Source organism: Channa argus, chromosome 17 (assembly GCF_033026475.1).
Source record: "Channa argus isolate prfri chromosome 17, Channa argus male v1.0, whole genome shotgun sequence".
NCBI classification, from domain to species: domain Eukaryota; kingdom Metazoa; phylum Chordata; class Actinopteri; order Anabantiformes; family Channidae; genus Channa; species Channa argus.
Window position 1 is genome coordinate 7,996,390 of NC_090213.1, and position 120,066 is coordinate 8,116,455.

At 38.8% G+C, this 120,066-nt stretch overlaps 6 protein-coding genes across 10 annotated transcripts; 3 read left to right on the plus strand and 3 right to left on the minus strand.

Moving 5' to 3' along the window:
- Positions 1-7,784: 7,784 nt before the first annotated feature.
- Positions 7,785-10,733, plus strand: LOC137103009 (OX-2 membrane glycoprotein-like). Its single transcript, XM_067482991.1, has 7 exons — positions 7,785-8,025; positions 8,327-8,665; positions 8,854-9,162; positions 9,243-9,272; positions 9,371-9,464; positions 9,617-9,664; positions 9,995-10,733. Exons 1-7 carry the CDS (start codon positions 7,920-7,922, stop codon positions 10,128-10,130), a joined length of 1,062 nt encoding a protein of 353 aa, XP_067339092.1. The 5' UTR covers positions 7,785-7,919; the 3' UTR covers positions 10,131-10,733.
- Positions 10,734-15,943: 5,210 nt separating this feature from the next.
- On the plus strand, positions 15,944-45,199 carry enpp1 (ectonucleotide pyrophosphatase/phosphodiesterase 1). 3 transcript variants are annotated; one of them, XM_067481287.1, is made up of 23 exons: positions 15,944-16,429; positions 20,655-20,727; positions 24,977-25,040; positions 26,833-26,930; positions 27,014-27,093; positions 27,955-28,074; positions 28,887-28,996; positions 29,114-29,179; positions 29,264-29,336; positions 30,041-30,149; positions 30,907-31,038; positions 31,373-31,404; positions 31,539-31,666; positions 33,684-33,753; positions 35,303-35,390; positions 36,769-36,953; positions 37,588-37,624; positions 37,694-37,860; positions 39,622-39,757; positions 40,637-40,711; positions 41,807-41,939; positions 43,442-43,586; positions 43,754-45,199. In XM_067481287.1, exons 1-23 carry the CDS (start codon positions 16,301-16,303, stop codon positions 43,904-43,906), a joined length of 2,403 nt encoding a protein of 800 aa, XP_067337388.1. In that variant the 5' UTR covers positions 15,944-16,300; the 3' UTR covers positions 43,907-45,199. The 3 variants fall into 3 exon arrangements, with proteins under 3 accessions (XP_067337388.1, XP_067337389.1, XP_067337390.1); XM_067481288.1 differs by having other exon boundaries at positions 15,946-16,429; positions 24,980-25,040; XM_067481289.1 differs by having other exon boundaries at positions 15,952-16,429; positions 37,709-37,860.
- A 2,281-nt stretch (positions 45,200-47,480) lies between these two features.
- sytl3 (synaptotagmin-like 3) lies at positions 47,481-54,730 on the plus strand. Its single transcript, XM_067481292.1, has 12 exons — positions 47,481-48,082; positions 48,428-48,643; positions 49,699-49,766; positions 50,055-50,106; positions 50,199-50,265; positions 50,374-50,446; positions 50,848-50,966; positions 51,146-51,268; positions 51,441-51,610; positions 51,703-51,799; positions 53,492-53,662; positions 54,358-54,730. Exons 1-12 carry the CDS (start codon positions 47,985-47,987, stop codon positions 54,388-54,390), a joined length of 1,287 nt encoding a protein of 428 aa, XP_067337393.1. The 5' UTR covers positions 47,481-47,984; the 3' UTR covers positions 54,391-54,730.
- Positions 54,731-56,709: 1,979 nt separating this feature from the next.
- On the minus strand, positions 56,710-85,867 carry ezrb (ezrin b). Of its 2 annotated transcripts, none has more exons than XM_067481291.1 (14): positions 85,734-85,867; positions 83,813-83,929; positions 77,900-77,983; positions 71,262-71,357; positions 68,860-69,134; positions 67,876-67,959; positions 67,584-67,730; positions 64,877-64,973; positions 64,227-64,390; positions 62,084-62,214; positions 60,985-61,145; positions 59,469-59,561; positions 59,044-59,283; positions 56,710-58,245 (listed from the first exon to the last, which is right to left on the minus strand). In XM_067481291.1, exons 2-14 carry the CDS (start codon positions 83,822-83,824, stop codon positions 58,081-58,083), a joined length of 1,749 nt encoding a protein of 582 aa, XP_067337392.1. In that variant the 5' UTR covers positions 83,825-83,929; positions 85,734-85,867; the 3' UTR covers positions 56,710-58,080. The 2 variants fall into 2 exon arrangements, with proteins under 2 accessions (XP_067337392.1, XP_067337391.1); XM_067481290.1 differs by lacking the exon at positions 85,734-85,867 and adding an exon at positions 85,168-85,242.
- Positions 85,868-87,268: 1,401 nt separating this feature from the next.
- On the minus strand, positions 87,269-93,087 carry rsph3 (radial spoke head 3). The gene is made up of 8 exons (XM_067481293.1): positions 92,888-93,087; positions 92,339-92,420; positions 92,112-92,253; positions 91,885-92,030; positions 90,612-90,815; positions 89,425-89,587; positions 89,181-89,267; positions 87,269-87,746 (listed from the first exon to the last, which is right to left on the minus strand). The coding sequence occupies exons 1-8, from the start codon at positions 92,995-92,997 to the stop codon at positions 87,670-87,672; spliced, it is 1,011 nt and encodes a 336-aa protein (XP_067337394.1). The 5' UTR covers positions 92,998-93,087; the 3' UTR covers positions 87,269-87,669.
- A 4,757-nt stretch (positions 93,088-97,844) lies between these two features.
- tagapb (T cell activation RhoGTPase activating protein b) lies at positions 97,845-114,104 on the minus strand. Of its 2 annotated transcripts, none has more exons than XM_067482426.1 (14): positions 113,978-114,104; positions 111,730-111,815; positions 107,496-107,666; positions 104,963-105,127; positions 103,259-103,300; positions 102,831-102,915; positions 102,652-102,705; positions 102,260-102,329; positions 101,831-101,982; positions 101,307-101,468; positions 100,836-100,945; positions 100,335-100,518; positions 99,966-100,047; positions 97,845-99,782 (listed from the first exon to the last, which is right to left on the minus strand). In XM_067482426.1, exons 1-14 carry the CDS (start codon positions 114,050-114,052, stop codon positions 98,641-98,643), a joined length of 2,580 nt encoding a protein of 859 aa, XP_067338527.1. In that variant the 5' UTR covers positions 114,053-114,104; the 3' UTR covers positions 97,845-98,640. The 2 variants fall into 2 exon arrangements, with proteins under 2 accessions (XP_067338527.1, XP_067338526.1); XM_067482425.1 differs by having other exon boundaries at positions 104,963-105,176; positions 113,978-114,018.
- Positions 114,105-120,066: the final 5,962 nt, after the last annotated feature.

The following is a 120,066-nucleotide window of genomic DNA, read 5'->3' on the forward strand; positions in this document are numbered from 1 at the left end:
ACGTCTAAGTTACCACTGAGAGGCTGCACCATAAACTCCAAAACCATATTTTCAGTACTGCTATCCCCACTCTGGTCTCTTAACGTACAAATAAAATGTTCCCAGTTCCCAGATTTTTCACATTGGCACACTCTGTATAACAAATGTCACTCGCAAATATGAGAAAAAAGCTTGCAGTGACTGTGGTGTAGGTCTGGTAAAAACAAAGCTTGAGTCAGACAGAATGGACTGAAACTTGCACAATGATTTATATTTCTTTATTGAAGAAATTATTACTATATAAACATCTATTGGGTCATTACAGAAAACTGTTCCTCCTTTTAAATAATTCAAGTTAATAATGAAAGAAAAATAATAGAAACTGTACAGCCCAACATCACAAATTAAACTTTTGGCTTAAGAGACTTGATTATACAAAACATGTATTTCCTTAGGCCCTAAAATCAGGAAAAAAAACTCCCAAAAAGGAAAAGCAAACAGTTTGGAAGAATCCTCTTCCAGGAACCTCCCTAAGAAACTTTGGAACCGTAGTGTTTTTTTTTTTGTTTTTTGTTTTTGTAATGGCCTCACAATCGAAGGCTAATAGCGTGTTAGTTGTGAACTATTTTCAGCCTCAGTTAATTATACATTTTGTACCCTTGAGAGTATTTCAGCAGGACAGTGTACGGTCTGTGGGACTGACTCAAACTGAACAACGGCGTCCTTGTTCATCATAATAAAAGACTTGCGTGACACAAAGGAATCAGTCACATATTGGTTTTTGTATTTTAATACAATTTGTTGACAAAGAAAAAAATAGAACCCACTTATCATTTACCAGCCACAATCTGCCGCAGTGACCCAACAGATGTTAATCTCACGAGGCCTCTAACAACAACAAAGTGGTGTAAGTAAACTAAGAAATGACTTTACAAGTTGGCAGAGCATCAGAAAGAAACAATGGATTTAACATAAGGTTCTGTTTAATGTGTGTGTTTTTTTATTTCTCACGTTGGCTCTGGGTCACTATCAAAAATAAGAGGATCGGTCTCAGCTGTGAGGCCAGGCAGCGCTCTGTGTCTCCCCCCACTGTGTAATCAACGGTACATCCTCATGGGCTCGAGCACTTCCTGCACCCGCTGACCCCTTCTGAGTAAATTTTCCAGTGGCAGAATCTGACCGCCGGCGGTTTAAGCAAGGGATCAGGCCTGAACCCTCATTACTGCGATTTTGGAGAGGCTGCAAAGTCCACAGTGAAGCTAGAGCTTTGATGTACTTTGAACCTCATGGGTCCCCAGAAAGAACATCTTAAAAAAGTACAGTGACGCATATCTAAAGTTCCCAATAGCAAACATCTACGAAAGAATAATAAAGGACGATGATTTTTGATTGTATATATGATCCTATTACTGCAGACTAAACATAATTTTTGAATGTCTCTACTGTAGAGGGTGAATTCCTGTGATGCTACAGGGTGGCTAATTGCAAAAGTGAAATGCTTTGCAATACTTACCTGATTCCGTCTAAACCTAATTCAAATTTAATGTAAAAGTGTTACGCATGCCTCTGTGCGTCCGGCTCTTTTTCATTTTTTCCCCCCTTAGGTTACTCTTCCTCGACCGGTTGCGCACCTGAGTATAATCGATGCTCAAGTGGAGGGAGGGTGAGGGGATAAAATGGAGGTGGGTAGTGCAGGAAGTGGGAGGAGTTTTGTAAGGAACTTTCTCCTTCTCTTTCTCTTTCTCCTTCTCTTTCTCCTTCCCTTTCCCTTTGTCCTTCCCTTTGTCCTTCCCTTTCTTTTTGCTTTTTTCCCCAAGCTGGTGATTCTTTTACTCTGTGCACAGTTAGGTGCTGGGGTTTTGTTATTTAGTTTGTTATGTTAGCTTGGGCTGGAGTCAGTTATTCTCTCTTTATAATCTCTTTTATTTGTTTAGGTTTAGCTTTCATTCACAGTATTAGGTAGTTTATGGAGGAGACACTGTGAGCTAGGGCCCTACGTGTTCTCTTTGGCCGGGGTCTCCAGTCCCTGTTTGTTTCTATTTTTTGGTGGTTTCTTTATTAGGAGAAGCTTTTGATCATAAATAAAACTTGTGGGTTATAAGTTAACTTTGTGTCTGGCATCCTTCTTCATATGTTGCATCTTTCGATCCCCGGGAGGTTTTTTGTAATGGTTAAGTTTCTTTTATGAATGGAGGCCATAACAAAAACTACACAACTCAAGTAAACATAAGGGTCACAATATATTTACTGTTTATTTCAAAACTGTGATTTTAGCTGTAATTCATCCTCTACTCACACAAACAGGATATTTAGTTTGATTATACACTCACACTTTAATGAGACGACAAGAGATACAAGCAGAGCTGTAAGAAAGATCAGAAAATTACTTCCTGGTTTCTTCCTGATAGTGTCATCAAGTGAACTAAGAGAATCTACTAACATTAACTCTGCACTATTGAGAAGGATACATTGTAAGGTGTCTTTCTGCTTATAGTCAAGATGCACAGAAGATAAACATCAATGAAACACAGACGTAGGTCGGCCCCACTTTGGAGAAACATCAACCTCAAAGTCTTTCTCCTGTATAATAACTAGGGACATTGTAGATAATGGCAGGCACTTTGTCCCCTGAGCCAAAAAGACCATTTAAGCTAGTAATATACGGTCTGAGATGATTTCCTGTTTAAATGACAAATTGATCAACCGAAAATAATTGGCATGCTTTTTGAAAAGTAATTTGTTGGCTGTTAATACCAAACATTTGTTTTACATCCTAAATTAAAAGTTTTCAGGTTTTGGACTGTTGCTTGAACCTAGTCTCAGAGCACTCTGAAAATGTCTTTTTGCACTTTGGAAATGTTTTTTACTATGTTTTTTTGATGAATGCAAGTACTGAATTATTCATTGATTAATATCAGCTGAAGCCCTAATACTGAATTGTAATTCTGACCTTCTTAGGCAGAGATGTAGACTTTATCATTTGAATTTTTACACACACAGTGAAGCTGGGGCTGTTGGAGACCTACAATTGCAAATGTTTGTGTCCCCAGGATTCTGTCCTCTATTCATCTTACTTTTACTGTTTGCGAGTAGTTTTCTTTCTGAGTTGAATTGAGGGTTTAATGATAGAGATTGTTGTACAGTATTCAGATTTTAACCTGACTGACCTGAAGCAAGTCAATCAGCAAACACTAATGAATAGAAAGACAGAAAATTTGATGATGTGTGCAATAAGTGAAAATATGCAGGTTTGCAAGAATGTGTGTCCAAAGTGAATTTATTTTCTTCTGCAGAAAATCTCAGCATCTTCAAACTCATCACCGACAAACAAAATAAATCATTTCGTCACCTATCAGTCACAAAATCCATTTGACTTTTTAAATGAGTTAATTGACAAACTGACCATCCTTGTGGGCAAATATAATAAAGTCCAAATTATACACACACACACACACAGCTCCTTGTTAGCTCTGTCACTGACGGGCAGGGCTCTGGGTGTATGAGTCTGACTAAATACTACTGGAGAGCGCATTATGTAAGGACATGATATGAGGACATCATTAGGATGATGCCAGTGATACAGGAGTTATCCCTATCCCCTACACCACCACCACCACCACCACCCAGTGTACAGCCCCTGCCTCCGCCCCTACAAGCAAAGCAATCTGGGAGGGGTGTCCTTCAGCTGCCTGCATGGCATTACATGCAATTCAACATGGCCTGCAGCTTCCTGATGACATTCAAAAAGTCTTTTTTCCATCGTTGGCTTTGCCTCTTTGACTCTGCTACTGCTCCTGCTGTCATTTAATAATTAGTCCAAATATTCCTCTAATTAGAAGTGACTTTATTTATTAGTCATGGCACCCCAGTGCGTGAGATATGCCTGTGCTGATCTAAAGGATAAAAGAATGGCAGATGCATAATAAAGTGGATATTTTGGACAATTTATTTGTTCCTGTGTCTTCATCTCAGACTTCTTATGTAGTTTGGTTACGTCACGCCATTGGGGGAGTGGTGGTCTTATGGTTAGACCACCACTCTGAGACTTAGGCTCTGCCTGTTCAGTTCTCCCGAGCGAATCCTCATCATTGACACTACTATAGTGCAAGATCCTTAGGCCCTGCTGCTCCAGTGGAACCAGCAGGTCATACTGTGGTTGTACTGAGAACCGTTCAGGTGTGAAGCTCTGTAATGTGATCAGGGAATTGCTGCAAAACAGAGATAGCTGCTCTGTGAAACTACTCTGAACAAATAAAGGCAAAAAAAAAAACGAAACACTACCGAGCCCTTGACTCAGAGTAAAACCTATATTCATTAGACATGTTATCAAAAAGGCTGTTTTTTTTTTTTACACGTTCACGTGTCCAATTTAATGACCTCTTAAATATGGATTTAAAAAGTATTTAAATACTATATCAGTTGTTTAATTCCATGCAAATGTATTACATTTAGTAATCATGACACAGGTTAAAAAGTGTTCTGTGTATTTCATATGGGCTGTTTTAAGGGTTTTAGACTATATGTTCCAACACCATAGCTAAAACTTAATGAACCGCAGAAGACACATTGTCTATTAATACATGGTACAATTTATAACTGGATTTTATGCAAATGTGTTGTACCTGTACTTTTTATATTATATTAAAATCTTTCTTGTTCATTTATCTCTAACCGTTTTCTGCATTAGTTAATTTATTATTTAGTATAAAATCTCACAACATTAAGGCTATTTTATCATTATTCATGGTATATGACCAACAAATATTTAGTTTATAATAAGATAAGACTAGGTAAATAAACAGAGGAAATAATAAAAGAGAAGTTTTGGAGGTTTTGCTAAAAAAAATATGAATAGAATAGAATAATGCTTTATTGATCCTTTACAGGAATTTACTTTGTTACAGCAGCCCACTAGACCCAATTTTTATGGTTTATTTAAAAGTCTGATGGGCGCTGGCAGGAAGAACTTCCTGCTGTGTTCAGCCTGTTTCTGGCCATAGAGCGAAAAGCACACCAACGAACAGTGCACTGGCTGCCACAGTCTGTTAAAGGTTCAAAGCAGAGGTCTACAGACATTGTTTGCAGATGTGACCTAAACAATATCAATTATCATTTATGAGAAAAGATGCTTTAAGAATATGTGTATTTTACATACAGTTAGAAGGATCTGTGCCATCCAATGATCTGTATCTCTGTCCTTCCTAACAAACAGCCCAGGCTGCACGAGTTACCAGCCCTAACTCTAATCAACACTGTCACGTGTCTCCTGCGTGCACAAGAGACATGGTACGCTATAGGAATATTTCAGCAGTGATTACATACCCTGTCTCCAGCTTTCTCCATGGATCTCACAACAAACATCAACAGCTTGACCCCCATCAATCTTAAATTGCGAAAGGTCACAAACTGTTTCTGAGTTATTGATTGAGGATCGATGACACATGAAGAAAACATTTATAAATCTTGAGCAAATCTCCAGACCGATCATGCCGCAAAACAAAGCCAAAGCTGATTTTGCATTTAGATAAAACTGTGATTTTTCCCTCTAACTATTATAATTTATTAAGGTTATTTTGAGCGTTCATTTTCTATGCAAACACTTGTTTACAGTTAGAAGAGTTTCTGCCTTTGTCCTTGCAAACAACTTCACTGCTGCATCCATTACCTCCATCCACAACACGCCTGTTGTTGCATAACATTTGTGTCTCTAAATAAATTTTTCAGCAGTCATTACCAACCCTGTCACCAGCTCTCCCCATAGATCTCACAGCAAACATTGACAGCATGACCCCATTAAACCTTGCATGCAAAAGGTCGGAAAGTGGCTGATTTAGCTGTTACACCTCAGACTGTGTTAAATCACTAATTTCACTTAACTTTAAATTTGTATTTTTATAACAGCCTTCAGTGTGTTTCAGAAAATGTTTACTGGCAGATTCCTCAGCACCACATTTTTCAACTTTGTGGTTGCTCCTGGGGTGGTGGTTGTATGCACATATGCTGTGTAAAATTTACTAAAGTAAATTATAATAGCTATTGTTAAACCAAGCTACACAATGCAATGCGACTTTCACTAACCCCACAAACTAAGAAAAAGATGCAGATAACACTTAAGAGAGGCTGGATCCACCTCTAACTGTAGACTGAACATGTGAATGTAGACCTGACATTTAAGGCCCCGAAAACTTTAAATAAGTAATAATTAATTATTGTGGTTTTAGAAGATGAAGAATCTTTTGATGTTAGGCCTTAAACCCACGTATTACAATTTAGAGAATTTCACCAAACAGTTGTTTTAAAGTTGCTGATGTATTTCCAGGCTGATTATGTTTTTGTATTCACAGTTTTATGATCAGATTGATTGATTGATTGATTGATTGATTGATTGATTGGTTGATTGATTGATTGATTGATTGATTGATTGCAGAGACTCTTAAGAAAAGTAGATGTCACTCCACTCTGCACCAGTGACACAGTGAATATCATTACACTGATTTGTAATATCAGAACAAAGAGGAGCAGGGGAGGAGAGTCTGATCTGCCCTATCCACATGGACAGGGCTTTGAACATGGATGTGACTGCAGGTTCACACTTACAACAGGGAATCAGAATTTTCACCAGAGCACAGCAGGATGCAGGATATTTGATGTACTTTAGTCCTACCACTTGATATTGAAGTGATCGTGGGTTTTATATATATATATATATATATATATATATATATATATATATATATACATATATATATATATATATATATATATATATATAGTTATATATAGTTATATATAGTTATATATAGTTATATATATATATATAGTTATATATATATATAGTTATATATAGTTATATATATAGTTATATATATAACTATATATATAACTATATATATAACTATATATATATATATATAGAGAGAGAGAGAGAGAGAGAGAGAGAGAGAGAGAGAGAGAGTTTATAGTAATATAGTAATATAGTTTAAAACTATATTAAACGAATATATGTAGTTTACTGGACGACTCAAAACACAAAGTAATATAACAAACACAAGTGTTAACCTTGCTAATTTATTGATTTGCAGCTTCGAGTTTCGAGGCAGCAACACGCGTAAGTGCGCAGTGGGGTTACGCGCAAGTGATCACTGGGGTTACGCGCAACCAACCGCTGTTTACTTGGATTAAATCAGTTGCAAATAACAAAATAATTCTGCAGGAGAACATTTACGTTCATGTTTTCTCACTGTTTAAGGGGTTTTGTGGCTTTGTAGTTCTGTGCGTCCTGACCTTACTTCCAGCTCTCTTGACATTTCGTCAATGGTTGTGTCAGTGGTTTATTCTTGAAATTGCAGTGTTGTTAGTTATGCTGTTACGGACACTAATTGATGTTACAACATTTAGAAATAAAGCTGAATAAAGCATCAGCTCATAAAGATAAAACAGCTAAACCCATCATTTATGTCTATGCCCCCCGCCCCTTTACCCCAGTATAAGGCAGCGCTTGTCCATAGAAAGGGACAGAGAAAAAACAAACTCATATACTTTATAAAATATAAATTAAATACTTTCTCATTTTTACTCAAGTAGAAATGTCTCTGGTTACTTCTACTAAAGTTCGTCTGTGTGTGTGTGTATTTCTACTTTTACTTGTGTACAGTTTTTGCGTACTTCATCCACCACTGCCAGTAACGAAAGTGAAAGTAACTGATTGTTAATAGTTCAGGAGACGCAGGAATGGATCGTACCACTCTGTCGTGCATCGGGACAAACAGGCCTCATATTGCTCTTCAATAATGCATTTTTAGAGAAAAATATGAAACTCTTTAAAAGTCATTTATTTATTTGACATATCAGTGAATCGTGGAGGTCTTTTTTTATTTTAGAGATGGTTTTTTCATTGATTTTATTTTGACTTACCCGGAGAGCAGGTCGATGGTACAGTCATGACGGTTGCCATCATGAGTTTGAATTTCGGGCGCACAAATGCAACAGCAATGGAAAACGTCTCAATCCTGTTTCTCCTTTTTCTTTGGAGCTTCTTTCCAGAAGGTAGAGTATGATTGATTAGTTGACTTTTTTGATAATATTATTTATTTCAATTTTTCATTTTACCTTTATTTGACCAGGAAAGTGCCGTTGAAAGGGAGTCCTGGCCAAAACAGCAGCAGCAAACACTACTCACATATAGATTTAAAAAAAAACACACACAATGAAATTTATTTACTGGTTGATTTTAAAATTACTTGTTCATTTGTTTCATTCATAGTAAGTGCTCAGTCCGTCGCAGTTTATCTGTGTAGACTGCCATATTACCGCTGACATTGTTTGTCTTTTTACTTCTTCCATACAGGTGTAAAATCTGTGATTCAAACACAGCAGACTGTAATGGCAGCTGTGGGAGAAGAGGCTCATTTAAGTTGTTCGCTCATGCAGCCTAAAGATGTTCTGCAGATCACATGGCAGGTCATTTTACCTGGCGAGGAGAAGAATTTGGGTACTTGCAACAAGTACTTTGGTCAAAGAGTGACTAATGACTTCAGGGATAAAGTGGACATTAAAACTGCTGGACTGCAGAACAGCACTGTAGTCATCAGGAAGGTGACAGAAGAGGACGAAGGCTGTTATCGCTGTTTGTTTAACGCCTACCCTGATGGTGCTCTCTCTGCCATGACCTGCCTCAAACTATGTGGTAAGAGCCCGACTGCAGTTTTTTAACCATGTTTTCTTATGTGGAAATTATTTCTAGTTTTGAATAGCTTTTCCATCCACATGTTGACATGTGGTTTGGATTTTGGATTGTATGGCACAAATGCAGCCGGTGTGACACGTGGAGACCCACTGTCCATTGACTGCACATCATGTGATCTGTCTTTGCAGAGCTGCATGAGCCCGTCCTTCATTTCAGAGAATCCAACTCTACTAAAGAGTTACTCGTGTGGTGCTCGGCCACAGGTCGACCTGCTCCCACTGTAACACTGAATGTCACGCAAGGAGACCTCTACTTCTCACACTACAACACTGTCAGTGTCACCAACAGCAACGCTACAGTCTCTGTCACCACTACAGCTGTGCTGTCTGGTTTCCATGACAGCAACACCCAGGTTGGATGTAGAGTGAGGATCCCCTCTGGTCCTCAGAAAGAGGTGTTTGCAGTGATTCCTAAGTTCAAACAGATGTTTGCTGATGGTGAGAAACACACCCAGAGATGCTGATTCATACTGTACGTTGTTAATTAGTGATTCTAATGATTAAAATTTGTTTTCCAGACTTTAACGAGGAAGGTGAATCTGATACCAGTAAGTTATTGGATAGGTGATTTCAAGTCAGTAGAACCAAAACATGTGTAATTTAATACATTTTGCCATATTTCACATATTTTTCTCTTTTTTTACAGATTTCACTTTGATCATAGTGTTGATAGTTACAGTGAGCTGTGTTTTATTTGGTTCACTCATATTTCTTCTACACAAACAAAAACACAGAAGCAGGTAATCTTCACTTTCATTTTATTACATAACTCGTATTATCAATATGACAATTGATCATGACATTTAATCATACAATTTACATAAAATACTTAAATAATTAACGGCTACTAAATGTTCAACATTGACTTTTCTTAAATCTTTTTGTCACATAGTGACCCGGAGAAGATCAAAACGCCACAGAGACCAGTCATGAAGACTGAGTAAGACATTTCTATTGTTTAACTCATACATTTTTATTGTTTATTGCATCTTTAATCTGTTTCCTCTCTGTCTAGTCTGGTATTTACTGTCCTACTTATTAACGTATTAGCCTGAGCAAGCATCAGACATCTTGAACAGTCCACCAGTTTACATGTTTAACTTCATGAATGCACAAACTTTCATGAAGTAAAATCGAATGCAGTTCACTCTCCTCTAAGGATTGTACGGCATTTTTACCCACATCATTTATCACAGTGCCTTTGTACAAGTATGTAACTTAATTTAATATAGTGAGTGAAAATTAACCAAAGTCTTGTTTTTCTCTGTAGGAGCGTGACACCTTTAATCGAAAAGGTGAACGAGAATGTACAGAAACGAACATCTGCTAATAAAATTAAAAAAAATTACCAACCACAATGTTCACCTTTGACAGCAAAGTGTGTACAAAAGCTGTTTGACCACTGATAATTGCCTAGTGACAGAATCACTTACAGGGTTGAGAGAACATGTATCAAGACAATTGGACTTGAAGCAAATAATTCTGGATCTTTTGAAAGAAGTGATGTTGGAATCGTGTGATGGAGAAAACCCCTGTTTATGTTTTTCTTTTCTTTTTCCCCTTTTTTATGAGCTTTTGTATGTTTCTTATATTGTGGTCTGGTTTATTAATTCCTGATCATGTTAATAATCACTAATGATGCAGCTTATAGAGGTTAGACTGATTTTAACTACACTACATATTGATGAATGTTTCAATATGATGATAATTTCTAAGTTGATTTTGTTTCGTTATTCTGAATCTGCAATGTTGCTTAACACTAAGGATGTCAAATACTGTGGAGTAAAAAGTAAAACATTAGACTCTGCAATGAAGTCGAGAACAAATACACAGTAACATAAAATGTAAGTACCTCAGATTTGGACAGTACATTTACTCGCATTCCATTGAGAACTACTACTAACCACTTTATTCCATGATGTCTACAATGTTGAATACTTTATATATTTTATATATACGGTAATTGTTTGATTATAAATTTCATGAATAAAATACAAACTTTTTGAACAAATGAATTTGCACTACGCTGTCATAAAACTATCATCCACCATCTGAGTTCACTGGTGAAGTGACTCACATATGAGTCTGTCCTGAGAACAATCACATGCACTTTCACATCTAGTTGCTTATAGGGTCGAAATGTTTCCAGTTTTCATTCCGTAACCCTAAATGATTTATCTTACTGTCGGGAACTGTACCTACAATTATGTATCTATACTTACTATATAGGTACACTATAAAAAAAAGTACCCTGTAAATACAATTTAATAGTAGAATAAGTTGCCTTCTGTAATATTGAGCATTACCAATTTAGCTTCGAATGGATATAACACATAATATACAGTAATGTACCAGTCATACATTTATAAGTCATTAGCACATGAGGACACAAGAATTCAGGAATGACCGTACCACAACACCAATCTTCCCTTAATTTAACTTTTTGAAACCAAAGGTTTGAATCTCAGTTTCAAAACGCTGCTTTTTGTATCTTGTACATCCAGAATTGAAGACTATTACGGTCAAATTTAATCTGGGAAAAGAACAAATCTGCTAAATAGTGAATGACAGCCTTTTAACTATCTCATGAGGTGCATGGAGGTCACAGTGTTTGATCTTCTAGCCTCTCCTGCAGTGCTGATCGATGTTAATGATTCAGAATGTAGACCTGTTAAGATGATACACAACCAGCTTCTTTGTTTCTATGTTTAGATAAGCAATTTGTAAAAAGAAGACAACTACTCCATGTGGGCCTGGCAACAAATACATAGATATCTAATAACAACACATACACATACACAAGATAAGATAAACCTTTATTTGTCCCACAGTTGGGACATTTCCGTATTACAGTAGCAGCAAACGTGTTCAAAATGTGCAGGAAGAATTTCTGCACAGAATGAAAAACAAAAAGTCAATTTAAAAAAAATCAACACATTAAATATATTAAATCTATAGATTAAAGAAACACTATGTTTTTTTTTATCTGCCAACAAAAAACTGTATTTCAGCAATAACACTGTCGCTAAAATACTAAAATGCTCAGTGATGGGATGGAAGAAGCTGCCTCAAGGTTTAGAACACTGAAGCTGTGGAAAGGAAGAAAACATTAGGTGTGACTCGTGTTAAGTATAAAGAACATGTTACTCCTGAGCAGGGGTGGCAGAGCATATGACATAATTTAATCCTGCTCAGAAAACCTTAGCTGCCTCAGACACTGACCGTAATTTTTTATTCCAGTCTGCTGTCTGTTAGAATATGCCCCCCACTGTGGCTTTGCCCAGAATGGATGTAGGGTCCTGCTGTTTTTAACATTGGCTTACATTTGCAAAATATGTCTTGTTCAGCAATAACAAACATTGGTGACTTGTCTTTTTTACCAGTGGAGGCAGGACTGCTTTCTATTTCAGCATCGTTACATTCAGGTAGTGCTCTGTTGTTCTTTGCACCTGCTTCATGCAACATCATGTGCACAATGTCATTAGCACAAAAACTAAATTCTTTGGTAAAGCCAAGACCCAAAATGATACAGGGTTAGGCAAAGGAAAACATATTTTGGTTAAAATAAATAAACACCGACTAACAAATACAAATGGCTCACACTGATGTTCACTGAAGACTTTGTCGATTATGTCATCAAACGCAGCTCTGGCACCTGTCACATTCACTACAGCAACTAGATGTCACATTTTGTAACTCATAATTAATATACCAACAGGCAAAGGGTGACCTGTCCATAACTATAGACTGATAATGACTCATAACTTGCTATATTGTGGCACGATTAGAAGCTGGCTAACATTTTTTAAGTAGCACAAAACCCAAAGTTCACGTGCCAGAGCATGATGGTACCAGGCATTTGGTCAGAAACTAAAGCATTAGAAAAATGTAAATATTGACCTGATGCTGGTGCTTTATACTTCATCCAAATATAAAAATGTATATCTGTGCAAATTATTTCAGTCTGGACAAAAGTGTGGGGCTGAACATTCAAGGTTTTCATATAAAGACATGCTGCCAGCAGAAATACTGGTAATAAAAATGAACCTTTTGATTTTGGCTTTTTAATTAAATTATTTTGATAAACTGTATATTCTGATAAAATGTAAGCACACACAACCTAACTGTTCACAATCACAGAAGAGCTTTTTTGACAGATTGCCTCCACATTTGTTGTTGTTTGAGTGTGAAATGCAACTTCAGCATATTCCCATCACAAGAATGAAGCTGACAGACATTTTAACATAGAGCTGTGAACTGTACACACCAGAATCCTCTTTATGTTCCCAGACATGCTGATGTAGGCTTGAGTATATTTTGGAGGACTTTGCTAATTGGTACATACAGGACATTAAATGTATCGAACAAATATAACAGACTTGTGCAGAAGAGGAAAAACATGCAAGGATGTTTTCTTGTCACATTATGTCAATTCTTATATAAAGGGCCTAAAAGTAGAATATCTATACAGCAAAGTCAGTGAATGGACAGAGTATTTTATGTCCCAGTTGTGGGTAAGTGTATATCAAAAGCTTTGAAAGGTGCCCATTACTTTAGGACAACAACAGCAAACAGCAGACCGAAGACCAAAGCTCTTCTATAAATCTTGACAGGTGGTGACGGATGTGTCTGAGGAGACAGAAGCTTTCGAATATGTTGTGTTGTGGTTTGTGGCATGCAGCTTCAGCAAATCTCATGGGGAAGATGAGAAGTGCAGTCAGCTGATGATTTCTTTAGGCATAACTACTGGTGCTGGGTCATCATGTTTTATTCTAACGTCATAGGCCAGTCTGTTTTCCAGACTCTCCACTTTGCTTTAAGCATTTCTGGGGTTTTTGATTCATTCCAACATTAATGTGTAATTGATTTTCAGCAGATTAATAATGGATGTACTCTTGATGATACAGAAAATAAATAGACACATACAATTCTGCAATGAAAACCATAAAAGCAAATACATAAATTGAAAAAATAACAGCTAAAATCTGAATTAACACATTATAGTAATGCAGTAACAACAAAGCTATTCTGTCTTCTAACTTCTAACTGTAAAGTCACAGCATTTCCAAAGATACAAAATGAGCTAATCTGCAGCACAATGTGTACACATTTATGCTCAACACAGCTTGATTTGATGCAGAAGTGCAACCATAAAGACATATTTCTGTCTTTGTGGCAACAAAATGCACAAACTGAGTTTGACTTGGTAAATATAATGATTTGGTCAAAAATGGAAAGTTGTGTTTGACAATAATTTCTGAACGACGTTCAGGGACAGAAACAGGTGCACGTAGATAATTTGTTACAAGAGACCACTGAAAGAAACGAGGAGGAACATGATCACAGCAAGTGCTAAATGTGTAGGTCATAGTTAAAGGGCATATTTTAACATCCAGCTGGGATGGGGGCAGCTGTAGGGAGACATGCTGCAGAGAAGCGTGCAGTTCAATGACCAGGACACTCACACACAATGTGACACACACACACACTCGCTCTAACCACAGCCAGACATACAGACATGCCTACACGCCTAAATGGTTTAAAAACACTGGTTTAATATATTCAGGCACTCACATATACTCTGCACAAGCAAGCATACAAAGACACACAAAGAACAAAGGCCCAGAAATGCAAAACACACATTTGCCAGAAGACAAATAATCACACTGTGTTAAGATGGCTGTTTATAAAGGCCAGAGGTCAGTGGCTCCACTGTCACACTGTGGGACACAGCTGGTTCTGAAGGAAACCTGAACCTCACAAAGCTTAAACACACCTGTGTTAAAGGTGTCAGGCTTGAGGAACAGTCTTAAATTATATTAGTAGAACTTGTTTTGGGGGCATGAAAACATCCACTACAGGGAATTTGTTTTACTGTCATTGTAAAAGTGTTAGAACATCCCCATCTTGTGGATGTGATATACACGAACTCACTGTTTTCATGGTGCATTCTGATTAAGTTAATTTTACGTAACTGATGTTTTCAGATTAAGAAATACATATATTCAAGTACTGTGCTTATAGACATATGTAAGGTACTTGTACTTTACCTGAATACATTATCTGGCGTCAGTTTAAACTTCTACACCACTACTGAAATTATTCCAAAATGAGTGTTATTCAACTGTTGAGTTTTTAACAAAGAACTGTATTTTATATGATAAGTATACAAACTTACTCTGCAACTAGCAACTGTCTCTGCCAGATGTAGAAGAGAAAAACAAAAATATTTTATCTGAAATGTGAAATAGAAGTAGCTAAAAAAATTAAATGCGGTTTTTCAGTATGTAAAAGATACATAGTAGGATTCTATGTCTAAGTCTAAATGTCAAGTCAGCCAGAGTTGGCAAATAAAGCAGAACCGAAGCAGGCTGGGAGGGCAACAGCTACACAAAGACAATCTGACAATGACCACAGGAACAGAGCTGGTATGTGCTCTAAAGAGGCTGATAAGACAAAGAACAGCAGTGCAGGTGGTGCAGGTGGTAGGGACACAACTGTAGGCCAAGTGGGAGTGTCTGGCTCCAGGGCAGAGGTGGCCAACGTGACACAATCAAACCAGACAGTTTGGAAGCAAGCAGGGAAAATCCCCAGGAGGCAGGTTAAGCTAAACCCCAGCAAGCAGAACACAGATAGAAAGGCTCAAATGACACCGCAGCAAGAAGTGAGAAATGGGAAGAAGGCGTTAGGAGTCAGGTGACATTGCGAGCTGCAGCTAATTGGATGGAGAATCACAGGAACTGATTGGGTGGTGAAGAAATAACGCGTGAGCAATGACGCACATTTATCAAGTGCAGAGAAAGTAACTCAGTACATAACTCAGTAGTTAAATAAAAGTGCTAATAATTGCCTAAAAAAAAAACTCTATTACAAGAAGAAATGTCACTTTAATAAGGAAATAAGGTAAAGAAATTTCATTTCAAATAATGAAGCCTAAAATCAGCTGATTGTTATGGCCACTTTATGTACTGAGAGGTGGCTAATCCATATTGACACATCACTATTAAATAGTATATAATTTTAATATATCAGCAAAATGTTACTAGTAATAAAAATTGTAAAAAAACATAAAAGTAATATATAAACAAACAAACCAACATAAACGCTCCTGTGAATTGGACTTTTCTGCACTAGTTCAGTCCGACCACAAGATGGCGGCACCTCTCCGCCGCCTGGAGTAAAGCGTTTAAAGTTCCTCAACAGCTGCTGGTTCGTTTCTGTGATTCGCTTCACAGTTGAGACGAGGTAAAAACAGCCGTCGCGTGTCTCAGCACAGAAACCCGAATATGTTCCCGTGTTTGTTTTAAACTAAACTCCGGCTCGTGTCTGGCGTGGCCATGCAGCTGTCAGGTTTATTGATAGTGAGATTATTGCAGGAAAAGCAGCGCACTGCAAAGCCAGTGCAGTGGGCTGTCCGCAGCCTCCAGCTCCCTCGGACCAAGCCTGGAAACTTAGAGACGTCGAGAAACGAGGCGGCGCCACGCTTCAGCAGAGGGTCGCTGCATGCAGTTCTGGTTTTATTCCGGGAGAGCTGTGCGGCAACTCTGACCCTCCGGGAGGCTTTTCGGCGACGAGCATGGACGCAACGAAAGGGGAGTCGGCCGAGCAGGCTGCCACTCTGTTCGGGACACAAGACACGGAGAGTCATAGGAGAAACCCTGCCCGAGGAAAGAAGAGGAGTAAACGGTGTAAAATCATAACTGCGGTACGTTCAATAGCACTAACACCTACCTGTGTGTCTAAACTGAACCCATCCTCTCCAACTCCACGCTGCATCCACACGCCACATGCTGTTGTTGAGTTTCACACTCAGGAAATGAGGTTAAAGTAAGTGGCAGAGGGCTTTTTTACAAAAAAACAAAAACAATCCTGTTAAAACTTAAATCATTCTACATTGTAGACCTGAAGCTGTGCTTCATGCTGCTTTGTCAAATATGGTTGTAGATTTATAAGTCCCAGGTCATTGACTGTATGGGGAATTATTGTGCATTTCTCCAAAGTTTCCTCAAGCCACAGGTCAAACAACGTGCAGGCTACATGTTTTTCACACTGATGCATAAAGACGGAGGCCAGGAGTGTCCCCACAGGTGGACATCATTTACAGTTGATAGTATAAAGCAGGGCTGGACCTTTTTAAAGGTCACAGTGCTGAGTCTGATCTGCAAGGTGGTGCAGGCACAAAGTCAAGGAGCAGAGTTTAATCAGGCCCGTTCTTTAGCAGTAATCTACTGTTTAAGACGTTTATTCTGAAGCATTGAGTAGTAGTACATGGATGGGTTACCATGAGGGAAAAGGGTCCCTGGGCACAGACAGGGGAATGGCCCTCTACCCCTTTTTTTGTTTTGGCTTGTTTTGTTTTTTTTTTGTGTGATTTTGTTTATGTGTCGTGTTTTGGTGATTTAGTGTCTCCTGCGGCTTTTCGTTTGTCCGCTTTAGATGGTGGTTGTACAGTACACCTCTTTCTGGTGAGCTCAAGAAACATGAGGCTTAACTTGAGATGCTCTGACCTGTGGGTCTCCATGACCTCACAGGCCCCTGAGCTTGTGCTGCTTGTTCAGTAATCTATCCATGGGTAGGACACAGACAACTGCCAATGGTTTATCATCAGTTAATGTGCCAATTATTTTCTGAAAGCAATGATAAATGGCAAAGTCATAACATGCTAGATCAGATGTTGACTTTTAGATAGCAAAATATTGTCATATTTCAGAACCTAGAACAACAAATTGTTTGTCATTTGTGTTTGAAAAATAACTTCAGCTTGCTGCCTGTGTTCCTACAGTGGTTTGGGGAAGTGTATATTAAAGGCATCTGCCTTTTTATACAAAATCATCCAGATGACATCATCATCTGTTTTTGAGCTTGAAGCAGAGAGAAATACTTTGATGTAGGAATGGCAGAAAGTTTTACAAGCATTCATGTACATGTACTCCCCAATAAAGAACCATGGGAACAAGTTGAAAACTGTTTAAGTTTCCTTTTAAAATTAATGAAAAATCTTGGCACACTGTTATGGGGTAAAAGGTAAATGCTGTTTTCTAAGTCAGGGTTTTAAGTTTTTTTTGTTTTGTTTTTTAAGGCCAAACAACAAGCCCAGCCACATTGTACTTGATACTTGTAGCTAACTTGTGACCTGGATGAGCATCAGTTTGGACATGTGTATGACTCTTTCTCTGTATTGCTGCCACAGAGAGAGTCTCAGACACAACAGCAGCATTTATTATTCTCAGTCCCTGCAGCCATTAGACTGACTACGCATACTCAGTGTGGACGCTAAATCAGAAATACATTTTTGTGTTTACATGAAAACTAAAACCATAATTGAAAGAATTGCATAGAAAGATGTGATTATAGGTTTTCATTTCTGCTTGTATGTAGTTATGATCAAGTCTATGTCTGAATAAATATGACCGTATTTATAATAACATAGTACAAAGTGATGCATTAGGCCGTCCCTCCAAGAATTTGGTATGTTGGAATCGCAGCATTTAATTCAACTAATCCCATTTAATTCAATCAAAACTAATAGAAGAGAAGCTTTCCCGAAATCCAGAGAAGGCTTTTTAGGTCGCAGTTAGTGGACTGGCTGAATTAAGTGATGGGATTGGAGGTAGGAAACTGATCTCACAGTGCACACGTTATTGAAACTATTTACTAGCAAACTCCAGCTAAGACCACAGGAAAGAGCGTTTTAAGTTGCCATCTGCTTGGCGCTAATTAGATACACGTGTGGCAAAGCCTAGAAAACCCTGCGCTCTGTCCCATCACACCATGTATCTGCTACGGTTCGCCTGTTAGTCATTGCAGTGTTAGTACTGATTCCATTGCACTGTGATGTTTAGGAAGGAAGATCACAACATCGTAGGAATAAAAACAAAATGCAGGGCTCTTTTCCCTCGAACGTGAGGCCTGCTCATTACATTTTCCCACTAGTAGTCACTTTACAGTGACTGTTTATGCTTCAGCCTAATCAGATATTTACTGTTTAGACAATGGTTGCATGTGTGTTTCAGTCTCAGACAAGTGGGTTTCCACCAGACAAGACTGTTTACTTTCACAGCCTACGACGACCACGTCTAAAAGCTTGTCCAAGGAGCCAGGTCTCTCTGTCTTTGTACCTATAAGCTGGAGAAAATAAGTGAAGCCTATTTTCATACCCGTCTACAAATTCCAGCGCTGGCGTATCACACTAATCACACTAAATGGATTGGATGCTCTGGGTGACTCCAGGAATCCTGCTTCAAAGTGCCCACTGTGGCAGCTTTCTAGCGTCAAAGAATTAATGGGTTTTAAACGTATACTGCATGAAGTAACCGTGACTTACTGCAACATATACGCTCAGTTGGCCGTTTATTGGCCAAAACTAGAATCCAGTGTAACATAACAGTTCAATAAGATGAAACTTTACAGGATCTTGTCAAGTGAGATAAGATAAATTAATTAAATTAATTACTTTTGTGCGCAAGCAGGATGCTTTTATCAGCAGAAGGCCACAACAGATGGACACTTTATAGAGTAAGTTCCTATTTTTGTAGACCCTCAATTATGTAATTACTGCTCTCAGTGGTAGATGTACGTGTTATGTACATTTGCAATAGTTCGCCACAACAAGGGTTCCCATGATAAATCGGAGGCCATGAGTTCTTTTGCACTTAGAGTGGACCGCTCAATAAACTTTGGAGTTGAGGAAAAGAATCAGGTGCTACCAGACGAAAGCATTGAAATCTACTCGTTTAAGCATTTAGAGAATGTTTAAAGCTGATGACACACTTTAAATCGTGGACTGAAACCAAGTCTCAAACATCAGGTAATTAAACACCCACTGAACCACAGCAAGCCTGTTTTGGTTGCAGGAAGGGCTTTAAAGTACGCAGCAATAAGACTATTGAACACTGCTCATGTCTAAATGCACACACTCACCCCTCTAATTACTAATGCCTCACCCAAAGTGAGCAGTCCCCTCTGGACAGATCTGAGCAGATCAGCAGATAAAGGAGCATTTATAGGCATCTGTCCTGCTTTCACTTTACAGAGGCCTAAAATCTACATGATGTGAGGAAAGGGGGAGGTGATTAGGCCCAGTGCTTGTTAAGAGTCTACAGCCATGTTGTGTGAGGCTAAAGCACAACTTGTGCTTTGAGCTTCAGGCTGATGTCGGTGTTGTAAATCATTAAGCTTTGTTCTCAAAATCATTAATGTCTATACAAACATTTGAACCATCCTTTCATTAGTGAAATATTTATCTGACTACTGCCTTTGAAACCTCTGGCCTGCTGCTAGTGCTACAGAAACAATTATAGGATCAGAAAAGCCAGTGGCATTTATCCTGTGGGCACCGTGGATAACTGTGCCAAATTTCATGGGAGTCATAGAATCGCCAAAGTCCTTTGAGACGTGTCATCTATTATTCGCTCAGCTATGCCACGAGCAAGATGATAGTCCAAACAACCATCACTGCCTGGCACGTATGGGGAAAAAACTTTCTGTACTCTTTCTACTGTATTTTTGGTTCTGCAGAAGGTCCTGATTCATGGCTCCTCTGAGGGAGCCTGAAACTTTATATTATGGTCACAGAGGCATGTAGCTGACACCAGACTGTGTCTGGAGTGCCAGCAGAAGAAGCCAATGAGATTTTCTTACAGAATCATTAGGAAATATTATTTAATGTGACAGTTTACTGTTTATTTTTCAGTTTTCAGCATGAAAACAGTTGCTGTAAATTGGTAGCCAGTCAAATTTGAATTTACTGACAGACCAGAACATTTTTGTCATTGAATGTTCAACTCACTTTGTGGCTTGTAGAGTTTCTTACCTCTCCTTGTGTTTGACACTTTCTAGAGCCAGAATTATCATGTAAGCACATTTAGACTTGTTTCTTTGAAAGCTGCATGTGATTTTTAACATCCTGTCGTTTGTTTTCCGGATTTTAGGTTGTGCTGCTGTGTTTACTGGTGTTCGTCCTGGTCCTGTGGATTTCTCTGAAAAAAAAGGACGATGGGAAAGGTGGGCTTTACTGTTCTATAACCTGCATACATTTCTTTGACGCTACTCCAACTACAGTGTTTGATGCCTTGTGCATGCAAAGCAGGGCTGTTACAGTGGATATTTGGATTTCACTCATTTCGGGATAAATGTAAAGGAAATTAAATTTCAATTAAAGAGGCCTTACTATGCTTTTTGATCTGGTGTAACACCAATCAGGCATAATATTATGACCACCTGTGCAATTTATTGCAATCCAGTACAGTGAATCTGCCATGAATACTACATTGACAAGGTTATAATTTTGCAGTTTTTTTGGTTGAAACTGTCAGAAAGTAATAACTCTACTCTTTGTTTATTATTGAGGTCATAGTAGGTAGTGGAGTCGTACTGGAGTGCATTATAAGAAGAGGTGGTTCTAATCTTTTGTCCACCCTATTTAAAATGAATAGGATACATATACATATAAGGTTAGGTGTCAGAGTTACATAAATCAAACCTTGTGCTGAGCATGTGTTAACATGCTTGCTGTAAGTGAGAAACCGAGAAGGGTACAGCTCAAAAGTAAGATTAAGAAACCTGAGATAACGGAAAAAGCGTGGCTTGATCTAGTGTAATCAGCACATCCCTGATTAATCCGCTGCACGCTTGCTGACCCATGATAAGAAGGTGCAGCAGTGTCAGGCCAGGCGTATATTTTTTTTTTTTTTTTTGTCCTTTCGTAGATAGTTGTTAAAATTGCACGTTCACAGCATTTTTTTTCATAGACCACAGGATCACTGATGCAATAATGCATGTTCATGCTGCAAACGTATCAGCAACTGAGCATTTTATCTTATAGAAACATGTCCTATGTAAAACTGGAAATGTGGTTGCTATAGTTAAACACAGACAAATAGCCTGGCACACAAAAGCAGGCCAATTGAATGTGTAGAGGTCCAGAAATGTACACTTAAAACCTGGTGCTTCACTGAAACCATTAAAATTACAATCCATGGAATTGTCAGTCCGAGTGATCACTGTACAGTTTGTCTTAAACGTGACCAGTTGAAGTCGAAGGAAGTTCATCATGAAGCTTTATTGCAAACACCCATCCACAATGCGCATCTATTATGCTTATTCAATCAATTTGATCTACTGTATCCACTCTTGTATAGAATGTTTATATAGCTTATATTATATATGATCCAGACAAAATGTCAAGTTTTGTTAATCTATCTATTTATCAATATTTGGACCCAGCATCTTACATACCTACTGAATGCCATTGCCTGAGAATCTGTTCCTCTCAGCCAGATATTTGTTTTCAAAGGCCAGTGTGTCCAACCTGTCCCCAAAGACTCTTTCATATCTTGGTGAGTCTTTGTCCATTGTGGCGACCAACAAAGAGCACACTATTGTGAAGAGAGAACATTTTATGTTTACAACGTTTAAAATGAAAGCAGCCTTGCTAGTGATGATTTTGTTTTGTCATTGGGCACATATGGTCCCAGCTCCTGAGGAATAGGTGTAGCTTTAATGAATTACTATTTTCGAAACATGCTTTAAGTACATTTTTTGGCCATATCCACAGCCCTGCGCTCAACATATTTATAAAATGATGATCCACTTTTAAAAATGGATCTCTGTAGTGCTACAGAGAATGGTAACCCTTTCAGAATACATTTTAATGAAGTGATTCAGTAAAAACACCCTGCACCCTGCTGCCGTGAGGCTGCAGTAAGTAGACCAGTCTAGAGTTCATTCGTCATAACTAACATCTGTCCGAAACTCTAAACTGAGAGTATTTTGAGAGAGAGGGAGGGTCAGGTTACCAAGCAGCCACTATAGAAAGCAGTGTGAGGGGAAAGAGGAAGAGGGTTAACGCCTGAGGCTGGTGATGATTTGTTCACAGAATGTTTCTGTCAGTGTGGTGCTAAACATCTGCTTCTTCTATTTTTTTTTGTCCCTCTATTTCAAAACATGTCATAAATACACATTTCAGCCAGACAGGAATGTTCACCCGTGGTTGGCATGTTTTCTGCAGCTATAGCTTTCCACGGGTTAGACAAGGGCAGTGGCGTCAGTGAGCTCTTTGTTGCAAACCGCTGTGCCAAAACACCCCTCTTCCCTTTCAGTTGCAGTGGTGGTGGATGTGGGCAGCTATCCCCCGCCAGGGCGGGGTGCTCCCTCTGCTGTGGCATTTTTCTTAACTACCCTACCCACCTAACATGAAAACCAAATGGGAAAAACATAGGTCGACTTTTCAGTCGTCCGGACTCTTATTTTGGAGTTATTCTCATATATTTAGCTTTTTGGGAACTTCTACATCTTTCATCAATGCTACTTTCTTGGTCAAGATTTTAGAAATAGATTAAAAGAAATAAATATCACGCAGGACTTCCCTTCTTCCTAGAGGCTTACAATGTATTGGGTTTAAATGCTGAGAGCGGGCTTTCCCGTGGATAACTGACCTCTGCAACTTTTCTCCTGAGACGGAGCATTTGCATGTTTGGTCTAAACCAGTACTGACCTCAGGAGGCAGTGAGGAGGGGCTTTCTCACCAGCATGCTAAGACTCTTGGGTCCAGTCAGCAGCAGATTTGAAGGAGGCTGTGGGGAAAGGCATTTAATAGAGACCCGAAAGACTTAACCCCCAAGCTTCCTGCTTGTATTCACCTTGTTCATAGGAAAGTCGTGAGCAAGACACAAGTTCTAATTGCTGAAGGGTAAAACAATAATGTATAGTATTTCTACAGTATTTGTCTCTAGCTTTCAGGACCACACCTTTTTAACATTCTGGTTCCCTCTAGCTGCTCTGATGCAGTGATCATCAGTTATTTCCAGCAACAGCACATAGAGCTATTCAACAAAAACATTCTGATTAATCCACTTCTTCCAAGCAGTCCAGTACAAACTCAGTAAAAATGTTTTTGCCCATAAATGTCAGTCTGGCCCTGACTGCAGTCTCGAGTGTATGCAGCATACTTGTTACATGCTAGATGTTTGATGTGTTATCTAAAAGCTGGAATTCGCCACATCAAGTTTTATATCTTGGAAACAAATTCATTATTATTGCAATTAAGCCAATAAAGAGTTCCATGTCTGCTCCATGTCTGTTGGATGCTTCCGTAGGAAACCATTACCGTATCTTATCATATTGTGTCTACAAGCTGCATCGACTCCATGTGATTTAAAAGTAAATGAAATCTGTTAATTCAAAACATTTGCACGTTTTTGTTGCTGTTGTTCACTAGAATTCAGTTTATAGACAGTCTTCGTGCAAACATCTGGATAAAAAAAAGTGTTTCCTCTTTGTTCATAGCGACGTTCTGCTCTGTTATCCATTTGGCCTTTATGTAACACATTCATGTGCTTCCCAGACTTGTGCTCTTTTCTTGTCCTCGGGAACAGTGGAAACATTTTACTGGCAGGGAAGTGTTCAGCCTCTTTCTGTCCTAACTCATCTCATCTCAATGTGCATGACTCAAGGAGCTTTATTCTGCATTTGTGCACTTTCACATCCTCTTTCATGTTTGATTTTTCTGTATTTCTTCATGTTTTGAACAAGGTGATGTCAAGTGCTTTTGTGCCAGTTAGAGTTTGGCAGTGTTTAAATGAAAATGTGCTGATGGCTATGGGATTGTTTTCAGCACTGTTGATTAAATTTTATCCAACTGCTCAGTTTTAATTAGCTTTTCATTGTTAAGCTCATAATAATCACAGCTAAAGATGCTTTTCCAAACTTAATTTTTTCCAGTGGTCAGTCTATTGTAGTTTTGTTTTCTAAAAACCCCTGAGATGAAAAAATAAAAAAATAAAAAAAACAAGCCACTATGTGCACAAACGTATCACTTACTGTGTCTGTTTGCTATTGAGTGTTCAGCTGATGGTGTGCAGACGGTTTTCAGGCTTTTTCCCTGAAAACGACACCACTGTACAGTATGCAATCTGTGAAAGTGAAACAAAACGGTAAGGTAGTGGGCCAGACAGCTGAACAATGAGCTCTTAACTGACCATAACCACCCTTAAAGCCAAGGTGGAACTTTCACATGGTCACATTGTAATTTGATACACTTAAAATATTGACATAGCTGCTTTAAAGGTGTCAGCACAGTTCTCAGACACTTTATCTTCCAAAATTGTTTTGTTATTTGTTGAAATAGTGTGTGTGTGTACGTACACAGTATGTGAGACCCATTAGCTCTAAGACCCATATTCTACATTACGGATGCAACTTTAAATGTGCCTTATTTCACTGACAACACTCCTTTTTATTTTTTTTTCCCCAGCAGAAGGGGAACTCTGGCTGCGGGAACCCAGTGAAGAAACTCAACAGATACAGTGTCCACCTGGGTAATTCATTACGTTTGTTTTGCAGTTGTAATGTAAAAACTCGTAAAAGAAAGTAATGATTTGGATCTTAGTTTAGTTTTTATTGTATGGGCTCCTCCACTGAAAATGAAGCTCAGCTCTATCACCACAGTTCTCCTGAGTTATGAACATTGTTACCAACAAGCAATTCTTGTTGTTGTTTTGTTTTTTTAATATTACAGACTATTTTTTCAGATTTAACAGACTGGCCGTTAAATCTGTTCATTCTAATTTCGAGTAGTGTGTAAATAAACCAAAGCCATGACTCCTGTTTTGTTGGTTTATTGAAAAAAGCGTCTGTGGAAACTTGGCTAATGACATTGAGTGAACAGACATTTGTGTGGTCACGTGTGTGTGTGTGTATGTTTCTGCTTTGGTAAGGGAGGGACCCCAGACTGTCTCGTTAGGCTATAAGAAAGAAAGGTTGTGGCTTTTTTTTAGTTTAAACTTTAAAAGTCAACTGTATTTTTATATAATAGACATTCATCCCTTTGCATTTGATTTATATTGTCAACCACTTTTTATTTTAATGTGTGGTTTTCTCCTCTCGTACAAAAAAAAGTTGTTGTGTAAAATTCTTTTTTCTTTCTTGTTTAGTTTTTTTACAAGAGATTTTGTCCAAGGACCTAAGTGTTGTTGTAAATGTAAATAGAAAATTAAATAAGAAATTTAAAGGGATTAGATTAATATCAGTATTTTTTTGTTCTTTTTGTTTTATTATGCATGTTTTACAATTATTTATTAGTACTTTATGTCTGTTATTTTTTAACTATAAATTATTTACATTTATCAGTGCAGTAGCATATTCATTTTTAAACTTTCTTATTTTTGTTTTTAATTTAAATGTTGACACTATAACTATGATTTTTTTTTTTTTTTTTAAAGATTAACTTTCTGTTTCTATAGTCAAATCTCCACTTGCTAACATATTAGTCATAAGGGCTTAATAAGGTGATGATGTTCCTGTGTTTACAGCTTGCACATATGCTGCCACATGGCCAAAAACTCAGTTCATAAGTACAAAGAAATGCAGTTTATCCAGGGATGGGTGTTGTTTGACAGTCTTCAGTATTGATGCTGACAGCAAAACATTGCTTCCTCCAGTGCCTTAGTATGTACTACTTTAAACCTTCATACACCACAATATGCCAAACAGGTCAAAGGATCAGTATTTTAATATAAATAGAATATGGTCATGTGGTTTATATTGGAAAATATCTGACAGTAAGCAGTGTTTGAATAAGCAATATATTCCAGCATTCCGTGTCAGCTTTAGATGTGACACTTTTTTACTTGATCCTACTGTATGGACAATATTTGGTCAGCCCTCTAAAAATACTGAGCCTTTAAGCCCATCCTGTGTAGATACAATGAACTAATCACGTTCCCAACTCTTGTATGATGAGAAAACGTGGTGAAACAAATATAATTAATTTAATTCTCCCAGTGTAAAGGGAGACTATCATGTGTCTTTTCATTCAACAAAGAAACCTGCTGATGCTAACAGAGCTCTCTGAGTCTCTCAGCAGGGTGATATTTCTCTTCCTCCTCACCACCTCTGTGTATGATTTCACTTTATTTTATCCTCCTGTTGGCTCAGTCAAAGAGGTGCTTTGTAAGCCCTCTACACAGTCCTACTGTACAAAACTACCTCTAAGCTACTGGTGCCAAAGATGGCCGTGTCTCCTGCTGAGTAATGAATCCAGTCTCCATTCACAATCCTACTTCTGTGTCTAATTAAAGCATCACTCTTTCTGACGGTCTTCCCACACAGTTTTACCAGGCCTCCTCTGATCCTAGTGTCCATGGATGGTTTCAGAGCGGTATACCTGAAAGATCATTCGAGCCACCTTCCCGTCATCAACAAGTTGCGTAAGTCACCATCATTTTTTGACTCGGCAGCTGTTCGAGGTTGACTCAGCATAGTGGTGTGACTGATTGTTATTGTGTTGCAGGAAGTAACGGAGCAACAACGCCATATATGAGGCCTGTTTATCCCACAAAGACCTTCCCAAACCACTATACTATTGTGACTGTAAGTCTGTTTTTGCTGTGTTTACAGAGCCACAGGTTGATTTATTGAATCCAAGTGGCCATATAGGTTTGACTTGTTTTAACAGTTAAGGATTCTCATTGTCTGAACAGAACCAATACATCAATGTAAAAATACTCAAATTTAATGTGACTTATATTATGGAAAAACAAAAAGAAAAGGCTTTGAGATACAGTAAGAGGGTGATGGCAGCTGGATTTCTGCACTGTAAAATGACTGTATTATATTTCTATACTTTAATTTACTTATATGTTTGCAAAACTCCCCTAAAGAGTGAGCAGTTTTGAATTCATGCCCATTGTGGCATCACTCAAATGTAAAATCTGTGCTGTGCCCAATGGGAACATGATGTCTGTAGTCAGAGTTTACATTGCAACTGGGTGAAACACAAACTAGCCTCTACCAGTCGGAGCATGAATAATGCTAATTTTATGGAACTGGCTTCTGGAATAGGTTTAGACATGAATTTAAAAAAATCTAAGCAACGTTTGCATCTTTTTTTCGGACCTAAAAAAGTCACTAGAATCGTTACAAGTCAGTAAATATGTGGAACTTAAAAATTACGTATTTCCAGTGGAGGGAAAGTAACATGGAATTAAAAATACCTCCCCTCTACTACAGGAAGTTACTGTTGAAGCTTAAAGGTTTACATGTGCTTATGAAGACTGGAGTTCACCTCTGGTGGTTGAAGCAGACAGTGTAATTAAAATAAACTGCTGTGGTTACCAGTGATATTTAGTTTAGGATGATTGGAGAGAGGCGGTAATCACGGTAATCCCTGCAGGGACAGTATCAAAGCAGCACACCTTTAATGTCTGTTTGTTTGAATGCTGATTCCTCCAGGGTCTTTATCCAGAGTCTCATGGGATTGTGGACAACAAGATGTACGATGTGACGCGAAATGCTTTCTTCTCTTTAAAAACAGAAGAGAAATTTAACCCAGCATGGTACCAAGGAGAACCAGTAAGTATTCCTGTACAGCCATGTTACTCTGGTACAAAGGTGCAAATGTAGTGTTCAGTATTTGACTCGTGGAGGCCGAATGTTTAACCTAGTAAGAGCAGTTTGGACCATGGCAATGAAATTTAGTTTTTTAAGGAACAGCAAAGCGGTTGTGGAGCCCGCTTTGGTAACACTTCTCTCTAATCTCAGTTTCTGAGCCCGACAGTATTGTTCAGCAAATTGTGAAAGATGATACACCCTGATTTGTGGAAAGCCGGACATGAATCAAGACAAGACATGACTTGTGTAAGAAACAAGAAGCACTGTGCCTAAATCTTGCTATGATTTGCTGTCTATGAGCCACACAAGAAGCTGTGTTCCAACACTGAGCTTCTTGATATAATTATAGATTCTGCTCATGCTGAAAAACAGCTTTTGAGGGCTACGAGTTGTGCTTGTTTAGATGTTTTGTGGTTCTTACTTAAATGCAAGGCCTCTCAGACTTCATCCCTCAGCTGAGTGATAGACAGCTTCACAATGTTTTGTGATACAACTAATTGCATCAAAGTCTAGTCAGAGTCAAAATACGCTGCAGTCTTGACTTGACTTGTCTTTTCTGTGAAAGATTCGACCTTTATCCTAATGTGCTAAACACAGCTGCTGGGATACACGAGTGAATTATTAGTCTGTTACGCCTTAATAAGTCAGAATTAATCATAAACCTAGAAGGCCCTCACCTCTATACTCTGTTTTTTTCCCGCTTTTGTTTCCTTCCCTTTCCTCTTTTCCTTATTTTCTTATGTCTTATTACTTTTCCTATCCCCTCTGCTCAGGTCTGGGTCACTGCCATGCGTCAAAAATTGAAAACGGGAACCTTCTTCTGGCCGGGCTCTGACGTGGCCATTAATGGCACCTATCCTGATTTCTACAAGATGTATGACAAGTAAGAGTGATGTCATTATCTTCAAAGTGTTTACATTTATGAAATGGTGTGGCATTATATCAGAGTAGGGAGTTATTGTTGTTTAGAAATTGCATGATACCTTTTTTTTGTCCACAGGAGCATTGACTTTGGGGCCAGATTGTCAACACTGTTTGATTGGCTCGATTTACCTGAGGGAAAAAGGTACAGTATTAGTGTTTTTAGTTATTACAAAGAACTTTAAAAACACTGGGCATCACAACCAACTGTAGCCTTTGTGCTTTTTAGACCTGACTTTTACACTTTGTACCTGGATGAACCTGACTCATCAGGACATAGATATGGGCCAGCAAGCACTGAGGTTAGTCACTCATTAAACGCTGCAACTATAAACCACATGATCAAATTTGGGTGGAGTCAATTTTCATTCAGTCATTCATTCATTGATTAAGGTGACAACAGATCATATAAAGAGTGTAAAACCAGCAGTGACTTGCACCTACAGATGGGTGCAAATCTTTGCATTCCCTTAAATGGCAAAAAGACTAAAATTAAAATTTTCAAATGTTCACTCATTAGAAATGAATGTTTAATTAAATTATCAAGGGGGATGTAAACTTTGCATCAATGTAATTCTTATTCAGTTTTTTTAACATACACTCCTTGACCATTTGTGTTACCTCTGATGACAAAAATGACGTATTTCGTAAAATTCGTATTAGCTGAATGTGCATTATTATTATGTTAGGATTAGTATAAAGTTTGCATCCCCTTGCATTAAAATGGCACAAGCTGTTACCTTGCTCGCATGGCTTTTGGGTTAGGTTAATAGGTGTGAATGGTTGTCTGTCTGTGTATGTCTCTCTGGGATACACCCATGACAGCTGGGATGGGCTACAGCCCCCGGCTTTTTTTAAATAGCATATGCAGTTATAGATAACAGATGGTTGGAAAAACAATGACAATGAAGCCTTTTCCTCCATTAGTTTAGCTAATTATTTGTTTGCTGAAACACGTTGTTCTTCAATTTAAATACTTAAAGCTGAACTGTTTTTGTACCATCAGGTTCTTTTGGCTTTGGAGAAAGTAGACAAGGTTCTGGGCAAGCTGATGGACGGCCTGATAGAGCGAAACCTGAGCAATTGTGTCAACTTGATGTTCGTATCAGACCATGGTGAGAGGTCTTCCACGTAGCTGTGATAGAGTGGGCAGTGCAAAGTTATAAGAAACAGAGAAATGAATAATTTGAGTCTTTTTTTAAGTCGGGTCTTGTTCTTCTTTTTATTCTTCATTTACTTACGAGTAAACGGTGGCTGTTTAATCCATGTGGTTTCACAGTATGACAGAGCATCATTTTGGAACCTGTGTTCTACTGATGGCAACTTTAGAGACAGTGTCTGCATCCAATTTGGTTAATTCGCTGCATTTGCTGCAGGACAACGGCCCACCCATGCCTGAAATGAAATCATGGCTCTGTAATCTAGGCGTGCACTGGGGGAAAAAACCTTCGCAGAATATTTTTATGATTAGAAGATACCTTAGAGTATTTGGAGACCATATGTTTAGTTTGTAATTGAGTATATTAAAACGTTTTCGGGCCAACATATGCATTTTAACGTAGTGTGTTATTTGTTAGTCAGGTGCTAGTGATTGACATAAAAGAAGGATTGATCAGGGTTAAGATGTCGCATCAAAAATGAGGTTTACACGTTATACTGTAAATATAAGTCACGTACTGTATATTTTAAGGGCTTTAAAAGTCATAGATATGATATGGTATATTTGTCATTAGATTAGACCTTTGTAATTCTGCAGGGGAGGAAGGTAGTAGTCATGTATTTGGAGAAAAAATAAATAGAAAATTACTAACACCACATTTGTCCACAGTATTTACAGTACAAACTGACACATTATATTGTCTTTTCTTTAAGGAATGGAGAAGGCTTCATGTGAAAGGGCAGCATATGTATCAACTTATCAGGCCAACACTGACAAGTTTAATGTAATTCAAGGCCCGGCTGCTCGCATCAGACCCACACGCCTCCCTGAAGATTACCTTTCCTGTGAGTTCCTGCCTAACACCCAACTCGCTCTTTCCCAGCATTGCAGCATCACTCACTGTGTGTGTGTGTGTGTGTGTGTGTGTGTGTGTGTGTGTGTGTGTGTGTGTGTGTGTGTGTGTGTGTGTGTGTGTGTGTGTGTGTGTGTGTGTGTGTGTGTGTGTGTGTGTGTGTGTGTGTGTGTGTGTGTGTGTGTGTGTGTGTGTGTGTGTGTGTGTGTGTGTGTGTGTGTGTGTGTGTGTGTGTGTGTGTGTGTGTGTGTGTGTGTGTGTGTGTGTGTGTGTGTGTGTGTGTGTGTGTGTGTGTGTGTGTGTGTGTCCTGCCTTTCTTTCCCCAGTTGACTATGAAGGCCTGGTGAAGAACTTGTCGGTATGCAAAGTATTTAAAATTTGTCCCTTGTATTGATAAGAAGAATGAAAAATTATCTGCTTGCATAGCTTCACATCAAACAACCGCATTGTTACAACTGAGTGTTGATTCTGATGTGTGTGTCTATTCTGAAGTGCAGGATCCCTGATCAGCCAATGAGGCCGTACCTCAAAGAAAACCTCCCTAAAAGGTTTCACTTCGCCTATAACAAACGCATAGAGAGGGGACACCTGTATATGAAGCCTGGCTGGCAGGCAGCACTGTAAGTCCTCATTTCACACTACATTTCTGTAGTTTTGACAGCATTGCGAGTATTTCAGAACTAAAATAAGTATTGTATAAAAAAAAATCCTATTCTACCATTTGTATGTAATCATTAGGCAATTTATTTAAAACAGAAAACATAGATTAACAGTTGATCTTAATGTGTGATTATAACCAATAGAATTATTGTCCACAGCAAAAAAAAATTATCTAAGATGTCAAAATGAATAAAAAGTTACCTCTGTGTTTAGCAGCAATGGTTGAAGAAAGCAGGAGATAGAGCAACTAGCTATATTCAAAAATGTCAGAGATTTGTATTATTCTAAGCTTATTAAATGCCAAATATATCAGTTTTTAGGACCAAAGAGCTCACACTGGATTTTCTTCTGAGTGGGGATGTCTCCATCAAGTCTTAATGGCCCCAGACCAATCAGACTCATTTATTATTTAGTATCTGACAATACTAATACTTATTTACATACAGTAAAATTGTATTAAATGTGTATATGCTCATCACACACAGACAAAACTGCTGCATCCTTCTTAATCTGACACTGTACCTAATTTTTCAAAATTTTGTGTCCGACACTTGATTTACTGATGTGATCTAATTGAAAGAAAACCTGTAAGACACAGTGACTTCACACATTTACACAACATTTGTTTTAAACTCAGATCTTAAAACCAGATGTTCTCTGTAATTGTAAAGAAGAATGAATCTGTTTATCTTACTAAACTGACCTTAACTGTACTTGGAAAGAGCATGTTTTCACTTTTGGTGTGTGAATTCCCCTCACAAGTTTGGTGTTACTCTTGTGTTAAATAAAAGACAGACTTCAATTTAACACGTTTAGACCTGTAGACACCCTGCTCATGTTAAATATGCCTTTTAGCACTTTTTGCTGCCGTCGCTCTGTGACCTCATAGTCGCTCACATCCTTGGAGCAGAACATGATCCATTATTTGAGCTTGGCTGTAATATCCAGCACTGCTGCAACTTTGAAGTTTGGCATTAACGAAACACATCCAGGTTCAGGTCTGGCTTTAAAAAGTCCCCACATGTATTTTGTAAAAACAAATCACAGTTGTATATGTACAATGTACTAGCCAATGTAAAAGCTTGTAGGGGATGCAGGCAAGTTAAAAGAGTTGTGCAACTGACTGGCTGAAAAGAGTCACTCCTCCAGATGATGTCGACAGTATGAATACAAAGTCTTAACAGTCATACACACTTACAGTAGTTCGCCAACTAAAGTTGACAGTAAGTTGAAAATGAGGAAGTTGCCTTTTGTAAGCAATGCAACAATTTCTTGAAATTAGTTTATTAAAAGAAGCACAGTACCATAGTGTTTGAAGCTATAATAACCTTTGCTCACAGTCTTTACAGGCTTATTCTCATTTAACGCTTTGATTTACTTACAGTATATGGCTCTTGCCAAGAAAATGCTAAAATATGGATCAGTTTGATTCAAGAGTATGAATGATGTATATTACCAGATTTTAATCTTGAAATTCATTGGAAAAACAAAAATAGAAACAAAATGTAGAAAATGATCCACTGTGTATATCAAACACAGCTGTGTTGATTAAGGAAACATGCTGTCAAATCGGATTTATAGTGTTTTAACCTGGCTCACAGGCCATGACAAAAATGGGAAAAGATGCCACAGTGGCCCGCAATTTAACATTTTATTAAATTGTTAAAATACATGTGGAAGTGTGCAAAAGTTTTTACATACTGGTCCAAATCTGGAAAGCTTTCCAATCAAGCAGGCAGCCTAGAAGGAGAAAACACACACCACACCAGAATTTAATCGGTCAACTGTGTGATTCCTGCTTCAGGTTATATGGAGGTAAACTTCCTGAAGAGTATTTTTGCATAAACTGATCATAAAAAATAGGATGTACATACATGTCAGTAACTCTCAGACTAGAGTTTAAAAGCTCACTCTTCATTTCTGTCAATCTGTTTTGTCTCCAGTGCTGAATTGAAATACTTTATTTGACCTTTTCAGGAACAGCCACGAAATCAAGTACTGCAGAGGAGGATTCCATGGCTCAGATAACCTCTTCCCCAACATGCAGGTCAGCAGAGGACTGTATTTGACTAAATAAACACTCCCTGTTGAAACTGAAATAAAACATACTGAGACGGACATGTACAATTCTCACCCTGCAGCTGAATGGACAAACACTCCCTGTGTTATCACTAGACTTTTCATCAGATCTTTAAACGTGATAAAGGATTTGGCAAATACTTCTAAATTATCTAAAGTTCAAATAAGTTGAAGCAGTTTTTAAGTAAATGTTTTTTTTTTCTCTGTTATAAGCCTTTAGGTCTGAAGCTACATATATAAGCTGTACTCACATTAGAAGTACATTTCTAGAAAGCATACATGTCCTGGATTTTGCAATAACAAAGCAAATATTACAGAACAATAGCAGTGTAACACATTCTTCAAGGCAGATACAAGAATAGTTTTTTCCTTTTTTAATAATACATTTTCATTCGGGGCGGCTGTAGCTCAGTTGGTAAGGGCAGTAGTCTACAGACCACATTGTCAGTGGTTTGATTCCTGGTTCCGGCCATATGTTGAAGTGTCTCTGGGCAAGACACTGAACCCCTAACAGCCCATTCCCATCCCCAGCTGTGCAGTGCTGGTCCAAGCCTCCGGCATAAAAACTGTGCCAAATCAGCATGCGGACAATGATCCACTGTGGCGACCCTGAACTCACGGGATAAGCCGCAAGGACAAAAAACAAAAAAAAAATTCTCATTAATTATTCACTCAAAGTAGACATTCAAGTATATTATTAATATATGTACATTTTACATTGGGCTCCTTTTCCAACACCACATCTGCAGCCATTAACATCTCTTCGCTGATACATTCATAAGCTCCTCTATTTATGTTTGTGCTCATACTGTATACAATAGTCACTCAACATCTACAGTAGAAGGCTTTATTTACTACATATGCATTTTTTTTAAGAACCATTGAGTAATAATGTCTTCTTTACACAACAGCTTACTTATTACAGTATCTGTTTTAAAAAGACTCGACTGGCTGATCTTGTCACTTAATTCAGAATATTTGAATCCATATGCAATACAGTATATCTCAGTGTTGGATGGTAATGTTTGTACATTAAACCAATGTGAATACTGCTCCAAATACTTTCAAAAACACCAGATGTAAGAAACACAAATACCGTGTTGCTCTAAAACTCAAATGCAGTAATTACACCTACACATTCTCACATGGACTCAGTTTGCTACATTTCTAAATATGTTTCTTGCTTCCACCTTCATGTTAGTCATCACAGGAAGTCAGTGTATAGTTCTGGAATTAGCCGACAAAGCCACTGACTTCTCTAGAAATATGTGTGTGTGACAGCTTTTAGACAACAGAGAGGAAAGTGTACTTTGCCTCGTTCCAGGTTACATAAGGGCATTTTACAGTGTTGGTTCATTTTAAATATTTGCACATGGCCTCATTGTGGTATTGAGTGTTTGACATTTTATTTACGGAAAGTATAGATGAACGTTTCCAGTGGAGAGACTGTGCAGCAATGTAGTGTTCCCTCTCCAATAAATTCATCAATGAATAAATGTCACCCTGTTATTTTTTAGGCGATCTTCATCGGCTATGGTCCAGGATTTAAAAACAGAACTGTTGTGCCTCCTTTTGAAAACATAGAACTATATAACATTATGTGTGGTAAGTTACTTTGTTAGAGCATACTATCTGCTTATCGTACCAAAGTCTTCTTTTAATATATATTTTACATTTTCTTCGGTTTTTAATTCTGCTGTTTGGTTGTTTCAATAACATGAGAGATTCTGATTTCCTAAACAATAAACTACTGCTGTGCTGACCACCAAACTACTTCTTCAAAATTCTAATGAAGTTTTAAGATTAAAGCTACAGTTTGCAGCATTTTCCACTGCACTCTGAATTTAGACTCTATGAACAGCAGGATGTACAGAGATTCACTTGTAAAAGCGTTTTGAGTGAGGCTCACTCTTCCAACCAATCTGACGAGCAATGATTTTTTTTTTTTTTTTCCTTGATTTGTAAGCTTGTTAGACTTCTTATTTATTAAAATTGTATGAAAACTACCATCCGAGAGGCTGTGCAGAGCGTGGAGGAGGGTAAAGAGCGAAGCAAAGCTGTGTTGGAGCAAAGAGACCAAGCCTGGCAAAGCAGAGAGGACTGATTTTGAGTGTCATGTTGGCGCTAGCTGTAGCTTAAAGGGATTTTTTTGCTTTTCTTTAAAACATGGGCCTTATTTGTGGCGTTTAACTGACCTTTGACACGTACCTCTTTCCGACTGCAGTTACGTTAACTGCAGAGGATACGGTCAGAAAAGGAAACACCTGCACTTCACCGCACTCAATTTCACTATGATGCTTTTCCTTTTATAATAAACAGCAGGAAGAAATAGCGGCCACACAGGAAAAAAGTCAGAACTTTAATACATAATACAGCAGAACACAGAGAAATTTTGCCCCCGAAAAGTACATAAAGTTATATGTAACTGTAAATGGTCTTAATTCATATACTACCACACAGTGTTGCGCTAGCAGCTGTTTTTTCCTACAATATTTTTTGTATTAAATCAAAGTGAATGGAGTTTTGATTCAAACAGCACCATCTGCCATTGTTTACTTTTTTACCAAAATTGCTTTTATGCTCCTTTTTATTGTAGAATAGGTACTGTAACCGGTCTAACAGCATTTCTCCCTGGAGATTTAAAAAAATAAATAAATAAAATATCCTCCTTATCAAATTCAAAACTTGAATTTGTAGCAGACTCAAACGTGTAGGCGACTCACTAATGATTTAATTAAAAAAAAAAAAAAACTTCCTGTGTGCCTAATCTAAATGTGACATGGGTGTACTCCTGGTTAGTAGCACCCTGAAGAATTGACTGCATGGTGTCACTGAATCATTCAATCCATACAAGGATCATGCTTTATGTGAGAGGTAGCCACATCTATGAAACGAAGGTCGTAAATAAATGTTATTTTCTCTATCAGATCCACTGACATGCTGTGCTGTTCCCAGTGTGTGTGATACTGTTTTTCTGGTCCAGATCTCCTTGAAATTCGCCCTGCCCCAAACAACGGGACTCACGGCAGTCTGAACCACCTTCTGAGTCATCCCTTCCATCTGCCAGTTCACCCAGCAGCACTGTCCTTTAGCGTCCAATGTGAGGCCAGTAGCCCCACCCCTGCTGATGACCTGAATTGCTCCTGTAAATCTCAGACCAAAGAAACGGTATGTGCCGAGAGGTTAATGAGTTCATGTGTGTGTTTTTAGTCACGCTAGTGTCATAGGTCAAGGCAAGGCCCTACTGGGTTGGCCCAAACATTAATTCAGGAACTGTTCGGCCAGTTGACACAAACTTTGGTACAGATACTTGAGACTTTACTGATGTTCTGAGTCACTTAGGTCTTTACTGGGAGCTATCCAGGCTTGCAGTCCTACATGATAATGACCTAGATGGGCAAAAAATGATGGGGAGACATTAATGGTTCAGTCTGTCTCTCTGGCACCACCATGAGGCCGACAGTTATGGTTTGTACACCAAAATGTCTAAACAACTTTTACTTAGATTAAGATAAAATTTAGTAGGTTTACTACCTCCCAGTCTTTTAGCCAATCATGCCCAACTGCCACTTATAGTGCTGCAATGCATAAATGCATAGTAGTCGCTCACTCTTATAGAAGTCAAATTAATTGTTGAATATAAGATGGTAAGAGGTTAGATTATTCCCTTAGACAGTTGAATCAGTTTGTTTCACTTGACTGCAAAGCTCAGGTACATGAAACTTTTTCACTGCTCACATTGATGTGAATAGTCAAAGTGCAGTGAACACACACCTGCTAACAAGTGTGAATTTATTTCCAGGAGATGGAGTTCAACAAACGTCTCATGAATAGTTCCAGTAAGTATTGCTTTCCTTTCCTTTGCATCGATCATGTTTTTAGAGAAAATGGTGTGTGACCTATGATAGTTTCCCGTGATGCAGCCAGCTCGCAGCGCCTCCACTGTCCTTTCGGCGCTCCAACAGTTGTCCAACCACACACAATCTTTTGTCTTCTCCACCACTCTGACTACCTCAACGGATACAGCAAAGACCGTCTCATGCCCCTCTGGGTGTCATACACCATCAAGCCACTGGTGAGTCTACTGTTTAGAGCTTTCTTTTATCTCTAAACATAGCCTGTTGAGTTGAGTTATCCGGGCTGTATTTCTTCCAAGGTTAGGTTTGGCAACAGATTGTAAGATGTTGTTTAGCATCTGAATGTTTTCTCTAAGCAGCTATTACTCATCTCCTCTGCTGGTGTTGGCTCAAACTGTTCTTGTGTTTGTGGTTGAGATTTGGCGTAAATCATGACCTCAGGCAGAGTGATACATTCCAAGGACAGTTTATACTGTCACTGTCTAAATAATTGAGGAAGGGAGGATGTAGATGTTTTCATTCAAGATTTATCCAAATGTAGTGCAACTAAACACGGCTTTGTACCGTATTCTCTGTATTCATTTGGACTTGAAAGTGTTTTAGTCCTGTCACGGTATAATATAGCATCATTATCACTTGGGAACACCCACAGAAACTTTGTGCTACAGCTCCTGGGAGTAAATACGTCCGAATAAACTAGCCTTAAGCTAGTTGGCCTACAAAATCAATTCCTCATTGAAATGGGTAGAGCCACGCTGCAGAACAGCTTGCACCTCTCTTCTTCCACACACAGGATATTTTGAAATTCGCACAGCATTTTTCTGTCTGTAATCACACACAGAAATTTTGGTAATGCTTTAGTTTGCCAGTCTGTAATTTTCAAATACGTTTGAGATATTTTCCAGCAAAGAGCTGTATAATTTTGTGGTAATTATAGGGTGAAGGAAATATCAATGAAAAATCATGTGTGTTTAAACCTAAATAAATATTCCTTCAGAAATTACAGGAACTATAACTCGGTGCAATCATTCATTCACCATTTTATTTCCTTAGTCTTGTTACTGGAGAACCTCAGCTCCACTCGCATCTTTATTCTAAAACGCGGTCGATATAAATGCTGCGGTTTAACTCCATAACAGCACCAGGGATCTTAGTCACTTGCAGTTGGCCAGCTGGGTTACCAGTACAAGGAAATGCCCATTCGGAGCATGCGGGGCAACATTTGTCCCCAAGTGGAGCAGTGTGTCTGGCTGATGTGTCTTTAATCATTTTTTGGGTAACAATGGAGGTCTATGGCAGAACTAACCAAATGTGAGTAGAGTGTTGTTAATTTGGTTTTAGTTTAGTCTGTAGAGTGATTGTGGACAATACGATTAATTTAGAAAATTACAAAATTATCCTTTGAAGCCACTGTAACTTGGCTTCATTCAAACTTGGTTGCCACAGCTGTCTAATATTATCTACCACATTAAGCCCTATTTATAAATGTCCTAAAAACAGAAATGCTCAACGAACACTTTCATTGCTACCCTTACCCAGACATATAGTATGAAGCAAACCGCTTGACCTATTAATGCAGAGGGATCTCTTCCAAGGAGCTATGAGTTATGGTTTTAGAGCTGCCAGAAAATGTCAGAATGATTTTGAATGAGGTTTTCATTCAAAAGCCCCAAGTTCCATTTTCACCTTTTCCCTCTATAAGAGACACTGTATTCTCAGAAAGTATAAAAATGTCATGGCCTGTGGAGTGAAAATTCAAAAGTAGCATATTTTACTACAAATAATGGAGATTTGCCCTGATGACGAGGAAAGAGATGAGATTATTTTTAGAGAGCTTTGCAAACAAATATAGTGCAGTGACCTCACTGACCCACATGCACAGGCCAGACCAAACCAAACCAAGTGATGTTACACAACACTCGAAGTGCTGGTCTGTCCCACTCCTACACTATCTGCCACTGACTGTTCCTCTCCCTCAGACCAAAGTCAAACCCCTGAGCCCAGAGTTGGAGGCATGTGTTCGTGCTGATGTTCGCATTCCAGCAGCCAGCAGCCAGATGTGTCCACGCTACAGGGACAACCCTAATCTGTCCTATGGCCTGCTGCACCCCCCCAGTGAGTGTGAATGTGTGTGTGTGTGTGTGTGTGTGGTCAGTTCACAGCACATCATCCCCCAGCTGGGTGTTGAATTCAAGTTGACGAGGTTTAGTCACATTCTCAAGTAAAAATGCACCTGTGCTTTAAGCCTTCAACAGAGGGGAAAACACATTACACCTGATTTCAATGCCTTACATTGGTTACCTGTCAGCTTCCCTATACATTTAATTCTTTTACTGGCTGTCTTGTCCCTGCCTCCGTGTCCATCATGCTTCCAGTACATGAAGCAGTACATGTTCTCAGATCCTGTGGCACCAACCTTTTTAAAGTTGTTCCAGAGTGTAACCTCTAGGTGAGGCAGCTTTTAGCCATTGGAACAGTCTGCGTGAGAACGACTAAAACACAAAACAGAAAGTCACGATGTTTTTCAAACGCAAACTTAAAACCCATATTTTAAGCCTGGCTTTTGATTAAAATATTTTATGTGCACTATTCATTTATTTCATATATTTATGTGCATTATTGCCCTTGAGTCTCCCAGTTTTATGTTGCCCTAATTTTGTTTGCCATGTTATCAACTTCTCATGTATTTCTTCTTTTCCAATTCGCTTATCCTTCGACTGTTCATTCTTTGTTGACAGCCTTTACGTCAGCTTTTCAATCATCTGTAAAGCCCTTTAAATTGCTTTAGTAGTTTGAAGATGAAAAATAAAGATTGTTTGATTGTAAGATGGGACATTGTCGTGAAAACATAATGTGGGACACTGAAATTGTAAAACATTTTTCAGTATGTTCACTGTGTATGTCAGACTTTCAAAACATACCACTTTGTGTTTTAATATCATCTCCAAGTAGCAGAAACATTCTCATTTCCCGCATTCCTTCTTTTATCTGTAGATCTGAGTGCTGACGGGTATGATGAAGACTCTTTAATCACAAGCAACATGGCTCCGATGTTTCCAGCATTTAAAGGTGAGTCAGTCTTACTTGATTTGTTTGTTTGTTTGCTTGTTTGTTTCAGTTTTATTTTGACTGCACCTAAAAACTGAAAATGGGAACAAAACTCATGCAAGAGATGATCTTTAATTCCTGAGTTGTCAGAAAGGTTCATTTGCCAACTAAATGAGAGCTTTCAGACTGTACGGTCTATTTAAATAGCAAAATAAAGATGCCGTGGACCACAGCTAGACATAATGTCATGCTATGTTTTGTTAAATAGTCAAACACTCTCGTTCTGTGAGAGCAGGTATTGAGGTTTGCTAGCTTCTCTTCTCATTTTTATTCCTCAATGTTATACTTTTCAAAGCTGATGGTTTAAAAAAGGCCTATACTTTGTCGCAGTCACCTCTTAAATATACGTAACTGGAGTCCAAACATCTGACCGCTGTGATTATATGAAAAATCTCTTAGTTTCCTGCAAAGCACGATTAAAGGTTTAGTCTTTGGAACTTTTCCAGAGGTACAGTAATCCTCTTGCCGTCCTGTTGTAGACACCACAGTTTTTGTTTTTGTTTTTTCATTATAAAATTGTCTTTAAAGTTGGTTTAATTAGTATTGTGATGGATTCACCAGTCAAAACAGGAGCTGGAATTAATGATCAAGTTCGAAAGGAATTTATGTTGGTTCACGACTTTATTTTTTGTTGCCAAGGCTTTAGTCTGCACTTGCACTCACAGTTTTACACAACACTTTAAAATCATGTGTGTCATATGTGGAAAGTAATTTTGTAATTCAAACTGCACAGCCAGGATTTTGTCAAAACTTGTTGAATGTGTTGGGTGATTAATTTATTGAGTGTTTTAGATGACGTGTGTTGGATTGTTGCCACTGGGGCCACCCAAGCTGTAAATGGAAATTCTTTCTTATTTGTACCAGGCCTATTTAAAAAGACCCCTGTCAGATACGATTTTAGTTTGAAAGGCTAAATGTGATTCAGCTTACAGATGCTGCCCCCTGTTGGCACATCCTCCTAACACTGTGTGTGAATGTGTCTCATTTGTTACAAGCACTACAAACTTTTGTTTTTGTTTTGTTTTGTTTGATTTGTACTCTTCTGTTTCACTGTAGTTGTTTGGACCCACATTCATGACGTCCTGCTTAAAAACTACTCACAGCAAATGAACGGAGTCAACGTTGTGAGTGGGCCAATATTCGATGAAAACTATGATGGGCATGTTGATGCATTCCAGAAGATCTCAGGGTACGTCTGTGACACACTCCATAGATCAAAACTGCAGACAGAGGCCATTATTGGTTTTTATCTCAAAAGTATTATTTTCTGAAACTGTGAAAAAATGGGAGCTATAAAAGTGTGTTCAGGTGGGGTTTTTTTTTTTTATTAAATAAATGTAAAAATGCTGGTAAAGGCAGTTGTCCACAGACCACAGGGTGAGTGGTTCGATCCCCGGCCCTCGCTATAAGTCGAAGTGTCCCTGGGCAAGACACTGAACCCCTAACAGCCCATTCCCCTCCCCAGCTGTGCAGTGCCGGTCCAAGCCTGGTAGAGATTGGGGAGGGTTGTGTCAGGAAGGGCATCCGGCGTAAAAACTGTGCCAAATCAACATGCGGACAATGATCCGCTGTGGCGACCCTGAACTCACGGGATAAGCCGAAAGGAGAGTATTAGTTGTAAAAAAGCTGCCACTGTTCTTCTCTTTTGAGAAGCCAGAAAAAATTTCACTTACGGTTTAAAAAAAAAAAAAAGGATAGTTGCCCATTATTGTTTCACTGATTGAGTAACTGGTTAATTGTTTCCACCTTACAGTTGACTGTGCTAATAACAATCATTCAGCTTTATAAACTGGTATTTATTTTGCAAAGTCATTCGACCACTTAAAATTTCCTTAAGAAGAGGATTTGACGTCAGTTGATTTGTCTTTCAGTTGTGGTTGACAGTGAAACTTCCTTGGTTTCTACTTCCCCACAAACCTCTTGAAAAAGAAGATGCTGTAAATCATGAGCTGCATTGTTTTGTTTTGTTTTTTGAGTGAGTAAGAAAAAACGACTGCACATTTTTGTTTATTAATGATGTCGTGCTTTTATTGTTTAGACCAGCAGTCAAACAATTGAATGATTTTAGTCAAAAACTCTCAGAGCACTCAAGCCACTCTTTTGATAACAGAACACACACATATTGAAGACAGTTAGAACCAGTTGAGCTGCAGAGGGACCAAGTCCATCCCATTGGGATAAGACCCTCTGTGCGAATGAGTGTTTCCTCCAGCACTGTCCTGACTGTCCACTCGCTGTAACGTCACGTCTCCTGCACAGGCATAAACTACAATCACAAGAACAACCAGACTTCAAGAGTTTGTTTAAGAAACATTGAACATGAAGAGTTTCTTTAATATATTGTGTAGTGTGTATCATAAGAAACAAAATGGGGCTCTAGGCACAGACTTGCAGCATACAAGTAGATATTAGTTTTAGTTCTCATAGTCCAAATACAGAGATCCACAGGTAATATATGTTATTTAAACATTTACATTCATTAAGAATTGAGCAGGGAGTTCAATAAATGGAATATCACTAAAATAGGTCCTAAGCCAACACATTATATTCAAAGTGTTTAAACATAACTCATAAAAGCCACGTTTCACAACCCTGAAATAGTTGTAAATAGCTTCTTTTTTTTTTACTTACTAGTGGCTGGGTGAGTGGTTTTATTTTACATCTTAACCCTGTGATCTCTTTTCTCTCCAGGAATGAAGCTCCAATCCCGACTCATTTCTTCATGATTCTGACAAGCTGTGGTAATGTCAACTTTAGACCTGTTAACTGTGAGGGGCCACTGCAGGTGAAGGCTTTCATCCTGCCCCACAGACCTGACTACACAGAGAGCTGTGCTGTGAGTAACTCCACCAACTCCGCTCCTACTCATTTCTAGTCAGTCTGCGTCTGTGGAAACCTGGTGACAAACAGTGGAGAAATCAGTCACAAAGTGAGAATTTAAAATAGATTGTCCGCTAATATGTAATGTCTCTGCTTTTTTTTTTTTTTTGTTCTTTCTTTCAGAATGCTACAAACCTGTCATGGGTGGAGGACTGGATGAATTTTCACACTGCACGGGTACGGGACATTGAGCTCCTGACTGGACTCAGCTTCTACCATGACAGGTTGTCTGTGGAAGAGACGCTGCAGCTAAAGACGTTCCTACAGGCTGCCTAAGATCCCAGACCTTTTCAAATGAATTTTTAATTTACAAATGAAGCCATATCGGCCTGCTCAACAGGCCTCTGTCCACACGGACACACGGGTGCCCCACTCTGTTTTCAGAACGTTGTTCCATCCAGATTCTTTTTTTTATATATATATATATATATATATATATATATATATATATATATATATATATATATATATATATATATATATATATATATATATATATATATATATATATATATATATATATATATATATATATGATTCCAAAACAACGTTTTATAATTATTTGTTGTGTTGAATACCTAACATTTGTGTCTAATCATGTTTTTAAAGATTTTGAACCAAAGATCTGCTGAATGTCGGAGAAAATGGGGAATGAAATAAGAGACAAAAAAAAGAATTAATAGTTTGAAGACGTCTCATACCACAGATGCTTTTATTGTAAAGGACTTTACGCCAAAAACCTGAAGTATCAGCATCTGTTTGCTGGAAAAAAAAACCCACCACACATACCAGGCAGCCAGAAAAATACTTTTCATGAGATTCGAGAAGAAATTTGTTTTGCTCTTTAAAAACACAATCTTTTTTTTACTTTCACCTGCTAAGTGTGGCTATATGTTCATAGTTGTTCATTTTTGTGCATCTTCATCAAGAACCAATGTGGCTTTTAGTATTTTGTGATTTGTTGTTATTCTCTGTGTGTGTGTGTGTGTGTGTATGCATAGATGGCCTATAGAATAAATATGTCCCTGGCTACAAACATTCACAGTAAAAAGTGACCCTACTCTCATAAACAAAGCAGACACCCAGACTGAAGACAAACTACAACAGCACCACTTTTTCTTTAGTCAGCCGATTTTCTTTCTCTCTGTGGTTGTTGTTGATCAGGTTCTTTGAGCGTTGGTTTGCATTTCTCAGGCTCTGTGAACCTCTTTTGGAGTTTTCTCACACCTATTTGAGGCTGCGCTGTGCCCTTTTTAGTTCAGTTTGGTGTCCTTTTGCAGGTGTTTGTGTTTGTGTGGACCTTTTGGGGCTCAGTGACATTCTGCAGGTTCTGAAGCAGAAAACCTGCAGCTGAACTGAGCTGTAGAGGCTTTTTGTGCCCGTGAGACCTGTTAAATAATCTGGCCATGAGTGTTTGTAGCTGAAATGTTCGTTTGTGGGTGTCATGTTTAGGATCACCGTCCTCTTTGTTTTGTCTCTGGAAGTGGTTTGTTACAGTTTATTGACTACTTGCAGAAATGACAACTATGGACAAATACACAGTTTCATATAAAAACTCTTCTACACCAACCTTGTGACCAGAATTCTTTGTTTATGACTTTTTGCAGCATTGGCCTGACTGTAAAAACTGTTCCTGCTCACAATAATGGACTCAAAGCAAAGCTATTTTAAGTCTTACACGTGAACAACAAATATGAGATGTGTAACAACAGTTGCCGTGTTGGCATTCTACAAATTGCAACAGTACGTGTGAAAACAGAAAGGAAGTTGCAGAGCTCATTTCTGAACCTGCCACTTCCTCAGGTTGACCACTCCATCAGTGCAGTGAGCATGAAGATTATGTTGCTGCTGATACTGCTCTGCACTGGCCTACTTCTCATGTCTCCAACCTGAGCTGAATGGGGTTTAGTTTGGGTTTTTTTGGGGGGGGGGGGGGGGGGGTTGGGGTTTTTTTGTTGTTTTTTGTTTTCTTTTTGGACGCTGTTCAGGGATGCAACTGATCATCTTGGCCATTGTGTGTTGGTTGAAATTTAGCAACAGTGTGGGTGGGGGGGTTTGGGTGGGGGCATTCTTTAGGCTGTTTTAGGCAGTGTTTAAGTGGTACATTTTCTGTTCTTTTTGCAGTTCATTATGGTTTATTTGATACAAAAACATAATTATAAAACATACATTTGAATAAAACTTGCTAACCCAGATTCACCCTCAAAGTGAAATACAGAAGTGTCCCAGTGAGTTTCTTTGACTTCTAGCTTTACTGATCTCAGAGTTCCAGTCTAGAACCTGATCAATCCCACATAGTTACACTACTACAGCATTATTTTTAAATAACAAATTGGGGAGAGAACAGCGTTTGTCCAGGGCCTTCTTTCTAAATAAAAAAAAAAATAAAAAGTCAGTTTGTGGCATGTGATTGGCTGTAACCACGTCTGTGCTACCAGAGCTGTTTTGAGATGCGCTGCCGCTTGCAGGTCTTCCAGGAAACGCTGCTCTGAGTGGGGAAATGTGTCAGAGGCCTCATGACTGGTTTGAGTGTTCTCACGCCATTCAGACGCCGTCAGCTGTCCTTTACTGTCACTATCCTGCTGGGCTAATATGGGCTTCCACCTTCTCTTCTCGGATGTTCAGTCACAGTCACCACTAAACCACTAACAGCATGAATTATCGTCTATTGCATAGTAGAGGCGAACTTGAAATGAATGTGCTTGTGTCGACGTGACGGTGATCAGCATCTGCAATTCAAGTGAAAGCCACTTTTCAAACTGTCAACCTTAGGGCTGTTAGGCTTCAAATGAGTATAAAGAGACCCCCACCCCCCCAGTCCAGCAGCATAACTTTCTTTTACCACCCTATTTTACATCTTGCCTCATTCATTGAGGAATTGAGGATCCCTTTAGGCAGGTGGACCTCAGCAGAGGACACATCAGAACAACAGTGTCCCTTTGTAAAACTATTAGACCAAATTACAGCCGACAGTAATTGTTTTCTGCAGCCTCCAGGCAGCTCTGGATCTTAACAAGGACAGACTCTTATCTACAAACACAGGCTTCTGTAGCATTCAACTATTCAACAGGCCACTTCTTCTGTAATCTGCAGGCTTCCTTTTTTCTTTTTATTTGCTGCTGTTAAAGACTAACATGAGTTAGATGACTCCAATCAGGTAAAACTCCTTTATCCCACACCTAGAGGTAAAAGAGGCAAAAGGAGGGAAACTGGAAGGATGATGCATCAGTTTTTAGCTACAGTAGTTTGCAGGTAACATTAGCTGCTTGGTGTAGGATCAACTCACTTGCACCTTAAACAGGATAAAAATTAGCTTTTTGTTCAGTCTGAACATACAGTACTTTTTACTTTTTATTTTTTTTGTATGAATGAATAGAAACACGTTACTTAGTGAACTTTGGTGATGATGATAGGAGTATTTTGATTCCTTTGGACACAGCCAGTCTGTTTTCCCAACGTCTCCCATGGAACTTACTCCTTTTATAATAAATCATTTGAGCGTGTGTGTTATTAAAATACATATTTCTTTTTTCACCTCATTGAGGAATTAAGCTGTTCGAAAAACAAACGAGTCCACTGACCTGCAAAAAACAAAACAACAACAAAAAAAAAAAAAAAACAGAACGCTGACACACACCAGCCATCAATAATGCAGGGGTTGGCATTTAGTTTGTTTTGCAGCGCTGCCATCACTGAAGCATAACTGCTCTTGCTGCAGCTGAGGAAGCGGTGGTGGGTTTGTTTGCCTTTGTTTTTGTTTTGGGGGGGTGGGGGTGGGGGGAGAGTCTTGTGACACTGACATGAGATGAGAGGATGGGGACATGAGCAGTGTGAGAAAAGGATTAGACGCCCATGTGTAACTGAACTGCTTTTGGTGTAAATGTCATCATATCCTGTAGCCTGCTGCAGAGAGTCTGCAAATACACGAACCATCTGCGTCATCCGGCACATGTGTAGTTCTTCACTCGCCTTTAGAGAAAAGAATTTTAAACGAGGTTGTTTGCACAGTTGTTAGTGTAGTGAATAAGATGGAATCATCCAAATGGAAACATTACAAATAGCTGCATCTGCAGCAGAGGTCTATATCTGATTCTGACGTGAGAATCAGATATTGGGGGTCTCCGGACATTCAAATCAGGTGACGGGAATCTTGCCTTAGCAGCACGAATCTTGATTATCTTTAATGTTCCGGAGCTGAAAGACTCAAACCGTAGATCTGAGTCTGGGTTGAGTAAGGGGAAGGGTTAAAGGAAAGAGGAGGAGGAGACAGAAACAAAAGGAGAGTGAAGCAGGGAGGAGGACAGACAGAGAGAAGAGCACCGGTGACGGCGACAGATGATCGGACACTCTTGAGATGGATTTAAGTTTGCTTCAAGCTCTGGAGAAAGAAATCATCCTGGAAGTTCTTCGGCGGGACAAGCAGCTGCGCATTATTGAAGAGGACAGGATCAGGTGAGTCATTTTAGATCATTTCCAGATGTTGTGTGACAATGTCCCCAGTGATGCTGATCGGTTGGCAACGTTTAAAGGTGCCAGTGGGCACATTGCGTCACAAAGCTGAAGCTCAGGCTTCACATTTAACATGTGACAGTGCCGATGACTGTGGGAAGGTAATCCGGGTATTTCTAAAAATGTATTGTATTTATTTCTTTTTATTGACAGATTAAGCGTCAGGGTTACGACTTTCTGTTAGTCACTTGAAAAAAAAACGGAACCTCCTTTTCTTCAGCTCCTCTTCTTTATCCTTAACTTGAAACGGGGGGACGTGTCTGATTCTCCATTTTTCTTTCTTGTCAGGAGGATGAAATGTGAGCTCCAGGAGCTCCGACGGAGAGGCGCAAAGAGCTTGGCCCGGCAGTACGGTGAGCGCACCTGCGCCCGGTGCCAGAGGCCCCTGGGGAAGTTCTGGAACTCGGGTGCAGTGTGTCGCGGCTGCAGCCACCGCATCTGCAGCAAGTGCCGCGTAGGTGTGGGAGCGGCGAACTGGAAGTGCACAGTCTGCCATGCCTACAGGTACAGTAGGGAACTAAACCACCTACTCACCAGGGGACAGAAATACTTAATTCAGTGGTGATCAGACCACAGTGCACAATGATGTGGTGTTTCAGCGGGTGCAACCTCTCACTTATAAAACCACTTCTTTTACTCTTGTTAGGCACAAGAATGAGATTTCAATTCTTGCACCCTTTTTAATTTTCTTTCAAGCAGCTTTCATTCATATATTTTATGGGCTACACACTGAAACCCACAGCTGGAGTCTGCCCAGCTGCATACTGGGTTTCTGCCCATTGTTTGTATCCACTCTCAATATGGCTGCAATGATTAGCTGATTATTTGACCAACAAAAGATTAACTGCAGCTATTTTGATTTTCAATGACTGTCCATTCTGTGCTTCCTCTTTCCGAAAAGAAAGGTTTGTCTATTGCTCAGACACTGCAAGATATTTTATGGACCAAACACTAAATTAAGAAATATTTGACTAAGTCACTAAAGGAAATAATTGTTTCTGCTCCCCCGAAACAGAGACCAGCTGATGAACATTGGTGGACAGACACAACAATTGTTCCTAATGATTTTTCTGCTGGACTTGTTAATAGCATAGATATAAACCTAAAAATTGTCATATCAGGCTAAAATGCGTGTTTCCAAAGGACTAAAAAATAGTTGTTGCTCATTTAATATAACTTCACTTAAGAGATCAACCCTTGACTAAGGTTTAAAAAAAAAGAGCATCAAAAAGCCTGTAGAGGAACTGATGACGTGTCTGTACAGTACAGTACTGTCCCCCTGGGAAAATTACTGCAGCTGTTACGTGGGAAGCTGTGGGGACTTCTGACCCTGAAATGAAGAATGACACAATTTCTCTCTTACCTAAACTAGCTGATGATTTGATTGAAACATCCTTGCATACAAGTTTCAGTACATACAGGCTGAATCGCATTTGTCAAGAGCAACACTTCACATATAACAAATGAAGTTGAGTTGCACTTTTTTTTTGCACTAGAGCAAAGACTTTTCTTATGTAACCATTTCTGTCTGCTCTCTCTCGTGCTTTTCCTTCTCACAGGGATGTGAAGATCAGGTCTGGAGACTGGTTTTTAGAGGAGAAAGGAAAGAAATTTCCAGCCATAACAGGTTTGTTTAGAATGTACATTCTTTAAAAAAACGTGTTATTATTTATTGATACTCCCTTGATATCATTTAGTTTTGCTACACTGGTGGATCGTGACTTGTGTTAGTTGAAGCCTTTTCTTTACATAGAGAATTATTTAGTAATTTACACTACAGTGTAGTAAAGTATTGCCATATACACTTCTGTAATAATAAGTAATGCAGTGTTTTAAAAATATACAGATATAAAAGTGTTTTCTGTGATTTCTGGAGTGCAAATTATCATTTGTAATACTTCTGTTTTTTTTAAAGACAAATATGAGACTGTTGGGGAGACACTGTTAAAGACCTACAATGTGCTGAGGTATGACAAATGCTTATGTTTATTTTGATTGACTGTGGCTGCTTTGATTTATTATATATATTATATTATATACTTTAAATTCTTGTTTTCAGCCATATATCAGTTGTGCCACCAACTCCTCCACCTCAATTGGATTATCAATTTCTAAGCAGATCTGGGGTAAAAACCATTACAATGACCATTTGCCTAATTATTAGTAAGTAAGTAAAACTGTGAAAATGTATGTGTCAATATTTATTACTTTTCTTTTTTTGTATTCATCTGCAGGATTTGAAACATGCACAACCTTTTACCAAATCTGTGGAAAACCTAATGGTTTCCTTCACGAGTCACATCAAAAGTAAGTTGCCCTCATAAGGTGAGGTAAACAATGAATATTTATGAGGAATCATTAGTCAGTGTGCAGGTGGGTGTCACTTCAGTGCTAGAAGCAGCACTTGCTCTGGAGGTTGTCACAGCACAATCTGCTCTGTATACACTGAATAAGCAAAATAAGGGCACAGTAATGACCACAACGGAAATGTACCTGAAAAAAATGATGCGCAAAAAAACCCCCATGTGATCTCATCCTACTATACAGCAGCGGAAGTTGCATAAGATATTGGGTACAGATATCAACAGTTGCTTTCATTGCAAAAATCCCCACAACTATTTGAACAACTTGAATTTTATGATGTGGATTCATCGCCTTGCACTAAATGGTTTGTGTGTTTGTGTGACTTCTTTTTTTTTTAAATGCAGAAATTTCAACTTCACAAAATGACGTTCGAGATCTGCTGAGAGTCAATAACAGCCCCCGGGGGATTAAATACAGCAACCAGAAGAGCCTGTCCGACACCGACATTAACAAATGTGGCATTGTGAGTCGTGATAAACACAACGGGTCAATACATCATGTCAAATCAGACAATAATTGACAACCTTATTTAGCTGGTATTGTTCAACAAGCCAAATCCTTTCTGATGGATTTCATGGTGATGGGGAATAAAAGCACAGCAAAGGAAACAATCCTTCTTCCTTTCTGTTTTTTTTTTTTTAGCTTTGCAAAGTCCCTAGTCTTCCAAACCTGTTCAAGAAAAACAAAGACAGTGACCAGGAGGGCTCTTCCACTGGGGCAGAAGAAGAAACTTCCTTCAGTTCTGAGTACTCCGGAGGAAGGAGAGTGAGTAGAAGCTGAAAAAAAAAAAAAAAAAATCCCCATGCAACATCCTGTGGTGCAACTATCAGATTGTAGATTGTGATCACGTTCGCCTGCTCCGTCTTAAATAGTCCAGCTATGCACTAATTAAATGCAACTCCATTCTTTTAAACATGTCTATATTTTGCTCCTTCAGAGCAGTAACAGCAGCGTCAGCACAGAGTGCGGCCTCTTCGAGAGCGTCAGCGTGGCTGGGGAGCTGGAGCTGGCCATTGCCTACAACGCCAACAGCTCCTGTCTGGAGATCACGGTCGGCGCCTGCAGAGGTCTCACACATGGAGACACCAAGAAGAGAAAGTGTCACCCGTGAGAATAATAAATATACCACTCTGCACCATATAAAGCCTAGTGTTTGATGTGTGACACTCTATCTAAACCTCAGTATCCTCAATGTGCAGATACGTCAAACTCTACGTGCTGCCGGAAAAAAGCAGCAAAATGAAGACGACGGTGAAGAAAAACGCAACTGATCCAGTTTATAATGAAATTTTTAAGGTAAAAAAAATATTTTTGACTTGCTATCCTGATGTTCAAGTTGGAGCTGTGTAATGCTTTCTAGTTTTTCTCAGTTGCTACTGTAAAATGTGCTTAATAAAACTGGGATCTACTTGATCTTCGTAATCACCTTTTACCAATTCTCTTGCAAATGCATTGAAGGGCGACTTCACCAATTGTGCTTCCTACGCCTTTAGTTTAGGGTGTAAATGTACAGTAATGCATTGAAACTTCCCTCTCACTTCCCTATATTAAAATATTTCTCTGATTCTATCTGAAAAGTTTTTTTTCATCATTAGCAGTTCAGATGATGTCATCTGTGAGTGTTCTGGAAAAGCAGGTTGACCATGATACAAACTCCAAGTGATGTCATCTGAAGGCATTTTTCAGCCAGAAGTAGAGAGATGCAGTATTTTGATGTAGGGAAGTCAAAGAGAAGTTTAATGGTATTTATGTACAGTGACTCCAGAAAGTATTCACCACATTTTGTTATGTTACAGCCTTATTTAAAAATTGATTAAATTCTTTACTTCCCTCAAAATTCTACAAACACCACATAATGGCAACATGAAAAAAGTTTGGTTGAAATCTTTGCAAATAAATTAAAAATAAATAAGTTAAAAAAAATCACGTGCATTTTTCATGGCCACCACACTCAAAATTGAGCTCTGGTGGATCCTGTTTCCACTGATCATCCTTGATGTTTCTACAAGAACTCCAGCTTTTCTCTGTGGAGAGAGGAAAAACAACCATCTCTGCAGCACTGCACCAATCAGGCCTGTATGGTCGAGTGGCTCCAGGCACCACTCACCATCTGGCCAATAGCATCCCTACAGTAAAGCTTGGTGGTGGCAGCATCATGCTGGTGGGATGTTTATCATCAGCAGGAACTGGGAGACTAGTCAGAATTTAGGGAAAGATGAAGGCAGCAATGTACAGAGACTCCTTTGATGAAAACCTGTTTCAGAGCACTGTGGACCACAGACTGGGGCGATGGTTCATCTTTCAAAAGGACAACAACCCTAAGCACTCAGCCAAGATAACAAAGGAGCGGCTACAGGACAACTCCAAATGTCCTTGAGTGGCCCAGGCAGAGCCAAGACTCGAACCCGACCAAACATCTCTGGAGAGATCTGAAAATGGCTGTGCACCGATGCTCCCCGTCCAACCCGATGGAGCTTGAGAGGAACTGCAAAGAAGAGTGGGAGAAGCTGCCCAAACATAGATGTACCAAGCTTGTAGCATCATACTCAAAAAGACTTGAGGCTGTAAAGGTGATTCAACAAAGTATTAAACAAAGGCCAAGAATACTAAAGTACATTTGATCTTTTTCATTTTCAATTTTTTATACATTTGCAAAGATTTCAAACAAATGTCTTTGATGTTGTCATTATAGGGTATTTTTAAGGAAAATGATGAATTTAATCCATTTTGGAATATGGCTGTAACATAAGAAAATGTGGAAAAAGAAAAAGTTTCTGATTTTAGGAATTGTTTGTTGTTTTCTCATGGCGGTAATATAGTACAAATACGGTGTCTTACTGAGTGTCGGAATTGGTCTTGTCTAGATGGACACTGTAGGTCTTGCATCTCAAAAAAAGTGCAGGTGCCCAGAGCATTTAGCAAACAGTCAGCTTCTGTGTTAAAACGTGACTTCATAGTGGCAAATCTGACAGAAATGTATTTTGACAGTATCAAATAGATCGCAACCTGCTGTTTGGAAAGAGGCTTCAGGCCACTGTGTGGCACGCAGGGACCCTGAAGAGGAAAGTGTTTCTGGGACATGTCCTCGTCCCACTAGATGGCTGGAGATATGAGGACAAATCCTCTCAGTGCTTCACCTGGTATCCGCTGTGTCCAAAGGTAAAGTAGAGCTAAAACAGATTCATATATTGAGCTTTAACATTATACGGATGAGAAATACAGCAATAAAAGTTCATAAATTTGGATATAAACACAAACAGCCAGTGTAGCCTCACAAAACCACTAGCACGCTTTCTTTATCCAGTTTCTTTATTCTTGTCTCTTGCTTCAGCACTAGAGTTATGTTTATTATCAGGAACCTCCTATTATGAAGTTAAAATTTGGCTGTGCAAAATAAACAGAAAATAAACAGAAATGTACACTTTGGAGGATGGATATCTTCAGATAAACGTGCTGGAATATGATCCAAATGACCAGCCACCGTCATTTTGTTAATCATGCAGTTTAGCTTTTCTTTAAACTTTGTGTTTTCTGTTACTCCTCGTAGTAAATCAAGTTTGCTGGTGGTTTTGTTTTATTTAGATACTTATGAGATTTGAGATGCTGGAAAGTGCCTTTTCTTTTTAATAAATAAAACATTCATCCCGCTTTCCATTACTGTTTCTCACTTTCTTCACTATAAATTTTCCTTATTCATTCACATTCATAATTCTTGTCTTATTTCAAATCCTTATCTTCCACATTACATGTTGAACATTTAAACATAACTATTAAGTTGCTATTTATTATTTATTTTATTTTTCTATCACCACACAAGCTTATTGTCTTTGGTCTTGTATTTCTCCATCATTTAGATTGAGAGTCCAGATGGAGGCACTGTGGAGTAGGACGGAGAAGTATAGAGGCAATGAACGCTGTCAGCTCCTGCAGCTCAGCTCCCTCAAATATCAGCAAGAAAAAAGGCCAGATTATTTAATGCTGTTTTCTAATGTCTTAATAATAACCTATGGACTCATCTGCATTGCTGCAGACAACACGTTGACTCACCAAATTTTGCAAAAGGGTAATTTTGCATTTGTCAGTTTTCACATTAACACTACATGTTGTCTGCCTTTAGAAAGAAATCATAGCAGCCTTGTTTGTTGTTATTTATTGTTTTTTTAAAACAAATGTCTTATTATCTGAAACTATACAGAACATTAAATCTAAAAAGACGTATCACCAAAAGCCACTTTTTACTGTCTTTTTTTGGAGACCAGGGTTGATCCTATAAAGACCATCAATATTAGGCTTTACACATATATAAACTCATTTTCGAATCTAACTTTAAGTAGTGCAATTTTGGTTCTACGAGTGAAGTATATGAGACGTATAATGTCCAATATCATTAAAGTAGATTAGATTTATGGTGTGGTTATCATGTGCGGCAAATGTACTATGTGTGATGATCAGCAATTCAAGATTAGGTATTCAATGATTCGCCGGAAGACAGGAAACCAAAGACCTCACTATAAAGGCACTTTTACAGAGCAGTGCTAGAGGGCAGGAGAGGACCACTTTTGGATCCACTCATGTTGCTGTGCTCCTCACAGAGGTCGACACCAGGCCACATGGAGATGATCAGCTAACATTCTTATCAACGGTGTCAAAAACCTTCCCATTAATGCAAACACCGGCATTAGAATGTAAATACACCTTATTGTGCATGTTTCAGTGTCTGCAGGCCTGCAAAGGTGTGTTCTGAGTGGTGTGTTTAATGTGCATAAGGGCACTTCCAGATTTCTTAACCTTCTCATGTTTGTGTTCCTCACATAGAAGTTACTAATGAAAGTCACAAACATGAGAACATGGAGTTTCTCCTTTTTGTTCGGTAGAAACGGCTGATAACACTGATTTCACATGCTCTGAGTAGTACTACAAGTGTAAAGTGGCAGAATGCAGAGAAACTTAAGTACAGCTAAATCTGTTCATACCCTTGTATCTACTGGTGCATTATAGGCTCTTGTGAAGAATTTATTAGCCATCTCCAATCCATCCGATGGTTATTAATCTTGTGTGGTCATTGTGTGGCCCCATATGTAAGCTGGGATGCAGTGTGTGGCTGACACCAGCCGGTTTGGCCGGCATGAAACGTTTTGTGGCTGCCTGGTGTAACTGTGGTTAAAATGTGTTACTCTGCAGAGCTAGGTAAAAAGAAACCGTTTGAATTCAGTTTACTCCTTAATGTAAGGCTCCGTTAGAGTCGAGCAGCTAAACACCCATGCAAATTAAATCACTGGAAAAGACATTTGGATATTATTTCCCACAAATGAAATTTGGAGCCCTGCCTGCCAGCCACAGGAAGTGGCATTTCAGTGAATGAACCATCTGTAAGGGCAAGACTCTTAAGCTTCTCCCTCTTGACAATGGAGCCTTTCTCGTGTCCTTCTAGGCACTGTGTGAAAGGAATCATTTCACAGCCCCTTGATGAAGAAAAAAACACACGTTGATGTGAAAGGAACAGTGATGTTACAGACCTGGAATTCTGTTAAACCGCTCTTCCAGGGTCTCCATGGTAACCAGTCCAGTGAAAGCTGCGTGGCATAAGCATGGTCCTTCTCGTTAACATCATGAGTTTGTTGCGACTCAGTATTTTTAAAAAGAATGTAGTGACTGAACCTGGGACTTGTAGATCCCTCGACTCAAATTTACTACATGGCCTTACATGTAAATACGTGGACACCCCAACATGATCGTCATTTATAGAGGGCACCATGTACGTGTAGTTTGTCATAGCCATCTTGTTTGTGGTTAATCACTCCGTTAGTTAAAATTTAAAGACAATTTTTTCACAACCTGGCAACCCAAATGTTATTAATTGCTTATAACTAATCTATGAAACAGTAAATGATTTATTAACCAGCAATTAAGCCATAAATTACCCCTTATAAATGCAGCCACTCCACCAGCCGAGCCCCCTGCTGCCCCTAACTTATTATACAGAATGTAACTGGATGAAATTGAAATCTCTAATTCACACCGAGGAAACGTAATCCATCCAATAGTTGTCTCATATTTTCTCAAAATAACAAATAGTTGTATTGAATGTTAAATTTGTCCTTTAAGTGGAAGTAAGGACCTCTACAAAAATCATACCAACAATATTCCTTGTCCCAAAGTACACAAAAATTTGGTCACATGGTGTACAAAGTACATGCACACTCACCTAGAATCAGAATATTTTATTGCCAATATAATGAACACCTTATTTTAAAACCTGTTCTTATAGAAAGGCCAGCAGAGCTGTGTGTTTCCATTACAGTGTCAGTACATGCTACTCTAGTCCATGGCCACAGACAAGAGTGACATGTTCCTCTTATGCTGTCTGGGTCAATCTTTTGTGACCAAGCTGCAAAATAAAAACTCTTTATAACACTCACCTCAACCCTTATTTAACCTTAGTGGAGGTCTAGAACTAAAAAAAAAAAAAAAACAGCTACATCAGTTTGAAGCTACATCCGTAGTTTTCAGGGACTATGCACCTTGTTTAAGATGTGAAGACCAATTGTCTGGGGTTGCACCCTGCAGAGGGACAGCCAGAGAGAAAGGCCACTTAGGAGGGTAGAAGCATACGACATGTGCTGTCCCTCACTCAATCTCAACGTGACACAGAACAGAGACAGTTAAAATATAATAAACCTAATATCATAACCCAGTTAACACAACGCTCAGAAAAAGAAGACATTCCTCAGCACGCTGTGAACTGCACTGCAAAAAACTAATCAGAAGTACCTATCTAGCAATCTCCTTAACTGATTTAATGGCATGCAGCTGATAGTTGCTACGGTAAAAAAAAAATAATTTACAATACAATTTACTGATCTGAAACATATGGAACATTAAACTATTTTGATCAATTCATAAAACTTTTGAAACATATTAAAATGTTTTCCTTATCATTAGCAGATAGCAAAAATATACAAACCAAGATGAAATACCCTTTTTAATGTCCCATATACAGTATAAATATCAAACTATTCATGATTGGAAACTATTGTATTGCAATAATAAACATAAATGGAAGTATCCAAATATAATGGATAACAAAAACATACAATTTTCTTGCTTATACTGCTTTCCCCTTTCTGAGTGATCGCTACATAGGACAAACTGTCCTTTTCTTTATACACAACAAAGGACAGACATCAAAAAGAAGCCAGGCTGTGATTACATGTGACATGTGCACAACATAAAATAGTGATCTGAATTTGGCTAGTCCCAGCACTTCCTCAAACCTCTGGTGAAAACCATTTTATTTGGACTGAATGGATCTCAATACACATTCAAATACACAAACAATAGCTGAAACACTAAGAACAAAAAGGTTTTGGCACTAAGTTTACTTTGACTAATATGCAAAGCCCTGCATACTGCCAAACAAACTCACAGAAGGAGTTTTTCTCTCTGCAAGTGATGCTTCTGCTGTGCTTACACTGCTCCATTTAATCTCCAATGAGTGTGTTTGTCTCTATTTGTCAGCCACGGACGAGATGTAGTGACCATTCAGAAAGGGTACGTGGATGAGAGGTGAAGGCTTCTTATAGGGCTTCAAACTCATCGATCCTTTGCTTGGTGTTGCCTTGTCTGATCTGTCGCAAGGTCTTGTATTTGTCTCGACCGGCCCGGACGTTCTCAGAGTGAAGAAGGTCGTTCTGGGTATTCTTGGATTCGTCACGTGCCTGAGCCAGCTCTGAGGTCAGGGCCTGAGGGCAGAGGAGGAAGAAAAAGCACCGGATGAGAGAGCACAACCAGCAACTCTGCCCCAGCGCCGTCCAAAACCACTACCTCACGAGGGTGGGCACCTGCTGTAGACCTTTCAGTAAAAGAAGAACTGACTAAATCTGAAACTAAAATAAATCACTATGATTTTGAATGGCTAAAAAAAACATGTCAATCCGTACAAAATTATTTTATGTTTGTTACAATAGAATTTTGTAGCAGTAGCAACCAAGCAGACTACCCCCTGCAAAAGATGAATTTTACCTTTCCCTGTCTATTATTATTATTTGTTTATGACTATTTGGAGTTAAAATGGGAGATAATTGTTGACAGTTTATTAATAATAAAAATAACAGTAATAATACCAATTATTACTGTGTATTCAAATAATGGTGAATTTTTTTAGATCGGCGCCTTAAGGCGAGAATCCATAATCAACGTTCAACTGGGTATGTTGTAATAACCGAGCTTTTAAATCTGCCTGCTTAATCTAGTTTGAGACTGACTGAAAGATGGAGGCTGTGGTGTGAAAGCAGACCAGCCACAGGATTTTCTAAATATTTATAATATTTTCAGTTCATTATTAAGAGAAAACTGAAATGTATCGACCACACAATGACTATCCAGTCATTTGTCACTATATCCAGAAGTCAATCTAGGTCACATTCCTTTGTGACCTCAGAGAAGATAAATAAATACAAAATCAACGTAGTACTAAATGAGTAAATGCTGTTCTGTATATTAAAAATGACTGACTCCGAGTTATTAGTCAAACGTTTCACCTTTAGCTGATTCTGGACACGCTCATTCTTCTCGGCCTCAGTCAGCCGATCCTCCTCGTTTCGGTGATCGTTGATGCCTTCAGTGGGCAGGTCAGCGCTGTGCGTGCTGGTGTTCTCCTCGCTATCGCTGTTGTCATCCATGTGGTCATACATGGGAGGAGGAGGAGGTGGTGGGGGGGCCGTCATCACCATGTGCAGCTCCTGTTTAGTCTTCAGCAGATCCCCCTGGGCTTCCATGGCCTGGTAAAAAGACCGTTCAGAGTGAATTTACTCGTTAGTCTGAACTATTCAAATCTAGATTCCTTTTCTTTGTTTGGTAAAATAATAAATAATCTCCTCATTCAAATCCTTGTCTGATTTCACCAACACACCGAGATAAAAGTACAACTGTCAGCACACTGTACACTGCAGTTTGCAGTTCTCACCTTGAGCTGCCATATGTTGGCCTCCTCCTCTTTGTGCCTTCGGGCCTCCTCCAGCAGGCTGATTTTAGCTGTGTGCTCTGCCAGCTCTGCAGCCTGCCACAAAACAACAGAAACATAAAGATGATTGTTGCTAAACTCTTTATGGCAGATTCCCAAAGCAAGTAACATCTGAATTATGCAGCATAACAACAAAACTGATTGCCTATGTTCTATTAACTTACTATTTTTAACTCTCTACTTTCATGTACACATTGTAATACTAGAAATGTATAAAGTATCTTTAACTGATAAGGACTTCTATTTTATTTCTACAAATAAATATAAAGAGCTAGTATAGCTTAGTATAGCTATTTGTTTTTTAAAGACAAGCATTGCATGCAACAAATTGCCACCCTGATATGACTTATGAATAGCTGTCAAGGAACCACTTTAGTTGCAAATACATCCCTATCATTCATGCTGTGAACTGCACCAATTTCCGGTTGCTTGACTGAAAACCTGTTTCATTCATGTCACTGTTCCCTAAAGGCTTCAATTACTTTACATTTGATAGTTTTAAAGCTAAGATTACTTAACTATAAGAAACTAGGAGCCATTTGAACATAAACACAATATGAAAAAGGAAATGTGTGTTTTGAAGACAACACCCTGATGAAACATGAGACACGCTGTGCTACATTCCCCTGACCACCACAACAATATGAGCAGCTTTTCTTTCACCAGACTGTACTGACCAGAAGCTCAGTACTAAATGCTGCTTTGCACCTGCTTTGGTTGTTCTGCGTGTGTGTGTGCGTGCGTGCACAAATTGTAAAGACACTGAACAGACTGCGGCCTTCATTGGAGCACTTGGCTGTGAAACTGTTATGTTAACTCGGGGGAAACACAGGAACATGGTGAACCATTAATGTTTGAAAGCACACAGGGTAACTTTAATACCATGCTGATAACACGTCTTTTTTAATCACAGTCAGAGGACGTTGCGCTGAGACTTAATCCTCAGCACAAGTGTGTTAATAAGGTTTAAGTATAAAGGGCATTGCGGCAGGTGTTTGGGTGTCAGTGGCTAAATGTGTTGTAGCTTTTATGTCCAGGCTGTAAAAGTGAAACACACATTCCTGTGGGTGGTCGACAACACAGCAGCCTGTGGCAGTTAGTCTGAAGTAATGGGGTGTGGTCCAGCTGGAAACAACAAAGAGGTTTTGTCTGGAGCTACAGTAGCCAGGCACTACCGAATACAGCACCATGCAAAGTGCCCGATACAGACCTGGACAAAGCAGCAGGTGAATGTAGTGAGCGACAAAGTTTCCATTTATCTTTTTTGAGATTTTGTTGACAAATCCGTGTCAACAAAAGACTGTTCTTCCCATTTAACAAAGCGACAAAACAGCCTTTTCCATCTTTCGGTTTTAGTTGCCATGCAGCTAAAGATTATTTCGTGTTAAAAGGTTTTGGATAATTAGACTTACAACCTGCTTTTAGGTGTCAATAAAAACCCTGTCAATAAAATACTGACCAGTTGCTCCTGACTCTTCTTCTGGTTCTCAGCCTGTCGAGCAAGCTCCTCTTTAGCCACCAGGGCAGCTTGACGCTCTGCCTCGAGACGTGCTGCCTCCTCCTCGGCTCTCCTCCGCTCCTGCTCCAGCATCCGGGCTCTCTGGAGTTGGTCCTGCAGATCTAAATTACAGAGGACAGGAAAGCAAAATAGATGTTACTGCATGTAGAAAAACACACAAAATTTCATTATTTCATGCTGACACATGCACAAGTGGGAAAACAGGCTCACCCACTTAAGTATGTGCCTTTTTTAACAAAACCTGTGGGTCTCTGATTACAAGTAAGTGCAAACACATTTTGGGCTTCACCATAAAATGAAAACACACATCCACAGATTTTTGGACATTTTTAAATATTACATTATTAAGTTGCTTTAAGTATCTAAGTGTTGCTTGTTACTTGTTTGTACTAGGAAAACCGTACATTTAATGGTGTCAGTTTCCCAAAAGGTAACCGACTTCAATTTGTAGCCCAGGGCATGGCAACTTTGTGTAGTTTCTGTAATTATACTTGAGTTTAGTATGAAAAAGGTCCTAAGGAAGAAAAGTCTTACGCCGACCTTCTTGTACTAATTGAAGATGTCAAGCCTCCTGTTTAAAGCACTGAAAAGCAAACACTTACAAATCATTTGGGACTAATTTATGAGCAGGAAATGATAAAAAAGGAAGTCCCAGAGTCACTTAATGGTATTAGATTTCCTGATTATGTAGGTAATTTTATCAGCATTAGTATACTCCTAAGGTTGATCAGAGTATCAAACCCATGAAACGCTTTTCACAAGCAGAACAGGGAAAACTAGAAGTAAACAAATTTCTTATAAATTTTGACAACTGATCACGAGGTTTCCTGTTTACAGATTATATTACTGCTGAAATAAATGGAAATAAACAGTTGCGTGATTATTGCAGCTTATGATTAAACCACGGTTCTTTATCCAGGCTGTTTACAAAACAAGCAACCGGCATACATAACCTGCTAGCCTTGCATTCACCAATATGAACATGTATTTGCACACACACACACTTTATGTTCAGGGTTAAGTGATGGATGAGCCCCACCTTTTTCTGCCTTCTTGGTTTTCTCTTCAAACTGGTAGAGCCTCATCATCAGATCCTGCTTCTCCCGCTCCATCTGCTCCTTCTCCCTCTCAATAGCTTCTCTCTTCTTCTTCTCATTCTCCAGCTGGGCCCTGCAGATAAGAGACGGCCGTCGTGAGCCAACAAAGGCAGCTGACACAGTTCATACACACATACAGAGATTTGCTACTTGTCTACAGAGATGCTCTACTAACTACTACGACTAATGAATACCACAAAACATATTATGTTGAAATAGTGAAAACAGCTCATTCTGTTCAGAATTCCGAAAGATCTTTCATTTGTCGTAGGAAACAAACAAAAATAAATACAATTTTCAAATACATGAAGCCACAACCAGTGTTTTGAACATATCCTGACAGTGTTGCCAATATTTAAATATATTTGCTTGATAAATAAATAATTGATTAATCAGGTAGTCACTTAAGCACTAACCCTGTCTTTTGCATAGCTTTAAACTAAACTCTAAATTATTAAATACTGGATGAAAGCTGCACTGTCTACAGTTTATTCAGTTTTTTATAATGTTAGCATATTGTTATCTTTTATTTTACTCTTTTATAATTCCTGTTTTTATAGTGCATCTGTTTCTTTAAAATATTCTTATGTCTTTCATGTCTTTGTATTTCATCTTTCTACATTTTCTTTCTGCAGCAACAACCTAACACCTCTGCAAGGAATCAACTATAAATTTATATATTATATTTGATTTGGGCCTTTTTGAGGGACTCGGAAACCATCTTGTTACTGTGTTTGGACACTGGCTGAACATGTTCATAGACACTCACCACTCAGCTACTGTGTGTGAACCCAAGAGTCCACTAGGACCTGATGATCTAATTGTTCACCCACTGTTATTAACTGTGTTGTCTGCTCTGCATTACATCACCATGTTTGAACAGCTGTGTAGGACAGACAGTGGGCCGACAGCTGTAGCTGAGACAAGGGGTGACATCCATTCACTTTCAGCTCAACCGATTCGGGAAATTCAAATTTATAAATAGGAATGTTGCGTTATTAACCAGTCAATGGAAGTTTGGCTTTAAATGTTGAACTATGTAAAAGGTCATTCGCTAAGCTTGGTTTTCAAAAGTGTCTTTCAGTCAACAGGCAACACGTCAAACCTTTCAATGATCATTGTGCCTCGGCACAATTCCCACTGGGAGACAAAAAGTACAATGAGTTGCCTCTACCATAATGTCCATCAATATTCAACCTGATTTAGCTTGTGAGTGTGAGCCATTGTTGTCCATAAATGATGAGAACACATCAGTGAGACTCCTTGCTGCACTTGCTGCAACAGGTTTCTTCCTCAAGAAAAATGGGATCATAGTATTTTTTCAAAGCCTCCATCACTTTAGAGCCATTAAAGTAAGACAAGAGTCAACTTTAAATATTTTATGTGCTTATGAGATATTAGTGGGCCGCACGTGGCAACATTCTGAGAAGCTATGGAGTAAACTGTAGTAGATGAATAATCAAGATTCACAGACATTATGGTGAGAAGAGGCCACTCACTATTGTTTTCAGTGTCTCAATGGGAACAGAAAATGACTGATCTTATTGTTTATTAGGACAGGTCAGTGTCCCTCTCAGTGGGGACATTGTTTTATAGTGTTGAGAAAAATCATAAGACCTTGTGGTAAAAGAAATACAAACTGGCCTTTAGTCTTGTACAGTAACTAACTCAGTAACTAATTTCAAATTTCAGTAAATTGTTGTTGTTAGAGGTGATGCAGACTTTTGCAAACTATTTGAAAGATGTTACTTATTGCGCCATGCACAGTTGACCAATACACAATTTTTCTAAGATTTATATAATATGAATTTTTACATTGACTACTACGAAAAGTAATAGTTTAAAAGAATTTAAAAGAAAATCCGTTATCAAATGTATGCAAACAAAATAATAAAACTGATTAGCAACAGACCATTCTTTAAATAGCAAGAATGTGTGAAACAATGACTGTATCACCACAATGAGATTTAGCTAAAATTTGATGAGTAGTAATAGTGAAATAATTCTCCATCTTTTGGCAACAGCCTTCAAATTGTTACAGTAATTTTAAAGATGTTAAATGTATTTTGTCCTCTCTTTCCATACCTCTCCATCTGTTTCTGCTGCTTCTCCTCTCTGGCCTGGGCCTTCATCTGCTGCACCTCAATTGTGTCTGGCTTACGCCTTCGCATGTACAGCTCATGGTTGCCCATGCACAGCTGCAGGATACGCTTGTTTATGCGCAGTCTTGGGGCATAAAACACAAAGTCCTGGAAATGGAGAATCAACAAAAAGGAGAATTGAGGGAACAAAAACTGCCAGTCTTTTGTGCTTTGCTCTGAGCAGGTGCAGGAAAATCTTTAATACAGAACAGTTAAAAACACGTCTACTGACTGCTGTGGTATCAAAGGTACAGTTGCATGAGGTTCCCAGAGAAAATACTGTGCTGCATATACACCACTTATCTCCATCACTAGTCCATCACTAGTAACACCGCCCGGAAAGTTGGTTGTTCTGTATATGTCATACATCAAGTCATGTGTCTAATGACTCTTGTTTAAACCATCACTAATTAAAAAGAAGTAGAGAGCTTCTTCATAAATGGAACTTAATAGAACTAAAAAGGTGAATTCCACCTAAAAAGGGACCTTTCTGATGGAAGAAAAGGTTAAGGAAAAAAGGTTGATCTTAAGATTTCAAAGTGTCGACATGAGTAAAATCTTGGCGATGGCTAATTCTTTAAAGCTGTTACTAACCGGAGACTTTTTGTCGATTGGCTTGATGATGAACTTCTTATCGTTGAAGGAAATGTTTCTGATCTCACTCCAGGGGAAGCCAATCTTCGGGGTTAGTCTGTGGAAGTGACCAAATAAAAATAAAAAAACTTTATACTGCAACACTGGATTTTAAGCACACACCTTCCTCTGTGGTGACCCCTGAAGGGACAAGCTGAAAGCTGTTGATTTTGAGTCACAATTGTGGTAAAACAGAATTTTGTTGCATTTTTCTTGCTGCTTTAAATACAAAAAAAAGGTGTTTGCCACTATCAAGCCTCTACGTTAGATCATCGAATGGGACCGGATCTAATGTCCAACAGATAAGACGCGCATAACCTCCTTTAATAAAACTGATGTTTAAGCCTTTTTACTATTTTGATATTCAGCATTCCCTAGTTTGAGCTTCTCAAATAAGAGGATATTCCACATTTCTTTGTCATATTTGACAAAAAGTCTCCACAGTTTTTAACATTAAACAAAAAACAATGAAGAAAATGCACAGCGGATTAACTCATAATGAAAATAAGCATTACTCGAAGCCACTTCATTTGGTAACACAGTTCAGCTATCATGCAGACGTAGTCTAACGAACTGTTCTAGACTACAAAAAGTATTACGTTTTTATCGCTCCACTAACAATGCAAACAGGAGTGTCAGATTACACTTCTCTCAGGTCCATCTGTGATCAGGGATTTCTCTATATCCACTGTTCAAGTATGAGGGATTCTGGGGTGTGGCTCGCTTGTCTATTGTGCTAGATAAACTGAACAGATGCCAATCCTATTCAACAAAATAAAAAAGTAGCACTGTAAACACTGACGAGCCGATAGTTTTGCAATCTTGACAGGCAGCCATCCACAGAGTAGCGAAACTCCCCTGTGAAACCGATTGCCTAAACTGGAATGTAACTCAATTCCTGACACATACTTATGGAATTGATAAGGAAATGCTATCTCCGCTATTGAATATTTCTCTCAGAGTTTTGTGGTTGATAGAGCTGTGCTTTATCAATGGACATGTGTTAGTAGAAATTACTATTTGATGCTTTGTAGTGATTACAGAGAACAGCAAAGGTTAGTGTTGTACAGGAATAAATGAATGGGAGAATATTAGTATTTATTAGTGGAACCCGTGTGTCAAAATACATTTTTTTTAACAAGTGTTCCAGTCTTGCTAAACACCACAGTGAAAACAATTGCGCAATGTTAATTAAACACTTGAAGATGTGAATCTGAACTCGAAATGACTGCACTGTGGTTGTGTGTTACAGTATGGTTGCTTAGAAGTAAAACTTGGCCCAACGAAAACCTTTAGAAACTCTGTCACATAAATGAGCGGTGCTGGGGTTAGCAGACCGGCAGGGCGTAAGGAGTTAAAGCAGCACAAGACTGTGCCTCGACGAAGCTTTGGTTGCTCTGGGCCAGCTGCCCTCATTGCTGAGACAGTGCTGTAGGTTAGCCTCACATTCTTGAGTGCCGCACAGCTTGAAAAACCAGTCGGCGTAGCCATGGCTACAGCAGAAGGGACTGCGGAGGAGAGGCATTTCTTTGCTGATCCCAGGGAGCACATACAGAGACAAGGACCCAAGGACGGAAGGTTTTACAAACAGTAGATGAACTGAAACACAATGTCTGCTATCCACATTAAATTAAAAAGAAAATCTTGTGCTAACATAACAAAAAATATCTTCTAGTAAAGTTAAATTAGAGGCCACATAGTCATATGAGTCACTAAACTTTGTCATTATCCTGCCAGCAGCCAGAGGCATTCATTTCTTCCAACAGGCAGACAGACCGTGCTGTTTACAATAAACACTAGAAAGAGAACCGAGTACAACCTGGTAATGGACAACACAACTCAGCCAGAGTACAGCTGCTGTGATTCCCAGCACAGGGTCAGTGACTGAAAGGCAACTCACCTGAGACAAAGTGCTCCTTTAACCCAATGTGCTTCACTCCAGTAACCCAACACACGAGGCCACCAGCCTCAGGAGATCTCAGAACTCATTTCACCAAATAGAGGGTGATTCTCTCCCAGGCTGCCCTGGCCTATGAATAATCCCCACTAAATGCTAGATGGAGACACCCTGCCAGATCGCAGTGTAGCGTGTGCTTCAGGAAATTTGTGGTTTTTGTCGTTTAGCAGCGTGTAAAGTAGTAATTGCACCAATATAAATAGTGATACCAGAGTGCCTTATATATGCCTTATATATCCTACAACAGACAATGACACACAGCCGGCAGTGGTCCTCGCTCTTCCTGACCACGTGCCAAAGCGCCCATGGGCAAGACATTGAACCCCCATCTGAGCCCATCTCCAGCTCCAGGCTAAAAGACAGTGACACACTCAGTTGCATTCAAGCACTACAAGTAGCAGAAAACCTCCACTAACGTCACTGCAAAACATGCAAGTTATTTTTAAAAAAAAGCAACGAGCTGAGTCTATATATACACATTTAAGTTTGGAGATACTCGTCCCAGTCTGTATCCTATGGGCTTTCATTGTTAATACTGTCATTTCGTTTGCTGAGAAACAGGAACAGTGATTAAGTACAGACATGTATCTAGTCCAGCCAGTTTATCTGTGTCACAGGGCTGCAGCTAGCAACATGCAGACAAGCAAAGCCAGAACAGACACTAACAGCAGGGCTGTGAACTTCCAGGGTCTGTCAAAAGACACTGCTTACTTGTCCTCTTTCTCATAAATGTTGAGTCCCAAGGCATCCACTCCCAGCCACAGCTCTGTTCCCTTCTTATTCTTGATATCAAAGTAGTTTACTCCATACATTTCCAAATCCTGGGCAATCTTCAGGTACTCCAGCATAGCATCCTCCCTGCAAGAATGAGCACAACTCAGATCAGATCATCAAAGGACTAATTTCTGCTAACACAGCAGTATTAAAGAATGTTTTGATAGCATATAAAATATAGCAGTTAAGGTGCATAAACATAGTGAGTGTCATTATGTAACACACTCACTTCAACATCCCATGGTGCTCTTCGTGCCACACCTGGATTCTCTCCTCCCACTGTTCTTTGGATAACTTGTGCTGCTCCTGGACTCTACAGAAAGAAGGTAAACATCAGCTATACCACCATGCAGAAATGACGGACAAACATGCAGACCTGATAGATTTGGTTTCAATGCATTCAGCAAATTTATGTGCTCAATTTCTATTAACTTTGTTTTGGAACAGTGGTACTTTCCCTGGGGTGAATTTTCCCCCGTCAACACTAGGTTGGTATTTTGGTAATTTGCCATACAGCGCAGTGGGAGAATGAGCACAATAGGGAGTGTGCTACTCACAGTTGAGCTGTGTGTGAAGAGATCTGTTGTGCCTGTTTTACTGATACATTTTTAACCGAGCTGACACATCAAACGTTTAGGGGAAAAGAAGTTCTTAAGTTTTATTGTGGCAATAATATCAGCAAAGAATAAAGAAGAATACAGTTGGCACAGCATCATGATGTACAAAGGGTGTCTCTTTTAGCTGCTGTCCTGTTTATTCAGTCTCCTGAAACACAAACTTCTCTTCTTCTATGTATGTATGTATGTATGTATGTATGTATGTATGTATGTATGTATGTATGTATGTATGTATGTATGTATGTATGTATGTATGTATTCTTTGAAAGATCTTTAAAGGATTTTTGGGGGAACTTAATACAATGACAAAGATGTCGGAGCAGATGGTTCTGAACACAAAAGAAGTTATTTTTATTTTTGACTTGTTGTCATGTAAAAAATTGTGATTTTAACGTGACACATCCTCCTCTTTTGTTTATTTAGCTTCCAGGGTGCGTAGAGCAGTTACTCACTGTTCAAATGTCTGTAAATATTCAATTATCACCTAATGCAACAACATTATTTTCTGTTTGTGCCAAACACTTTGGCTTTACTTTACATCTTAACATGTTAATACATAAGCAACCCCCTCCCCCCACAAAAAAAGCACATCTCACCTGCGTGGCAGCAGTTGCTCAGACAACAGGTATCCAGGTCGGTGGATTTCTTTGCTGTAATCTCCAAACTTGGCCTGAACAGCGTAAGAGGCCAGCAGCACAGCTGTTTCTGGTGGACAGTAGACCTCATCACTTAAGATGGTCTCTTTCACCTGTAGGAAGAAGAGCTTCTGGGTGATCTCCTGGATCAATTCCTCTGACACATCCTCTGGGAAGAACTTTGCCCGGAACTTAAACTGAAGTGGGTTCTCCTTCTTCACGTCCTGGGATGAAACCTAAAATACAGTTAGGCAACGTTAAATATCAAATGAACTCTTCCACATCTTCCTATGCACTTAAATCTATATACTGTATATGTATATATATTAAAATAAAACTTCCTTTCTGCTCTTTCTCGTACTTGCATCTCGTGAAATGTGAACACTCTTCTGATAGGACTTTGCTTTGTTGTCTCCTTGACTTAGATTTTTGCTGCCTTGTACCTCACTTGTAAGTCGCTTTGGATAAAAGCATCTGCTAAATGACTAAATGTAAATGTGAAATGAGCATTAAAAATAAAATTGTATATTGAGGTTTTAACCAAGATGCTTTCTTGCCAAGACTTAGATCTGAAGATCAATAAGTCTCTCTTTCTGTTCAGTAAATATATAGCTGCAGCCTGTTGAACATTAGCTTAGAGGCTGGAACATTGAGTACATGGAAACAAATTAAACTGAATGAAACGTAAGTGTCTGGCTACCAAACCTACTACAGTTAAAGATGCTGAGCATCGTATAATGTTATTACTAATAAAAAGTAAAACATTGTTTTAAAGGCATTTTCTCTATAGACTTGTGTTTTGTGTTGTTGGCTTCAGAACAAGAAGAAAGAAGAAAATAAATGGGTGGCTGTCAACACTTTATGCAGTAGGAAGCTCTGTCTTCAAAGTCTGCAGTTAAAATGTTGCCTTCTCATTTGTGGAAATACAGTTTACATAATCCCCTTCTACTCTGCGTTTACACAATTTGCCTCCTATTTTTAAAACAGGAACTGAGCGGTGTTGATGGAGAGAATGGGGTGGCCATGGCCGGGAATATTCCAGTTTGAGCTTGGCATTGTGCTAATGAGCTGCAGCGCAGTGTCAGCACGCAGTTTAATGCTGATGACTGTGGCAGGCACAACCTTGTCCCTCTGTGTGACACTTGTTTAGAATTATAAAATGCAAAAGGGCAAGTTTTTAGGATTCCATAAATAGCATGGTTTCCTGCAATTGTTTCAGTCAGTAGAAAACACAGACAGTCTGAAACTTATCACCTTGTCACTATGTTAGTCTGTGGTTTTCCAGTCATGTATCACACCAATAACATTATTATTTAAAATCAAAAGCTACAAATTGCTGCACTGTTTTAGATCACATGCTCATCTTCCTTGTAAAAACCTTGGGTTTTATCACCCACAATGCAATTCAAACACTAGTCTGTGTTTCTGGTGTGTTATGCCTGTAGATGCTATAGCTTTACATACTTCTTATAACTAGAGAAGAAGAGCGAGCTCACCCCTCAGATTCTTTTCAGTTTTTAAACCTGTAGTATTCAGACCTAACTAGACCAATCATGTTTCTCCCCACAATTTATCAGACTCTGCCTAGCTCTCCTAACCTTTTCCCCCACATTTGTAGTACTCTTGCTAAAGGGAGTGTTAGAAAAAATATAAATTGTGATACCCAAAACATAGTTGTGAATATCTGGAGTCCAGCTTATTTGTGGGTATCACTTCTTTTGTGTGAGGGATTTGTGAAACAAACTGAATAGTTTAGATTATGAATAACTCAAAGTCCAGGAAAGTTTTATTTACTAGAGGAAAACACAGGAGCAGTTATAGTTCATAAAGAGTTCACGCTCCTGTCAAACAATACAGCTCCAGCTGATTACATGCAGTGCACAGAGAGAAAACAGAGCGGGCTTCGATATGAACTGCCATGTCAGAAAACAACAACACAGCATGTGATTGTGCACTTACTGCAATATGGTGGCTGCTGATTGAAAGTCAATGCACTGATTGTTTCATCCCTTCCAGAGAACGCATGCTGTTTCTATTCCAATACTGGGAAAGGTATTGCAAAGCTGGGCAGTTGCCACGTACTTTAAACACGGAAAGAAATGGCCTTCTAATAACGGAATTTAATATCTAACAATTGAAATACTTACATAAGTCCTTCAAACTCATAAGTGTATACTGTTATGTAAGTGTTGAATAACTAGTATAAAAAAAGTTTCTTAACAGTTTCCACAATAATAAATCATTCATTAATGCAAATATTTCATCTCCAACCTTAATGCGCTCAAAACTTACATAACATAAAAGATAGGATGATCATTATGAGATAAAGTCTAGCTTTAAGTATATTTTAAGCTGGACTTTACCTTTTTGTCCAGTTTTAACCAAGTGTAGTAGCCTTTGCCATCCATATACTGAAGCCCGAAGTACCAGATCTCACGTAAGCCAATGGTTTTTACCACCTGTATAAAGAAAGAAGAAAGTTAAAAAGAAACAAAAGTATTATTTCTGAACAATCAATTAATGTTTGGTGTTTATAAAAGGTAGTGGCTTACAATATCTTATTTTGTCTAATCAAAAATCCAAAACTGAAAAGGTATTTTCTGTGATTTACTATGCTCTTTGACTAAAACAGGAAGCAAATCCTCATATTTAAGAAGCTGTAACTTGAGACCTTTTTCACAGTACCTGCTTGAATAATGACTGAAATGACTAAGCCACTAGAAAAACTAGTTGCTGTATTTTCTTTTTCTATCAACGTTATTTACACTCGGACAGAAACTAGACCTAAATACCAGCTTAACGCAGTACCTGTATACATGTTTAAGTTAAAAGAAGTCATGCAGCATTCAGTCTTTATCTTTGTAAGTAGAAAAGCTTCTGTAGTAGTCTACAGAAAAAAAAAAACAAATCACACCTCAAAAATCAGTAAGGTGGTTTTCATATAAATGTAAATGAATCACTGATGGTTTTCTTCAATCAGGAGTCATAAAATGGCATTTTAAGGCTTTTCAGATGCCGGCAAGACCTGAAGAATCTAACCTTCAGGTGACATACTTAGGTACCAGGCTAATCTGGAGGACAGCCCTCATAGTGTTACACATTCCTACGCCTGAGTATAAACTTGGCAAGGTAATGATACAAAACTCAACTACTGCCAGGACTAACAAATGTACACTACATGTGTTTAATGTCCAGAACAACGCAGCTAATAAATGATATTTAAAGTTTTAAACAGAGAAGTATTCCCACTGACGGTTAAGTTGTTACTGAGACTCAATCTTCCTAATTTTCAGTATAGATATACTGACTGGAAAAGTTGGTTATATTATTATAAATCAATCTACAGACAATTGATCAAGTTTTTAATTCTTTGGTAATTATGTTGCTAAAATATTAACATTATTTAATAGTAATATAAACGTAATTTCCCCCCCCCCCCTTTTTTTCCCCTGCCCATTAATCTCGCTGCTACTGTATGTTAGATGGAAGGTTTTAAAGTTTGAACCTTATAAGGATTATACAGAAAGGAGCAAACATATTTCAAACATAAATAAAACTTTACATTTCCGGTAATTTAACAGTAATGATCAGACTATTTAGTAAGACTTTGTTAAATTAATGATGCATTTTAATTGACTGATTTACTATACCACAGCACACAAGAGCATGATGCAGGCTGCTCTTAAACCGAGTCGCCCCATTATTTCAACACTGAGGAGGAGCATTACTGTACAATGAGGGCAAGCTGCATGACTAACATTCTATGTCTCTGACTCCAGGAACAGGCCTTCAAGGCCCATCACTTTCTGGCAAAACTGCAAAAGCTAGAACTCCTCCTCATTTATAACGTCTTAAAAAGGCACACTATGAAGCCAGTTTCAAATTCATGTGCACTGGAAACATTTGGAAGGAGCCTCAGATCAGCATTTTGAATTTTTTTTTTCAACCAAATTTGGACTGTGAAGTCAGAAAGTGAAAACCCAGTAATGAATCTGGAAAAATCACTTGTACCGTAGGAGGAGCTGCTGTTTTTTCACTGGTTTCAGAGAAAAACCTCAACGACCAGAGGGTCTTTATGGTCTTTTGAGAGACAGCAATTTTCCGACAGCGCTGCACGTAGGAACCTTTATTTTTTGTGTGTGTCTGTAGTTGTAGAATCAGTCCTCAGCCGTTTTCAAATGCATCACTGCCAATTTCACCCAGTCACCAGGACTGTATTGCACTTTGTGGGCATCATTTAGAGTAAAAACAACAAGCAAGAAAGGGAGCTGAAATTAGAGAGCACTTCAGGCTGCATCTCACCTGTAATGAAACTTATAGGGCATCTGAAAACAATCAGCCCTTTGACTGTGGTTTTCGCTCTGGGGTCTGCAGAGTGAGAGTTAGAGAAACAGAGTGGGCTACCAAACAGATTCCTAAATGAACCACTGTTTTTCTCAGGGGATAAGAGACTTGATATGACACTGGCACTGTCAGAGACGTAACCATTTTACTGGGCAAGCTTACCAGCCTTTTAACAACATCGTACTTCACATGGCAAATACCTAAACTACAGTAGCTTTAAAAACCTGAACACCTACTGGCAAATGACACCGAAAATAATATAGTTCATTAGAGGAGAATTAAATCAGTAAACGGACATCACAGCAGGGGAGTCTGGCAGGCTGCCATTGCTTTAGGGGGGTGGTCATTTGCTCCAATCTATGTCAAGAACTAAACCTAAATCAAGAGACAAAATGTAAGACTTTTGATTTACTCTTAAAGGGGCCATATTATGCATAATTGTGGTTTCATATTTTTATTCTTGGGCTCTATTGAAATAATTTTCCATTATTCACAATCCCTAAAACTGCTTATGTTTTGTTTAATGGGCCTTCAAATAGTACCTCTTCTGCCCTTCTGTGTAAAACCGTTTGTTTTACCTCCTGTCTCTTTAAGGCTTCAGCCTCTGTTCTGATTGGCCAGCTTGTGGACGCCTGCCAGCGGGCTAGCTTGGAGTGCCTTCCACAAGGCTTTCTAGTCTCTCGACAGAGAGATTTAGATTATGTGTGATTTTTTTCGGAAGTTACAACATTAAAATATGGAAAAGCATAATAGAACCTCTTTAAGGAACCTGAATTTAAACATTTTATAAACTTTGTAGGATCTGCAGATACCCTAAAGATCATTTATGATCATTTACAAAATATCTTTGTCCAGCTTTGCAAGAAATAAAAACAAATATAAGAACTGTAAAGCAAACTCCCTGAAAGCATCTTTTTATAAACTAGTATATGTAGTACAAAAAGTCTGCTTCATTTTGGCAATGATTACAAAACTTTAAACTCAGTGAAACATTTACAGTCAGGATGACAAAGTTAATTCTTTACGGACTTGCTTTATGTTGAAGAAGCAAACATTGCAGCATGACAGAGGAAGATTTATCATGACTTATGTCTGCAGCCTCATCTTATACTAACATGTCGGTGAGAGAAAAAAGTTTCTTGTCCGGCTTTTTTGGGGACGCAAGCCCTGTGGCAGGAGAGAAGAAGGCTACTGGGCTGAAACAGCATTAGTCTGAAAATCAGGAGGGATAAACTCTGCCAGGCCTTAAACGGGGATAAAAGATTGTGTTTAGAGGTGGGAAGCTGTAGATGGAGGGCAGTGGCTACTGGACCAAAGAAAACGAGTCTTCTTAGCCATCATAAGCATTAGGGCTGCACGCTATTGAAAAAACTGACATTGCAACATTTCTTACCTTGCAATAAATATTGCCATATGAAAAAAAATACAAATTAATCTCCAAAAGATAACAAATATTTTGGGAAAAAAATAATCATGTTAGTGCTGCAAATGCACGTTTCCCTGCATTATCTTTGTCCTCCTCTTCTGTCTCCTCCTCACTTCATTCATTCCTAAACCGCCTTAAATATAAAACACCACGTCTCTCAAACAGCACAGTGTGGATACAGGCCTAATCAAATTAGAGAGTCACAAAATCAACGGCTAAAACACTGTGTAAAAGTCCTAACTGTTAACTTCCACTAAAATTTGGAAGTAACCATGTTTCTCCTCTCTTGTTTTTTCACGTAGCACGAGAGGGAGGTGAATTAATAGTTGCTCCTTATGCAGTGAGTGCAGGCAGATTTGTCTTTCAGTCATGAAAAAATAAAATTGTATTCCTTTTGTATCGAGCATTAAGAATATCACTCTTACTGCATGTGACTATTGTGCGGATCTCAAGAATGATTCTGAAACAAGAAATCATGCCCTAATGAGTATGATGACTCTGCTGACTTGAAACAGCTTTACAGACTTTTTTTTAATGCTTTTTTAAATTTTTTTTATTTGACCTGTGGCTTGGAAATCTAGGTGAACTAGTTTCATATTTTGCTCTGTGCACCTATGAGCCAGATAAGTCGGACTTGAGATCAGTCTAATAAATTTAAAATAGGTAAACACGGTATAAACCATGTCCACGTGTCCAGGTAATTACTATCAATCGTCCTCCTGGTTTTAACTACTCCAAAAATTTCTTTAGGAATTGTAGCTCAAAATGAAAAACTTTTAGACTGAAAATAGTAAACACACAGAGGACAAATATTAGTACATCTACTGAAAACCATGATAGCTCAGAAACAAGCAGCAGCACAGTCATATGAAAGTTAAAACTGTACACGGGTGTGCAGGGGAGTGGCAAGTGTTCGTCTTTAAAAGCAGCATTACAGAGACCAAGGCTATGATCAGCACTGACCACACCAGGCCTCACACTCACCCTCAGAGTGAGCTCACTGCTGTTACTCAGCATTTCCACAGAACCTGTCTAACACACTGAGACTGTGTCTGTTCAGCTGATTATTGCTCAGGCACCAGTAATAAAAAAATAAATCAGGCTACTGACAAAGTTTAGGGACACAACCCCTCTAGCTAACTTTCAGCAGAATTACCCTCCAGCTGCTTGGACAAAGTTAGAAGCTTCATAGACAGATTCCCATCCTCAAATTAGTGAATGTGCTAAAACAAATCACTGCACTCTCTCTGACACTATCAAAGGGAGTGAGTGATATCCTGTGGCACACCTCACTTAGAGGCAATTTAGCAAGCAGGCCAGGAAATGTACCAGCACCTATAAATAGATGCCAAAGGGAATAGCTATTCCTACCAATATCTCACAATATATCCTAATAACTTAATAATAATTGTTACGGTATGCTTAGCATGATTGTGTTCCATCCCGTTTAGAGTACAATTTTCTTCACACTGCTTTTGACATGAAGGGTGAATCCCCTGACATGACGCCTCAAGACACACTCTAGCTACACTTGCTACTGAAAAAACGAGTTAGACAGGAAGTGGCTAAAACAATGTCTTTCCTCCCATGGTGCTGTCATTTGGCCTCAAAGGAGCTAATGACACGTAATCTACATTTAGATTTTAGGTAATGAGCTTCATAACAGCATTGTTTATCGAGAAGGAAACTGCTAGTAAGAAGAAAAATTCTCATTTTACTATATTACATTTGACTTGTGGGAACAAAAAATTATTAATAAAATACTTGCTCCATACATTGCTACACATGCATAGTATAGCAAACATTCACTTACAAATTTAAAGAGTCAAGTGAGTGAAGAAAGAGTGAGTAACAATATGAGGTCAACTGGCTATTTATGAAAAGTGTCTTTTTTTAATTATTAGACATGTTTTTAAGAAAACCATATATAATTAGCTATATGAGGAAATGTGAGTGAGTTCCTGAAATGACACAATAGAGACAAGAGGTTAAATGAACAAAAACATGGCAGCATTTAATAAATAACTAATAGATTAGCTTAAGTTAAAACAAAGTGTCTTGAATAGAGACCTACAACTATTCCTGTATCATGGCCTTCACTCTGCAGCTTCCTCACACAGTTCATTCATGACTTAAACAAATTAAAAGTTCTACTATGCCATCAATTGTTAGTTTTGTAAATTCGTTCAGTTGTATTTGTTCTTTTAAGTTACATTAAGGTGTCAAATCCTACACAGGAAATGGCAGCTATAGTCCCTGACCCTCACCGACAAGACAGACACTGATAAAGACGACTGAGGCCAAAAGCTCCCGTAATCTCATCTGTAGGAGATAACTTGTCAGACCTGGACGTAATGAATGGAAAGAGCTTTGGAGGGATGATAATGAGAACAGACACTTTCTCCTAACACAGATCTTTCTCTGTGACGTCAATCCAGTGAAGTGACAGGCAGATGAAGGTCGGTGCAGTTTGTAGACCAGTTTGTAGTGGCAGCAGCAAAGTATAACTGGGCTTAAAACACAGATCTGAGCTAATTTATTGAAAGACAAAGATGTTTTTATGAAACACCTACATTATTCTACAAAGCTCGGCAGAGCAAAAAGGCATGTCTCCAGTAATACAAAAAGACCAGCAGCGTCTGCCACTGTCTCTCATCAGCTTAACTGTGGAGTGAATTGATGAGGATTTAATTTTCCAGCAAGTCATACTAGAAGCACAGTTTAGTACTCGTATTAGTACTCTGTGTTGGCAATTACTCAAATGTAAGTACTTGTACTCAGTCACATCAGCTTACCCCCAATACCTTTAAACACACTTTAACTCACTGCAACTCCCATAAAAGGGTAATTTGCTATTGTTTCCACTCATGTTTTCTTATGGATTGCACTAAATATGTTCATTTGTGAGCAGATATTATTGCATTTGCATCATACTATGAAAGCTGTTTCCGCATGTTTCCACTCTGTAAGCTAAGCTATCAGGTTCCTCATTCTTTTCATCTAAGATATCCCAAATTGTCAAACTATCTCTCTCACTCTACTGTACAAATGAAATCTTAAGTGTGTCTTGTATATGTATGTCTATTTATTACTGATCATCTCTACGACAATGGTTTCAGACCAATGATCAGTACCAACTCATTCTCACAACCCTTTTAGGGTCAATTTAAAAACATAGTTATTGGCTGTCGTTAATGTCGGAGGGCAGTACAAAACCTATATCCACTGTACCTGGTCAAAAAGCTGCTTGCCAGTGGTGCTGGGCTGGATGGCAAACTCCAGCTCAGCGTCCATGGTGGTGACACGAACATTGACCTTTGGAAAAACAGAAGAAAACATGATTTTAAGAGCTGAGTCAAAGCAACAGACAGGTTCTCACAGGTAGGATTAAGACATGGTAAAGCATAGCAAACTACTGCAGACCACTGCTCTGTGTGTGTGTGTGTGTGTGTGTGTGTCTTTGGTATGGGATATATTTACACAGTACACATGGGGCTCTGTGTTTATCTATGCTTTCTCAGAGACAAACGGGCTGATTGAAGGAAATTCTGCAAAATCTTTGCCTTTTTAATTTTGACAAGAAGCAACTGATCTAAATGTTTAATTAAAGAAAGGAAATAATTCATTATGCATATGAACAACATCTGACACAACTTTCAACAGCTAACAAGAGCCACCATTCACTTTGTTCTGAATGAGTAAACTAAAGGGAGGACTGAGGTAAGGCAGCTGATACAGTCACTAATTCCCATTCGCAGAAAGAAGGCATGTCTTTGAGTTCTGTGGTTAATAATTGATCAGAATGACCTGCAGACACAAAAAGAGGTGGCCCATCTAACTGAAACCCGCTAAGGGCAGAGTATTTAATGTCCACTCACACCCTAATGATTAATGCGAAATATCAAAACTATTACAAATAGCATGACTGGTGCAATTCACAGAATAATAAGAACTGACGTCAACTGTGTATTATAATGGGGAGAAACAATGTTCTGTATTGCAGGTTTGATCAGTAATCAGCAAATGCCACAAAGGCCACTCGACAATGCACAAATGTTTACAATAGCTGCTTTGAGGCAAGGCACACACTGATTCTCCTTTCTGTGGGTATAATGTCAAATGGCTCTGGTATTTGTGGGGGTTATAACAAGACACAAACCCTCTGACTATTGACTGAAAATATTAATAACCAGTGAAAATGATACAAAGAGGTCAGTAGACATGGAGTCAGGAAAGCCCGCCAAACAGAAGCCTCCAGTGACATCTTTCAACTCCGGCCTATTGTGAAGTGAGCTGAGCCTCAGCGGTGAACAAATTCAATGACGCCCACTGGTAAAGGGCTGTCTGGGCCGAAACAGTGACTAGTGTGGTGAGTCAGAGCTCCATTGATTCCTATGAAACTACACGGGCTGGGCAGCTAACTGACATACAGTGCTTAAATCCTGCAGAGAAGGCAAATCCAATCATAGCACAGGGTAAAAGGTGCCTCACCCCTGTGCTGTACAGGATGCTGTAAGAACACAGTAGTCTAGACAGTGGATATTCAGGGATGCCCTATGCTTTTCACCCATGTGTCTCTACTCCTGTTACGTTAGCAGAGTAGACTCACATAATCTGTGCACAGCAAACTTGCTTTATCAAAAAAACATTTAAAAAATCTGATCCTCTAAGCATATGTAGCGTTGCTGCAGTGCCACATGCACATATAATTTAAAACTTCAGCTGTCAATGGTCCAACAGAACAACCTACACCAGCACGGGCAGGAGGGGAAACTCTGCGTTTACTTTACCCAGCAAAACAAAGCTATCCTTTCAGCTTTAGCCTGCTACTAGCCTCAACAGTCGATCACCAGATTGCCAAAAACCCACACTACAAAATTGCATCCGATGATCAGAAACACACCTAATAAATAATGTATTTAGACTTAGACTTTAGATTTATCCCCGTTTAAAACAGATTCTGTGAATTGGCATTAGAAGATTTGGGACGCTTCTCTCAACAGTCTTTATTTAAAGCAGAAAGAGACAGAGGATCTAGAAAAACACCCCATAACCAGCACAAAATGGAATATGTGAACGTTTCAAGTAGACGACCCAACAGAAACCACAAAATGAGTGATATCTGATCTGAAAGCAAAGTTCTCCAACGGTAACTCACAATAAACTGAGGCCATTCACAGTGGTAAAGAAAACATGACACATATGCTAAAAATATACTGGGCAAGGACCTAGAGTTACACAATGAGCAACTTTAGTGAGAGGAAAATACAGCTGTTCACATTAACCATATGAAAACCAGCTTCACAATCATTAACATAATAATTGTGATATCGATTTCATATTTAACCTGCTGAAATGACATAAAGCATACACATTTTCACACTCACTTGGGGGAAAGATTAGGTAACCAAGAGACAACAACAAGCAACACAAGCTCCATGGAAACGATACAGAGTACTGAAGAACAAACGTGTACTTAATGTAGTAAGTGCGTGTGATCAATAGTGTACTGAATGTGTTTGTTGATACATAATAAAACACATTTTAAGGAACATTTTACTCTAGAAATATTTTGGAAATGTTCTTATTCATTTCCATGCTCAGTGTTAATAATTTGGCAATGATACATTTTTGTGGGGATTAGACCAATGTTGGAAATGTTCATTTGTGAGCTGGTCAGGTTCAATTAGCAGCTTCAGTTCAATTACTAAATCTAAAACATAGACAAAAGCCCATAATTAAGAAAAACATACAATACTGAAAATACTCTTTTGTCCTGAATAAATCCTCTATGGGCAAAAAATATCTGGTTCTATTCTGTCAATTAACAATCAAGACATACTCCAGGAATTCCAAATATTTCCCCAGTTCCCATCTATAACCTTATAATACAGGGCTCTTCTCCCTGTCTTGTATGACGGCGAACTGAATGTCTTTCTTTCAGCCTTTTCAGTGGAGGTTAAGGAGCTGCTCTGGCTCAAGTTAAAGAAATGAGGAGGTCGTCACCTTAGGTATTTAACTGTGAATAGGTTGTTCGTCATGGGGATTCCACTGAAAATGGTCACAGTAAATGTCAAGGTTAGAGGTGCAGTTTGTCTTTCTTTAAGGCAAAATTAAACCTGCAGAATGACAGTTGAAGGACCATTTTGGGATTTGTGAATCTGGATAGACGGGTGTTCCAGACGTTTCTGAATTATCAATTATTTAAAAAGGAACAAACACTAACAAAGGGACTGGACATGAAAAGGAAACACCCATCCATGTTAACTGTGGCTACGCCTTGTATGGTTTGTGTAATGGGGTTGTTACCACAAGGAAACAGGATTCTGGGAGAACCAAGGAGCTCTATCATGTACTTCTGACAATGTGTCATTCAGATAAGTGAAACATGATTCACAGACGCACCACGACAGGGGTGTTCAGTACTCCTCAAGTCTGCTCCAACCTACTTTGAAGCTGGGCATCCTCTATATTAAAATTATTTCTCTTTTCATAACACACATTGTTAGAATGTTTGACATTGTGCCAAGTTTCGAAAGTGTAATAAATTCAGAGTGAATATGCTCCGTGCCAGGTGCTGTAACATTGAATGCAGGTTAGCTTTTATCCTCTTTAATCTTTCTGTTTCAGAGATCAAAGTTATTTTTACCAATATGCGATGTAACTTTGTATTTACTTTAATGACAGGTCAGAGACTTTTGATGTGACAACCTTGGAATGATTCAGATTGGCTTGTTGCAAATGCTGGTTAACACTCAACAATGGAATGAAATGCTTATAGACAAGGAGGAACTGTTGCACCCCCAATGTTGCACCCCCATACCATCTGAGATGCAGCCTATTGAACGGTCTGCTGATAACAAGCTTGATGGTCCCTCCCCTCTTTAGTCCACAGGACATGGCTTCCATGATTTCCAAAAAAGATTTTCAAATTCTGAATCATCTGACCACAGAACAGTTTTCCATTTTGCCTCAGGCCATTTTAAATGAGCTTTGGCTCAGATAGCACTGCTGTGTTTCTGGATCGTGTTCACATATGGCTTCTTCTTTGCGTGACACGACTTTAACTAACATTTGTGGATTGCACAGTGAACTGTGTTCACAGACAGTGATTTCTGGAAGTGTTCCTGAGCCCATGCTGTGATGTCCAGTAGAGAATCACACCTGTATTTAATGCGGAGAGCCTGAAGATCATGTGGATCCAGTTTTGACCTTCGGCCTTGTCCCTTGCTCACAGAGATGATTCTGATTCCCAACTTTTTTTGAACTAGGGTTGTATTTTTATATTTCGTCTACTAATTATTTAAAATAGAAATGTTTAATACATTTACTGGTTTAACCTTCAGAAATGTTTTACGTTTTGCAAATGACTGAATTAATCATTGTGTTTTAAGACTGTTGGGGGAAAAAAAATAAAGGCATTACTGTAGGACTTGAAGAAATTCTGACTTGAATGTAAATGGTAAAATGTTAAATGGCCACTTATATGGCGCTTTTATCCAAAGCGCTTTACAATGTTGATGTCCATTCACCCATTCACACACACACTCATATACTGATGTGGTGGCTGCCATGCAAGGTGCTCACCTGACCCACTGGGGTTCAGTGTCTTGCCCAAGGACACTTCGACATGTAGCCAGGACCGGGGATTGACTCTCTGACCCTGTGGTCTTACTAACTGAGCAACAGCCAAAAGTTTTAACAAAAACTGATAATAAATGAACAGATCATTAAATTCATAAGGAGAATAGCAATAATGTTGCTTACAGCCCTACGGTACACCTGTCATGCCTTGCCGTAGCTATGGGCACCATTTCTTGACATATCACAATCACCTACATCACCTCACATATGTAATTTATTTCTGGGTGCGCGCCTTCACTCTTCGGACTTGTAATCTAATTTCACACCAAAGTGTTTAAACCAAAATATGAACCCTTATTTACATCCTACCAGTGCTGAAACTGAAACTTGTCATATGCAGGATTAATTTGAGGTTATGGTGCTTTGATGTACAAATAGCATCAAGGGATCAAGTTCATTAAAACAGACTTAGCGTCCCATTGATATTTCTCATGCCATGTTGTAAAGGCAGGCCCAGTCCGGAGGCCACATATTGTTTACAGTCAGTAAACTAGACAATAAAAAAGTCTGACAATATCGCCCAAAGACACTGTTTTGTGGCAACAGGAGTGCTGCTATCAGACAGTGATGGCGTCACTTCCACGGCGACGCTCATGACAACTCCGGGGCTATTCTAAACAAAATGACAACACACTTTATGACTGTGGCTTTAGTCACCATCATCTAAATACACTGCTCTGTTTAACTTGTCTCTCCCATGACCTGAGCAGGATTTTAGCAGCTAGGGTCTACAGAGTATGAAAACAATGTAATTATGTTTAAGTCCAATAATTTCCAATAATGTTTTTCTTCATTCAGAAAATATATGTACCTGAACAGCACAGCAAATGATTTGGAAGACGTGGCTCCTATACTATGCCTACACTATGAACACATTATTATAATGAAAGTCAAATAAAAGCAGCATTAAAATTATCATCCCTAGCTATGGAGCAATGTGGATGATGTTAACCCCCAGGGATTTAGGATAAGCGTGGGATTTCGGGGGACTTCCACTTTGACACAGACTCTTTGTTGAGATTCTTAGGATTTATTGGAGATGTTATAAAAACCTGACATGTTATGTCTAAATTAACCTGGCATGTCAAATGTTTCGCAGCTATCCCTGGATTTAGAAGTTGAGCATCACTTTTACCAAGTGCAATCAATCACTGCCAACATGTGATGCGTGAGGTTAGCATCAGCTAAAGTTACACCATAAAGAGCTAAACATAAATCTGCACCCACACCTCTACAAATCAATTTAAAGCAAAGTCTATTCTAACCTTTAGTCACTTATAACATTTTAAACTAAATATATATTTAGTCTAACTCACTGTTAAGTGGGCTATACTTAATTAAGTTAGGTTAATGTAGGAAAGTCAAACGCCCACTTTAATAGAAAATCCTAATGCATTAAGATGTTTATTCATCCGTTAGCCTGTGATGTTTCGGGTAACTTCCAGCAGCGATTCAACAAGCCATAACTGAAAATATCAATAAACCTCAGGAGCTACTCACCGCTTTGGGCATTTTTCTGTCCTTTTCCTGGCTCTTATGCGAGGAACTGTGGAATAAAACTGTTTTCCCGAACAAAAGCCCCGCTGCTCCGTGTGCCTCAGTTGTCACTGCGCCTTCCTGATCAGAGAGAAAGAAGAGAAACGAGTTTCAGCCACTTGTGCGTTACTTAAACCGGGCCGAGAGCTGGCTCGGCACTCCTGCAAGCGACCGTCACGATCATCAGGATGAATCACCGCTACGACAAGCGAGCAGCAGCTAGCTGGCACAACACCGGAAGTTAAGCTGGCTGCCATTCACAATAAGAGCGTAAGTCTGCCTCAATTCTCAATTCTGGTTAGTTTTCCACAGTTTCCATTTCACACTTACAAAGATCACAAGTTTTGGTTACTTACTTAACCAAAAGTAGCTTGTGAGAAGACAACGTTAATGATGGGACAATCAACTACGGCTACCCAATAACAAATGCCTAAGGGAGCTTTCAAGCTCACAACTTATTGAAAAAAAAATCTATTTGTGTTAAAGGAGAAAACAGTTTGAAAGTGGCAATTTCCCTTGTGTGTGTAAGCATACAGTATATTAAGTATATGTGTGGATACATGTTTGCCTTTCACTGTAGCCTACAGTCTATATAATACGCAATGTATTTGTTAGTCTTTTTTATCCTTATTTATTTTGCTTTGTATGTTTGATAAATATTCAAAACAGGCAATAAAACAATGTTAAAGACACTTTTACCTCAGGCATCTCGAATTGTAGCAAATTCCAGCCATGATGCTTCACATATTCAAAACATTCAAAACATATTCAAAACATTCTGAAAAATAAATTTACTTTTTTTCTTTTAATATCAAAAATTTCTAGTACCCAAGTAACCTTTAATTAAGGACCGGCCTATAGGCTGTAATATACTATAACAACTACTTAGTAAGGAATCACGATATCTGTGGCACAGTACAGACCACTTTCTTCATTAGTCGTCTGTGGTTTATGCTGAGATGCCTATAAAACATGTAGATTATTTATTAAACAAAGGGTTAGAATATGAGTTAAAACCCAAAAGACATTAAATACCATCAAGCAACTATTTTTCCACTTTTCGTGAAGATTAACAGCCGGTGTTCCTGAATAAGAGTTTTATTCTGAATCGCCACCGGAAACCCTGCACTTTTGAACTACCTTGACACTGTTGAATCATCCAGGCACCCGAGCAGGTTAAATATGGTACTCACCGTGCCTCACCCACCAACAATGATAAAGTTTTAGTCTCCACCCTGCTCGGTTTCAGCCTTTTACTTTGACGCCTTAAGTTTGCTGACAAATCCACACCCCACTTTAGATTAACAGAAGTCACTTACACACTTTTCTTTATTTGTGTCGCCCAAGTCGCTTTGAGAACCATAGAAACAATGTTGCATTAGACAAACAGTTCTTTGACGTGCTTTGCCTCAGTCAATGTGTAACTTTTCCTTCCATTTTCAGTTTGTTACAGTGTGAGAAAATACACTGAAGAGGGGGTTATATTCTGGGTATATTTTTCCTCCATGTAATCAATGGATTTAACGGGTACACACCCACAGCGACAGGGAACTGATTCAAGCCAAGCAAACGAGAAATTCCACCTTTTCGCTTTGAGCAACACTGAGAACAACGATTTCACAATAAAACAAATCGTAAAAGATTCCAGGGTCTTTAGGTCAGGCGGAAATAATGTTGCCCTTTGTGCCGGAGCTTCATCTGTCCCGCTTTCAGTCACATCCTCACTGTAATCCCACTGACACCTGTTGTGAGATTTACCTCCTTTGTGCAGACCGGCAAAAAGTGCGCAAAAATGTCTTTTTTTTTTTTTGGTTTTTATGCACAGTTTGCAACCCGTTGTGATTTAGGCTTCAAGTCAGTACAACGGGCTTAAGTTAAGTCTTACCGGAGCTGATGTGGTTTGGAGATGAGATGGGGAATATCCGAAGCTCCCAGCCGCAGACTTCCACTCCCTCTGTTCAGCCCGACGCAATATGGCGCTCAACCATCCCACTGTGGAGCCCGGGGGGGTTAATGTCCCTGCTGTCAAGGCACGAGGGTTCCCTACCCCGGGATCCGGGGACCTGTCGGGGATTGTGACGGGCTTCCCCTCAAAAACAACACAGTTTCGTTATTGAGAAAAGGGGCTTTGTAACTCAGGTTGGTATTTCCCTACCTGCTGTAAAACCGTTTGGGGACTATTTATGCACTCTTCAAAATCAAAGTCAGCCTTGCATTGAGTTTTATTTGGGGCTCGTTGGGACTGTAAATGTTGCATCATCTCAACCTTACAAGATAGATGTATATGGACCCACAAAGTGGCCAAAATCTAATTTCCCCCATCGAAATCACCCATTTATTTCTAACAAACTATGTTCAGTTGGCTATTTCTCGCTGTGCCATCTTTGTGGCCCACTTCAGCTACATTGCCTAAACTAACTGGCCACTCATTTATGTAAAGCACATAGTGTGAGATTACTGCATTCACTGTATGATTAGCTGAACATTTAAACCTCATCCCTCAGCTGTCACCTGTCCTCCTGACCTCCTGAGCACAGTTGCATCACAGCAGAAACATTTTTTTTTTGTTGTTGCTCAGTACTACACCGCCGGGGAGGTGCGCGTTATTCGCCCTGCACTGAACAGAGGAAGCGATGCCAAGTGAGGGGGGAGGAGTCATAGGTGATATGACCAATGAGGTGACGGGATTAAAATAGAGCCGTATATATCGGAGGTTAGACCTACTTCTCACCATAATACGAAACCAAACAACGATGTGCTTGGCCGAGCTCCTACGGTGTACTAACACAACGTGTTGCATAAATTGCTGTTGAGCTCATTGATAATAAAAATAAAATGTTTAAAACACGTTGGAGATCGGACAAACCTAACTATTGAGCTAAACAAATACCAAAGTAAGATGCTTGTATGATAAATGACCTTCTTTGGTGGTAAGGGACTGTCTAGAATGCAAAACCTCTTAAATTTGCTTGTTAGGGATGATGAACCTGAATAAACTGTTTGCTGAATGGTTTCAGATGCAAATAGATAGAAGTCACAGGGAGCTATTTTGAATAGTCCTCTGGATGTTTAAAGTTCCATAAAACCTGTTGTTCAACTACTCTTTGAGTAATATCGTTTTTTAAGAAGAAAATGTTATTGTTGGGGTTTCTGTGGTTAGTGTTTTAAACAAAGTAACGTGAAAAGATTAAAAAGATTTTGCAATAACTAAAACATATCTCAATTAAAAAGGGTACTGTTTTTGTAGGAATGGCTCAAGACAATAATCATGGCCATAACTCATACTATGACTGTAATCTGTTCCACCATGACCATAAAATATTCACCAACTAATGAATGAATTTCCAGAGCCTCTAAAAAAGTTGACAGTGTAGAATATGAGATGAAATCCTGAAGCTAAGTGCATTAAGACTCAGCCAGTCAGGGTAACTAATTTAGTAGCTATTAACAAAAGCAACTGCTTCAAAAAAACCGTTGAGAACAACTTTCATGGAAAATCTACACAGCCTCATACTGCATAAACATATTTTTGCTAACATACCTAAAGTATTACAAAGATGCGCAAAAACTAAAACAAATCTCACATTGTATTTTCTACTGAGCACAGAGTAACCTAAATCATACAGTATCGGTATAAACTATGTCCCTAGTTGTATCAGCGTCACTGCCAAGACTCACCTTGAGCTAAACACACACTCACACTGGTGTTGTATTACAGAATACTCAACTCGTGCTCAATGAGCTGGCAAAAAAATATATTTTTGAGAATCCATGCATGCCCTTAAATCAAGATCTTTTTTCAGACTTTACAGACTAAATCTCTATTTGTCAAATTTCCGCGGTGTCTCCAGCTCCTTGAACCGCTCCAGCCTCTTCTGGGTAATTTCATGGATGATATCTGAAACAGACACAATGAAGACACTGCAGTCACATTCACCTTTGCATACAAATCTGTCTGTTTGATATTAAGGACCTCTGCATGTTTACAGATAAAAAACACTAGATGGCACTCAAACAATATGACTTGATGTCCCCATAAGACTATGACAAATTATGAAAATACCTTGTAGCAGTGAAGTACAATAACATAAGCCTGTTGAATACTGTTCATTAAAAGAAGGTTATATTTACAAAGATTTGTTTTTTTGAAGACAATCTATAGAAGATACACATGGATTTGCTTAATTTTCAAACATTTATAGTTTAAATCAAGAATCGGATGTCTAGATTTTGCCATCACACAACTTTTGTTGTCCTCCAGTACTATTTTTGGGTATTTTGGTGTAAAATTTAGTATATAGTAACTAAAAGCACTGGATTCATCTCCTGCTATACAGAGTGAGTGCAAGTGTTCCTAAATTCACAAGCATAATTTACATTTACATTTTTATACACTTTTATCCAAAGCAATTACAATTGAGGTCCAAAGTTAGCTGTGGAAGAGTTCATCATCAACAACATTTTAAATATTGGGAGTGACACTGCTGACCATGCAGAACTTGGCAGCTCAGCCCACCATTGTGGGACCAATGAGCTGAAGAGCTTTGCTTGGGATCTTTTGCTATAGGGTGACGGGACCACCACATGCCATTTGTTAGCAGAGTGTGCGTATGTGCCATCTGTATAGCAAAGATAGGAAAAGCTGTGTAAGCAGATTATAGAGCCCAGAGATGTGGTACAGATGGAGTAAGGAAAAGGAATAAAACTGGGCAATGTGGCACAATGGTGACACAAGGTGACTGCTGTGAAAGATGTATTAATGGTTTGTGGAGTAGCTGGGAATATTTTGGGTGTAGTTGCTTGTTGGAGAGTATAGGGATGGGATCCAGAAAACAGGTCGTAGGAGGTTTAGGAGAAGGAGCTTTTTCCTTGGTCAGAGTGAAAATCGAGAAGAATGATGCGCTGTCTGATGATGGATGTCTCCATCTGGTGGGGAGGACTGTGAACTAATGGCTGCCTTGTTAGTGATGAAACTGACACAGTTATCAGCGGTGAAAGAGGTGGATAGGGAAGGTGGAATGGGAAACAAATGTGTAGGTGCAGAACAACTTCCTGGTATCAGTGGATTTGCTGACTTTGTCCTGGTATTATTAAGTTTTGTCTTGGTGACGTGGTGAGAAAAAGCTGCCAGCAGGCTCTGCAATTCAGCTTCACTTCATCTCAGCAGTTCTGAGTGTGCTGTGTTGTTCGTGGATCAGATCAGTGAGATAAGGATTTAAATTTGAGGCATGGTCAGTAACAAGTAACAAGTAAGCTAGGAATAAGGGAAGGTCAACAGAGAAAGACAGTGAGCTGAATGAAGAAAGTATCTGATTATTCTGTATCTACTTACTGTCCAGCAGTTCTCTTGTTGCATATCTCTTCTCCAAATTGTTGGTCACTTCAGCCATTAGCCATGGGAAGAAATTTGACTCAATATCTGGAAATTAGTATCAAAAATATAATAAAAGGTCAACATTTATAACTGTATTGAGGCACGTAATATCTGTATGTAGTGCAGTGATGCCCTCATGTTTCAGAAAGGGGTATCTGAGTTTAAAGTGTGCAGGAAAGCAAAGTAGCAAGAAAACGCTGACCTTTCTCTACAGGGTCAAAGAAGTAGCCGTGACATCTTAGTGAGGTGAAGACTGCAGGTAGAAGGTTGGCCAAGTACTGCTGGGTGTATGCCCTGGCAGCAATCTTCTCTGCGATCTCTTTTTCTTCCTTCAGTGCCTCCTTCTGCTGGGCAATTCTACGTTCCTAACGTAAGAAAAATGTTTGAAATATGACACAACTGCAATGCCTAACATACATTTTTCACACCTTTTATATTTGATGGTTCCTTCATTAGGAAAATGTCAGTTGCACGCAGAAACAAAAGTATTTAATGACTCTGGCAACTGTATCTTGCTCAAAAAATAAATAAATAAATAAAATAAAATGATAAGATGCTTCCAGGAAACGCAGAGTAAAAACACCACAGCAACAAGCACTTAGAAACACAGATAGCGACAGGATTTTAAAAGTGATAAATTTTATGGATTATATTATTGATAGCATTATTACAAAAAAAAGTGCTACTGATGTAGCTGGTTGGTAAAACAACCAAATCATGGTTTCAAATTCAGTTTGTCAGCAACAGTACATTTAAGCTAAAATCTAAAAAAAATATACTTATAAATTGGTAAAAAAGGTTGAATGGTCCGCACATTTATACACCTCGTATATATACACCTCAGGTAAACTTAAAGTTTAGCATCTTGCTCGATGACACTCTGACACGCACACACACACACACACACACACACACACACACACACAAAAGACAAGAGGTGGAGCTGCATTTCCGTTGGCAGTGACGAGGATGGACAGAATTATGTATTGATTAGATTTGATTGATGACACTGTCTCCATAGCAACATAAGCAAACAAGCCTAACAATTGTTATCAGTCATACATGGTTAAATTCTGACCAGTGGGATCCTTATCCAACACAGCCCCAAACCATTAAGTAGAGCACAGCACAAACACATAAACACAGTTCCAAATGTCTAAATCCTTGTGACTTGTTTAGAGCTCAAATAGAATACAGAAGCAAACGGAACAAAATGGCAATACAGTCTGATAATCAGATAAGGTTTTCAAAATCTGCACTCTGAACGTTTTGCCCGATCTTGGCTGCATGCTCCGTATCATTTGGGATCTACTGTTTTCCCTGTTTTTTCAGCGTTGGGACACCTGCTCCTCTACAGTAACATAAAAGGATATTTTACATTTCACATACTTTCTCCTGAATGTGGCGTTTCTCCTGTTCTTGAATCCGCTGAACCTCTGCCAGCTCATTATTTCGGAGCTCTTCGAAAGCCCTCTGCTGGGCCCTCAGGCAGGCCAGCTCTTCTTCCTCCATCACTTCCAGCAGAGATTGCTCTATTGTCTTGCCCACCAGGACCTCCAACACTGGCTGCACCTCCCTGTTAAAGTCAAACAACTGCAGAGGATGCAGGTAGTGAGTGGTATTATGTAGTGGAATTTAGATAAATATATATCAAATATGGAACGACTCCAATTTGACACAGGTTTAGTTTGTGTTTCATAAAATATGGTCATACAAATAAAGGTTTACATATTCATGGTCCATTCGCATAACATTAAGTTTGCTAGCAACTTAAGTACAACCCAAATTAGAAAAAAATTGGCATGACATACCTCTTCTTTATTCACAATAGAACTTAAACAACATATCAGATGTTTAAATTGAGACATTTCATCACTATTTCATGAAAAGTATTAGCTCATTTTGAATTTGATGGCAGCAACTCATCTCAAAAAAAGTGATGTTTAGACGGTGATGTTTACCATTGTTTAGCATCCCCTCTTCTTTTAATAATGTCTGAAAACATCTGGGAAGTGAGGAGACCAGTTGCTGGAGTGTTAGGAGGGGAATGTTGTCCCATTCTTGTCTGATGCAGGATTCTAGCTGCTCAACAGTCGTCAATGTTTTATGTTGCACCAAATGTTTTCTGTTGGTGAAAGGTCTGGACTGCAGGCAGGTAAGTTCAGCAGTTCATTGGTGAACCTCTGCTCATCTCTACATTCGAGAGGCTCTGCCACTCTGAAATGCTCCTCTTATACCCAGTCAAGTTGCTGACATGTTGCCAGTTAATCTAATTAGTTATCAAATGCTTCTCTATTTGTTTTTGATTTGCGGCAATTACTTTTCCACCCTTTTGTTGCCCCTGTTCCTTTTTTTTTTTTTTGAGATGTGTTGCTTTTCTCAGTTTCAATATCTGATATTTTGCTTATTGCTCATTGTGAATAAAATATGGGTTGATGAGATTTCCAAATCACTGCTTTCTGTTTTTATTTACGTTTTCACATCTTCCCAACTTTTTTGGAATTGGGTTTGTACATCCTAAAGCTACTAGGTCACATAGGAGATATTTTCACAAGCTGCGAACTGCTGGAATTCCCTTTAAATCATGTCTAAACCAGACGTAATAATTTGTTTTATCCCTCTGTGCAGTCAGAAATATGTCACTGAATCCTGTGTAGATTACCTCGCCCTCCTCTATCTGTGTTTCCACATCTTTGCCAGATTTGGCAGGTATGAAGAGCGGAGTTGCTGGTCTGTCCAGGAAAGCATCAGTCTGGCATTCAATATCTGTAGCAACTACAACATCACTCAATTCTTCGAGGTACAGCTCTGAAAAGAAAAGACAGAATATTAAAAATATTTCTGGTTTCCAAAAGCATAGCTTTGAAGTCTTGAATGAAAATGCGTTACCTGTTTGTACATCAATGTGTTTTCTGCCCTGCAGGGCCTCAGGGGTCTTGGGTCTAAAATGGTCTTTGGCATGTTTTCGAGCAATTGCTCTCCTCCTGAGCTCCTGCTGTCTTTGTAGCTCAGCTGTCTCTGACTGAGCTGTCTGTCAATGGTGGGTGATGATGTACATTTTTAAGATAGTCAAATAAAAGGCAAACCTATCAGTGATAAAGCTGGTTCATACTCACAGTTGGTATAATGTGTTGAGCATAAGTGTTTCCTCTGACAACACGACGGTCAAACATAATGTTTCCATAATTACTGTGCGTCCTTTCAAGGCAAAACACAGCGCAGTCATGTGGTCAGAAATGCTTTCTAAGTACTGGTATGACAGGATAATATACCTAATGGCAGTACATCGTATTTATGAGTGGATTTTTTTTTTTTTTTTTTTTTATTCATTGATGTTTTTAAATTCATAATCTGATGTTTGCCTCTCAAATGTTATCCTGTATACTAGTAATTTAAGTAGCCGACTAAGTTTAAAAAATGAAAGTGTTCAATTAAATGTCAAGTATGTCAGAAGTATATTTCAGCACTGTACTTTAGTAAGCACACTTAGGATGTCAAGCGGTTTCAACATCAAAATCAAAACTGTATTCTCAGAAAGACACATAAAGATATTCACAATCACAATCGTTTTAGGAAAAATTATACTGTATGTAGATAACAAGTGATTTTACTCCGCCGTCATTGAAGCACCTTTAGCACAATATCAACACTAGCAGCAAACATACTGTTCAGACGGAGGTTCTCTGTATTTGGAACGGTTCTCAACAGGTCTGGGGCGGCTTGAGAAGGTGTAAGTTCCGTTCGGATCTCTCTGGCTGTAAGAAACAAAAGCCATTTGTCAGAAACTATAGGGGAACGAACAGTAGTTAACGCTAATGTTTGGTAACGATAACAGCACGACCAAGTGGACGGAAGCGAAACGCCATAGCAACCATCTCCAGGAAGTGTATTATAATGGCGCTAACGTCACTTCATTTATAAAAAGGCGCTTTATTTTTTACTACATTCGCTACTATTACAACTGGTTTCGCTGCCATTGATGCTAGTACGGTTATTACATACATATGTTTCATTACCTCATACTCTTATACCTCTTGTTGCTACTTGGAGTGATACTGTAGGCAACTTGCAGTGAGTAACAAGTACTGCCTAGTAGTTACCTACTACCAGGCTACAGCTTTCACTGGCAGCTACTACTACTAGTTTTCTGATTTACTCAAAATATACTTCAAAAGTGTAAGTAGCATATTGTAGCCTTAACCTTACTCCAATCAGTTACCCCTCCCTACTCCTGAGTCTTGGGATCTAACATAATTTGTAGAACGACTGCTTTCACTACTACTGCTAATAATAGGTGAACTATTTATACTACTCCTACTACTACTACTGCAGTAGGCCTACTGCCACATCTCATGCCACGAGGCTTATAAGTAATATCTGTACTACTCACACTTTTTTTTTAATTGTGGGTGCTATGTAAAGAGGAGGCTAACTGTGTGGAAGTTAGGGGTCAGCTTAGGGAGTAACCTTTGAATGAAGTTTGGATGTTGTGGTTTCATTAAAAACTAGCCTGCAGTGCTTAAGCAAGGGAGGTACTTACACACTTGCCCATGCATCCCTTTAGTGGGTTCAGGTTTAGGCTTATCCGAATAAATAAACACATTTATCTGGTAGCTCAAATAAAAGCATGTCCAGTTTTGACTGAAGTGCAGACATTCAAATTGCCATTTAATTTGAGCACTTTCATGGCTTTTCATTCGTGTTGGATTAAAGATGTGAAGTATACCGCAGACCTTGGATTTCTTGGTACAGTCAAACTCCAGAATGTCCACTAAATGTGTTGTTGTTTTGATATTGCGTTGGAAATTGCAGTGTTCATGAGTGTTAGTCTAAAAGCACAAAAAAAATGAAAAGACATAATGGCCAACAGACATTGAGTATCGCTTTGCTAAAATGCCACAGCTAATTAGATCGTGTCACCTCTTGTGGCTTTGCTTGTTCTGAATTTATAACCTATAACACCACTTCCCTCCACAGACGTGTCAAAAGGTGACAAATAAAGTCAACCTTAAACTGTACTTGATTAACAAATGGCACTTCAGTGGCATAAAGTCTGCATTTTAAAGAGCTGGCAGGTCATGATCATAGAGTCAGAGGATGCAACATAAACTCTTGCTGGCTGTGCTGCAGGCTTGACATCGATTACTGTTGCACACAAACAATGTTAACAGCAACAAGAAAATCAAGACTGCATTTAAAAGCTGATTTGTTTTGCTGACAGACAACACATGTAATGTGGGTGGCTAGAGGAAGGGAAAGAAGGGAGAAATTTAGCTCAAGATCATGTTAACCACAGACAGCAGCAGCTCTTAGAAAAGTCTCAAAGTGTCATGAAAAATAGGGCACCGGAATTTACACTAAACTCCATTTGTGGGGACAAAGGTTAGGGCTTTGTTTGTCTAATGAACTAGTACTTAGTTTCCATATTATGAATATTTATAATATTACCATGTTTGTTTTGTTATAGACAACACTTTAAATATACAAACAAACAAGTGATTTTAACCAAATGGTTCTTTAAAATCAGCACTTTAGTGAGCTATTATTACTAAGCCCAGTATAAAAACTTCTGCCACCAACTCTATCGTACTACTATAACTACTACTACAGTATAATACAGTGCCATTACTACTGGAATTACTACTACCACAACTACTAGTACAGTACCTCTACTACTGCTACCACCACTACTACAGTCAAAACCACTGCTGCTACTACTGCTACTCCAACTAACACCTCCACTGCTACTGCCACCATCACTGCTACTACTATTATATTAGTAGCAGGACTACTAGCACTGCTTTAACCAACCTTACTAATACTACTGCTATTACTACTACTAATAATATACTATTAGTCCCACATCTAGTACTACTGTAATACTAATAATAATGATTAATATTATACTTATTTTTACAACTAATTTTCTACAACTAACACAACTAATTTCACTACTACTACTACTGCAAGACCCAGAATATGTACTACAGTTTTCTGTAAATATATTTCTATCACCAGTACCACTATTACTGTTAGCTACAGTTTTGCATATTAGCCTAATTAATCGGTTACATATCAGGCAACAGTATGTTGATATTGAGACTAAGTATTAATGATATACAATATTTCCATAAAAACTATACTTAATTCACTACACAAACCAACCAAAATAGCAATAACTGGAGAAAACAATGCTTAAACTACATCATGTGTTGTTCTACCCTTTTTTAAGTATTTAGGGTCAATGGTCCAGAGCAATAGAGAGTGTGAAAAGAGGTGAAGAGGCGTGAGCAAGCATGTTGGAACGGGTGAGTGTCAGGCGTGTTGTGCAATAAAACAGTATGAGCGATAATGAAAGGAAAGGTGTTCAATACGGTGGTGAGACCAGCGATGTTGTTCAGCTTAGAGACAGTTGCACTGAAGAAAAGACAGGAGGCAAAGCTGGAGGTAGCAAAGCTTAAGATGTTGCTGTTCCCTTTGGTAATAATGAGGATGGACAGGATCAGATATGAGGACATCAGAGGGACAGATCATGTTAGATGTGTTGGAGATAAAGTCAGAGAGGCCAGAATGAGGTGGTTTGGACATGTTCAGAGCAGAGATGGTGAATATATCGGTAGAAGGATGCTGAGGTTGGAGCTGCCAGGCAGGAGGTCTAGAGGAAGACCAAAGAGGAGATTTATGGATGTAGTGAGAGAGGACAGGAAGTTAGTTGTTGTGAGAGAAGAGGTTGCAGAGGACAGGGTTAGATGGAGGCACATGATTCGCTGTGGTGACCCCTGAAGGGAACAGCCGAAAGGAAAATAAGAAGATGAGTGATGTAAGAGGCTCTCTGCATCTTATAGTGTTCATTCTTCAGCTGCCATTTATCTTTTTTTTTCTCAAGGCAGTGATGTACTGACAAATTCTCTCCTTTTTTTAATGTTTTTTTTTAGACACCTATGATTCACGTTTACACAGTCCACATATGACTACATTTCTAAAACCTTTGATCCAACGCTGGAGCAAAAACAATCATCCATCATGTAGTAAACAGCCTTCTTTAGTTGCTGTTCACCCACTCAACCTTTGTAAAGCAGTAGGTGGCAACTCAAGCAATTAGGAATCGGAGTGGAAAAAGTCATGGTTGTAATGGAAGTAGTACTGAGGTGGATATAGTGGAAAGAAACAGTGTAGAGTACATGCAACATAGATTTAAAGCACAAGAAAACCAAATAAATGGAAATTTTGAATTATTGTAAGACTGCCATTCTCACGGTATTAGCACGTACACAGTGATGCTGTGTGTTAGCCTTTACAATAAAATCGCACTGTTCCTAAGTAGGAAACAGCCTGGCTGCAGACTCTAACTGATTGATCCAGAATGTAATCTACAGATAATTCTATACTAAAAATAATCCCTTCATGTTATTGTTAAAATGTTCTAAATGTTCTACAAGTATGCATAGTAAATTCAAAAATTCTACAAAAAGTAGTTTGTCACACCTTCTCAAGCCGCCCAAGTAGTTTGTCTTAAAACGGCTGTTTTCACTAGTGCTTTAATTGTCTTGTGTCTCTATAAGTGGTCATTACATAACTTTTAATAACACCATCATTGGAAATAACCCAACTTCTGTCTTTGGGGACTTACGTCACAGATCATGTCATTTATAGATGAGCTGAATAGCTCTTTCATATCCATAAGAAAAGGTTTAAAGTTTGTTTGATACTTCTTTGCACATCTACATCAATATGTAATTTTTCCTTAATTATAGCTGCTGTGTGCAGGATTAACAGATGTCGCATGTAAGATTTCTAGCCTGGCAGTGGTTTCCACACAGACCGCATACATGCTGCTGACCTGATGCCACTTTTTAGAACTTCCTACTAATGATTTCACACTTCATCGTTCACACATCACTGTAAAATTAGTCAAAGTGATAAATGGGTAAGACAAAATAAAGGCAATGTCTGACAAAGACAAATTCACATTAACACATATGGTGCCTGCAGGAAAGTATTTGAAGCTTTCAATGTGTAATGACTTTTGCTCCTGTGCTAATCGAGCTTGGCATTGTGTTCTATTGCATGTTGCTGGAACACCTTCCTCTTTTTTGTTCCTCTTGAAGACAGCAAATATGGAGTTTAAAAATGTTTGCTGACTCAAATTTAATATGTGCAAAATTCTTCTTTAATATAGATATTCCTGCTAATCACTGTAGTGCATTACTGGGATATAAAAGCTGTTTTTGTCTTTGCCATGGGTTATAGTTAAGTCAATAATAGTCAATAAGCAACAATTTTGCTTTCATTTCACCTGTTAAATGTTGCTTACTTAGATTCATTTTAAATCTTGTTGCAGGGTGAATTAACTTAGTTAAGAAGGAAGCAATGTGTGAAAACACTTTAGAAAGGAAGGAAGATGGGTGGCATGCAGTCAGACACAAGAGGAACAGCAATTCAAAGAAAAACCAAATCCGCCCATGTGATCTTGTCTGGTTTCCTTCTGTTTTAGAATATGTGGCAGAACACACTGTTCTCTCAATGAGGCTTGTTAGCTTCTGTTATGCAACACATCTCTTAAAGAGAAGTTGAGTCGAATTAGTTACATTTAACAACAACACTTCAAAAAACAAAGAAAACAACGTTTCCTTACTTTATTCAAACTTTTATTGAACACAATTAAAGTTCACTTTTATTGGAGCTCCATAGTTGTGGAAGGGTAGTTGACCAACAATATAAATCTCTACGCATTTCACTCTATTTACACTTTTTGCATACAAGTAAATAAAGCATAGTTCATCATTAGAAAAAGTGCCTCAGTGTAGTGGAAGAATTTCATGCAAAGTGTGTATGTACAAATAGCAAAAAAATAACAACATTGTTCTCAATATGTGATACTGTACAACACACAGTAAATCAAGACTCATAGCATATTTTATCCACAGCAAACTGGGTTTTCATAGCTTCATAATGCGATAGACTAAAAATCTATCATTAACTACATATCTTTCAATAGTTGTACTCTAAACAGTACTACTGAAAAAAATGTGCAACCTCGGAGGCTGTACATAGTTGACATTCATTCAAATTGAAAAAGTGAAAAATCAACAGATTGGACTTTATGTGCTTATACAAACATTACTCTAACAGAGTCACTCAGGCCTTAAAGGCCTTAAAACACAGATTCTCTAACTAGCAAATCCATTAGATGTGAGGGTGAATTAGCTGCTATTCACACTAAGCATTCTTGCAGCTAAAGGGAAACAAAGTCCAGCCATATGAAGTTCCGTAAATTAGGGTAGAAACAAAGCTTGCTTGGTTGGTTCAAAACTGCCCTTTTGGCTTTTCCCACTGATATTTTTACCCTCAATTACTTCTGTCTTTGAAAAATGCTTGTGTAACTAAAATCCAATCTGTGATACAGTTCCAAAGCCAATCAAACATAAGACTCCTTGGCATAAGAAAAGTCTTCAAACACAGGCTGGCTACACCTCCGGGACACAGATTCGGACATGGCTCTCTGCCGGAAAGGCTGCCGACATTCCACAGCATTTGCTTTTTCTTGTGCCACTTGAGCAAAGTCAATGTACTGGTTGACAGAGGAGATTGATGCAAAGTCATAATTTACAGAGGACGGGCGAGACCTTCTGTTCAGTTCCATGGCATCTTGTACAGTCATTGCTCCATACTGTGGAGGGAGACCCACATTCTCCAATGCCTGCTTGTATGGTGGAGGCTTGCAGGGCAGCCTGCTGTCCACATGCTTAAACACCTCAATGGCAGACAGAGGGCGAGGCCTGTGAGGAATCTCCGCTGCTGGATCTGTTTCACTCTGAGAGTCCTCTTGGAGAGTTTCACAAGGGAAGGAGTTCTCCTTATGGGACTCTTTCTTCAGGCTGTTTCTGCTGAAGGTCGCTAAGCTCCTTGTCCTCATTAGGACTTTAGAGGCCACTCTCATGGACTGTGTGCGCCTCTTCTCTTCCAACAGTGGCCTGGCAATGTCCTGCTGAGCTTTAGCTGCCACTGAAGGCTGGCTGGTGGTGTTGGCTCTCCTAGAGGAGCCGGGTGACCCCACAGGGGAACTAGTAAAAACAGAACCTTCTGACTGGTTGGAGGCAGCGCTCTCCAGAGAAGAGCATGAGCAGTCCTTGGAACGATTACTTTCCATGTAAGGCAGTGGATCCATGTTGGAGCTGCTGCTCAGTTTTGGAAACCACAATGCTGGCCTAGCGCCTCCTCGACCTTTAAGCAAAAAGGAGTCATCTGAGATCTGCTTTTTCAGGGGCTGCTCCTTGAAGTCCCCCCTCTCCACAGAGCAGTCATCGTGGCTCCTGGCATGGCCGCTCAGGCTGTGAATATCAGCTGAGAGGAGAATGATGGGCTCAGAGCAGCGACGGTTGAATTCAGGCTTTGTGTTGAAGATACCATCCGATGCCAAAGATGAAGTGGTTGACCTGGGACTGAGAGAGGAAGATGAACCGCACTCCGTATGTGTAGAGTCGATACTCTCTACTGCTTCTCCATCTCCATCTGGGTCAGTGCTGTCATAGGCAGAGTCGTGGTGCTGGGACAACGAGTCTACAGAAGGAGAAAAGCAATAATTATACATATGTAGATATATATAATACAAATACATATCATACATCATTGTCTTTTTTTTTAAAGTCAAACACAAGGTTCAGCCTTTCTTCCATAGCCCCCAGCCCCTTTTTCCTACAGTCCCTAAAGGGAGACAATAACAGAGATGATCTGACAGTTTACCTTCATCAGTATCCAGCAGATTTTGGATGTTCTCTCCTAGAATCTCACAATGCTCAATCAGGAACTCAGTTAGATCTGTGACCTGCAACATCAGAAATAGAAAAACCTAATTTAACCAAAATTGAATTAACAACAGCATTTTAACAATCGTTACTCTCAGGCTATAGAACATTTTTCAAAGCTAAAAGAAAAAACTAGATTTAAAAATTAAAAAACTTCAACTACATCCCAAACTTATACTAAACAAACAAGTTATGCATGTTATCACCTTTCTATAGTTATGAAACCTTTTGAGGTTTTCTTAACTGTGAACCACAAAGCTTCAAAGCACCAAAAGTGAGTAAGTATAGTCATAACAAGACTTTATACCTTCTGCATCTTTTCCTTCTGCTCATCTGGAGTTACATCCATCTGCAGCAGCGTGGGGCCGATACACACCGCCAGGTTGTGAGCGTCCATCTTGTTGATGTCAGTGCTCCCCAGGATGTGATAGAAGACACAGACTAGAAGCTGAAGGAGCAGTTTGTTGTGTCCCGGGAGCTCATCTACCACCCTAGGCAACAGGTAGAAAAAAAAAGGGGGAAGGAAGTAAAAAAAAAACAGGAAGAAGGTTAAGCCTGGCACTCCATTTTTCAAACATTTTTTCAAACATCCTTTTTAAAAACAGAACACAGACTAAAAAAGAGAAGTAATCAATGTTCAGCCTAAATGTGGAGGACATTGATAATTTACTGCAAAGAATTACCCCCCCCCCCCCCCCCCCCCAAAAAAAAAAGTCTATTTACATTTGGCCACATAAACATGAAGATGCATGATAATGCTCTTCTATGTCACATGTAAATACATGCCAAGCAGATATTGATTGCTTACTTTCTGATTTCCAGAGCTCTCTGCTGGGTGTCTTCATTGTCCAGAGCTTTCATCCACTTGTCATAAAATTCAGACACCAGCAGGCTGCCAGGAAGTTCCTTCAGAAAACTCTGCAAAAATGAAGAGATTGATGTTGATGAGCCAGGGAACTAGTAACACAAATAATGCGGTGTGACTATTTTCTTCTTCTTTTTTTTTTACATTGATTTTAGTTTATTTCTGCTCTACTACATTTCTCCACTTTTAGTTTTACATGCAGGACTTTTACTTGTTAAAGTGTTTATACACTGACTTAAGTAAAAGAACTGTATTAGCTGCTGCAGCAGTAGTAGATGCAGATCTGATTCTAGTGATGGTATTGAATTAGGTAAAACAGCTGGAGCATCAGGTCCAATAGCAGTTCAGCAAATAGTGTGGTAACAGTTGTTATAATATAGTTTTAAGACTTATGTTAAAGGTATGACAACATACTTTCAACAGCCCAACGAGCAGAACCACCGGCTGGCTCTCCATGTCCACCTCGAAGCCACTGTTGAGCTGCTCCCTGATGTCCCTCATGTTCTTGGTGTTGCACTGCTTTCGAAACACCCCCTCTGTAGACGGCCCTCTCTTCTTCAGCAGCACCAGCATTTCCTGGTGAGAGAACGGAGATGGAAAGGAGCAGAGAGGTGAGATCAACAGTAGGGGAAAAAAAAAAACAGTGGGTGGCTGTGCATTTGAGATGAGTGGGTTTTAGAGTGAGAGTAATGAACATGCAGCTCATGCTTGTGCATGGTTTCCTGTTCTGTCAAAGGTCAACTAAGTAGGTGCTTGTTTAGTATTCACGCTAATACAAGTGTTGCACATGTCTTAATGTCATTTCTTAAATAGTTACATTGATTACCACAAGAAGAAATTCTTCCGAGCCAGCCTTATTTTTTGAAACAAAGTATGACGGGATCTTGAAACTGTTCAGAAATAATAGCATGATGTGTCTGGGTGAAAAAGCAACTTACTGAGACTGGCTTAGGAAGGGAGCAGTCGTCTGGGCATATCTTGCAGAGGGGTTGTCCAAACAGCTGGGTCTTGTTGTCCGTTTCATTTCGACCCACTTTGTTGATGAAACTGGAACCCTTTTTGAGCCTCCTCACCAGGTTCCATTTACTATCTGATAAGAGGAGAAATGTTTTATCCATTAGCTTATATATTCAAGTTTTATCTTTAAATGAATTATTCTCGATTTCTGCCACATAGTGAAACAAAACTAGATAAGGCAAAGTCAGACTGCCAATGCCTCAAAAAATAGTTTTCTTCACTTTCTTATCAGTAGTCAGTTTCCTTTTTTCTGCCTTTGTGGTCGATCTTTTTTGTTCTCCACACATCACACTCCTAATGAGCCCCTCCCTCCAACAAAAACAAAACTGACATTGAGCTTTCAAACTCACCAATGGACTGTGTCGACTTGTTCTCCTGGTTATATAACTGCTTCGGAGGATCAGAGATCTTTGCATCACCCTAACAACGAAATAAATAAAAAGTGATGTAGCTATGAGTATGCAGGAAGAAGAGGGGCATGCAAAAAAGAAGAAGGAAGGGGCTGGGTTCTTTTCATTAACCGCCATGCACCAAACACCCATCATGCTGCTAACATGTGAATGAGTTAGCGTTAAGTAACCGTGCTCCAAAAGACCCCAACTAACAAAAGAAATACTCTTTAAAATCTCTCTAATGTTGTTATCTTCAGAACGAATGGGAAGGCACAGGTGTCTTTTCACAAACAGTTGTGTTAAATACTTTTAATTTCACAAAGCAACAAAAAAAGAGGGGGTTTACTTACATTAAGTGGAAACTCTGCTAAATGCTCCATGCCACCTCCTGTTAGAGTTTTGGTCTAAAAGATACAGAAAAGAGAGACGCGTACAGTGAGAGGTGACCGTTGATTTATCAAGAGCTCATTTTGCTGAACAATATTATGGTTCCTATTGTACGTGTTAGTGCCGGCAGAGAGAGACTTACTGCGATACTGCCACCCAACACCTTCATGAGGACGTCTGGTGGTGAAGAAGCACAGCCAGCTCTCTCTTTCGCGTCTTTAATTTTTCTGCCATGACATAGAAAAGTACATAAGTATGCTTGCAATTTATCTCCAAACTGTCTCCGCACTTTCTGCTCATGCGTTCGCATTTGTCATCTTGGTTGTTATTTGAAGTATTCTTATATCAACCTAACAGTGGATCGGTGTTATTATATACTTGTTTAACAATAACAGAAAATGAATGTAACACAGTTTCATGTAAAGATACTATCTCGCTGTAATTGATAAAAGGTTATCTAAAATCCTGATGGTTAACCCTTTAGTTGTCCAGATTCACCTAAAACATAATTGAAAATCTTCAAAGCCATTTGTTGATCTAAACAATGATAAGATCAATAATGCTTTTTACCTGTGAAGAGTATCTAACCAGCGTTTTTTCACCTCAGGCGAGCTGTGAGCAAAATAACAGCATGGTATGAGTTACTAATCCACAGATAGAACCAAACAGTCAGCAGACACAGTGGGAGGAATGAGACGAAGCACACTCGCTCTGCCTCTTTTAACATCTCTGTTGGAAACTGCAACTCAGTCATGGGAACAGGAAGCAGCGTCACGGCGGCCCCCAGCCAGATACCTTCCACTTCCTCTAACCAGGTTTTCTGCGGCTTGGTGTCCATCAGTGGAAAGATGATGACAAAACAGATACGCGTGTATACGTGTACACCTGTAAGAAGTCACCGTTGATAACCTGACACACCGTGGCCTCGTTAATGCCCATCGAAGGGCTTGTTAAGCGAGTGTCAACAAGCGAGCACGTGTAGGCTTCTCGTGGGCTCTGTGATCAAGTCGATGTGAGTGAGAAGGAATGAAAGTTTCACACACTGATTCATCACAAGAGCCAAACAATCGCTGCGAAAATGGCATCTCATTTTCAGACAAGCAACTCAAAACCCAACAAGGGATTTATCATATTCCTGGAATAATTTAACATCTAAAAAACAGCTTCATGGTTCATTATAGTTACTCAGTGAGAAACGTGGGAGTCGATGGACATAAATGACTGCAACAATAAACCATTTTCTAACTGAAGCCATTTAATGGCTTTGATCAGACAGCTGCCATTTACTGTAAAAACTACTGTTCAGTTCCTTTGACTCGATTATCTAGACAAAAAGCATGAGACAGTGTTTCTCCTGCACGGCACCTTTATTAGAAAGGCCAGTATTTCCACGTAAAGTCTTATGATGTTAATCCTCTGGAATGGACATTGGCTTATTGGTCAACTTGCACTTCCTATTTTGCAACCTCTTGTCTTGTGATGCTGCAGAGAGGGCTTTCTCGTTGCTACTTCCCTGTTTTTAAGGCCATAGATCATATGACACTTTACTACATTTGTAACGGTGGCTTAGGTTTCCGTGATGACAATGAGTTTAAAAACAAATGGAAAGCTACTGTGCATGGTTATATATTCATGCAAGAACCAGTAAAACACACATATTAGCATTCTTAGCAAGAGACTGATGGGAAATATGGACGCCTCTCCCAGGTCTGTCCTTTTTATACAACCACCAGCCACCTATGTCAAACTTGCCTCTGTCTAAAGTAAACAAAACTCACCTCGAAGCAAAGTTGGGAATTCTGATTTTGGCATATACGGTATGCACACATTTGACATGACTTGAACTGGACTGGAGCCCGTCCCAGTAGTCACTGTGCGAGAGGTGCAGTCTGCCCTCAACAGGGCCAAGCATAGAGATAGAAAACAAATCAAACTCACAATCACACTTGCAGGCAACGTCGAGTCACCAATAAACCTAATTGCGTGTTTTTGGACTGTGGGAGGAAACTAGTTTACCACCGCACTGCTCTGCACGGCCCTATTAACTGTGTTTCTCCAAATGTCTAATTATCCCTTTAAAATGAAACTTCTCCCTTTTTAGCTCAGTTTTATTTAGACTTTGGGGTTGACTCCAGTTCGGAACAGGATTAGAGGAAGGATTCTTGGCGGCACACACATGCACGATCTCAGTTGTGCTTGTGTATTCAAGCATGCAAACATATGTGAGTCAGTTTGTCAGTTTGTATGTGAGTCATCTGCTGTGTGGCTGCTCACCAAAAATACACCAAACAAAACGTGAGAGCCCAGGCCAAGACGACCGTCACCCTCAGGTCAATTTCCCCCGTTGTCCCTTCTTCTTCTGCCAGCTCATCTTCGAAACCATAAAGCCAGATGTCTTCCAGTCTCACTCTGTGCTTCAGACGGTAGCTGGCAGTCGACCTGTCAAAACAGAAGCAAGTAGCCACTTCTGTTTCTATTTCTTGCTGCCCTTTCCAAGATCAAAAAGGAAGGTTTCAGTTCCATGAATGTCTGCTTCTGTATATAGTCACAATAAGGAATCTGTGAAAATATTTATTTTTTAAAAAGCACAAGTATTGAACAGCTTGTTGAAAAAAAAAACTATATTCTCCAATCTCTCGTTTGAACAGAAAATAGTTTTTTGTGCTCAGTGAGAACAAAAGTCTTTGTCACAAATGTTGATTGTCAAGGATAAAGAGACAGAAACTGCTCTTCTGATAACCTTTGTTGGACATTTCTTCAGTGCTGCAAGATAATAAACGTGTTGGCTTTATAAATGCCTCAGGTAGGAGGCTAAAACATAACTGCTTGTTTGATATAATTCATAGGAATATCAAGGAGAAAGTCTACATTGACGAGAACTGAATTCTTTCATAAATTACACTGCATTCTTTGAGTCCTGAGCATTGGAAGAATTGGTGCTGGAGTCCGAAGTGTTATTTTGTGATTTTGACTAGTAAATTGCAATCATTCCTTTTCACTTACAGCCACAATTTCAGTTCAAACAGCAATTGATGAGATGCTCTCTATATTTGCTCAAGAGGCACATTAACTGCAAATCTAATGAACTGGTTTGGTGGCACTTCATCCCAAATATATTTTCACTTTAAATGCTCACAAGAAAACAAACGTGATGCGATTTGACATATAGCTGTGGTTGATAATGAAGTGAAATGACATAGTTAAGGTTATTCCAGTGAGCTGCTGGAAGCATTAAAGAACTTTACATTTTTTTCTGATATTTACTGTCCCATATGGATACTAAAATGAGTTTTACTTGCTGTAATCTTTCTTCATGCCTTTAAGAATTCCCTCCAAAAAATACTTGTATGTACAGTAAGTAATAGAGGCCATCATCCCTCTGTGTAAAATACTGTAATACAAATTATGGTTTCAACCCTCCAAATTACATTAGGCAATTAATAATGATAAGTGGATATCTCAAAGTTGCCACATTTTTATTTCACATTTGTGAGAATTTGTGTTACTTTCCTACCACTGTCACTCAAGCGAAATATACCATTAGGGGAAACACAATGAGGAACTTTGATGCTAAAAAACACTTTCAGTTTGGAAGATAATAGACAGACTGCTCTAGCCTCGATTTAGCTTCAGATATGAGATATACTCATTTGAATATATCTGTGCACAGACGAAGGACTGTGGATTTTGGCCCCTATCACTTCAATTGAAAAGGCTTTAAGCAGGGTAGAAACAATTATTGTAAGTGGTGATCAGTCATAATGGCACACTTGAAAAAACGTGATCCCCGTCCTGTAAACAGTTTGTGAAATTCATCTTATGTTGAGTCAGATAAACCTGATCGATAAACACAACACACACAACAAGCGAACAGCGAGTAGTACTCTATACAAACATTTCTAGAAGCAATGAAGTCTCAGAAATACAGACTCTAAAGAATCCAAAGTGTGTTTACTGCATCATTGTCCCAGCTGTGCTACCTACTGGAACAGTGGGCAGATTGTGGTACAGAGATGAGTGTCAATTTCCTCCCACTCAAGAGCTACAAAACTTTGACAAACACCTTGACACTTGACTAAGCTAAACAGTGTGTTTTCAACAACTTAAAGCTTATTTATGTGAATTTGTTCTGTTTAAATATGTTGGGTGGAAATCTGGGGAAGCAAAATAATTCTGTTTTCATCCTACAAGAACAAATGTTTGTACCCACTAATAGTGATATAAAAGCGAAAGCAAGGCTAAGTACAGTAGGTACAGTAGTCTTAAAATGAGAAAAGACATTTGCGCCCTATTGATTTCATAATTTTTTTTTTATGATTTTAAGCTTTAAGGTCCAGCCTTAAAACTGAAAAACTGAAAACTGAAAGCACTAACAACGTTTGTTTAAAAGTCAACAGAGCTTCAGATGAAAATGGTATGTTGAAATAAAATTGCTGAGTTTCCCCTCATGTGACTCCACACAGAGGGAACCACCATCATTTCTTTTTCACTCTAAAGTCAGTGTGAACAGACACAAACAGTCTGGGAGATTCCCTAAAAGGCCGAGTATACAATCCAAAAATTCACGTTTCTTTTCACTTCCTCTTTCGCTCTTCCATTGCAGCTTTACAAATACATAATTTTTAGCAGAGACTTACTTAAACACCACAGCAGCATTTCAACTGAATTTCCTACATTTGTTTAAAATATATATTTTTGCGCCAATCACACAGTTTTTTCAAGGAGAAGATGTTTTCGTCACTATCACACTGATAATCACCATCTATTTATTGGAGTATACATTTATACTAATATCCACACTTCTTACTTGAGTTTGGCGAAGACAATGATGTCGCTGAAGAGGAACAGATGTCTCTCCCTGGTCTTCGTGCCCTCTGTGACTTGAACACACTCCTCCAGCAGGACGTCTCCATTCTCACTGGTGAGGCCCAGGACGAATGGACTCTGCTCCACGGACACCCAGCAGGATCCCTCCTCCCTGTGTGAGAGGACACACACAGACTGTAAAGGATCAGGGACTGCCCACAACCCGACCAGTCTAATTTTGGTCATCACATTATGTCTCTTTTGAGGAGTGCATGATTTTTAACGAGTTCAGCACATTTATGACCACAGGGTTTTTAACTAACTTACATGATGATGAAAAAAATCAGTTTAGAGATGCAGTAAATGGCTCTTAAAGCTCCAATATGCAACTTTTGTAAAATGAGACTTAAAATCTATCCATCCGGGGCTGTGTTTACACCCATCGGGTTATTTTCATGTCAGGATGTGATGCACAGTGTTTGGCCCTTTTTGATTAGTAAGTCTATTTCAAAGGAGGCATCTAGAACACCTCTCTACTCTATGGTGTATGTAGCATATCTCAACTGGAAATATTGTAAAAACATTTGTGTTTTTTTATTTGGTAGAAATTCTAGAATGCATAAAGTGAGTTTTAGACGTTTCATTAACCTTCACACAAAGCCCACGCTTGACCTGGTTAATAACTAATATTAATCATCACTTGGCTTCATGTTTATTGTACAGATGTTCTAATCTAACACTGGGCAAGAGTTCATTAAGAAATATCCAAATATTCCTTTCAGATTTTCATGAACATACTTTCATATTATGTTATCTATGTTAAATATAATTATCAACAATTTACTTTTTTAAGGTTTCTTTGTTAAATTAGCACCTTATATGAGATAAGCACCATATGAACTAAATGATGAACTAAACTCGTATCAATGGAAAAGTGTTTATCCCACTATTAATATGTTAACAATTTCTCTCCTGGGTCACTACATACTAAACGACACCAATTGGTCACAACTACTATAGACATGGCTGAATTTTAAACCAGATGTCAAAATCACGACTGAAGCTGTGAAACTAGAAACAACCGAAGTTCAGCAACAATTCTTGGTGACAACTCAAGGCTGTTACTGCTGCTGCTGTTTTGACCATTAACATCACCCACAGTGGCCCGTGTTTTCATAAACCCTGTATGTGCAAAGACAATTAAAAGTATAAAACCGATTTTGTGGCAACAGCCTTTCTCTTACAGAAAGGATTAACTCCATGCAACGTAACCTTTGACCTCTAGACAAAAGTGTTTTATATAAAATATTAAAACTAATAACAATAACAAAAAAATCCTTCTGTTCATTGTTGTGTCTCTGAGCTGTTCAACATGCTACGTATGTGTCAATCAGACAAGTAAGAGTTATTTGTTCTTCTGAAACCGGTTTTGTCATTGCTTTTCCCACTGCCTCTGAGTTTGGGGCAGAAATTCAAATTGTAGCAGCAGAGGTACTTTCCCTGACACTGTTCTGGTCTACGATGAGACACAAAATACTGACAAATAAAACAGTGGGACGACTCCTGTTGGTGTCATCTTAACTGCTGTTATTCATTAAGGTTTGATGTTTTGGGAAATATACTTGTTCATTTCCTTGCCAGTTAAGTTAAATGAGCAGATGTTACATCGGTTTAGTAAATATAAAGCTACAGCTACAATTCAGGCCGCTTTCCAGTTTTCTAGCTCTGCTTTGTCCAAACCTAACAACAACCAATGTGTAACACGTTGGGAGTTTAAGTGTATGGCACATATGGCAATAAAACTTTGGAAGCTGGAAGGTTTTCTGCTTTGGTTTCTGTACACAGTAAGGCTAGTTACTGAGCTAAGCTAACAGGAACCATATAGGAACAGGAACCAAGTACAAGTGGTATCAAATGTCACAAAATGCTAAATCCTAAATAAAACTATAACATATAACTATGCTTTGGATTTATAGTTAACAGTCTGATTCAAATTCATAGTATTTAGAATATTTAAAACTATTCAAGTAAGTGTTTGGCTTTGTGTCCACTACATTACAATATTAATCAGTGTATAATTCAGGGTTCAGTGTAACAGAACCAGGCTACTTGTTGTCAAATTATTTATATATTTATATATATGTAAAATACATCACCCAGTATTTTTTTATAACCAGATGACCCACTCTTCACGTCACTGGCAATCCCACTGTAGTGAAACTAAACACCCACAGAGCCCTCCCTCGTGCATAAGGAAATGCAACGTTTGTATGTCTGCGCGCCGAATGGGTGGAGGTGTGAGAGTGCTGTGTGTGTCTGACATTTCTCTTTTTACTTTGATGGACCTGCCCACTGGGTGCTCTGGTGGTCTTTGTGTGACTATGGCAAAAACAAATTAAAAGGTTAAGGTCATGTAAGGAGGAGGTGTTAAGAAGCACACTATCTTATTTTTAATCTAATTGTAGGTGTGTTGTGACGCAAGCTGTAGGTTCAGAAAAAATACTTTTAAATCGTTTTGACTTTTTTGGCAAATGTACAAGCTTTCACATTAAAAGTAAGCGAATTCTAATTTCCCAGTCTTTCCCAAGACTGCCTGGGAATAAAGTTAATCTAAAATGTTTGGTTTCATTTGTTGCACTACAATCAATAAAATAAAAGAAAACATTCATTTATGTCAAATATTATTAAATCAGCCAATACGAATAGACAACAATCTTTAAAACAGAATATAAAATCCCCAAACTGGCCTAGGAGACACCCTCAGTGACCTTAACAGAAGCCACTAGTACTGAAAGTTCACTGAAGTTCCTGGACTTTCCATGTGTCTGATGAAGTAAATCATGTTGATTCTTCAAAAGTACCATTCGACTTGTGATACTTTTTGTAGTATGTTGTGCTGGAGAGTGTAGTGTAGTTTGTGGAAGCCACATTCAGAGTGAATTAGTCTTGAAGTCAATGAGCAGGAGATTAGAGGAAATAGATATTAGGGAGGCGGCTTTCTGCAGCAAACACAACACTCACGCACTCTCAGCACAGCTTTAGGCTAAATACTAGCGTCACGTGACAATGCTAATGTGTTTAATGTTTACCAGGAACAACGTTTTATTTTGTGTTTTTAACCTATTTCCATTAGCTAATAAGCCAAACAATGCCTGGTGCCTATTAGAGATTAGTTAGACTGGTCTAAAGATGTCTGAGTTTAAAATTTGAGACGTAGTTTTTTACTTTGTCACAAATATATATTTTACTTTCTATGAAATCCAATAAATTATCCCTCATACAATAATTGTAAATGCAGTGGTTATCAGCCTGGAGAAGATGAGAAAAGCAAAATAAAAAAAAAAAAATCTAATAATTCATAAACAGTATGTTTATTAGCTTCTTCTCTTTCCCCGGGTAACGTGAGGCTTTTAAATGCGTGAGAGGTAAAAATCACCTTTCGGTTTCACTGGTGATGTCCACATTCGTTAAACCAGCCACTTAAGAGAGTACTGTATGTACAACATGGTGGCCGACTGAAGATGATTCCTAATTAGGTTTTCCTTAGCTAATGACTCGACGGCAGTTTATTTTGAAATCCCCACACTGTAAATCCCCCACAGAGACATCTGTGTCTGAGGCCTGAGCAAAGTGGGCTGTGTGGTCTGAGCGATATCAGAGTGGCATTGCTCAACACGTGGTGGAGTCAAAATGAGTTTCTTTCCTAAAGGTATGTCAGGTGCTGCACTGTGGTAACAGTGGAGACGGTTTGAGACTCAGTTCCTGTGTGCTGTCATCTGTAGGCTGGAGGCTGCAGTGCAGACAGAGGGAAACTGGGTCAAAGCTGTGAGGGTTTCTATAAAAATGTTCCTTTGGCTGTGGCAACATGTAAACGGAAAGTTGCTTCAATACTGTCTCTAATCTTTTTAATGAATAGTGAAATGTGACTATAAATATGTAACGTATCCCTGGATTTCTGTCTCTTGTTCAGCTACCAGTTATTTTTAATATAATTGTTCCAATTATTTTTTTTAATTAATGACAGATGAAAAAAAATGTAGGAAATGTTTAAAGCCTCAATAAGCCTATGATGATCTCTCTTGGCTGTGGCAAACCGTTCAAACCCCAAATGTATATCATTTACACTGATAATCTCTCAGAGGTACAGGCTTGAAGCAAACATTTCTTTTGACAACGTACACAACTGTTTTAATCATCTGGAAAGGAATAAATCTGTTAAACAATGATGCACAGACCTGATAGGAGACCAAGGCATCCCCAAAGCTTTCCCAAACACCAGAGAGGGAGCAGAGCGGCGTCTCTGGGCCAAGTGTCTGAAATGCTGTAAGAAACAAAAGATTAATAATAGTTAAACACCAAACAGTGTGAAGTGGCTTGCACACTTTTCCTGCAGCTGAAAGGCTGAACGAGGCTTTGATTCTGTCACAGGTCTGTGCTTTAAAGACTGAAAGAAAAAAAAACAACTAACGTTGCCTATTTCCGCCACAATTATTCACCAACTCAAATATATAATCATACGGTGTTTCTGTCCTGTGCAGTACCACACTTGATTATAATCTACTGATGAGTCGTGTTATCAGCTAAATGTCATGGACTAAAATACCACAGTGAAAAACAGAAACTGCCGCTGTGTGGCTGTGTGAAGCCGTCCCTAGACACAACATATCATTACTTTAAACTATCTTTATTTTTTATGATTCTATCATTGATTTTTGCCTAATAAAAAAAGTTTAGTAATATATAAACTTAATTTCTAGGAGACATGGTTGTCATCTTCATGGGAGTTGTTGGGGCACTGCCTGAAGTGAATACCTGGAGACCACAGTGATATTTATAGCAAAGATTCAAATACACCAATCTATCAAATCTATCAAAATAGTATTTGTAGTTTTCTTTATTTGTAACATTTGCACCCTTCCCTTGTTGAAATGACCCCAGTGAGTAACGCAGGTTAATAAAGGTTTACTTTAGCAACTTAGTTTCTTTAGTTCCCTTAGTTTATAATGCTAATTATAATTAAACACAAATTATTTCAAATCATTTGAAACATCTAATGACCATTCACCAGCCTTCAGTAGTTAAAAGGGAACTTTCATCAATCCTAAGCTCGGATAGCTTTTCCCAGCAGGGGTCCTCTTTAACACAGTTTTGTTAATTTGTGTAAGGAAAACAAACAGATTTGCTCTTCTGCTCCAATTGCTGGACAAACGGAGATTAACTGGGTTAAGCAGAATTGATGATGAACAGACAAACGAAACAAACAAAAGCTTTTTTTTTTCTTTCGGCTTATCCTGTGAGTTCAGGGTCACCAAAAGCATGAACATTATCAAATCATCTCTGTCAGGGGCCAAGTCCACTGACTCATTATGTACCAGGGTCGGGGTTGACCTACCTACAGCTGCTCTGAATTTCAGAAGCATTGAATTATCAGGTCTATCTAAGGTCTGACTCATTTCGGTACAATATATGCCTCATCATTTTAACATTTAATACAACAATACTAAACAGAATAGATATCTTCCTAGTCGTACCTCTAAAATGCGATATCAAAATCTGAGAACACAGATTATGAACAAAACAGCAGACAAGATTCTGAGAACACAGGACAAAGATCAAGAATTTTCTTTTGCATCATAGAAGACAGAAGCAAAAACAGAGAAAATACCATTCATAATTCTACATACTGCCCTCAACACACTAATAATTGCTGTCCTGTCACCTCTAAAATTTCTATTAAGAAGATTCCCTCTTTTTTTCCCAAGAAACATTAGAAGGAGCTGTGCAATAAGTTAAGACTTGTTAGTCTGCCGCTGTAGCCGTGTCATTTACAATGTCTGCAATAAAATGTTACGTTTTTTTCATTTCATAAAGTCAGATTTAGCACAAATTTGTGGCCTTCTGAGCTCTTTAAACCTTATCTACAAAGCAGTTATGTGACGCAGTAAAGAGATGGATCCTGATTGGTCCTCTCAGTAATATTCAGAGCACTGATTGGTCTTCCCACAGACAGAAACGTATATAGCACCAAGTTAGACAGTGAGTGGGGAAATAAAAACTTTTATTTTCCATCCTCTAGTGGTACTAGCAGGTAAAAGTAGATATAAACCTAACATTAATACATTATCAAAGAACATTTTTGTGTAAATAACAACTTTTTGAAAAAAATGTCATTTAGAATCCTAGAAACCATCAAAAAATGTTAATAATCCCGTTTTACATAGGCTATATGTCATTGTGTGTGATAATGGGTGTCCGTGGTTTTTATTTGCACCCAACAGTCCCCTCTATAATTACCACCACTAAAAGGACATCAGAATACAGTTCATCTTTTCATCCTATGTAACACAGCTCTATACGCAAAGGAACTGACCAACAAGATGCTGCTGTCTGTTTCATCACATAAATAGCAGACTGAGTTGCACTCAGGGTCGTCACCAGCAGGGACTTTTCCCCTTTGCCTTTGCACAGTGGATCAATACTCACAGGACGTAGAGAGGCGGCAGCGTCATCATAGCTTCCTCTCCTCATTGCTGCAATTCCATAATCTGGAGTGTCCATGCTGACTCCTCCAAGCAGTCCCACAACCCCCTGCTGCTCTGCACTGTATTTTGAGTAATCAGTTGACGGTTCTCAGTTTGCAAATTCAAGAAGAAGCAGTTTGCGTCCCAGCTTGAACGAGCTGCTGTGCACAAGGCGGGCAGCGTCTGGGGACTGATGCATCCTGTCCCACTCAGCCACTTCTAACTGGCACTAATGAGGGTTAGAACAAAGGAGGTCTGGCTGGAACACAAAAGATGAGGAGGGTTTTTGTGCCTGACAGGAACCCGCAGTGCCAGTCTGATCCGAGCCACCCCTACTCTTCCTCCCAAAACCCCCTCTGTCTTTATCTCGCCACACCAGCCTGTGTTGTTACGCTCCAGCTTCTTCTCATAATGAATTTGCCGTGTGTCCCATCCGGGCCTGCCGCCTCGTCCCCAAATCCAGGCTAATGAGGGTGAGATGCCATGACGGCCAGTGTCTTCAAAAAACAGGGCCCCATCCCTCTCGTACATCCATGTATAGGCGCGGACATGTACAGTCACACATGTACCTGTAGCCTACTTTCAGTTTGGCCAAAGCTAAAAACAAATCTACTGGTTAGAGTTACAGGCATAAACTTCCTGACTGACAGAAACCAGCAAGATTGAATTCTTCAATTAGATTAAACTTTCCCAGATGAAGAGGGGTTTGAAACTATTTGGTCTGTGCTTATTCGAAGACCTGGAAGTGAGTCATCTCAGTGTGTGTCTGTGTGTGTTTTCAGTGCTTGACAGCCAAAACTTTTAAGATGATCCCATTTTACACATTAATGTAAACAGACTGAGCCATAGAGCCACAGTTTGTCCAGCACTGAAGTGGTTCAGTGCTCTGCAATAAACGAACAACTCGGCATCCTCTGAGCCATGGTGGCCAATCACAGCCGGGCCACAGACGCACCTCCTGTCCCACTTCTCACAATATGAACACATGCAGACCGGGGGGATTTAATGTACAGAAAATATGACTAACATTTAAAAATAAAATAAAAACCTGAACATTTCTTGATTACTGGGGTGGCACTGCGGGGGTTTTGATTCATGACATATTGTTTCTACAAATCCTGATGCAGCATTCTGACTTCCACATCGAGGTGTTCATGTGTGTACAGCTTTGGATAACTGATGTTTATTCATGCATGCTCAGTCATTAGTATAGGCCAAGTTAGGCATTATATACCAATTCATTTTGAAATTATGTTGAAGTAGTAGTAGTAAGAATATATAAAAATAAAGTATAGGATACATTCATTTTCCCCCAAATTACTTTTTATACATTTTCAAATCAAAACTTAATTTGACTTAAGGAAACTTAAGAAAACATATAAACGACACATTACAAATTTTTTCCCTAATTTGCAAAACCTCCTGCTGTCGCTCTCAGATTACTCACATTCACAGACTATATCTGTGGCAAATTCAGAGTCTCCATTTCAACTGACTGGCGGCTATTTGTGCTAAACATGCAGACTTTGGAGATTGCTTGTCAGCAGGGGGCACATTCAAACAAACAAACAGCACTTTTGCCCTTTTGTTGCTGGAGTTTTTAGTTGGCTCTCGCCCTGGAGGAGTCCATTTGTGCTTGTCTAGAAAAGTTAATGGCTTCCATCTTGTTGTCAAAGGCTCAGCGTGGAGCCAATTCAGAGCAGGTCACTGTTTCCATGACTGCTCTGATCTCGGCTGTCTGTTGGACTGGCAGTGATGGGCTGTGGATGTATTTGGTATTGTTTATGCCATTCAACAAAGGGTTTCTTTAACACATCTACTTTTCAGACAGATGTCACATTTTCCACGGGTGTGCGTTCTGATTCCAGTGCCTCAACACGTGCAGGAGCCTAACTTTAGTTTAGTGCATGTCGTATGTTTCATCTGTAAAGCTCCTAATGAAGCCTTGCTGAGGGGTTCACACAGTGAAAAACAATTAACCACAGAGTTGCTTTGCAGCTTTGCTCATCAATGCAACCTATTGTCAAGAAGTTACATAATTTGCAGCACATACACAGAATCTGGCTGAACGCCCCTCCACTCGCCCTTAAAGACCGGAAAGGTTTTGTCTCGTTGTTTTGTCTGTGTGCATGTACATGTAACCTTCTCATTTATGGAGAATTTGTGGGGGTAAAAGTCCCCCGATAAAGATAAAACACTGATAAATTGGTTCAGTATTTACCAATTCGGAAGTTTTAAAAATAACAAAAACATGTCTGTTTCATGTCTAAACCTGTACTGGCAGGCAGTAGCATTCAGGGAGCTATTTAAACACAAAGAGATCCAGAAAAATGAATCCTCTACAGGAATTAATCAGTTAAATCACACAGACCAGGTATTAAGAAATTAAACGATGCTGATTCTGCTCTATGTGGACATTTTATTTCCTTCAATTTAGAGATCTGAAGGAATTGAAGAAAAAATATGATATTTGTGTGAAGTTCTCTCTTTTATGTGAGGTAAAATTGAAGTACTTTGTTACAAATAAAAGTCCTGCCCTCAAAAAAGATACTTAAGGAAGAGCATCAAAAGGATTCGCTGAAGAAAATACTTTAAGTACTAAAAGTAAAGTGCTCTTATTATTAAAATATTACAGGATTATAATTACTGTATTCAATTCAACGTTGCAATGATGGAGCAGATTTTAAGGTCTGAAAAGCTCTTTTGATGTTTATATATTTCACATCTTGTAATTTTAATTTTAATTATATACTGCTGGCACCTTGTGTATTTCTGAAAAGTAACTAGTAACTATAGTTAGTGTCAAATTAGTATAAAAAAGTAAAGGTACAGTATTTACCTGTGAAATGTAAAGTAGGAAGTAGCTCAAAATGTAAAGTAAAGTAGAAATACCTCAAACTTTAACTTAAGTCAAATATTTTTTCCACCACTGGAACCATAAAAAGTGTGTTACAATAGTGCTGATGTTTGACTGCAATTTATAATAATTTTAAAAAATAAAAGGTCTTTTTCAAGCCTTATTAAATTTCTGTCCATTATAGAAACATTCTTATGTATTTATATAAGTCAAAGAAGACATGTGAGAGTTGCCATGAGAACACAAAGGAAACACACTGGATTCTAAAAGCATTATGAACAAAACAGCAGGTGTTTTCTGGTTTCACCAGTTGAGTCATATTTATGAAACATGACTCATTCAAAAACAGGTCTAATTCAGTAACACTTCCTGTGCACTTTCCTTATTTTCAAATATTCATTAGAAGGACTTTACAATTTACATGGAGTTTAATTTAAAATAAGTTACTGAAGCGTTTCATGGTAGCACAAATACTCACAAAGCAGCATCAGTATTGCAAAAACAAAATAGTCCGTTCGCTGGCCAGGAGCATCTCCAGCCTCAGTAACAGCTCTATTTGTTCACATTATGGGATGGACTGTAGTTATATTTAAACCATCAATATTAATACTGAGCTATTAGAATGGAGAATAAAACCAATAAATCACCTAATAACTTAAATTACAGTAAACAACGAGCCTTCAGCTGACATGATGCATATTTGTGTTAGGTTTTCAGGTACTTTAGTATTAATAAATGCCAGTTCTCTCACATAATAAATGTCCAGTAATTCTACAGAGTCAGCAACATAGACCCCGATAAACATCTGTGAGTCTTCAGTGAAACAGGACTTCAGACTGTAACAGTGCAGCTCTGCATGAAGTCAGACAGAGTTCATATGGAGTCTGGTGGGGACCTATTGGTAGGTTTTATTGGGCAAGATGGAGGGGGTATTCTTGGTCATGTGGTAATTGTAGAGGAAGGACCCACAGCATATAGGGCCCAGGTGATAACGAACCTCAGGCGAGGAAGAAAAACATCTGGAAGAAGAAGTAATAGATTGTATTATGTCACTGCTACACTGGAAACACGTAAAAATAAACTTTATGATTCATTTATTCTCACAGCATTTGGAGTCATATGCAAAACATGTTTCCTAGGAGATTAACCAAAACAATGGTCATGTGCTCAAATGTCTTAAAAGTAAACTCTACAGAACAATGACAACATGAGTCACATGTTGAAATCTCTTAAGATGACATATTTTCTTCCAGTTGCTGAGCAGGCGGTTTTGAATTTCTGGAAATGGAATGATAATGGGAAAAAAAGGGGTCAGAAGCTAAAAGCAGTTCAAACGGCAGAGCAGACTAAGTTAGCGCACTGAAACAACCACGACGCCATTACTGAAAAGTGTCTCTTTGACCCCCAGTGTACAGCAGTTTGTCAGCAAATCGCTTTTCAAAAACAAAAAGCTCACCTAAAAAGTGCCAGCAGGACCATCTAAATCTGAATAAATAACAGTTGGAAAGTACCAAGTTCAGATGACATGATTATGCCATAAACACCAGAGAAGATGGAAAAGAAACTTCATGAGGTGTATTCTAGTGTATACAGCAGTATTTGTAGTTGTTGTATTCATCAGCAGCTGAACAGCAGCTAAAGTCCTTCAAAACATTTAGCATGTGATTGTTGCATGTTTGCATGACTCAGTCAAATCTGAACACACAGATGTGATTTATTTATTTATTTATTTTTGTTGAGGTGGACTTTATTCACTTGTCATAGTCTTCTCTGTCCGTCACTGGAGACAATGTTAAATCTGCTTAGAAGTGATAGAAAAGATGTTTGAATTTGCCTGAGTGTCACGAGCTATCCAGATGTTGTAAGAGAAACACAACCAGTGATTCATGTCTCAGCTGCCTTAAATCTGCAAACATTTTTGAGAAATATCCTTCTTTTTGCTGAGATAAGAAGATTGATATCAAATGCATTACAGACATGATCACCACTCACAATAAAAGCTTTCTGAACTATCTTAATAAATCAATAGGATACTGTTACATCATCTTTAATATTTGACAGAATTAAGAAAGAATGTGTGGCCAAAAGAATGGAAATGTAACTTTTATGTATGTCATAAATGTCCACTGTGAAACTTCTGATATTATGTGGTTTTAAAACACAATATTTTTATTATTCTTATATATATAATATCTTGTTATAAGTAGTTTAATAAAAAACTCACTTCTCTCATCACCCTTTTCTTTGCTGTATCTGCACAGTAAAGATCATGTACAGAGAATGAGGAGCTCTGTGAAAAGCTTTAGACAACAATCATATTTTTTATTACTACAAATAAACATGAATATACTTTTTACAGTCCTGTTCTTTCATCCTTTTAACCCCTTTGTCAATGTGTCTCGGAGGTCCTCAACTGTCCCCAACCAGTCAGTAACAGCTTGGCCACCATGGACCAAGCTGTGGCAGGTCTTCAGGCTGATGCCAGTGAGGGTGAAGGCTGTTAGTCCACATGTGTGATGTTTTCTCACGGACACATGCGGTGCAGGGACGACAGGGTGGAGAGAAGGTAAAAACAGAGGGAGGTCGACCACGGTCAAGGTGCCGCACGTCAGCTCTGAGCTCGACATCTTCCCGTGGAAACAGGACTTTCCTACAGGAAAATGTTGAAGTTGCAATCATGACGATGAAGGTCCAGTATTTTAAACAAAACTACAATCTTTTTACCCAAAACATAATCAAGTAGTTTTTGAATGGTTCACTATTGTAAGACACAAAATGTCTAATTCACTTTTTGTTTTAACCAAAAATCAACTGGGGATTTTTTCCTCACCACCCTTTTCATTTCGGCAGGAGCACACATTACATGCTTGGGCACTGGCCTGGTGGCTCAGTGGTAGAGTGATGGGTTGGGATGCAGAAGTCAGTGGGTTAAATAAAAAAGAGAGAAAGAAAAGTGGGATGAATACAAGGTGGAATTAGATACAGTGAGACAGATTTGTAAAAAATGTCATTAGCACCACATCCAACTTTGACATTTTATTAAACATTGTGTTAAATCCCAAAGACAAGACCTTGCCTGACACTGACCTACAGCAAAGTTGCGGCCAAGAAAACAAAAAGAAAAAAGTTTTCACATTACACAGGTTATTTGAAACATGTTTTAATGCATAAATGTTGGCGAGTGCAGCTTTAAA

Excerpts from the sequence above, each read along its gene's own strand:
- LOC137103009 (XM_067482991.1), top strand. The coding sequence starts at position 7,920 with ATGACGGTTGCCATCATGAGTTTGAATTTCGGGCGCACAAATGCAACA. Across the intron at positions 8,026-8,326 it reads TTGGAGCTTCTTTCCAGAAG|GTGTAAAATCTGTGATTCAA; the intron begins GTAGAGTATGAT and ends TCTTCCATACAG. Across the intron at positions 9,273-9,370 it reads GGAAGGTGAATCTGATACCA|ATTTCACTTTGATCATAGTG; the intron begins GTAAGTTATTGG and ends CTTTTTTTACAG.
- enpp1 (XM_067481287.1), top strand. The coding sequence starts at position 16,301 with ATGGACGCAACGAAAGGGGAGTCGGCCGAGCAGGCTGCCACTCTGTTC. Across the intron at positions 29,180-29,263 it reads GATTTACCTGAGGGAAAAAG|ACCTGACTTTTACACTTTGT; the intron begins GTACAGTATTAG and ends TGTGCTTTTTAG. Across the intron at positions 31,405-31,538 it reads GCCTGGTGAAGAACTTGTCG|TGCAGGATCCCTGATCAGCC; the intron begins GTATGCAAAGTA and ends TCTATTCTGAAG.
- sytl3 (XM_067481292.1), top strand. The coding sequence starts at position 47,985 with ATGGATTTAAGTTTGCTTCAAGCTCTGGAGAAAGAAATCATCCTGGAA. Across the intron at positions 48,083-48,427 it reads ATTGAAGAGGACAGGATCAG|GAGGATGAAATGTGAGCTCC; the intron begins GTGAGTCATTTT and ends CTTTCTTGTCAG. Across the intron at positions 48,644-49,698 it reads ACAGTCTGCCATGCCTACAG|GGATGTGAAGATCAGGTCTG; the intron begins GTACAGTAGGGA and ends TCCTTCTCACAG.
- ezrb (XM_067481290.1), bottom strand. The coding sequence starts at position 85,227 with ATGCAACATTGTTTCTATGGTTCTCAAAGCGACTTGGGCGACACAAAT. Across the intron at positions 69,135-71,261 it reads GGTTAAAACTGGACAAAAAG|GTTTCATCCCAGGACGTGAA; the intron begins GTAAAGTCCAGC and ends ACTGTATTTTAG. Across the intron at positions 62,215-64,226 it reads CAGCAGAAACAGATGGAGAG|GGCCCAGCTGGAGAATGAGA; the intron begins GTATGGAAAGAG and ends TCTTATCTGCAG.
- rsph3 (XM_067481293.1), bottom strand. The coding sequence starts at position 92,997 with ATGGCTTTTGTTTCTTACAGCCAGAGAGATCCGAACGGAACTTACACC. Across the intron at positions 92,421-92,887 it reads AGAGAACCTCCGTCTGAACA|GACGCACAGTAATTATGGAA; the intron begins GTATGTTTGCTG and ends TTGCCTTGAAAG. Across the intron at positions 90,816-91,884 it reads CACAGATAGAGGAGGGCGAG|TTGTTTGACTTTAACAGGGA; the intron begins GTAATCTACACA and ends CATCCTCTGCAG.
- tagapb (XM_067482425.1), bottom strand. The coding sequence starts at position 114,006 with ATGATGACGCTGCCGCCTCTCTACGTCCT. Across the intron at positions 101,469-101,830 it reads CCCTTCCTAAGCCAGTCTCA|GAAATGCTGGTGCTGCTGAA; the intron begins GTAAGTTGCTTT and ends TTCTCTCACCAG. Across the intron at positions 100,519-100,835 it reads AGAGCTCTGGAAATCAGAAA|GGTGGTAGATGAGCTCCCGG; the intron begins GTAAGCAATCAA and ends CCTGTTGCCTAG.